The sequence below is a fragment of the Lampetra fluviatilis genome, chromosome 63 (assembly GCF_964198595.1).
Source record: "Lampetra fluviatilis chromosome 63, kcLamFluv1.1, whole genome shotgun sequence".
Lineage (NCBI taxonomy): Eukaryota > Metazoa > Chordata > Hyperoartia > Petromyzontiformes > Petromyzontidae > Lampetra > Lampetra fluviatilis.
Window position 1 is genome coordinate 5,792,362 of NC_136337.1, and position 121,896 is coordinate 5,914,257.

Genomic DNA, 121,896 nt, shown 5'->3' on the forward strand with positions numbered 1-121,896 from the left:
TTTCTGGCAAAAGGTATTCCAACGGTGTTAATGTAATTTTGGGGTGCTGATTCCAAATCTGGCATCAGTTTTTTCTATCACATCAGGTTTTTGAGATATCAAATATTGCATTTTCAATAAAAACTGCAGAAGAAAAATATTAAATAAATGTGGATATCTACATAAAATGATATTATAAACACACTATCCTAAAAATACAGCACCATATTTTAACACTAAAGCAGTCACTGACTAGCAACAACTTGCAATCATAAGTGACAGAGTTAATTCCGGGTAAAATCAATGAAAATGGGGTATGCCGATAGCATAAAAAATGAGATGTGATAGAGCAAATCTGAGATCAGATTTGGAATCAGCACCCTGAAATTAGTCTAAAACAGCTGCAAAAGTCCAGGCCAGAAAAAAATGCTTTTTTTTTGTTGACCAGTGTTAGCAGGTGACCGACCGAGGAAGATATGGTCCTCCTTCAAATCGGATTTGGACACTCCGTGGAAGATGTGGGACACTTTCTCCACGAATGGAAAATTAGCGAAGAGTCCAGTTTGTGATCGTGGTGGTGCGAAATCTCAGACTGTGCAACATATCGTGAACGACTGCCCAATCAGATCATTCAACGGCGATCTGAAAAAAATCCACTCGGCTACTCCTGAAGGAGTCGAATGGATATCAAATCTCGACATAGAGTTGTAATGTCGCAATCCCCAAAAATGCCATATAAAAGAAGATGTAGCCGTTGAATTACAAACCCGGCACATTGCATTATAAAAAAAAGGGTGACCTGGGCTGTGGTTTCCCACCTGATGATTTCTTGTGTTGCAATCGAAATGTCGTTATTTTATTTTATTTTAAAACTACGTGACTTTACCAAAAGAACCAAAGAGTATAGTATGCACAGAATATTTACAAACGAGGACTAAACTTAACAATAGCTTCATACACACATTGAACAATGATGAGCAATGAAGGTGAATTAGATTTCAACACAAAAAAAAGACGACGCAACGCAATTCGTGGAAGACCAAGCGACTCGGTTGGGACAAAATATTGGCAGCAGATGAACTTTCTCAACGTGCGACAACTGGTAAATGAATTGGCTTAAGGCAATGATGAAACATGAAGAATAAGCTTTACCCTTTCTTACCTGTGATGAATCGCACGTGTAATTTTGCACTCTTCGTCTGCGACGTGTTGCTGTGTTTCCCCCACGCGTGCAAAGGGGAAACGCTCTACCGCACACAGACAGAACAGGTGGAGACCACATTTTTGCTAAACTGCTTTGAGCCGAATTCTAACCCTTAGCTCCTGCCCTGAATGCTGCCATGGAACAACTCACAACTTTAAACGTACAAGTGCAGCCTGCTGCTGCTGCTGATCTTTTTTGTTCAAACGCCATGCAGAAGGAGAAATGAGAGGAGATATCAAGGGCACTCGGTGGAGTGTCCTCGCTGGGCGCAATTGCCGAGTCACCAACGGTTCCCCTTTGCATGTCTAACGTCTCGACGCACACCTCCAGATAGAGACATTAAAAGCAATCACATCTCAGTTCAACTCGGGGCTCAAGCCACCTCCACAGACCGGTAAATCCACTCTCCTGTTGTCATAAGGGGCACTGGGGACGTCTGCATTTTTGGCCAAGTAATGGACACTCCACATCATATTGTGCGCAGCAGGCTGTCCAAGAGGATGGGCAATTGTTGACATGCCACAAAGTTGTACTCTGGAGTGTGATCCTAATTGATGAATGTGCAGGTAATTTTACAGTGCTGGGATGTTTGGCCGATACCAGTTACATTGGTGGGGTTCTTTTAGCCAGAGGAGGAAACATTCCCTCTTTAGTTTGGTCGGTTGCCCTGGCTCTGTTTTTGTTTCCTGCTTGCCATGCATTACGCATTGGGAGCATAGGATGGAATGCGCATTATATATACATTTGAATTATTACGTGCGATTCGTCACAGGGAGGCCCACAGGGGCTACATGGGGGCGTGTAGGTAAAAAAAACATTCTTTGGGTCTTTCGGTAAAGTCACGTAGGTAGGTTCAAAGAAAATAACAAAAAAACGACGACGTTTCAATCGCAACGCAAGCGGTCGTCATCAGGCGAAAAAAAGAGAGGAAAGCTGCGACAGGCTGTTTATTTTATTTGTTATTTTCTTTGAACCTATCTACGTGTGATTACCGAAAGACCCAAAGAATATTAATTCCTGCAGTCACGAAAGCTTTAAAAAATAAATAATCACCACTGGGAAGGCATAGACGGCCGGGGGTGGTGTTAGCCCCCACCACTCCATCGTGTGCCCTGATCGTCAACAGCATTTCATCCGTTCAGGCTGTGTGACAGGCGTGGCTGTTCTGCCTCACGGCAAGTGTTTTGCTCCATGCTGGAGTGGGGGTGTGAGTACACAGAAATTTCCTGTTTTGAGGGCGAGTTTGGTCACGTGAACAGGAAGTTACGATTTGACAGCCTTTCAACCACGAGGCTGGGGTTCCGCCATTACACAGAATTCAAGATGGCGGCACACATCGCATCCCAGTGAAGCCAGCTGTAATTGTCCATTGTGGGACTTTAAGAAGCATTGTCTGTAAGTTCGTTTATGTTCTTATAATACTGGGAATGCTGTTATAATGTTATAATGGCCGTTATAATGCTGTAAATGCCTTTATAATGCTGTTAAATTGTTATGATAAATACGAGGCCTCGTTAACAACGAAGCCTGCAAATTGCCTTATTGTGAATGTTATTTGTAATCGAATAAGTCGAGTGAAACTTGTACCCAAGTAACTTTATTGCAATCTGGAGAGCAAGGATGAGGAAATGTCTCATTCATAGTGTAGTGTTGTGTAGTACTGTACATCTGGGGTGCAGTGTGATGATTACACGATGTGCGTTTATTTAACACAATAGCTTATTTTCGTGTATAGCTATTCAGTACTAATGTAGGTGCCTGGTCGATCCAGGATATATTGTTGAGAAACATGCTATCTAGGACAATGTTGTGATGCTGTAGTGTTCATGCATTGTGTTGATGTTTCCAGTTATTAACATATGGTGTATCTGTGCTGTGTTTTTCCATCAGTTTTACCTCGTTCAATTCAATAAATGACGTTTGGAGTCGGATGTTCACCCTGGCTCTGAGGGTTTATTGTATGCGAGGTTAACTACTCAGATAGCGGCGCAAAGCAGCGCACAGCGAGGCCGAGGCAGTGGCATTGCCGATTGTAACGAAAACGAAGTTACTATGGCACGGTATCTCACGCGTGTAACCCAATACTGGGCAATAATAGCACCGCACTTGTTACATTCACATGTAGCATACCTTTCAACCCCTTATCAGTGTCTATCTTATTACAGACCAATTCGGACCTTATTGGTCACCCTGTGTCCTTTTAAAGCTCAATGTTCATCCTACAAAGTCCCATCACTAGGGAGAAACACGAATTGACATTTATTCCCCCATATTGAAACAGCTGTACGCTGTATGGACTTGAAAACGTAAATTCCCTTTGCAAGAATACGGGTAAACCGTATGGGTTGACATTTCTAATGTAGGGCGGGATATATTTTGGCTTTGTTCTGTGGTCAGGGGATAGTCAAAAGTTATCTTTGGTGAAATGCTAAAGTAAAAACTGGATCAATATGACTCCATAGTACAGTATACAACAACACACAATGCCCGAGTTTCTTGTAAGCATATTTCCCAGCGTTCCGGGGGTGTGGAGATAGTGATGTTGAGATTGTGGAGCAGGTGCCTGGCATCGCCTAGCTGTGGGTACTCCACATTCTTATCAATGCCAGACTCCAGCCTCAACTGTCCTCCCTTTATTTTATGTTCATCTTGTTACCGAATTCACAGGCTAATAAGGGGCCGTCCATAAATGACATCACGCACCTGGGGGGGGGGGGGGGGTCAGACATTTGTGACGATGTGTGAAGAGGGGGGGGGGGTGAAAAATGTGACGTCACATCAAAATGCGCAACTTTAAATCAATATAGGATTGTTATAACAACACTCCTACAACATCAGTGCAGCACCACATTGAATAAGCGCTACAATGACAATAGTTTAACGCAATTTGAAGCATGTTTTATTTTCAAAATAGAAATATGGTTTTGGGGGTTTCGGGCAGAGCTTTGTGACGTCATATTTGAGGATGGGTCTGACTTTTTGTGACGAGGGGGCGGGGTCAAAAATCTTCCAAATCGTGTGATGTCATTTATGGACAGCCCCTAAGCCAGCGTTTGGGCTCAGTTGGGGCATACCTCCACGCGAGCCACCAATACACGAACAACACCAGGAAATGAATCACTTTAGCAATGCCCTGGGTTACTCTCCCATCTGAATCACAACTTCAGGGCTGCGCTGTTGATTGCTTGACAACCTCAGTGACATCGTTTGTTAGTTTAACACATAGTAGTAGTAGGGATTTCGCGACCAATATTATCCAAGAGGTTTTTTTTGGGTCAGATCGAGTAAATATATTTACAAGTTCAGTGCTGTATTTGAATTTTAAATGTTGTAGTGGGTTTACTCCCAACACACCGGTTAGTGATGTGTACTAGCAACGAATTGGCATGTTTTGTTTATGTAACAAACCTTATCAATTGGCTGTGTCGGGTGGTGGCGGGTTTAACGAGACATTTATGGGAACCCGATCTAACCCAAAAACCTCCATTATGGATTGTATATGTTTGTTAACATATTTCTCAGATTGTGTGTTAACGCATTCATCAATAACATTGCACGATCAATTTTTTTTAAGGTGGTGTTTTGGACGAATGCGTTCATATTGTTTACCTTTTAACACGAAGCTCAACATGTATCTATTTAAAGTTTCTGTATTATTTATGTAGTGATCAATCTGGAGCTGATCTCACCCAAACCGATTTTCACTCCAGGAAATTTAATTTTGAGCTTCCGTTCAAAATAGATTCATATTTGTGCAATACTGTATTTCGATTCCTCATGTCTCAAGAGTGTGTTTTTATTTTTATTGCTATTTACTGCAGTGCTGTAATTCGCTTTGTCAATAAATAAGACTCAACCTGCTCTCTTAAAATCTCACCTGGTTAAACAAAACCAACTTGAAACTGACACTCATCACCTCACTCAATAATTTCCTCACCCACCATATCACAAACCAACCAACTCATCCAGTCGGTCACCCACTCACTCACCCACTCTTGCAAATGAGTCGCTTGAATTCTCGCCTGGTCAAACAAAATCAACTTGAACTTGATTTGTATTTTATTAACACCACCATATAATCAGACAGAAGCGCATTTCACCATGACGAGAGGCATCCAGTTGGTTATGTAAAGACGCTGTACATGAAAATTAACGATTTAATAAATTGCAGCAGCACAGCATATAGTCCAATCGACGAGGTGTATCTACAGGAACATTCTACCACTTGGCTAGAATCACGATACTATAAAACATAGGTAAAGAACAAACTTTCAATGCACACACTTTTATTTGCACTCTAAAAGTACAAAATACATTATTTTGACCCTAGAATTTATCACATTTGTTGTGCTGATTAAAAGTGGATTGGCATCCGTTCGATGTTTAATTTTCTTTATGCAAGCCACCCACTTTTATTAAGCACGTAAAATGTGATTCATTCTGGGGTCAAAAGAATATATGTTGCACTTTAGTGTGCAAATACAAGTGTGTGCATTGAAAATCTTGTTTTTTACCTATTTTTTATGATCCTGTAGAGATGATAATGATGGCGTGCCTATGTCAACCCTTGTCCATATGATAAATGAAAGCATGCGCATTGCTACACAATGACAGTCTACAGAACGAAAGGTTAATAGCACGCATCACAGCTATGAAAATTAGAAGAACCATCGTGGCGATTGCAAAGTCGTGAAATTACATTTAGAACAACACGATACGTATAAGGCGTTTAATTGTGGTATTTGCGATCATCAAGCACTGTGCTGCATGAAAGACGGTAAGACACGTAGACTGACATGCTATATTCTAGATTTGAAGCTTTCGTGACTGCAAGGATTCACTCTGGTTTTTTCGGTAAAGTCACGTAGGAAAAATGAATAAATAAATAATGAGAATAACAACAATAGAAATACTAATAGAAATAAAATTATAATTGTATTTCTATTATTATTTATATAATTATACATTTTTCCTATTATTATTTATAATATTTATTTTTTATTTATTTTCCCCTACGTGAATTTACCGAAAAAACCTAAGAGTATGAAATGCTATAATGCACGCATATGGACAACAGTGCATATCGCGAGACAGTATTCAATGTGCACAGATTCAGCACTTTAATTTAAAGCATTTATATTGATAATCACAATTGGAATATGGCAATCAAAATAAGGAAAACATTTCGGCATTTAATTCTAAATCCATGATCACGGCTGCTGGCTAAACTTCAGCATAACCACATTGGCCTCCGTGCGTCGGAACGGCCATGGCAAAGCAAACGATAATGCTATTTGTTAAGATTATAACTATATAAACACATTCCTACGGAGGGAGCTGGTAGGAACGTTGGGTTGCTCGGTCAATGGCCAGGGTCAACGGCGGCGTGGTGTATTCCGCAAATATGCCCGACTGTGAGGGCGGGCACAAGCCGGCGTGAGTAGGTTAAACGTTGAGTTTTATAAGGGCACCACGGGGTGACCAGCCCCTCCCCACCCAGCCCCACCCCTCCCACCCGCGGAATGTTTATGGTCAATACCAGTTACAGTTACATTGTGGGGGTTTTTAACCATGGGAGGAAACGAAAGAACCCAGTGGGGAAAACCCATGCAGAAGAGAGAGAGGGAACACACAAAATCCACGCAGAAAGATGCCTGAATTGGGAATCGAACCCAGGCCCTTCTTCCTGTGAGGCACGAGCATCACCACTGCGCTGCCGACACCAAACCTGCCTCCCAATATAAATCATGAAATTGATCTTGTGACTTAAAACATAATTGAGCTATCGTGTATTCATGGCTGAACGTAGTTTATTATTAGCGCTGGGAGGCGACTATCAAACGTAATCAGGATTCCCGCCATGACGTTTAACAGTGGCGGATGGCGCAAGGTTAGTGAACGTGCTTAGCCTTACTGGTAGCTGCCGCTTGATTATGCAGCAAAGCCAGTCGTCACGTCGGAGGGTGACAATAGCTTCGCGATGTGTGACATGTTATCCAAATCACTGAGTATATAGTCATCCACTTCCTTTATGAGTTGGAGCAACTTTGTGTTGTCCGTCTCATCAATCTTGACAAGGTCTTCGAACTCGGGGTTCTTCCTGCAACGGAACACAAACAAGTTTAGCGGCGCTGTTCACCTTCAAGCGGTGATTCTCAAACTTGTCTTGGCCTGAGGGCCACTCGGCCGATGCAAACGTTTCCGTGGACCACCACCCAGCCACCCAACGCTGGTGACAAACCGCATTTCACTTCTCTATCTAAATACCAGTAATACAAAATGATTCATATTACCGGAACATACAAAAACAAAGAAAACGCAGCTATAAGGGTTTTTTTAGGGGGAGGGGCATTCAGATCTTAGGATTAGAATGCTTTAATAGGGGTAGTTTACCGAACTTAATTATTTTATTAAATATTACTAAATATTAATGTCTGAAACAAATGGTGTAAACATTGTCAATATTTCCTGATCGACCTGCGTTTGCATCACAGCCGCGCGGACCACCTAGAGGACCGTCGCGGACCACTGCTGGTTCCACGGACCACACTTTGAGAACCACCGCCTTGAATACATTTCACAAGAGGCAGCAGTTACAGAAAACGCCAGACGCACTCTAATCTGAAACTGCAGTGGCGACGGTTGTTTTTCTGAATGCAAACATGTATTATACCTCCTGATTACACCAGCCCACAGGGGATTATTGTGTCCGTCGTGCAGGGAGGGGCTGGGTGGGGAGGGAGGGCTGGGTTGGGAGGGGAAGGTGGGGAGGGGCTGGGTGGAGAGGGTGGGGCTGGGTGGGGAGGGGCTGGGTGGGGAGGGGCTGGGTGGGGGCTGGGTGGGGAGGGGCTGGTCACCCCGTGGTGCCCTTAAAAACTCAACGTTTAACCTACTCACGCCGGCTTGTGCCCGCCCTCACAGTCGGGCATATTTGCAGAATACACCACGCCGCCGTTGACCCTGGCCATTGACCGAGCAACCCAACGTTCCTACCAGCTCCCTCTGCAGGAATGTGTTCAGTGCGCTTGTTGACTCGGCAATGCCCAAGTCTCACGATTTTTTTCAGGAGGGTCCAGACAAGTTGTCAGTCAAGGGGGCTACATTGCTGCTGTGTATAACCCCAATTGAATTATTTACATGTATTTGTGTTGGGTTTTTTTAGCTGTGGGGAGGAAAGTGGAAAACACCGAGGATACTCGTGCAGAACAAATGGAGAAAAAACACAAAATCTACACAGAAAGGCACCCAAAGTCTGAAATCGAACCCAGGCCCCTTCTCAATGCGAGGCGCGAGCGTTGTCACAACTACTCCGCTGCCATGCGTGTGCGTGGTTTGTATTCCGTGTTATTGTCCCCATTAGATCAACAAGAATCTCACCTGAAGAAAGGCACGTTGATGCTGTGGCACCATCCCTTAGCGGCCTTCAGCTGATGTGCCTCAGTGATGGTCATCTATACCCAAAGACAAAGACGCCCCGTATAGCCTCAACAAACACATCATTGCTTTGCTCTTGAGAGCCACAGTGGGTAATTATTATAAATATTATTATTTCGCATGTGTACCCAGGAAAGCCTCACAAAATACCACTACAATAATTAGCCATGTGCAGTGAACGCTCTTTATCCGCGAGTGCAACGTTCTTGAAAACGCTCGCAAATTCAGAATTCGCGAATGCAGAAACCTTGTTCCAAAAGGAAAAATGGGGTTATGTTCCTGGTACGAGTGAACATCAGGGGGTAAATGGTAAAAGTTCTATAACAATGACTACAATAAATAGTCTTACCTATCAATGTAATTTTTTGTCTGTCTGTGCACGCCTATCCTTGTAACGCTTTTACTGACAAACTGTTGGGTGTGTGTTTCAACAAGTACACAGATACAACACACTAAGCTCCCGGACGAAAAATCGCTATTTGTTTTTTCCCTTGGTCCAATGTAGACTAAGAAACTCACATATTCTTAGGTTTTTTCGGTAAAGTCACGTATGTAAAACATCAAAATTAATGAAAATAAAATAAAATAAAACAAAAATCACGACGTTTGCCTCCGAAACGTCGTGATTTTTGTTTTATTTTATTTTATTTTCATTAATTTTTATGTTTTACCTACGTGACTTTACCGAAAAAACCTAAGAATATGATTCCTTGCAGTCACGAAAGCTTCAAATCTAGAATGAAGAAACTCACACTTTTTCAACGGTTTTACTTAACTTGATTCCTATGTTTGTAAATGCTACTATAGAGTCAGTAAATACTACTGTAGAGTCAGTGGATACTAATATAGAGTCAGTAGGTACTACTGTAGTGCTAGATACTACTTTAGAGTCTGTAGTTACTACTCTAGTCAGTAGATACTATTATAATAGTGACTACTATAGGGTCAGGAGATACTACTATAGGCAGTAGATACTAATATAGACTGTCAAAGACGTTTTTCAAATATGTTTTCAGGCTGGTTATGATCAGGCTATGTCTCGGCATATCTGCATGTGCAGGCCTTTTCTGGATTTCCGTGGCTTCACGCAATGTGACGCATTGGCTGCTCGTTGCAGAGGGTAGTGGTTTGAATCAGACAGGCAGCCCTGGTTTCTACTGCGGTGTGTGTACTAGCACGTAATATACTTTCCGCCTGCCTTCACAGTGAATCTTGTAAATCCGTGCTGTCATTCTCAATGCAGAACGAGTATGCCATTGTGTGCTGGCATAATTATTCAATTTTCCCAACTCAAGAATTGCACCGCAATTAATCAACTACGATCACAACAAACAGCAGCACCACCCCTAACATGAAACTACTGCAGACTGTGTCTGCTCAACACAGCGGTGCCTTCCTTGGCGATGATCGCCCTGCCCTTGAGGAGTGATGGCGGCCAGTACCAATACCGTTGTTAATATTATTTTTGTTGTCTCTCCTCCGCACCTCCGATTAGCGCAATTGGCTACGTATGGTGCGAAAGAAGTTCAACATACGTATATCCCGTTCCATTGACGTTAGATGATGTTAGTCATCGAAACGGGGAAAAAAAACTTCTTTCTTACGATTCAATTACAATTATGTACATTTACGTCATCGGAAAGGAATCATTTCTGAACAGAATCAAATCGATTCTGAACGGAATCAGAAGTAAAATTCCAGCTATCATGGAGTGCAGTCGTGTCGAAACAGTTCTCTGCGGTGAGTACAATGTATTGGGAAAACAGCGGCGCTACGCCTCTCTAAATCAAATAAACGCTGAACCGCTTGCACTTTCCGAGATTCAGCGGTGAACGGGACACCCGCCCTGCAAATTGCAGACGTCTCAGAACGGGAAAGGATTAAAGTGCACCTTGCCACACATTGCAATGCGCCCGTCGGCAGCGGAGTATATTGTGTGAGCTGCTCGGGGGTTATACTTACGACAGACATGACACAGTTGAACACTTTGACAAGCATACTTGGAAAGAACAATTCCCCCAAGCAGGTCGGGAATGGGGGCCCGACCTCCACCGTGGGCTTTTTCCCAGTGCCGAGCGACAGCACCACCTTCAGCGAGGGTTTGTCCAGACCTGGTTCCTGGAACGTCACGGGGAAAACCAGCGGTCGTGAACACAGCGTCGTGGGCACCACAATGCCGAAATGTTAACTACCTTGCCTGGTATACAGGAGGTCGTGGGTTCAATCCCGACCCTGACACCTATATATTTGGAGTTTGCATGTTCTCACCGTGGTCGCATAGATTTTTCTCCGGGTCGTCCACATTTTGGCTGCTATAAATTTCCACGTGATAAGCCACTTCGTTCAGCTATAATTTGTGATAGCTAAGTCGCTTCTGAAAAAGCGCTATGAAGCTCAGTGGGCCTTACCTGGTAAAATAAAAAATAGTTTAGTTTAGTTTGCAAGACCCTCAAACATGTCGGTGTCGAGGAACATCGCCCCCTACTGGAAAAACGTGGCAGGACCTTCCTTAAAAAGGCCTTGAGACGGTGAGGCTTTTCTGGGTGAACAAGTGTGATAAAAATGTACTATCATAAGTGGGTGGGATTGCCAGTAGGGGGCGATGTTGCTACTGCTGTGTGTAATTCCCATTTCAGTAATGTACAGATAACTTTTCAGCATTTGAATATAGTTTTAGCCAATACCAGTTACAATTTGTCCGTTATTGTATCGCTATGGGAGGGAAACGGTGAACAGGGGGGGGAGAAAATACAAACTCCATACACAGGAAGGCTCCGGAGTCAGAAATCAAGCAACCCATGCCCCTTCTGGCTGCTTGACGCGAGTGTCACCACTAGGCTCCGATCCTGTATCCCCCCCCCCTTGGGCAGCCTAATGCTTTGGTACGTTAACGAGGAGTCTGGCACGTCAATAGCTCTGGCAGAAGTGGCACCACGGTGGCGAGGACGTGCGTTCGGTCCCGACTCTGATACCTGTATATTTGGAGTTTATGCGTTCTCCCCGTGATCACGTGGATATTTATCTGGGTGCTCCGGTTTTTCACTCCACATTTTAAATCAACGTGCTTTTAGAGTATTTGGCTGCGATACACTTGCTCGCGATAAGCCACTTCTTTGAGCTATAATATGTGGCCAAGTTGCTTCTGAAAAAGAGCTTACAGCTGAGTGGGCTTTAACCTAGTAAAATAAAACAGTTTAGTTTTAGGCCTTGCCTTGGACTTCAAGCCTCTGCTGTGGTGGTAGACCTCTGCCAGCATGGTCATGGTGGGGTTGTTGGCCAGGAGGCCCCCGTCCACCAGGTCGTAGATTGGCGAGAATAAGAATGGTGCCGAGCAGGTCCACGTGGCCGCCTGCCACGCGAGAAGGTCCGACATGCGACGGTAGATGGGATCTGCATGTACAACGAGAAAGACCATCACAACAGCGCGAGTTCTAGGGTGCCCCTCCGGCGAGGGTTCCAGCAACTCCTCACACTGCTCGCTCTACTGGCCCAATTGTGCTGATGAGACACTAAAATGTTGAAACCAGTTCGGAGTGTGGTCGTGTTAAACCACTGCTTCTAATACAGAGTAGCCCATAAGTCTGGAATCATAGGTAAAAGCCAGAACACCCCGTAGCCCCCTCCTGCTTTTGGGCTGGGGAACGTAGCGACCCCCATGCCGGTATGCGGCACTGCCCCTGGTGGGCCCTGTCTGCTACTGCAGGTAAGTGCAGCCCATTTACAGCGCTACACTTCCAAAGACGAGCCAGCAAGTGAGTGGGCGGCTTCACCTGTGGCTCGGCTCAGGCTCTGCTCATGGAAATCCTGAGCACGGCTTGAGTCGACCTGAATTGAGAGCGGTGGGTTTGAGCTGGCTTACTTGAGCCAGAGCCAGGCATAAGCCGACCCAATATTAATAATACAGGATTCTTAGCGATGATTACATGTTATGTAACTGATTAATATACAGATGTTAAGAATTGTGAATCTGAATGCAGAGCTGCGTGGTGTTCCGTCACCTGGAAGACCGGGGGAGTCTCCGCACATCTCTGCATCAGGATGTTTGTAGTTCGTGAACAACATCAGGTCCACCGGCAAAATATCCACCTTGGTGGACGTCACCATCACCCTGTCACGCGGAGAGCCATGTGCGACTGTGAGACACTCATGGGACTTGAGCTATCATCTATAGAAATGCTAAGTATGGCCATCTCTCGCTTAGACACCTCATAGCTTTTGGCTGTGCAGGTTTCTAAACTACACGAAACTCTATTTAACTATTTTATGTGACCAGGCAAGGCCCACTGAGCTGTGTAGCTCTTTTTCAGAAGCGACCTCACTACAAATGACAGCTCAACGAAGTGGCTTATTAAGTGGAAATGTATTGCAGCCAAATACTCGAAACGTATGTTTTTTTATCTGAAGGAAAACCCGGAGGACTCGGAGAAAAATCCACATGACCACAGGGAGAACATGCAAACTCCAAATATACAGGCATCGGTCTCGGGATCGAACCACGACATTTTGTATACCAGACGAGGTAGTTAACATCTCACCACTGCAGCGCCCGCCCAGGTTCACTCAGCAGTGTCTGGGATGGATTGAATGCAGCAACTCGACACGGAGTAAGTTAGGTCACACGATCTGACCAAATGTGTGTCGTTAAGAGCCCTCCACCACCCTACGCAGCCCAAAACAAATGTAATTGTAACGCGGTGTATGAGTGTTTGAAGTACTGTGTGTGTGTATTTGGCATTCGTGCAAGTGTCTCAGAAGAACACTACACGCTGGGGTAACCAATGCTTTAGTGCCGTGTAGCGGCCTTTGCGAGGCACTCCCCCCCCCCCATCCCTTTCAACAGGTGTGCCTTGGTAAAGTGATTCCTGAGGATGTTCATTTTAAACGTACAGGTTGGGTACATGGTCGTGATCATATATTAGTTTTTCAGTTTTCAGGCAGGGAGATAGCCCGGGATAAATATTATTCACAGGTGTTTTCAGAATCATTCAAGCAGAGAGAGAGTCCTGGAGCTGAGATTTGAAGTAGATTGTTTGATATAGGAATTATATTAACAGGTTCAGTGTTTCAGGCTGGGTGATACAGGCATTGTATCGACAGATTCAGTGTTTCAAGCAGTGCGTTTGAAATAGTAAATGTTCATAAATAGGTTCTGGTGTTTCAGGAAGTAGAGTATTTCGGCCAATCTCAGCCATCATGGTGTCTGGGTTGGTGATCGTGTCCTGCATTTGCCATCCGCTTTCAAGGAGGGAGCGTTTGCTGTTGATGAACCTCCCATGCCTACACATTTCTGCAACTTGTGAGCTATGGGCGTTCGTCGTCTGCAGTACCGCAGAGTACGGAGGCTGGGAGTCTGAGGCTGCATGCTGCTCCTGAGTCTGGCTCAGGGGGCTGCAAGCTGCTCACTGCATCAGAGCCCAGGAGTCTTGAGGCTGTAAGCTGCTCTGGCATGAGGCTGCAAGACTACCAGAGTCAATACTTTATTGCGTGGTTGGATAACTTTCGGGGTGATGCGAGCTGGTTGATTGTTTTGTGATTGACGAGAAACCTGCAGGAAAGAGAGAGAATTCATATAGTTTTGCTATTCTTGCGTTGAGGGAGCACAGACTACAGTGGCTCTATTACCATGGTCGATAGTTTGGGCTGAATGGCCACAATCGCACTACTGTGGTTTGTGTCATTAAATTTTCCATTTATGATGCGGTTGATGGTTACACCACCAGTGTCTTCGAGGAGCAATGTAAAAGCCAGGAGGTGGTGCGATATTTGAGTCTCGAATTAGGTCTAGATTTGAAGCTTTCGTGACTGCAAGGATTCATACTCTTAGGTTTTTTCGGTAAAGTCACGTAGGGATCTCGAATTAGGTGTTTATGATGACGCGTAATGCGTGAGGTTAGTTGAGATGCTGATACCTTGGGTGTGTGATGGATCCAAGATTAACGTTCTTAAATATAAATTTCATGGCCTCTTTCAGCTTTATGGTGGAATGTGGCTTGGCTCCTCGGAACACTTTGTCCTTCAATTGGAAGTACGTCTCTATTATTTTCGGTGGTTGAAATCCTGAAACAAACCAAGCAACGTTATAAAAAAACAAAAAGCACTTTCCAAGGGCAAGTTTTCCTTGTAAACCAGAGAATCCTTTTAAGAAGGGGATCTCAGAGGTAGCTCTGATATTAGGTTCCGTGGGCCGTTCTCTAATAACACGGTGTAACACACTGCTCTGCTAGAGTTTGATGATGGTGGTGATGATGATGATGATAAGGGAAGACGAGGACTTACCAAGGCCTATGCCGATTGCCAGGATGCCGCCCGTGCTGGTGCCAGCCACCCAGTCAAAGAGCTCAGCCAAGCTCCGCTGATTGTTCTTTCGCCAGAGGAAATCAAGGATGCGAGCGAGCACCAGGCCCCGAATGCCACCGCCGTCCATGCAGAGCACGCGGCCTCCCCCACCGAGCACAGGTGCCGCGCCACCACCTTCACCACTGCCACCCGTGACGCTGCAACGAGTGCACAGAGATAATCACCGAGTCACCACGAGGGTCGGGGTAACTTTTATTTTACCAGGTAAAACCCACTGAGCTATATAGCTGTTTTTCAGAAGCGACCTGGCCACAAATGATAGCCCAACAAAGTTGCTTATCACGTGGGAATTTACAGCAGCCAAATAATCTCAATGCATGTTTCTAAATTTGGAACATGGTGAACATGCAACCTCCAAATATGCAGGCATCAGGGTCGGCATCGAACCCACGACCTCCTTCATACCAGGCGAGGTAGTTAACATCTCGCCACTGGCACTCCATAATTTGGCTTGCATGGCCACAATCGAACTACTGTGGCTTGTATTTAATTTTCAATTGTCTGCAGCGCATCCCCTGCATTGATGTACAATTAATTATAGTTTATTGTTTATATATCCATAATACAAGTATTTTGTGGGGTTAGATCGCATAAACATATAAATGTCGTTAAACCCGCCAACACCCAACACATCCAATTCGCAAGGTTTGTCACGTAAACAAAACATGCCAATTTGTTACTAGTGTAGCGAGTCATTCAGAGACACTATTTAGGAGGCAACAACGTTTATTCTACACTTTACGCAACGCCGTTAGACGCTGCACTAAATACACCTGTCGTGACGTCATGGGTGTCACTATGGCACCTGCTACTGTCGCAGGAGTGGAAACGCACTTCGGGAGTCCTCTCTGCCACCAGACCATAGGTTGACATGGAAGCTGGCCATAGGGAGCATGGTTCTGGTGGTGGTTGGAGGAGAGCAAGTGAGGGGCGTGCTACTCCGTGTGAACTCCAGAAGGCACGTGACCGAGACAGGGTAGCAAGGGGGGCGAAGGGGGCTCAAGGGACACGTGACGGAGAGCCAAGAGCCTTCTGGCATCACTTGGCAGTAGAACCAGTGTACGTTTAGTGAGTTACCTTGTTGGGGAGTTGTTAAATACACGTGTTGCCTCCAACTCCAGTGTATGCCTCCGTCCATCACACTACATACCTATTCTCACTCTTGTTATGCATAGGACCACAATACACCTATTTCTCTTGCATACAGGATAACTATAATCGGGCCAGAGAAGCCAACGTGCTGCCTGACCCACGATGTCGAAGACATAGCACTTAGGTTCCACTTCACTTGCAGACAGCCCGGATCTGTGATCGGGGCTTCCCTTTTATCTCTCTCGGCTCGGCCTGGCTCCACCTTCGGCCGCGCCGTTCGTCCAGAATATTCCCGACGGTTCCAGGCTACACCACACCTGTTCCCTCTCTGGCTCCGCCCTTAACCACGCCTCTTTCGGGAACTCTCTAGACGTTCTCAGCTACTCCCCGTGTGCCCCCTCGTTCACCTTTGGCCCACATTACTCACCCAGGCCCATCACGTGTCGGAGTGACTCGTCCACACATGGCCACTACCACCAGCCGCCCCCCACCACACTCTCCCGGTGGCCCACTCTGTGGTGATTCCATGCGGCGCTGGTGGAGGCTGCAATCCCCTACTCTGTCGGTAGGACTCATCAGGCTTTCTCTGGCTAGCACCCAGTACCATGCCCCTAGTGGCCCACTGAGTGGTACTGCATGGTGTGTTAGCCTCTGCGCCTGTTTCAACGGCACTTGGCGCTACACGCTGTAGTGATCCATTTAACATCAATAAACTAATACAGCACACCGGTGTGTTGGAGATCCAAGCCACAACATTTACAATCTGAGTGACGTTTCACCAGTAATTACAACTAGCTTCATCAGGCGACAGCCAGATCACAAATATGGCTGTATCGTGTGGTGGCGGGTTTAATGACACATTTATATATTTACGCGATCTAACCCATAACCTGTTATGGATGATTCTAGATTTGAAGCTTTCGTGACTGCAAGGATTCATATTCTTAGGTTTTGTCGGTAAAGTCACGTAGGTAAAACATTAAAATTTATCAAAGTAAAATAAAAATCCCGACGTTTCGGAGGCAACACAAGCTTCCGTCTTCAGGTGGAATGGATGATATTGGTCGCAAAAGCATAAGTGTTAAACTATATATACATCATCATGACTAGTGGTTGTCCCGTCTTTGCCCAATTCTGGCCTGGCTCAAAAACTCAATGCACAAACGAGGTGACGTGCAGTTGGCTGAATGGTTCCCAGTTTTCCGGTTATCCTCGCAGGAGCGGCTTTTGGCTAGCCATTGAACAAAGATGGATCACCGCATCATGCACTTTCGCATGCGCTTCTGCGGCCATCTGGAACGCTCTTCATTACGATATTAGGAAGCAACTCGAGCTTTGCACTTTTAAATCTCGATAGAACACAAATTTATTTTAGAACTGCTTTTTGTATTTAGTTTGTCTTTCCCCCACACCTCTGATTAACGTGGTTGGCTTCGTACAGTGCAAGAGGTTCAACACATACATAACCGTTTGTCATTTAACAATCCGAGTCGATACAACCACAGTGGTCGCCACAGCTCCGTGTGAGGCTACTGCTTCACAATGATACGACATCACGATTGAGCGCGGCCCTTTATCTAAATCCACTGCTGGATGATGAGGGCTGTCATCCCAAGCCGTGTCCAAAGCCGGTAGGAATTTTGTAACGAGGACAGGAGGGGGAGACTTGCGATTGCGTGAGGATGTGCCAATCTATTCTTGGCCCTTGATCGGCTGGGCTCAGAGGAGGCGATTGCAATCAATAAAAGCAGTGTCACAAACTATTTCAGTAAACAGAGCAGATTTTAAAAGGACAAGATCCCAACAAAATACCTTTTTTTGCCATCTTCATCTGCAGCAGCACTGGGGTCATTGAGTCCTGGTCCAGAGTAACAGAAATAAACAGTAATGTGGTCTGTGCTGTGGGTTCTCTCTGTCTGCTGTGTGCAGTAGTAGCATCATCATCAATGCGAGCTGTCTGATGCCACCGTCCGTAGTTCGAGCGTCAAACACGGTCTGGATTCACTCAGCATCGATGGTGGAAATGTGCATGGAACTCACTTCTCATGTTTTGCAGAGGGGTCAAATACTTATTTCCCTCATTAAAATGCAAATCAATTTATAACATTTTTGACATGCGTTTTTGTGGATTTTGTTGTTGTTATTCTGTCTCTCACTGAACAAATAAACCTACCATTAAAATTATAGACTGTTAATTTCTTTGTCAGTGGGCAAACGTACAAAATCAGCAGGGGATCAAATACTTTTTTCCTTCACTGTACATGTCAAACCAATACTGTTTACCCCGTGTTCTTGTACAGTGAAATTGAGTTTTCAGGTCCATACGGCATACAGCCGTTACAATATGGGCAACAAATATATATTTGTGTTTCTCCCTTGTGATGGGACTTTATAGGATGAACGTTGACATTTATAAGGGCACGGGGTGACCAATAAGGTCTGAATTGGTCTGCAATAAGATAGGCACTGATAAGGGGTTGATAGGTATGTAATAATGTATAACTTACTTGAATGTCAATCGCCTGACAGAAACTCTGTAATGTTAATTGACTGTTGATTCGTTTTTGGTGGCAATGAAGATATGCACGAATTGATTGGTCCACACCCGAGACAGCTTTCCTTAGAGCCTAGTCTCACATGGCGTCATCTGGTCCAACACCATGTGAGACTAGGCTCTAAGGAAAGCTGTCTCGGGTGTGGACCAATCAAATTCAAGGACAGTGCATACATTATCAGAGTTATGTTTTTTGTTTGCATTACGACTGCAGTTATTGTGGTCTGTGCAAACATGACTCCTTGTAAAGAAGTGGCTTAAGTTCTGTCGCTGTCTGGAACGCTCTTCCGACATTAGGAAGCTACTAGAGCTATGCACTTTTAAATCTTCTAGCTTGAAAACGAATTTCTTTAGAACTGCTTTTGGTGTTTAGTTTGTCGTTCCCCCCCCCCCCCCCAGTACCTCCAATTAACACGGTCGGCTTTGTACGGCGCGAAAGAAGTTCAACATATATACATTACGCATACTCTTTGGTTCTTTCGGTAAAGTCACGCAGTTAGAAATAATGCGATCGAAACGTCGTGATTTATGTCTAACTACGTGACTTTACCGGAAGAACCTAAGAGAATGGATTCCTGCAGTCACGAGCGCTTCAAATCAGGATACATTATGCAGTTGTTAGTTCCGAAGATCATGGCTCTGGCCGTGCCGGGTGGAGCGGAGGGTGCATGACACAACATCTTACACATGTTGAAATTCATATCACCTTCATGAATAAATCAGGCGGCGACTCACACCTGAGACTGGAGTTGGAGCTGATGCTCGTGCGTAGGCCTCCCCGTGTCGCAGCAGAGACAACACCTGGTCCTTCACGCCTGCACAACGACAACAAACATCGTCACAAGGCGGCCGTCCAGTGGTGACAACACTCCTGCCTCATAATAAAGGTTTTTGGGTTAGATCGCGTTATTCATAAATGTGTCGTAACCCTCCACCACCCGACACGGCCAAACAGTAAAAAATGTGTCACGTTTACAAAGGACAAATAGTTCACAACTTTAGCCCACCGGTGTGTTGATGAGTGAATCAACATCATTTAAAATTTGAGTAGTACGACGTTTCTCTGGTAATTACATCCAGCTTCATCGGGCAATTTGCCAGAATGGTGATGCTCCCCTCTAGCTCCCGGTCTTAAATAGAGCAGCAGCAGGGCGACGTCATCATGTAATTCATTCAGGTGCAGTGATTTGAGGTGGAGAGGGGGAGGGTATTGTAATTATGGATGTTGAACTTATTTCGCACTGTACGTAGGCAACCGCGATAATCAGAGGTGCCGACAAAGGGCAACAAACTAAACACAAAAATCACTTCTAAAGAAATCATTTTCCATCTAGATTTAAAAGTGCATAGATCCAGTGGCTTCCTAATATATCTTAAAGCGCGTGATGCAGTGGCCATCTTTCTTTTGATGACTAGACAAAACCGCTGCTGCGAGGGATTACCAGAATTCGCGTGATGGTTTATGCTCCTTGACAAGGTCTGCAAGATTGTGGTTCATTTGTGGCAAGCACTTTGTGTGTCATAAGTGCGACCTAATAAAGTATTTGTTCGCCTCACAGCATTAATGTGCATGGGTTCGATTCCCAAATCGGGCGCCTTTTCTCTGGGTGGAGTTTATACTTTCTCTCCATTAGTTCATACAAAACATACAATTTAACTCGTGTTGAGGCTATTTCGTCTCCAACAACAGCGAACGGCAGAGGAGCGACGCTCACAAAAACGAGCAGAGCGCCGGGCGGATAAAATTCAGCAAGTTGGCACAGCAAGTGGCACAGCTGGTGAATCTGCCAGTCATCTGTCAGTCAACCGATGGCACCGGGGTCTATCCCGTGACCACCTGTGCTAGCGAACCTTCGACACTTTACACGGCCTCAAAGTGCACCTAGCTTGGCACAAGCACCATGGTGACATCACTGCGAATTAGTGGTGTATGGCGGCTGTTGTAGTTGTTTATGCGGTGCGCGTGCGGTGAAGCGAGCCGTGTCCCGGCCTCTCACCCCCGGCGTGCACGTCTGCGGCAAGGTCCCACACCGAATGTCCATCTTTATTCTCCACCGTCAGGTCAGCCCGAAACAACACCAGGGCCTTCACCACGGTGCACAGATTCTGAAAGCGCAGAGCAACACACCCCGCACAGCAACAACTGTCAGGGCAAGCGCTGTTAGCGAGTGCCTATGAAGGCCGGCACGGCACACGAAGGGGTGGGTGGCCAACACTACGCCCGGCTGCATTTGTCTCCCGGGTGGCAATGTTCACACACCGCCCAGGTACTCACCTGCACGCACCTGGCTTTTCACGCGCGAGAGGCATCCACTAGTGCCGTCTCACAGACGAGAGCACGCGGACTTCGCCTGCACTCACCTGGCGGCTCTTGCATGAGAGGCGTCCGCTGGAGCCGTATGCCAGAGACACGCAGACGTGGATCTCACCTGTACATGCTCACCCTCACCGACGCCGCTTGAGCTGCAGCTGTCACGCATGCTTTGCACGATCCTCTGCAAAGACATGGAGCATCATCGCACAAAATATCTCTATAGCTTTAAACAGACTGTTACACGCAAATTATTACACACAACAACAATAACTATTCTCAGGTTTTTTCGGTAAAGTCACGTAGGTAAAACATTAAAAGTAATGAAAGTAAAATAAAACAAAACAAAAATAAAAATAAAATTCACGACGTTTCGGAGGCAACACAAGTCTCCGTCATCAGGTGGGACCGTCACAGCCAGATTAGCTGCATCAAGTGAAGCAATGATTCAAAATGTAATCCCTTATAAGCAAGTTGAAGGGGGGGAGGAGAGGGGGGGGGGAGTTCATCAGAATGTGGTAGCCAATGAATGGAACGCATCGGGAGGGAGGGGGTGGGAGGGGGGAGGGAGCCAACAAAACATTTGGCGACGGCTTGGACGCGGCTGCTGCGCACGCCAACACAATGGGCAGAAAGGGGGGAGGGGAGGTCTGATACACATGATAGAACAAAGGAACGAAAATGCCCATGTTTATACCAATGCAGGTTATTTTACTTTCATTACTTTTAATGTTTTACCTACGTGACTTTACCGAAAAAACCTGAGAATATGAATCATTGCAGTCACGAAAGCTTCAAATCTAGAACAACAATAACTGCCATTCACCAATAAGTGGCGATGACGTCACTACGGCGCTTGTGTCGGGCGATGTGCACTTTAAGGCCACATGAAGTGATGAATGCCATGGGTTGACTGTCGTTTTCTCTCAACCAACCGGAACACCTCATCCTTCAGCCAGGGTCTTTAGGGAAGTCTGCAATGCATACCCAATGCAGCCGTTGCAACTGCATGAGCCACAGTCCTGAACCTCACCCATTTCCCCTCGGCATCAGGAGGCGGGGGGACGATGCCAACCCCAGCTGCAATTTTAAGTGGTGTCAGCTCGCCTGTTATTAATCACACGTATTATTGTGCACTGTTAACAGCTACGAGTAGCCAGGTTCGTTTTATTTTTTTACACAAGGGAATGCAATTGTGACCAGGGAAACGACCCCGAGCCCCACGTACACTGTAGAGTACGGGGTACTCCTCCAATTGAGATTTTGGTGGATCCCGTACTGAGGAATTGAGCCGTGGTGTTGTGATGTGGAGGGTGTGTTTGGTCGCTATTGCAGATACACAAATGCCCTTCGGAAGAACAATTTGAAATAAAATTTAGCCATTCCACAAACCTCTGGTGCACAGCTGTTGTGGAGTCGCCCACTTATCCAGAGGACAAAACACAACGAGTAGCACCTACTCATCGTCTCTGAACTTTATTATTTTCATTGTTGACTAGCTTTACTACCCGGCTTTGCCAGAGACTTGGATTCTTGTCTTGGATTAATACACGGCCTACGTGGAGGGTTGTAGGGATGGGATGCGTGACGTCAGCAGGCACACTGCATGACGCTGCCGCATGCGGGTGACATCACAGATGTGACGTCACCCTCACTTGCCGTGCAAAATATATCCATTATTGCGCCCCCCCCCCCCCCCCCAAAAAAAAATATATTTTTATACCCTTTGCATTGTGTACAGTCTGGAAACTACCCACATGCAAAATTTCAAGTTTGTTGCATGTTGGGAAGTATGCTAAACATTTCGAACAGACACACATTCACAAATTTCCCTTTTTTATATATATAGACTATTTAGCCGACCTGTCCTCTTCGTTAGAATTCATGACGGGAGGAGAGAGACAGAGCGGCCTTTGGGTTTGAACGGGGTCCTAGATGGACACCCACTGCACACACACAGACCACCGCGCTCACACACAAACACACAGATACAAGGACTGTTTTCTTGGAATCTCTCTCACTTGATACAGCTATCGTGCTGTGACGGTTCCACCTGAAGACGGAAGCTTGTGTTGCCTCCGAAACGTCGTGATTTTTATTTCATTTTTCTTTTTCTTTTATTAATTTACAAATTTTACCTACGTGACTTTACCGAAAAAACCTAAGAATATGAATCCTTGCAGTCACGAAAGCTTCAAATCTAGAATTAAACACACAGAAGCCACAGTTTTGGTAGTACTCGCCGGGGGGCGGGGCAAGGTGCGCCCCACCCCCCGCTCGTGACGCAACTGGCGGGGGGGAGGGGCCTAGGAGGAGGTGGGTGTCTCACCTTGATGGCCACGTGCAGGGGCGTGTCTCCGTGGGCTCCGTCTCTCGCGTCGAAGTCGGCGCCATTGGCCAGCAGCGCGATCATGGCGGAGAGCGCCCCGGCACGCGCGGCCACGTGCAGCGGCGTGCTGCCGGCGCCATTGCGTGCACCCAGCCTTTCAACGCCGCCCTCCGCCAGGTCGTAGATCAGCTGACGCCGCCGAAGGGGCGAGGCACAAAAGGGCCGTCCATAAATGACGTCACGCGATTTTGGACGATTTTTGACCCCCCCCCCCCCGTCGTCACACGGCGTCACAAAAAGTCAGACCCCCCCCCCCCTCAAATATGACGTCACAAAGCTCTGCCTCCCTCCCCCCAAAAAATATAGAACATGCATCAAATCGCTTTAAACTATTGTCATCGTAGTGCGTATTTAATGTGGCTCTGCACTCTGATGTTGTAAGAGAAAAATTTATTAAAAAGTCGATTTAATTAAGTAGAACGTGTTATCTAGATTTATTTAAAGTTGTGAATTTTGATGTGACGTTACATTTCTCAAACCCCCCCCCCTCGTCACACATCGTCACAAATGTCTGACCCCCCCCCCCCCCTAGGTGCGTGACGTCATTTATGGACGGGCCCAAAGTGTGAGTGTGTGTGCGCGACAAACCTGGCAGAGACCCGAGTTTGATTCCTGCTCACGTCTACCAACACCAGTGACGATTATCTTAACCGGTCCTGGGCCTCCCCGAGGTCGACTCAGCCTCAAATGAGTACCTGGTGCAGTGTATATGTGAACATCACTACTGGGGAAACAGGCGGCCGGGCGTGGTGCTGGACACCCACCCCTTCTTGTCCCGTGCCGGCCTTCATAGGTACTCGCTAACAGCACTTGCCCCAACAGTCTTTGGTGTGTGGGGTGTGTTGCTTTGCGCTTTCAGAATCTGTGCACGGTGGTGAAGGCCCTGGTGTTGTTTTGGGCTGACCTTGCTTTCATAGGTCCTACATGCTAACAGCAATTGCCCCAAAAGTCTTTGAAGGCTTTACAGGGGAAGTTTGTCTTTGCAATCCCAATCGAGTAATTTGTCGGTGATTTTTCATCATTGGGGATGATCTCTAAGCAGCGTCAGAATAGTTAAAAAGTGGTAGAACGATAGGTTCAAAAATTGCACAGCAACATCACCCCCCCCCCCCCCACCGCAAAAACACGTGGCAGCACCCTCCTGAAAAGAGTTTTGAGACTCGCTTTCCAGCCCAAGCAAACAAGCGCAGTAACAACACCCTGGTTGTCAGGCGTCGTTAAGGAGATGCTGCGTTACCATGGCGACGTCGTCGTCGACCTGCGAGGCCATGTAGTGCGCCGCCACGTTCCCCTGCTTGTCCGCCACTTCCGGGCGCGCGCCCAGACCCAGCAGCCCACGCGCGCACGCCACCTGCTTCGCCTCCACAGCCATCATCAGCGGGGTGCGGCCGTTGTCGTTCTCCGGCTCGTCGATGGCTCTTTCGGTAAAGTCACGTAGAAGGGAAGTAATAATAAAAATAAAACATAATAAAATAATTATCACGACGTTTCGGCCACAACGCAAGCAGCCGTCCTCAGGTGTGGCCGACACGTCGTGAGAATTATTTTATTATGTTTTATTTTTATTATTTTATTACTTCCCTTCTACGTGACTTTACCGAAAGAACCAAGAAGATGAATCCCTGCAGTCACGAAAGCTTTACATCGAAAAATCCCCTGTATAGCCTTAACAGACTTCTTGAGGCAAATGCTGTTCAGGAGTAGCACTTTTGAAGGCCCGCGAGGCACACGAGGGGGTGCGTGGCCAGGACTCGCCAGTGGTGATGTTTACACACCGCACCAGGTACTCATTTGAGGCTTGAGTCGGCCTAGGAGAGTCCCAGGACCGGTTCTGATATTAGCCACTGGTGTTGACGGCCGTGAGCAGGAACGGAACTCGAGTCGCTGGGTTCGTAGTGTAGCGTGCTGACCGCTACACAGGCATAAACATGTCACACACTTCGTGGGTGAGGTCACGGGACAGACCCGGGTGTTATGGTTGAGATGACTGTGCCAACTCACGCTAGACTCAAAACAAAGTTCCCTCATAAAGCTTTTAACAGACTTGCAGCAAGTGCTGTTAGCGAGCAACTGGTGAAGTGGCTATGACAATGCCTGGTCACTTTTGCCTCCCCAGGACCTGGTACTTTTTTTGGCTAGGAGTGGCAATTGAACGCGTGCAACTGCCTCCAACTCCCCAGCAGTGTCCTTGACCAGCCTCCTCCACAGAGGCCGATCTTGACATCGCTGGTAATCGTCATCGGCAAGTCCACTCCGCTCCACATCCTCCTGTACCGTATCATTCTATTATTTCTCCAGCCTGTGCCATGCCCATTGAGCCCCCTTTATGGGTCAAACAGGAGCTGCTTGGGCATGTGGTGGCTGGGCATGTGGGCTACGTGACCCAGCCAAATGCAACATTCATCTTTTGGTCATGGATTAAACTCGTATGTGATGGGATGTGGCCTCGCTTCAGCCTCCCCGCCGCACCCACCTGCAGACCTCAGCGTGAGACAGGGCCTGGTGAAGGCCGCAGTAGGCGGCCACGTGAGCCAGCGTCCACTTCGGCCGCTCCTGGAGGCACCGGGCGACGGCCAGGAGCTTGCGTCGTCTCTGCTGGTCGTCGTCGCCGTCGTCCCGCGGGCAACTCGTGAACGGGCGGAGGGACGCGTCCAGCCGTTCCGCCAGTCCGCGCGCCGCGCCCTCGTCACGCTCCGTGAACACTCTGCGACGCCGGGTAGTGGCCGAGGGGAGGTGGGAGGGGGCCCACATGGAAAACAACTTCAAAGATATCCATCGACAATCCACGTTCTGGCATTAAAACACAAACTTGCCGGTGATATTTTATCCGGTGTGTTCTGCACAAACCCTGCCACTCTTCTGTGATCCTGATCTATTTCCTTACTCGCATCTCCCCCCCTATCACTCCCTTATCCGTCTTCTCGTACCGTTATAATTCCCCACTGGCCATTCCTCCTACTGAAGGGCCCGTACCCTCTAGATGTCTTGCTTGTGAAGCTGATGACTCGATCACCTGTTTCATCTGCTCTTGAACCCTCATCTCACCCAATACAGAACCCTCATCTCACTTATTATTGTTACTACCCAGGAAAGCCTCACCAAGTCTCAAGACTTTCTCAGGAGAGTTCTGCCAGGTTTTCTCAGGAGGGGCACAATGTTGCTGCTGTGTGTGAGGTCTAAAATTGGTAAATTGCGGGTAATCTTATAGCATTGGGATGTGGTTTTGGCCAGTACCGTTTACACTGTGGGCTTTTCTTTAGCTATGGGAGGCAACCAGATAGACCCATGCAGAATATGGGGGATAACATACAAACTCAAACATGTAGAAAGGTGGTCCGAGTTGGGAACCGAACCCAGGCCCCTACTTGCTGTGATGCACCAGCGTCACCACTGCACAGCCACCACCATTGCCCTGCCGCCCCACGTGGAAGCGTGGGCCTGAGAGCATCTCCTTTGCGTGAAGCGAGCGACGTGGAACGTGCACGGACCGAGCCGTCCTCACCTCGCCCACCGCTCGGGTTCTTCCGACGCCTTCATCACCCCATGGAAAGTGGGCGACTCTGCCCCAACTTTGTGCAGGGTCACGGCCTCCAGCTTCAGCACGGAGGCTCCCAGATCTTGAGCAGAGAAGAGCTCATACTCCAACGAGATTGTCGTTTTGGGGATGTTGTCCATGGCGTGTCACCTACGGAATGTCACCAATTTATAAGATTTTGTATAGCGTGAGGCCACGTACACAGTGATCTGACCGTTAAGACCCCTTCACCACCCGATGCGGAAAAACAAATGAAATCGTCACGCGGTGTACGGGCGTTAAACACTGTGTCGATTATCATGCTTTATTTTGGTAAACGTTTTAACATAATCACTACAATAAATAATACATTATAAAGAACAATGTGTTTTTATCTTCTTGGTTCTTTCGGTAAAGTCACGTAGAATGGAAATAATAGAATAAAACGAAACGTCGTGAGAATTGTATTTTATTATGTTTTATCTTTATTATTTTTATTATTTCCCTTCTACGTGACTACCGAAAGAACCAAGAAGATGAATCCCTGCAGTCACGAAAGCTTTAAATCGAAATTCAGTACGTTGCAGTGAGTACTCACCACAACCTTCATCACCCTCACTACCACCACCCCGAGTACTCACCACTGACCCTGAGCAAACACATCTACTCACCTCCACCGGTCAAGGGCGTCTAGAGTGCTTCCTCTGTGTGGACGAAGACAGGGCCGATGGTGGCGATCCGCAAAGTAAGTCCGAAAACTTTGTGATCACACGTTTATATTCGTCCAATCCACCAGGAATCCACACGGATGTGGTGGGGAGGAGGGTTTGACTTTTCTCGCCATGGTTAGCAATACACTTCCTCATATCCTCCCACGTTTTCACAATTCACGTGATGTCAGCCTTGCCCTTGAGCTATTATGTGTGGGCAAGCGTTTGGACTGTGGAGTGTAGCCAGTGTGAGCTTACCTTTGATGAATCGCGCGTATCATTGTACGCATTGTTTCGTTTTAGAAGTACTATCAGGAACTAGGAAATTTAGGAGGCATTACATGTTTTATGTAAAATATAAGCATGTTTCTTGTTAAATAATATGTATGTTCAATGTTATTCGATATAAGCTGCTGTTATCATTTACATTTGGGGTGGATTCCGTGATAAGGGACTGAGCTGAGATGTTGTGTGATGTGGAGGGTGATAAGGGTGTGTCATTGTTGCAGATACTAAAATGCCCCTCGGAAAAACACTTTGAAATAACGCTTTGCCGTTTCAAAAACCTCTGGTGCTCCAAAGTTGTGGTGTCACCCACTTCCCCGGTGGACAGAACACAACGCTGAGTATCCACTCATCGTCTCCGACCTTTATTATGTTTTATTGTTGTCTATGTAGCCGACCTGTCCCTTGGTTATAATTCACGGGAGAAGCGGGACAGGGTGGGCTGGCTAAAGGAGTGTGTGAGTCATTATAATCTAGGGTAACAGACTGCACCACAAGCTCTTGTGCAATAAAAAAAAACCCTGTTGACATCTCAGATGTGGCCGCTTAACATTTTGTTTAAAAAAAACTTGTACAAATCACAGTCACCCATTTGCCCATTCACGCACCGTATATGCAGAGTCGGCAGAGCCTAGTGTTTTTGGTGTCTTTATTTATTTCTTCAGCACTTGAAACAAAAGGTAGGTCTAATTTTTGCTTCTAAATCATGATCAAATATCTACATTTCTCCGTGATTTTCCAGATATTGTATCGAATTCAAATTGATTACAACCCCAGCGAGCGAAAGCAGAAGAAAATAAAGTATCAGAGCAGTGATTTTGAACTAATTGAAGGTGAGTTAAATACAGTGCTACAGTGACATGAAGTGAGGTTTTTATGACGTAGTTTTGTGCAAGAATCACTGCCATTAAATTGACACAGGATACAATAATACTCTGGTAAATTTTTACGTAACTTTAATGGTTATATACTCTTTGGTTCTTTCGGTAAAGTCACGTGGGTAGAAAAATAATAGATCACGACGTTTCGATCGCAACATAAGCAACCGTCATCAGGTGGAACAGATACAGCACGAGACTGATGACGGTCGCTTGCGTTGCGATCGAAATGTCGTGATCTAGTATTTTTCTGGACGAATAAGTATGGACTTTCACTCGAGTGGAAATGCACCTTCGGTGAGGTTGAAAATGTGCGCGAGAGGTTTATGAATGAGATCTGGCACAGCGACATGCAACTCGTCTTCTCCCGTTGGATGATTATTGTCTCAATTGATGGTAGCTTAAGGAATGCATCCAGTTCTAGATTTGAAGCTTTCGTGACTGCAAGGATTCATACTCTTAGGTTTTTTCGGTAAAGTCACGTAGGTAACAAATAAAATAAATAATAGAAATAATAATAGAAATAAAATAATAAATCACGACGATGGCCTTGGTGGTCCTCGGGAGCGGGGCTAAAAGAAAACAATGGTGCACATCGGCTCATGGAGCCGATTGTGGCCGGTGTTAGCTGATAATAAGCATAAAAGTAAGCAATATTGGTAAACGCTGGGGATGTCAACACTCGGTAAAGTAGAATAGTACCTGTCAAATAAGATGGTACAAATGTGTAGTTAAATATTTTTTACATGGCTAATAACATCTTTCCAATGATTACTCAGTTTGTACCCATCATCACGGTTGAAGTTATGTCTGTGTTTGTATATCTGGATGGCTTCGTGCACAAACCTCTGATGGTAGCCAGAAGGTTTGCAGAGAACCTACCTTGGTCTCGGAAAAGACAATATCATGAGAGCCCACAGCGTTGTAGCAATGATCGGCAACGGCGGAAGACTCAATTTTGCCGTGTTTCAGATCTGACTTGTGCTCGCTGACACGATCGGAGACATGACATGAAATGCATCTAGTTCGGATAAGGGACTAAACGAGAAGTATGGACGGTGACTTTCACAAACATTTTTAGGGTTGGCGTGTGAAGAGGAAGAAGTGGGTGATGTGAACAGTGGCGGTGTATTCTGAGACATTTCACTCTGATGTGTTTGTCAAAGATGTGCACTGTTGATCCAAAATGAGATTAAATCCATGCCCTGTTTTGTGAAGTTCGTTTCCATATTCACTCATCTGTATACTCGCTTTTACACTAACCTGTACACACTTGTACACTCACTAACCAGTATAATCACCTGTACACTCACCTGTACTTTTACTCACATGTACACTCGCTTTTACACTGGCTTGTACACTCACCTGTACACTCTCTTATACACTCACCTGTACACTCAGTTGTACACTGAACTGTACACTCACTAGCATACTCACCTATTCATTCACCTGTACTTTCACTTACCTGTACACTCACTTGTACCCTCACCCACCTGCACACTCACTAATCTATAGACTCACAACTAGTCCATACGATCATTATCTGATGATGATTGCTTTTGTTGCAGTCGAAACGTTGTGAGAATTTGTATTGTTTAATATTTTTATTATTTTATTATTTCCCTTCTACGTGACTTTACCGAAAGAACCAAGAATATGAATCCTTGCAGTCACGAAAGCTTTAAATAAAAATCTAGTCCATACGAGTTTTTATACGGAACGTTGGCACAGTGGGGAGCACGTCTTCCGAAAAATTAAAACTGGCTTCTCAAGTGTAAGACCCTCCTGGAATCTTGGGTAGCCTTGGGTAGTCGCTTCTCTGTTCAACAAGGGGCTCAAGCCACCAACCGCAGGCCAGTAGATCCACTCTCCTCTTTTCATAAGGGGCACTGGGGACGTCTGCATTTCCACACCAAGTAATGGACACTCCACATTCCTATGGCACGCAGCAGGCTATCCAAAAGAATGGCCAATTGCTGATGTCCCACAAAGTTGTACTCTGGAGTGTGATCCTAATTGAGTAATTTGCAGGTAGTTTAACAGTACTGGGATGTTTGGCCAATAACAATTACACAGGGCGGGTTTATTTAGCCAGAGGTCACCAGAGAACCCAGAGGAAACCCATACAGAATGGAGGGAGAACATATGCACTTAATACACTAACGGTGCCCGGAGTCAGGATTCGAACCCAGGCCCTTGCTGATCTTGAGGATGAAGCATCACCACTGTGCTCCCGCTCTGCTGGCCATGTTCCAATCCTGCCCCGGGGCAACTCGGTCGGTCATCAGTTTGTCTTGGCAGGAAGGAATCTGCTTGTCGACAAAAAAACAGGCTTGGCGTACGTGATACGTGAAACCTGAAAAAATGGAGTTGTTTACCAATCCCATTGCTAGTCTGTGGTTTCGATCTCATCTTCATTCGCGGACGGCGGAATGCCAGTCTTATCTGAGACGAGCACGTGACACAGAGGCACACAATCAGTTGCGTTTCAAAAGAAACATGCCTCTGAAATTGTGTCAAAAGATGTCATATCCAGAGCTCTGGGAGCAACAATGATAACATATCCTTTTAGGTCTTTCGGTAAAGTCACGTAGATAAGTTCAAAGAAAATAACCAAAAATAACAAAACAAATATTTAATTATTTGCTATTTTTAAGTTATTTTCTTTGAACCTATCTACGTGACTTTACCGAAAGACCCAAAGAGTATGAATTTCTGCAGTCACGAAAGCTCTAAGTCAATAATGAAAACAGTTGGGGCCAATTTTCCCTTAACTTTGTCTTGTTATCGCGACTTCACAGGGCTTGGGTGAAAGCGTGGCGGAGCAGTGGTAATACTCGTTCCCTCACATCAAGAAGTGTGTGTTCGTTTCACGGCCCTGGGCGCATTTCTGTGTAGACTTTGTGTGTTATTACCCTGTTCTGCAGCGTGTAAGTGTGTTGGAATTTTGTATGTTCTCCCGCTGTTGACCGTTGGTTTCCTCCGGGTTCTTCGGTTTCCTCCCGTAGATAAATAAAAAAAAACGCGTGCAATGTAACTGGTATGGGCCATAAACATCCCCAATGCTGAAAAAGAATCTGCAAATGACTCTATTGGCATGACACACGCAGCAGCAGCAACATCGCCCCCTACTGCAAACTTGGCAGGATCCTCCTGAAGAAGTTCTTGTACAATGTACATGCTGAGACGACGACTTTGGCGCGTTGACAACACGTATGCTTTGCAAGGCTTGGAGACACGGGGCAATTCGGTTCTGTACTGCTATCCTCCAATTTCATCTGTATCTTGACCGATTGCTCACTGATCTCTCCCCCCCTCCCCCAAATTCACTGACGCTTCCTCGGACTGTCTGAGGATGCCCGCCAGGCATGGTTCAGACTAACCTAAACGCCTTTTGGTCATGCCCAGATATCTCTAAAAATAATACCTGGACATCGCAAATTATTTTAACAGCAACTGTGACACTAACCTTAGCCCCTCAATCGAATCAACTCTGTGGGGTTTGAAACCCCCCTTCACCTCCTCACCTCTCACGCTCTGTACCGGGCTCTTGTTCAATAAAGAAAAATCCACATGCATTGAAACTGGTATTAGCCAAAGGGGCCGTCCATAAATGACGTCACGCGATTTTGGACGATTTTTTACCCCCCCCTCCCTTCGTCACACGGCGTCACAAAAAGTCAGACCCCCCCCTTCAAATATGACGTCACAAAGCTCTGCCCCCCCAAAAATAAAACATGCTTCAAATCGCTTTAAACTATTGTCATTGTAGTGTGTATTTAATGTGGCTCTGCACTCTGATGTTGTAGGAGAAAACATTTATTAAAATTATATTTAATTAAGTAGAACGTGTTGTCTATATTTATTTAAAGTTGTGAATTTTGATGTGACGTCACATTTCTCAAACACCCCCCCCCTTCTCACACATCGTCACAAATGTCTGACCCCCCCCCCTAGGTGCGTGACGTCATTTATGGACGGCCCCAAAGATCCCCAATGCTGAAAATGTATTCAGCTGGAATTATACATAGCAGAAATATTGCCTCCACCCTCCTGAGAAAACTTGGCAAGACCCACCTCAAGAAGAGTGGTTGGGAGTTGTACGAGTGGATGAGTGAATTGATGAATGAGTGGTGGAGTGGGTTGAGTTATCAAAATAATAAAAAAATAAAAAAAATGTCAAGCAACCACACCTCAGGTGTTGGATCGTGGGGAATTTTACTTATCGGCAAGTTGTGATTCAGCCCAACGTCCCTGGATTATATCAACCCACATGCTCCACGTTGCAAATATACACTCTCTTGTGCAATTACCCATGTGCAGGGCTGCCCTCACTTGTGCTGTGCAGAACCAATGCAGAACAGCTGCAGAACCCATGCAGAACAGGTGCAGAACAGGTGCAGAACAGGTGCAGAACAGGTGCAGAACATGTGCAGAACAGGTGAAAAACAAACTCGGGAACCGAGCCCAGGTAAACTTCTTTCTTTGAACCACGTGTGTCACCCACTGCGCCAGCAGTGCCGAGATCCCGAGTCCAGATCCAGGTAGCCACCCATGATGAATACAGACTCTCAAATCATGCGAGCTGTCACCAGCGACTGCACAAAAGAACTATCGCGAGCGGTATTTCCGTCACCCTGCTGCGTCCGCGCGCCGCTGCGCATTCACGAGTCATCCTCCGAGTCACCGTGGTGCCGGCGCGCGCCATCCGGCAGCCGCCCGGTGACCCTCACCACCGCGTCAACGCGGAGCAGCCTCTGCAGACACTGGAGCACGGCGCCCACGAGCTGCAACTTGGCCGCCACCGGCTCCACGCCGCCCCCGATGCTGAGCAGACGCCCGTCCAGCTCTCCCCGTGTCCTCAGGCCCGCGCTCACCACGCTCAGCAGCGTCAGGAACCGGCGGTCGGGGCGGAGATTGCGGTGAAGCCGCCGCGGGATCTCGAGCAGCGCCTCGGCCAGCACGGCGCACGCCTGCCGCAGGGGCGGCGCCGGAACCAGTTCACGTTTCCCGTCGGCCACCTCGCACAGGAAATGGTGGAGGAGGAACTCGAAAGCCCCTCCGGCCGGGAGGACGGCCCCGGCCGGCACCACGACCGAACCGTCGGAGCAGTCGGCGGAACGGCCCACATGCGTAGCCCACATCCGTAGCGTCTTCAGAGCACCGCTCATGGCCGCCGCGTACTGGGTCGCGACGCCCTGGACCGGTGCACAAACCACGAGGGAGCTCAGCGCTCGCCGCACTCCCGCGTGCACGCAGGCACGGCCGCCCCCCAACTCCAGCCTGCGGCAAAACGTCAGAGAGCCCGCGAGCCGGGCGACAGTGTCGCCGCACGCAGTCGACGGGGCCTCGCAAACCGCGACGTCGCACAGGAAAGCCAGCTCCTCCGCGGGAACGCACTCCACCACCGCCAGGCCGCCGCGCCGCGCGTAGTGCAGGAGGCAGTCGCTCTGCTTGACGGCGGAGAACAAAACTCCGACGCCATCCCTCGCCAGCGTCTCCACGAACCTCTCCACGTACCTGTCGGCCCACAGCTGTGCTTGCTGAAATTCAGAGCCCGTCCCGTATTGCCAGGTGACGCCCAGGCTCTCCGAAGACAGCGGCCGCACCCGCCCCGTCACGGCGACGAAGCGGACGTCGCCGTCGACGTCCTCGCCGGAGGGGCGCACCGTGAAATCCCGGCGCAGCAGCACGCCGTCCAGGCAGCGGCTGCGGCTAACGGGCGCGCCGCTCACCTCTGTGCACATCTCCGGAAAGTTGCCGAGGATGAAGCTCACGCGCTCCCCGAAGCGCGGGACGTCGGTGCCGCGCGGGACGTCGATGCCGTGCGGGAAGACGAGGCCGAGCACCGCCGGCACGAGGGCCTCCGCCGCAGCAGCGCCCAGGTTGCAGGACAAGGAGGTCCTCACGATGCCCTCCGTGGAATCCCTGAGGTCTCGCTCCGACTCCAGGTTCGCTAGGGTCATGTGCCGCCTCATTCTTTCTCCCACGATCCCATCCAGCACGTCGGTTTGCAGCGCGGGCACCTGGCCGGCGAAGGCCCGGCAAGAGGAGGTTTCCCTGCGCTCGTGAGCGGCGGGACCAGTGGGGAGGTGGCTGCCGCAGCGCGCCCTCACCGCCGCTCCCTGGCCGAGGCCGGCGCTGCGCAGCAGCGACGCCAGCAGCAGAACGAAGGACTTGGCACCGTCGCCCGTGACGGCGCAGTGTGCCAACACGCAATCCACCACCATGCTGCGTCGAACCACCGGGGCACAAAAAACGCACGGTGTCTGGGTTGTGAATGCACCACAGGATAATAATAATAATAATGAGTAAATTTGGTATTCGTGTCATTCTTATAGCACAAGGCAATCATCACAGTCTGCAGTAGCTTCACAGTCGGGGGCGATGTTGCTGCTGTGTGTGATCCCGATCGAGTAAATTACAGGACATTTTTTAGCATTTGGATGTTTAGCAAATACCATATACATTGTCCGTGGGTTATTTAACCACGGGAGGATATTGGGGGAATCCGGAGGAAACCCAGAAGAGAGGGAGATGCCCAACTGCTCTCAGAAAGCCGCTCATGTCAGGATTCAAACCCAGGTCCCATCTTGCTACGGGACCCGAATGTTACCACCGCGCCGCTGTTCTGCCGCCCAATTGGTTGGCCGAGCAGCGAGGGTCACGTTACCGGGCCACGGGGTGCTCCAGCCGGAGCGCTGCGAGCGCGCGACTCCCGTCTGCCATCAGGAGCACGTCGCCGGTGTCGCGGGCGAACAGGAGGCTCCCGCACGCAGGGCCCAGGCAGCGTCCCACGGTGTCCGCCAGGGCGCCCGCGACAGCCAGCACGGCGCCGGCACCGAGCGGCTCGCTCACGGACCCGTTGGCCTCCCCGGCCGCGCGGCAGAGGCGGCGCCGAGAGCGGCGGCGGCAGTCCGGCAACGTCAGCGGCACTGCCGGCGATGCCATGGATCGACGGTGGCGCGGACGCGCGAGCGCGGCGGAAGGGAGCGGCGGTGACGGCGAGGGTGAAGGAGAGGGAATGCACCGAGGTCGTTCCGCTGCGGAGACGGAGCGCGGCGATCATCGGGGTCCTGGGCACAGAAGTGATTCTGAGGATTGCTATTACATTCTCAGCACACACACACTCGGCATTCATCATATTTTCAAATTCACGTCTTAAAACGTATCTATACACCTAGGTGTATTCAACTTCTAGTTAATTCAGCAATTGGTGTTTGGTGTTTATTTTATTGTGTTGCCGTGTTTAGTTTCAGGAGTTGCCATCAAAGTGTCTGTTGCTGCTGCTGTGTCTTGCACAGCGCTTTGAGATCCCTGATGAAAGGGTCTTGTTGGGACACATTAGGGCGACGTGAGGACATCGTGGGGGGGGGGGAGAGAAGTGGGGGGCAGAGAGTATGTAAAGGGGTGTGTGATGTATACCTTAGCACAGGGGTCAACAACCTGCGGCTCCAGAGATGAATGTGGCTCTTTACGGACTGCTTCGTGGCGTAATGTATGCGTGTACATGTGTATTCACATGCATTGCGGCTCTTTAAATATTGAGTTTTTGTACCGAATTCGAAAAAATGGCTCTTCTTACACCATTGGAACCTCATTTGCCAGTAAAAAAACTGACACCTTTTGGCGTCATCTGGTCCAACACCATGTGAGACTAGGCTCTAAGGAAAGCTGTCTCGGGTGTGGACCAATCAACTTCAAGGACAGTGCATACATTATCAGAGTTATGTTTTTTTGTTTGCATTATCACTGCAGGTATTGTGGTCTATGCAAAAATGACTCCTCGTAAAAAAGGTGTCAGTTTTGTTACCAGATAAAAGGGTAAAAAAACAATTATCAATGGCTCTTCTTGTTATATTGGTTGCCGACCCCTGCCCTAGCACGTGATGAGAAGGCTTCCTACGAGTGTGCATAATGTGTCGTGCAAAGAACTTCAATGAAGTCCGTACGCAAAGGTCACCTCGTGTGGACTAAATACCAGAGGTGGGACAAAGTCATTGTTATGCAAGTCCAAGTCGAGTCGCAAGTCATCAAATTCATGACTCGAGTCTGACTCGAGTCCAAGTCACATGACTCGAGTCCACATCTCATAGGTGGGACAAAGTCATTGTTATGCAAGTCCAAGTCGAGTCGCAAGTCATTAAATTAATGACTCGAGTCTGACTCGAGTCCAAGTCACATGACTCGAGTCCACACCTCTGCTAAATACTAAACGAAACTTTTTATCTGACTTAAACAGTCTGCCTCAGCAGCTTTCTCGCTCTTTTTTTACTCCTGATGACGGATCGCTTGTGTTGTGATTGGAACGTCGTAGTTTTTTGTTATTGGCTTTGAACCTATCTACGTGACTTTACCAAAAGACCCAAAGAATACGAATAGAAACTTTATATGTTACCCGGTAAGGCCCACTGAGCTATATGGATCTTTTTCAGAAGCGACCTGGCCACAAATGATAGCTCAACGAAGTAACAACTACCACTGTATACACAACAATAACAACAGTAACAACAACCACAGGTACTACAAACTGAATAACTACGGTAACTACAGTTTACAACAACTGCAACAAACAAAACAACAACTACCACGTAAAAATTTTCGATTTAAAGCTTTCGTGACTGCAGGGATTCATCTTTTTGGTTCTTTCGGTAAAGTCACGTAGAAGGGAAATCATAAAATAATAAAAATAAAACATAATAAAATAATTATCACGCAAGCAGCCGTCCTCAGGTGAGGACGGCTGCTTGCGTTGTAGCCGAAACGTTGTCAGAATTATTTTATTATGTTTTATTTTTATTATTTTATTATTTCCCTTCTACGTGACTTTACCGAAAGAACCAAGAAGAACTACCACGTCCACTAAAAAAAGGAGATGCGGGGGGAGGACAACAAACTAAACGCAAAAATATTTACCAGGTAAGGCCCACTGAACTATGTAGTTATTTTTTTATAAGCGAACCTGTCCACGAATTATAGCTCAATCAAGTGGCTTATCATCATATGTAAATGTATAGCAGCCAAATACTGTAAACGCGTGTCGATTATAAATGTGGAGGGAAAAACGGGAGGAACTTGAGAAAAATCCACGCGCCCACACAAGGGAGAAACACAAATAGACAAAAAATATTTTGTTGCCGGTTCTTAAACGGCTGTACGCCATGTGGACCTGGAAACTCAATTTCCCTGCACGGGGTTGACAGGTATGCTACTATACACGACACTATACACCAGAGGTGTGGACTCGAGTCATGTGACTTGGACTCGAGTCAGACTCGAGTCATGAATTTGATGACTTGCGACTCGACTTGGACTTGCATAACAATGACTTTGTCCCACCTATGAGATGTGGACTCGAGTCATGTGACTTGGACTCGAGTCAGACTCGAGTCATGAATTTGATGACTTGCGACTCGACTTGGACTTGCATAACAATGACTTTGTCCCACCTCTGCTATACACTACTATACACTACACGGTACACTACTATACACTACACTATAAACTACAATACACTACACTATACACTACTATACACTAAACTATATACTACGCTAGACTAACTTGACTCACACATAGACACACTGACTCATAGACTAACTGACTCACACATAGACACACATAGACACACTGACGCATTGACTGACTCACACATAGACACACTGACTCATAGACTGACTCACACATAGACACACATAGACACACTGATACATAGACTGACTCACACATAGACACACCGACTCATAGACTAACTGACTCACACATAGACACACTGACTCATAGACTGACTCACACATAGACACACATAGACACACATAGACACACTGATACATAGACTGACTCACACATAGACACACTGACTCATAGACTAATTGACTCACACATAGACACGCATAGACACACTGACTCATAGACTAACTGACTCACACATAGACACACTGACTCACACATAGACTAACTGACTCACACATAGACACACTGACTCACAGACTGACTCACACATAGACACACTGACTCATAGACTGACTCACACATAGACACACATAGACACACTGACTCACACATAGAGACACTGACTCATAGACTCGCATACAAAGTCCCATCACGCCGTATGGACCCTGTACGGAGTGGGGTTGACACGGGCATGACAACGCGACCAGGGCACACGCGTTCAAGGCTGAGTCGACCTAAGGGGAGGTCGGTCCCAGCAGCACGGGGATTTGGGGCTCTCACCGCCGCCGATGATCGCCACGAGTCATCCAGGACGCAACCACCACCACCACTCCACCACCTTCCCACTACTCCACCTTCCCACCACTCCACCACCACCACTCCACCACCCCCTGTAGCCCCGCGTCGTCGCTATGGGAACGGGGAGGGGCATGCGGGGGGAGGCTCCCTGGGGGGGAGTGGAGCTGTAGCCAATAGCGAGGTCGCGCTGCGCTTCACCGCGGTCCCTAGGACCGCCCCCCCCCCCACGCGTCACCGGCGGCGACGTCGAGGGACCGCGGCTATCATCATCTGCCCATGCGGTGTGTTGTTGCAGGATGTGTTGTCGCAGGGTGTGTGTGTTGTCAGGGTGTGTGTGTGTGTTGTCAGGGTGTGCGTGATGGGTGTGAGTGTGGGGCGCGAGTTGGCAGAGTGGGCGATGCATCTGTCAGTCATCTCAGCCAGTCGACCCCTAACACCGGGTCTGCCCCGTGACCTCACGTGGTGTGTGTGTATGCGATAGGGTGTGTGTGTGTATGCGATAGGTAGTGTGTGTGTGTGGTAGGGTGTGTGTGTGTGGCAGGGTGCGTGTGGTAGTGTGTGTGTGGCAGGGTGTGTGTGTAGTAGGTTGTGTGTAGTAGGGTGTGTGTGTGTGGCAGGGTGCGTGTGCTAGTGTGTGTGGTAGAGTGTGTGTGTGTGGCAGGGTGTGTGGGTAGTAGGGTGTGTGTAGCAGGGTGTGTGTTTGGCAGGGTGTGTGTGTGTGGCAGGGTGGGTGTGTGTGTAGGCACGCTGAGGAGAGGCTTGCGGAGCCCCAATGAGGTTTCAGGAAAGGGCGGTCCTGCACGGATGCCATATTTTCTGTCCGTCTGCTACAGCAGAGGTGTAGGGAATTCCAACAAGACCTACATCTCTGCTTTATTAACCTGGTCAAGGCCTATGATACCATCAGTAGGCCTGGGCTCTGGGTTTTTCTTCGTGCTTTCGGAGTCCCTGACCCTCTGCTCACGATCATTATGGACCTTCATGATGGTGATGGGGCCCGGGTAAAACTACGTGGCCTTGGGGTGCGACAGGGATGTCCTCTGGCTCCCACATTATTTAACATCTATTTTGACCACGTAGTTCGTGAAGCCTTCAATAGCTGTACCGGGGGAATTTCCATTTGGTACAGATATAATGGGAGGCTGATCGATGCCCGGGTGCGATCAAGGGATGGCTCCCTATTGGTCAACCACGTTATGTATGCCGATGATTTGGTAATAGCTGCTTATTCAGAGGAGGAGTTGGAGACGCTGCTGCTGAGACTGGAGCGTGCCACTAAGAGGTGGGGCCTTACCATCAGCCCCACCAAAACTAAGCACCTGCCTGGGTATTTTGTACCATCGGACACTCCACCCCCACAACTCCCAATCGGTGATGGGGCAGTAGTGGAGAGAGTGGAGAGTTTCCCATACCTGGGCAGTGTGCTTATGACCGGCTCCAGTTTAACAGCAGAGGTCTCACTCCGAATCAGTCGAGCGGCAATATCTCTTCATCGGTTGCGTAACGCTGTGTGGAAGCTACCTGGTCTGTCGCTCCGCACGAAACTTCAGGTCTTCTCAGCCACAGTCATTCCCTCCCTTCTCTACGCTTGCGAAACGTGGACCCCCCTAATGGAGCATATTCGCCGGTTGGAAACATTTAGGCTGGCCTGCCTACGATCCATCCTGGGTTTAACCAGGCTTGATTGTGTGAGGAGCTCACAAATCCTTGAAAGATCTGGGCAAAGTCCCATCGGTGAGCTCCTCCGGTAGGCAAGGCTGCGGTGGCTGGGTCATGTAGCCCGCATGCCCAGCCACCGCATGCCTAAACAGCTTTTGTTCGGCCGGATCGAGGGGGCTAAATGGGCGCGGCACGGGCTAGAGAAGAGATGGAGTGATGTGGTACATGAGGACGTGGAGCTGAGTGGACTTGCCGATGACTGGTACCAGCGGTGTCAAGATCGGCCTCTGTGGAGGAGGCTCGTGAAGGACACTACTGGGCAGTTGGAGGCAGTCGCCCTCCAACAACAACGGAGGGCGGAGGAGCGACGCTCACAACAACGAGCGGAGTGCCGGGTGGCTAAAGCACAGCAAGTTGGTACAGTAGGGGCACAGGTGGTGCATCAGCCAGTCATCTCGGTCATCTCAGTCAGTCGACCCGTGGCACCTGGGTCTGCCCCGTGACCTGCCAGCGGGCATTCGACACTTCACGTGGCCTCAAGGTGCACATGGCCTGGCACAAGCGTCGTGGTGACGTAACCGCCACTTGGTGGCGAATGGCGGTTGTTGTTGTGTGTGGCAGGGTGTGTGTGGTAGGGTGTGTGTGTGGCAGGGTGTGTGTGTAGTAGGTTGTGTGTGTAGTAGGTTGTGTGTGTAGTAGGTTGTGTGTGTAGTAGGGTGTGTGTGTATCTGGGTTGTTCGAGTGTAGTGGTCAGCGCTCTGCGCCGCGAACCCGGCCACCCGAGTTCGACTCCCGCTCGCGGCCACCAAAACCTCGCCCTCACAGTTGGGCATATTTGCGGAATACACCACGCCGCCGTTGACCCTGGCCATTGACTGAGCAACCCAACGTTCCTACCAGCTCCCTCCGCAGGAATGTGTTTATTTTATCGTTAAAAAAAAGACTTTTCTATCAATAGTTTTGTTGTGTTTAAAAAAAAAAAGCAAGTATAATGAGGATTCTTTCGACGTGAATTGCCTAACGAAGATAACATTTTAAGTCGTTCGTATTAGAAACGGTGGTCGTGAAGAAGGCGTCCTCCCAGTGAGAGATGTCCCCTCCGTCCGTCGCGATGAGCTCCTTGGCATTGTAGCGGCCACGCCGCTATGAGACCCATTCAGGGCGGTGAAAAAAGGGGCCCGTGGCCGTCGTGAGACGAAGTCGCAGCGCTGGGTCGCACCGTCGAAACGCAGCAGCTCACGGTCTACAGGAGGACACAGCAGCAAGGACGATGGCTGCACGTACAGCACGTGCAGCAAACGAAGAATTAGCATGGAACACTGTGGAGCCACTCCTAAATATTCGGATGAATATGGGGGGATTATTGTGTCCGTCCGTCTGTCGTGCAGGGAGGGGCTGGGTGGGGAGGGGAGGGTGGGGCTGGGTGGGGTGGGGAGGGGAGGGGCTGGGTGGGGAGGGTGGAGCTGGGTAGGGCTGGGTGGGGAGGGGCTGGTCACCCCGTGGTGCCCTTATAAAACTCAACGTTTAACCTACTCACGCCGGCTTGTGGGGAGGGTGGGGAGGGGCTGGGTGGGGAGGGTGGAGCTGGGTGGGGCTGGGTGGGGAGGGGCTGGTCACCCCGTGGTGCCTTTATAAAACTCAACGTTTAACCTACTCACGCCGGCTTGTACCCGCCCTCACAGTCGGGCATATTTGCGGAATACACCACGCCGCCGTTGACCCTGACCATTGACCGAGCAACCCAACGTTCCCGCAGGAATGTGTTTATTTGTTTCTTTTTGAATATTTAGAAGGGGGGAATTAGTGACGTGGACTTTTGAGGGTCATGGGGACAGCATTTGAGCGCTTTGTTATTTTGTTGTATTGTTTGAAAATGCCTACCCATTGTGCCACTTTCACGGGAAGGCCAATAATAACATGACGAGGTTTTTCTTCATTAGAACACCAACTTTTCAGAGGGTCACTCGCAACAGCAACCCCACCTCGTGGCGATGTCACGAGACGCCACTGTTTGTCATCTCAAGCCAGTCGCCCGTAAACACCCGGCTCCTTCCCGTGACCTGCCAGCACGCTTCACATCGTGGCCTCGACGTGCACCTAGCCTGGCGCAAGTTCTGTAGGAAAAGTCACCGCCACTTGGGGGTGTGCATGTTTTGTTATTTTTATTTTTACCTATCGACGTCACTTTACCGAAAGTCCTGAAGAACGTGTGCGTGTTGGGCTGCGTGATAAATCACCTGCTGCGTGGTGCAGTCTGCTTTGGTGTGTTGTGCTGCGTGGTGTGTTGTGTAGCGTGTTGCATGGTGTGCTGGACGGCGCGGTGTGCTGCGTGGTGTGGTTTGTAGCGTGTTGCATTGTTTGCTGATAAGTGTTTGTGAGTGATATTGGTGAGTGGAGTTTGTAAGTGATGTTGGTGAGTGGTGTTTGTGAGCGATGCTAGGGTAGCAGGGTGGTGGTTGACCCAGTGGTACCCACGTGACGCTTCACAGCAAGGAGCGCTTGGGGTTCGATTCCCGACAAAACACCCTGGCAAGACCCTCCTGAAAAACATTCCTTGGGTGAGCGAGCGCAGTGCTAACAACAGTTGTCTTATCTCTCCCCTCTTTCTCCCCTCTTTCTCCCTTCGGCGTGTCGGGGCAGCTGTGATGATGGCACTCAACGCGTCCCGAGCGGCCGTGTCAGCACTCCGTGGGGGGCACCGGCCCCCCCTTCGTCTGCTTCCGCGCACGCAGCTCCGGTTGGTGTTTGGCGGGGGGCTGTGGAGGAGGAGGGCCTACGCGGTGGTGGAGCCGGCCCTGGTGGGGCCAGCCCACGACGTGCCCAAGGTAGAGCGCCCGTAGCTCAGAGGTCGCAAACGGGCTTGGATTCCTTACCCGTACCCGTACCCGGCCACACCAGGGTCGCAAACGGGTACCCGTACCCTACCCGATACCCGGCTACCCGTACCCGGCCGGGTATCGGGTAGGGTAAGAGTACGGGTACCCGATTGCGACCTCTGGGATGAAGCCATGTTGCAGGCACGGGTGGGTTGATTCTAGGAACTTGAGTTGTGAGAAGAGACAAGACGTTGGGAAATGAGTGACAAACGGTTACTCACCAGTGACTCACGGCCTACCCGTACACGGCCACACCAGGGTCGCAAACGGGTACCCGTACCCGGCCGGGTACGGGTAGCCGGGTATCGGGTAGGGTATGGGTATCGGGTACCCGGTTGCGACCACTGCCCCTCCCACATCGTATGAACATTCACCTGACCGATAACAGCTTAAAAAACTCTTTGGTTCTTTCGGTAAAGCCACGTAGAAAGAAAAAATACATTAAATAATAGCATGCGACGTTTCGATTGCAACACAAGCAGTCATCATCAGGTACAAATATTTAATTTAGTTTTTCTTTCTACGTGACTTTACCGAAAGAACCAAAGAGTAATTCCTGCAGGCACGAAAGCTCCAAATCAAGTTTGAACACCTTAATATGTATAGGACCGTAGAGCTTGGGGTGAGGGTGGCAATTGTTGGCTCTGTGGTTGCTGCTGCTGCCTTCCTGCTCGTCTGTGGGTCCACCTGACGTAACAATCGGAATAATGATGGCGATGTATGCACGTTAAACTTCTTCCACATCCTACATAGCCAACTCTGCTAATCGGAGGCATGGATAAGGGGCCGTCCATAAATGACGTCACGCACCTGGGGGGGGGGGGTCAGACATTTTTGACGAAGGGGGGGGGGGTTTGAGAAATGTGACGTCACATCAAAATGCGCAACTTTAAATAAATATAGACAACACGTTCTACTTAATTAAATATAATTTTTAATAAATGTTTTCTCCTACAACATCAGAGTGCAGCGCCACATTAAATACGCACTACAATGACAATAGTTTTGATTTAAAGCTTTCGTGACTGCAGGGATTCATATTCTTGGTTCTTTCGGTAAAGTCAGGTAGAAGGGAAATAATAAAATAATATTAATATAAAACAATACAAATTCTCACGACGTTTCGACTGCAACACAAGCAATCATCACACCTGATGATGATTGCTTGTGTTGCAGGTGTGATGATGATTGCTTGTGTTGCAGTCGAAACGTCCTGAGAATTTTTTTTGTTTTATATTTATATTATTTTATTATTTCCCTTCTACGTGACTTTACCGAAAGAACCAAGAATACTATGACAATAGTTTAAAGCGATTTGACAGCGAACTGCAGACCCTCGGCCTCGGCCGCGTGATGCGTGTGCGCCAGAGGTTGCAACCGAGTACCCGATACCCGTACCCTACCCGATACCCGGCTACCCGTACCCGGCCGGGTACGGGTACGGGTAGCCGTTTGCGACCCTGGTGCGGCCGGGTATGGGTACGGGTACGGGTAGGCCGCGAGTCACTGGTGAGTAGCCGTTTGTCACTCATTTCGGGTAGGGTACGGGTACAGGTAAGGGAACGGCTACCAGTACCCGGCCGGGTACGGGTACCCATTTGCGACCCTGGTGCGGCCGGGTACGGGTACAGGGGGTAAGGAATCAAAACCCGTTTGCGACCTCTGGTGTGCGCGCAGCACATAGAGCGGCCGGACTACGTGCTGTCGGGGGCCGTGCCGGAGTGGGGCGACTACATCGAGCTCAAGGGCCCGGAGGAGCTGGCGGGAGTGCGGGCCGCGTGCCAGCTGGCGCGCCACATCCTCCTGCACACGGCCTCGCGCATTCAGGTGACGGCCTCCATCCACAGCAGCAGCAGCAGCTATGACTGCAGCGAACGCCCACGATTAGCACGGTTGCAATATTTTGCTGTCTTTTCTTGAATTTTCTGTTTGCACTTAGTCACATAGTCACTTTAAGATGTTTTTTTGTTCATGTTTTTGTTTCTTGCGGTTGCACCCGATTCAAGAGCCGAATGGCTCACAGGGCTATACCTAATAAATGAACTTGAACGTGCGGTGCGATAGAAGTTCAACATACATATAATAGGCACAACTAGTCCTACAAATACAGCAATAACCACAACTACTCCCAGAAACAGAACAACCGCAATAATAACGACCTCAGCTATTACTACAAACAACAACCACGACTACAAACAACAGTAACGACTATCACTGCATACACAACAATAGTAACAACAACCACAGATACTACAAACTCAATAACTACAGTAACATCTTCAGTTGTGAAACAAACAAAACAACAACTACCACCACCACCACCACGTCCACTAAAAAAAAGGAGGTGCGGGGGAAGGACAACAAACTGAACACAAAAAGCAGTTCGAAAGAAATTAGTTTTACTAGTTAAGGCCTACTGAGCTATGTAGCTATTTTTTATAAGCGAACCTGTCCGCAAATTATAGCTCAACCAAGTGGATTATCATCACTTGGAAATGTATAGCAGCCAAATACTCTAAACGCGTGGTGATGTCCATTCTAAATGTGGAGGGAAAAACCGGAGGACCCGGAGAAAAATCCACGCGACCACGGGGAGAGAGAGAGACACCTCAAACTCCAAATATACCACAGGCATCAGGGTCGGGGTCAAAACCCACGACCTCCTGTACACCAGTCGAAGTAGTTAACATTTATTCTAGATTTGAAGCTTTCGTGACTGCAAGGATTCATATTCTTAGGTTTTTTCGGTAAAGTCACGTAGGTGAAAAATTAAAATTAATGAAAGTAAAATAACCGTGATGATGATGAGAGAGAGAGACACGCAAACTCCAAATATACCACAGGCGTCAGGGTCGGGATCGACCCCACGACCTCTTGTATACCAGGCGAGGTAATTTACATCCTCGCCACTGTGATGATGATGAGAAACGCAAACTCCAACTATACAGCAGGCGTCAGTGTCGGGATCAAAACCCTCGACCTCCTGTATACCAGGCGAGGTAGTTAACATCCTCGCCACCGTGGTGCCGGCGGGCGGTGCAGGTGGGCACGACGACGGAGGAGATCGACGGCGTGGCGCACCGCGAGACGGTGGCGCACGGCGCCTACCCGTCGCCGCTCGGCTACCGCGGCTTCCCCAAGTCGGTGTGCACCTCCGTCAACAACGTGGCTTGCCACGGCATCCCCGACAGGTGAGGGCCGACGCAGGTGTCACCGCGGGGGGGCGGAGGAGGAGGAGAAGGATGGAGGGTGGGGTGCGCACAGAAACTCCGCGGACAAAAGCCCAAGTTCATTGTTCCTCTGGCGTTTAAGGAAGCGGTGGGAGAGAATCTTGATTTGAAGCTTTCGTGGCTGCAGGAATCCATACTCTTTGGTTCTTTCGGTAAAGTCACGTGGGTATAAAATGAAATAAAATCACGACGTTTCGGGCGCAACGCAAGCGTCCGTCATCAGGTGATGACACAATATTCAAATGTCCGTCATCAGGAGAGTATAGTGGGAGAGAAGTTGGTGCTCACTGCCCCCGGTCAGGTGGGGGGACGGTGAGCGTGGGCACGAACATTTATTTGTGGCGGGAAGGATAGGGGAAGGATGACAAAAATAAGGGTATAAAAATGGGGGTGGGGAAGGGAGGGAAAGGTGAGAGAGGGGGGGCGGCACGGGGAGAGAAGGGAAATATTATAGTCTAACTGGCTCATCACTTTTTGGGCACTCCACCACCCCTTCGTGTGAAGGGTCTCCTAAATCCGGGGAAGTGTTGGGATTGTGGTCTGGGGCGCCGGAGACTGACCGGGTTTATTAATTTCATTTTATTTTCTCTGTGATGATCATTTTCTCGTTACGTGCATTTTTTTTCTCTCGTTATTTTTGCATTCATTTTTGTTTTTGATGCGCTAAGTGGAGGGGTTTTATTTTTAGTACAATCTGCGTAAGTGACTGGCTGATTGATGTGCAGCGTTGTGGGATGCAATTGCATGAATGATGCTAGGTGAAATGAAATTATCATTATTAATGGGGAAAAGACGGGGAAACGGTGGGGGGGGAGGAGGGAAAGCAGTTAGCAAAATCCGCAAAGCAAAAATAATTTTCAACGCGTCAAGTGAACTTATCGCCAGCTATCGAACCCGTGACTCCGTCTGTGGAGTTTGCGTGTTCCCCACACGTGCAGCCTGCAGTGCCGCAAATCGGCGTTTAAACCGGCGCGCGTTTCTCCCCTTTGCAGCCGACCTCTGCAGAACGGAGACATCGTCAACGTTGACGTCACGGTAGGACGCCTTTTCTGTTACTATTAATGCGCTCGTTTATTTTTGGCACCCGTAAAGCACGCTTTGGCGAAGGAATTCACATCGTCGATGAGGACTTGGTCACGCAACAGGAACATGGTTACAGCAAAATAACGTAATAAAACAACTTTAAAATTAATAGCGCGAGGTAAGGAATTCAGAATGGCAAGGTCGTACGTTAATCTAGTACCACAAGCATGAAAAACATATACAGTGGAACCCCTCTTAACGACCAGCTCCTTTTAATGACTAATCGCTTAACGACAGGCCTCCATAAAGCCCAATGTGTAGTGTATAGTGTAGTGTATAGTGTAGTGTATAGTGTATTGTAGTATAGTGTGTAGTAGTGTAGTGTTGTAGTGGATAGTAGTGTAGTGTATAGTGTAGTGTATAGTAGTGCAGTGGATAGTGTAGTGTATAGTAGTGTAGTTTATATTGTAGTGGATAGTAGTGTAGTGTATAGTGTAGTGTATAGTAGTGTAGTGTATATTAGTGTCGTGTATAGTAGTGTACAGTGTAGTGTATAGTAGTGTAGTGTATAGTGTAGTGTATAGCAGTGTAGTGTATAGTGTCGTGTATAGTGTAGTATATAGTAGTGTAGTGTATAGTGCAGTGTATAGTGTAGTGTAAAGTAGTGTAGTGTATAGTAGTGTAGTGTATAGTGCAGTGTAGTGCCTCCGTAGAGCCCAATGTGTCCGCTTACCGACCATTCCCCTGTTAACGACGGGCTGTTGTAGGTAAAGTAAATATTAATTAATGCATTGATTAACCATGTTTATTTTAATATTATGTGTTTCTAATGGTGTTAGTATCTTTAAGTATTAATACCCATTATTAAAATATTATAAAGTACGTTTTTTGGGTGAAAGAGGGTAACTTTCAATGCCATCAGAACGAATTAAGCCTCTAACGTCTATTTCCTATACTCGCTTTACGACCAAACCACCTAACGACCGGTTATGTGCCACCAATCAGCGTCGTTGGTGAGTAGAATGTATAACGTACAAAAAAAGTTGAGGGTAAAACGGCGCCGAGGCTTGGTGCGATAGTCAAATAAAAACACGTGTGTGTTTGCGTGCCAACTTAAAGCCTGCAAAAAAGCAGAGCAATCAATGGCACATATACATGAAAAGGAAATCTCCGATAACGTGTCTCTTCAGCGTCTATCTGAAATTTGCTGGACAATAAAAAAAACAACCCCACGTACAATGTAACCGGTACCGGCCACAGATCCCATCTGCTGCAAGATCACCTGCAAACTACTCAATCGGGATCACAGCAGCAGCAGCAGCAACATTGCTCCCCCACTACTGCTCCAATTGTTTTTATTACACGCTTTCTTTTAACTCACTCAGTCTGTTGTTGTCCTTGTTGTTGTCGTCGTTGTATCCTCAAATCTTGTAACTCAATTTTAACCCACTTCCCAATGTGGTATCGACTGCAAAACTTGGTATACATATGTCATACTGATGACAATACTATATTCTATCATAAAAAAAATCTTAATTTTTAAACATTCTTTTTTATATGTTATGTTTCGGCTTGGGTCTAATTGTCCACGGCCAACTGATGTTGGCTGTAAATCACCACGGTCCCTTACGTTATGGCAAGCTTCGGGGCCACTTCCTGGAGTCGTGGAGTTTTTGCCATTACTAGTACATTTCATAAAAGCGTGTTTTTAAAAAAAGTTTGTTTAAATATTACTTATTTTACCAGGTAAGGCCCATCCACTGAGCTACGTAGCTCGTTTTCAGAAGCGACCTACCCATCGCAAATCATAGCTTAACGAAGTGGCTTATCGTCATCACGTGGAAAATCATAGCAGCCAAATACTCTAAACCAGTGGTTCTTAACCTGGGGGGAACGCACCCCCTGGGAGTGCGAGACATGGCCAGATATTTCTGAGAAGGTAAATAATCGGAAACACAAATTAAGCACGGGCAAATAAGTGCAACTACTTTATTTCATCAAACCTATGTATCTTCTTGGTTCTTTCGGTAAAGTCACGTAGAAGGGAAATAATAAAATAATAAAAATAAAACATAAAATACAATTCTCACGTTTCGGCCACAACGCAAGCAGCCGTCAGGTGAAGAACAACTCTGTCGGAAAGACAGCGTCTGAATGGGCAGACCTGTTCTTCACCTGAGGACGGCTGCTTGCGTTGTGGCCGAAACGTCGTGAGAATTATTTAATTATGCTTTATTTTTATTATTTTATTATTTCCCTTCTACGTGACTTTACCGAAAGAACCAAGAAGATGACTCCCTGCAGTCACGAAAGCTTTAAATCGAAATCAAACCTATGTATTTATTAACATTATACAATTGTTCACGATTGAGGACCCAAGGGGTGCAAGGCTGCAGTAAAAGGTTGAGAACCACTGCTATAAACGCATGATTGTAAATGTGGAGCGATAAACCGGAGGACCCTGAGAAAAATCTACACGACCACGGGGAGAGAGACACGCAAACTCCAAATATACAGCAGGCATAAGGGTCGGGATCGAACCCACGACCTCCTGTAGACCAGGCGAGGTAGTTAACATCTCACCACCGCCGTGCCCCTCGGCAGGAGGACCCTCCTGTAAAACGAAACCCTGAGACTCGGTGAGACTTTCCTGGGTAAACGAGCGAAATCGGAATGACGGTGACATGATCGTGTCCCCATGGTCCCAACAAACAGTGGGATTAGCGCCCATCTGTTCCGTCAGGACTCACCCCCAGCCGTGGAACAAAAAACAGCTGCAGTTTTTTAAATTCTGCACTTGGCTATGCGATGCCCTCTGGTGGGCACACGCAATTACTACTGCATGGCGCCCTCTGGTGGACAAAGTGATATAACCAAATAACTTCAAATCTAGATCAAATAACTTCCTTCAAATATCAGTCCCTCCACAAATTTTTTTTAACACTTCCCATCAGCCGCATGGACTTCTGCGAGCTCATAATCTCAGCAGCATTGGGTTCAACGCAAGCAAACTGGCCCGGTTACTATTTTTATTTTTGACCCGGTAAGGCCCGCTGAGCTTCACCTGGTGAAGTCCACTGGAGGGGGAATCCGATGAGCTATGAAGCTCTTTTTCACAGATGTCCAGTATGGGCGAGTCAGCAAGTTCTCCGTGTTCGTTTGCTATTAAAACTAAACTATGCACAACTGAGCCGTGTAGCTCTTTTGTACCAGAAACGACCTGACCGCAAATGATAACAGCTCGACGAAGCGGCTTATCGCCGCGTGGAAAATCCCAGCAGCCGAATTAACGGCGTTCGGCGTCTCACCGAGCCAGGGTCGTGCGTGCGAGCGAGCAGGTGTACCACGAGGGTTTCCACGGCGACACGTCGGAGACCGTGCTGGTGGGCGACGTGGACGCGGCCGGCCGGCGTCTCGTGGAGGCGGCGCGGCGTTGCCGTGATGCCGCCATCGCCGCCTGCGGCCCGGGCCAGCCTCTGTGCATCATCGGCAACACCATCAGGTGTGAGAGCGGCAGTGAGACGAAGCCACGATTCGTCATTGATGTTCAGCTCGGGTGACTGCGTAATGTGTGTGTGTGTTGAACTTCTTTCGCACCGTATGTAGCCAACCGTGCTAATCGGAGGTGCGGGGAAAGGACAGTAAACTGAACAGAAAAAGCATTTCTAAAGAAATTAGTTTTCAATCTAGATTTAAAAGTGCACAACTCCAGTTGCTTTCTAACATCGGAAGAGCGTTCCAGACGGCCACAGAATGCGGGCGATAAAGTGACAATCTTTGCTCGATGGCTTAGCTAAAATCCGCTGATGCGAGGATGACCGGAATTTACGTGAAGGTTTATGCTCCTTGACGAGATCGGCGAGGTATTGCGGTTACTTGGCGATCCGACCCAAAAAAGAAATAAATTACCAGTCATAACATCGGTCGCTAAAGCCTGCACGCTCAATTTAGCCTGTCCCGTGACCTCCTGCCAGAAAGGGCCTTCCGCACTTCAAATTGACGGCCCCAAAGGCCACCGAACCTGGCACAAGCACCGTGGTCATAAATCCCTCGCCCCTCTGCTACAGCTGACAGTAAACTAAACGCAAACAGCAGCTCAGTTGCGGGTGATCTTTAGGCACGCCCTCAGCTCGGCGCACGAGGCAGCGGTCGTCTAGAGCCAAGCCAGAGGCAAGCCATGACTTCAGAATGTTATCAACCATGCAAAAAAGATTTAATTACACATTTTTGGACCATCTTATCTGACAGGCACTATTTTACTTTACCGAGTGTTAACATCCCTAGCGTTTAACAGTACTCTCTTTATTGTCAGCCAACACTGGTATAAACATGGCATTTTCGTTCCTTTTCTATTATGTACATCCACAGTGACTTGCGCACAAACACGTCCACGACCACGACCACCCCGTCCCTCTTTTAGCCCCGCCCCCCCCTCCCGATACGTTCCATTCATTGGCTACCACATTCTGATAAGCCCCTGCCCCCCTCTCCTCCCTCCTTAACTGGTACTTAAGAGCTTGCATCTTGAATCCCTCCCTCACTTGATGCAGCAAATCTGGCTGTGACGGTCCCACCTGATGACGGAGACTTGTGTTGCCTCCGAAACGTCGTGATTTTATTGTTTTATTTTTATTAATTTAAATTTAATTTTTTACCTACGTGATTTTACCGAAAGAACTAAGAGTACGGCTGTGAGCCTTGTCCTACAGCCTGTGTTCATCCTTTGTTCACCTGCGCTGCAGCCGGCTTGCCCGTGACGGTGGCTTCTCCGTGTGTCCCTACTTCGTGGGACACGGCATCGGCTCTTACTTCCACGGCCACCCCGAGGTCTGGCACCACGGTGAGTGCCGCGGCGGCACCTCCATCAACTTGGTCGTCGTCGTCATCATTAACATCATCATCTTAACACGGAGGCTTTCGCGACCAATATCATCTGTAATACAGGTTTTTTGCGCGGGTTAGATCGCGGAAATACCTAAATGTGTCATTAAACCCGACACCACACCCGACAGCCAATTAGTAAGGTTTGTCACGTTAACAGAACATGCCAATTCCTTACTAAAATCTGGCTGTCGCCTGATGAAACTGGTTGTAATTACTGGCGAAACGTCGTAGTCAGATTGTAAATGTTGTGGCTTGGCTCTCCAACACACCGGTGTGCTGTACTAGTGACGAATTGGCACGTTCTGTTTACGTGACAAACCTCACTAGTTGGCTGTGTCGGGTGGTGTCGGGTTTAACGACACATTTATATATTTACGCGATCTAACCCCCAAAAAAACACCTGTATCATGGATCATCATCATTAACATCAGTATTAACATCACCATCAAAAACATCATCATCATTAACATCATCATTAACATCACAATCATCATAAACATCATCATTAACATCATCATTAACATCATTATCAACGTGACCCCACCGTCTCTCTCCTCGTCATCTTTGTACGTATTGTATTGTTCATTCGCACACACACACAAAAAACCAAGCAAAAGACAAACAGTGCAGCGTTGCCGGCGACTGCGTTGCGCTTCGATCACGTGTGTGTGTGGCGCTCGTGCACCGGCCGCACAGCGCGTTGTGACGCCTCGCTGTTGCCTCTGGCCTCTCTGCAGAGAACGACGTCGACCTGCTGATGGAGGAGGGGATGGTCTTCACCATCGGTGGGTGGACCGCGGAGACGCGGTGTGGGTGGGGGGGGTGGGCGACTTGTAGTGCTCTCAATCTCATCTTCCTGTGCTTCCTATCTTAACGTGATTTATAAATCGCCTCGACCGATGCACTTCACCAGAGTTAGTCGAATTTCTTTCGCGCCGTACGTAGCCAACCCTGCTAATCGGAGGTGCGGGGGAAGGACAAAAATAAATCGGGGGTACGTAAGTTGTGTCACGGTGAAGATGGGGGTGAATAGCAATAGACGAGAGGAAGTAATCGGGGCGAATCTGTGATGCGTAAATATTTCGATTTAAAGCTTTCGTGACTGCAGGGATTCATCTTCTTGGTTCTTTCGGTAAATTCATGTAGAAGGGAAATAATAAAATAATAAATATTAAACATAATAAAATACAATTCTCACGACGTTTCGGCCACAACGCAAGCAGCCGTCCTCAGGTGAAGAACAGGTCTATCGGAAAAGACAGCGTCTGAACAGACCTGTTCTTGTCTGTCGGAAAGACAGCGTCTGAATTCGGACGCTAGCCAAAATCCGCTGATGCGAGGATGACCGGAATTTACGTGAAGGTTTATGCTCCTTGACGAGATTGGCGAGGTATTGCAAAACCTGGCAGGACCCTCTTAAAAAAAAGCCTTAAGATTTGGCTTCCCGTGGTTAACAAGTGGCATACAAACAACCAAGGCCGTAGCCATGGAGTCAACATTGGGGGGGACCAAATCTATTTTATAGCAATATATTGGGGGGGGGGACATTTTGAGCATATTTGAATACGGCCTTGCAAACAACAACAAAAACACGAGCTGACTTTCTCCCTCCAGAACCAATCCTGATGGAGGGCTCGCCGGAGGTCAGAACGCTCGCAGACGGATGGACCGTGGTCACGCTGGATCACAGCAGGTACAATGCACCGTGTGCATCTTTGTCCTTGTCTAAGTGCATGCAGCTGTTTGCCTTTGTGTCCGTGCGGAGGGGTAGGGTAACGGCTCGCGCTACCGTACTGCACCTCCGATTATTGCGGTTGGTTACCCACAATGTGAACGAATGTCGACGCTACCGCTACCCCTACTCACCCTCGCACAAAGACAAAGATCCCCCGTATAACCTTAACAGACTGTTGGGGAACGTGCTGTCGGCGAGCACCTATTAAGGCCAGCATGGCACACGAGGCAGTGGATGGCCAGCACTATGACTCACCGCCTTTGTCTCCCCAGTGGCCAAATTTACACATCGCATTCAGGTACCAGCGGGAATCGAACTCGGGTCGCCGGGTTCGTAGCGCAGCGCGGAAAGCCGCTACACTACCGCTCCCCATCATTTGAGATCACACGCAGCAGCAGCAGCCCCTACTGCGAGAAAATTTCGAGGACTCCTTAAAAAAAACGTCTTGAGACTGGGGAGGGAGCCTTGCCTTGTTGACCACGCAGAACCATAATAATAAAATAATAAATCTTGACTTAAAAATAAAAGAATAACACTGATCAACACACTTTTTCTGGCATAAGGTATTCCAACGGTTGTAAGGTAATTTTGGGGTGCCGATTCCAAATCTGGCATCAGTTTTTGTCTATCACATCAGGTTTTTGAGATATCAAATATTGCATTTTCAATAAAAACTGCAGAAGAAAAATATTAAATAAATGTGGATATCTACATAAAATGATATTATAAACACACTATCCTAAAAATACAGCACCATATTTTAACACTAAAGCAGTCACTGACTCGCAACAACTTGCAATCATAAGTGACAGAGTTAATTTCGGGTAAAATCAATAAAAATGGGGTATGCCGATAGCATAAAAATGAGATGTGATAGAGCAAATCTGAGATCAGATTAGGAATCCGCACCCTGAAATTAGTCTAGAACAGCTGCAAAAGTCCAGGCCAGAAAAAATGTTATTTTTTTGTTGACCAGTGTAATAACTGGATTCCAATAATAACCGTCGCTCTTCACTGACTACGGAAGAAGGGCAGCTGATGCGGCAGTGCCACGCCACAGACCGAGCCGGCCGGCGGCGATGGGCCCTACGCGAGTGGCCTCTTATCCAGCGCTGTGGAGGCAGCAGCGAGGGTTGGTGGATCACCGCAACAGATGTTGTGAAACTCCCTTCCACCGTGGGTTGGTTTGCGTCGAGAAGGAGCCGTACCCCCCCCCCCCCCCCGGTTTGCCTGGGCGAAGTGATCCGGAAAAAAAAAGACGCGGACCCCGCACCCGTTGCGTCCACACGAGGATAGCGTTTATCCCTCGCACTCGCGAGCGGGATTTCTCCGTGCGCTCCGGTTGTTTCCCCGCACGTGCCTGAACACTCCATCGGTTGCCGAAAACCATCTTCGTGCACGGAGGTCCACAGAGCTCGGGCGGCCCGTTGCGTGGCTGCTGCTGTCGCCTTCTCGCTCGTCTGCGGCTCCTCTTCCCCCCCCCCCCATCTCGCTAAATCTCTGCGAGAGCAAGGAGCCAACACCGTGCGGTGGGGGCGAGGGCGCGGCGTTACGAGTTGACATTATTATTACTTTGGCAGCTGACTAGGCAACCCCCCCCCTCCCCGTGACTCACGCTGCCCCCCCTCCTACCGTGAACCCCGCAGGTCGGCGCAGGCGGAGCACACGGTCGCCATCACCAGCAGCGGCGTGGAGACGCTCACCAGGGCCCCCCACGAGCTGGAGTGACCCCCCCCTCCACGGCGTGGAGATGCTCATCAAGGCCCCCCACGATCTGCAGTGACCATCACCCACCCCACCCCAATCCAAGGTCACCACCCTTTCCAGAATCGGCGTCTTTGGTTGGTGGCTGAGATCCGGGACCGCTCTCATGGAATTCATCGCCGTCAACTGCACAGCGTCAATCACGGGCTTGATCTACGGAGAAGCTGCCGACCATGATACAATGACGACGTTGCCTGCATGCAGCAACAACAGCAACGACAGCAACAACGCGCGATTATCACAACCCCGGCTTGTGGCGATAATGGAATAGCGTTGATAACAGAAGATGCAGTGTACCCTTGATACGATGGTGTTGCGTCCGTCTGCGTACAGTGCTGTGTTGAACCCCGGCTTGTGACGATAATGGAATAAAGATGTGTCTCGCTATTTTGTTTAACGCCCCAGCAATCGTTACAAATTCTCGTTGTCACACCACACAGACACACGCCATGGTTGACCGAGGTGCGGCCAAGCGGACCGGTGAGCGGTGATGGCTTCAACTCGTCGGGACGGCTGGGAGACACCAAACCCAACCAGCAGCCATCCAATAACTCTTCCCTCGTGAACTCACCCAGTCATCCACTCGCCCATTTTCTCATTCGCTAACTCACCCACTCACCAACTCACCCAGTCATCCACTCACCCAGTTCCTCATTCACTAACTCACCCAGTCATCCACTCACCCATTTCCTCATTCACTAAGTTATGTAACCCCCACTCAGCATGTCACTATTACAGAATTATTATTATTGGTGTATCTTGTTTTCCCAGGAAAGCAATTGGGCCACGGTTTTTTTTGCAGAAGGTAGGCAATGTTCCTGCTGCGTGTGATTCCCAACTGAGTCATTTGCAGGGAATTGGACAATCAACACCAGGTTACGTTGTGTGAGTTTTAACCTATACCTGAAAGCTGCATAACCTGGAGGGGGGAACGTCCGGCCCACGGGCCGTAAAAGGCCCGCAAAATCATTTGGTCTGGCCCTGCCAAGGCAACCGTACGACTCGAAATTCAATAAATCTAGGAGCTCTTTTCATAGCAAGGTAAATTTATTTTGCATGGCCCGCGAATGATGTTATAAATATCCAATGGCCCTTGGCAGAAAAAAGGTTCCCCACCCCTGAATTAAAAAGGGAGGGGTGAGAACACGCAGACTCCACGCAGAGAGGTACCCAGAGTCAGTAACTGAACCCTGGTATTTTATTTTAATAATATAAACGCCAACTTTATCTGTGATGAATATGATGAACGCTGCACTTCCTGTCGTTTTCATGCAGGGGGCGCTGCAAACCTACGCGCTCCCCCTGCATGAACGACGGAGGCGCAGGGACAGACGTTCGATTATGTTAGAATCGATCTGCAGACGGCGGTCTTCTCTCAATCCTGCAATCCCAACCAGGTGAAAGTCCGCATCGAACCGAACCCCTTGCAAGGCCATCTACTTAACAACGAGATCAAATCCACACAAAATGTCCTTTTCAATTAACTCTTCCAGATGTAAAATGATATAAGCTTTTACTGAATAAATAAATAAGTATCTAATTCAAAATATAATTAAATTCAAAGATGTTTCATTTTAAAACTTCAAAACGGAGCATCGGGTACTTGCGTGAATGCGTCGTTCATGTGAAAAAAAAATCGTGACTTTCCTTGCCGAAGGCCACCACGGGAGTGTACGGGCACAGCATCATGGAGAGGAGTATTGAGGTGAAAGAAGTGGATTTGCAACACAGAGACAAAGATCCCCTGTGTCTCGGCCTCGCTGTGCGCTGCGTTGCACCGCTAGCTCAGTAGTTAACCACGCATCCAATAAACCCTCAGATCCAGGGTGAACATCCCACTCCAAACGTCATTTATTGAATTGAACGAGGTAAAACTGGTAAGAAAACAGCACAGATACATCATCTGTTAATACCAGGAAACACCAACACAATGAATGAACACCACATCATCATACCATTGTCTTAGATAACATGTTTCTCAACAATAGATCCTGGATAGACCAGGCACCTACATTACCACTGAATAGCTATACAAGAGCATAAACTGCTGTGTTGCATAAAGGCATGTCGTTTATTCATCACACTGCACCCCAAATGTACCGCACTACATATAACACTTAACTGTGGATGAGACATTTTGTCATCCTTGCTCTCAAGATCGCAATATAGTTACTTGGGTACAAATTTGACTCGACTTATTCGATTACAAGTAACATTCACAATAAGGAAAGTTGCAGGCTTCGTTGTTAACTAGGCCTCGTATTTATCATAACAATTTAAACGCATTTTAAAGGCATTTACAGCATTATAACGGTCATTCTAATATTATAACAGCTTTCCCAGTATTATAAGAACATAAACAAACTTACAGACAATGCTTCTTAAAGTCTCACAATGGACGATTACAGCTGTCTTCACTGGGACGTGATTTGTGCCGCCATCTTGAATTCTGTGTAATGGCTGCCTCCAGCCTCGTGGCTGAAAGTCTGTCAAATCGGAACTTCCTGGTCACGTGAACAAACTCAACCTCAAAACAGGAAATTCCTGTGTTCACACACCTACACTCCTCCCACGGAGCACAACGCCTGCCGTGAGGCAGAACACCCCGTGTAGACTGTAACAGACTGTAACAGACTGTCGGGGCAAGTGCTGTTAGCGAGCAGCTATGAAGGCCGGAACGGATGGGTGGCTAGCACTACGCCCGACCGCCTTTGTCTCCCCAGTGGCGATTATTACACACCGCACCAGGTTACTCATTTGAGGCTGAGTCGACCTAGGGGAAGCCCCAGGACCGGTTCAAATAATCGTCACTGGTGTTGGTGGCCGTGAGCGGGAATCGAACTCGGGTTGCCGGGTTCAGTAGCGCAGTGTAGCGCTAACCGCTACACACAAACATAGAAACACACGGAGTTGTAACACACAGAAACACAAGGATTTGCAACACAGAGACACACGGAGTTGCAACAACACACAGACACAGAGACACACGGAGTGACCTGCATAAGACCGTGCCTTGCAACGGGGTTAATCGTCACCCCCATCGCTGTGCACACAACTCGTGGCTTTCTCCCATTGGTCGCGTCGCGTTCTTCACGTCAGAGACCAATTCACGAGCAAAAGTTACTGACGGCCGTTGCCTGGAAGTGACCCCATCAGGTGACGCAGGACGATTTGGTCGGGGTATAAAGCAACGATGTCCTGGGGGGTCACAGCTTCATCGTGATTTGAGGTTCGGCGACCCAAGGTGAGTTGCTTCCCCGTCACCGACAGAATATCCAGCAGTGGATGTCTCTTGCTATGTGTTGCACACTCGAAATGAAAGACGTGGGCAGGTGCTCCAAATCGAGGTCAGACACATTTATTTATGGTAATCTGTAAAATGCAACAGCACTTATGTCACACACAGCATTTTTCAACCGAGTCGCCATTTAACTACGTGACTGGTGTACAGGTAAGGTTAGGCAAGGTTAAATCTAGATTTGAAGTTTTAGTGACTGCAGGGATCCATACTCTTTTGTTCTTTTGGTAAAGTCACGTAGGTAAAAAAAATATAATAAATTAAATCACGAGCTTTTGGGCGCAACACAAGCGTCCGTCATCAGTTGGGACAACCACAGCAGTTGTTTCTTGCTGTGGTTGTCCCTCCTGATGACGGACGCTTGTGTTGCGCCCGAGACGTCGTGATTTAATTTATCTTATATTGTATACCTACGTGACTTTACCGAAAGAACCAAAGAGTAGGTAAGGTTACTCAATAAGTTTCATTTAAACCCAATTCCACTACTGATCAACCATCTTTGTCTTTAATCATAACCTTTACACTTTACTATTCGAATATTACTTTAATCCTAAGCTGTATGTCTATTTATACCATCCACTGTCTTGGTATCTAGCACACATTATCTGTACTATATGTGTACTGCACTTGTCACCATTGTACAACTTACTACTGTATATATTCTATTTGTAATAGCATTGCAAGTAGTCATACACTGAGTGCATGGGCATAGTTATAGAATAATCAGTATTAGGGTTAGAGAATTGCCAGTATTAATTACAGTACGTCACTCTTTACAATGTACAGTGCTAAACTCCCTCCGATTGAACATATCACACACTACCAGATCAAAGCCAAGTTTAAAGAGTATAACATTTATATAACTATCATTAACATCATTCGGGTCCTTTACCTGTATAATGCAACGGCACGTATGTCACACACAGCAATTTTCAACCGAGTCGCCGTTAACCATGTGACTGGTGTACAGGTCAGGTTACTTGATAACCCTGCCAGCCACCTGCAGGCCCGACTCAGTGTCGCATGCTGGTGTGCACACGTGCATTGATGTACTGCACAGCACATAAGGACCTTCACAAAACCACACTTTACTCCATTGCTGCACCGTTGTTGTGGTCACAACAACGGTGGTCGCTTGTGATGTGAATCGGTAAGGACAAGTTCATCCATTGACCAGAGGTAGACCTGCCATGCTCTACAATGGGTGCATGTGGTTTAGGGCGGTGTTCGTTGTTGAACAAGCGCCAATGGACATTCCACATTTCTGGGATGGGGTCCATTCCATCTTTCCAATAACAGATTCTGCCTATAATGAGCAACTACAACGTGCGAGGATGAGATGCAATGCCTCAGATATGACGCTCATTGGTTATACAGTCGTGGGGTTTGTGTAACCGCTTATCACTGCTCAACCCCAGCTATTCGTGCTTTGATATTTGCATTGGCCGTGGAGTTTACGCCCGTTGGCGTTGTTCTCTGGTCTAATGCTGGTGGTGAGACAGGGCCATAAAGAAGGCGTAGGCCATTCAGTTTCAAAGACAATGCATCGGTTGTTATCAGAGCATGTTTGTTTGCATGTTTTTGCCACGAGCACGTGGGGTTAATGCGGACTTGATGATGCCTTGCAATCGGTGTGTCTAGCTGGTGGGTTTGCTCCAAGTTTTGCGGTTTCCTCCCACGGCGAAAACAAAAAAGGCCTCGTGCAATTTACCTGGTATTGTTTAAGCATCCCAATGCCAAACAATTACCTGCAGATTACTCAATTAAGATGACACACCGCAGCAACTTCACACTCTACTGGAAAAAAATGTCATGACCCTTCTGAAATAATGTTGTGAGGCTTTTCCCTGGGTAGACAAGCACGATGCTATGAAATGCTTCGTGGCAGTAAAAATCACGACAGGTAAAAGTCCGCTGTGATTTTACCGTGTGTTTTTGTTGCACACTCAATATTAAGGACGTGCACAGGCGCTCCAAATCGAGGGCAAACACATTTATTGTGGTAATCTATAAAATGCAACAGCACGTGTATCACACACAGCAGTTTCCAACCGAGTTGCCATTAACCACGTGACTGGTATATTTGCTCATCCATATATTCAGATAGTTTTGATGGTGCCAGTGTTTGACCTGTTTCCTTGCTGTCTGTCTTTCTGCTGTATTGTCTCAATGAAAGACAGTAGGTTTCGAACATATGCACAGGCCTCATCATCTTCCTCTTGGTCTTCAACTTGATCGATTACTCTTTCTGTCATACGAATTACAGCCTGTCTGCTTTTATCTTCACCAGTCTCATCATCATGGATACACTTAAAATATATGCATATTTACATGAGATGGGCTCTCTACAGCTGATTCCAAACAGCACTGGCCTTGTCCTGCAGCTGTTGCAGTGACAGGATGTGAAGACTGTTCAGATCCTTACACGACGGTCTTTAAATATGGTGCCAATATAATTGCTTGGTCTGTCTCGTTGTAAGAGTTGATCCCCATCAGTGAACTCTGGAAAACTCTCCTGCCTGGCTCGCCAAAATATGTTGCACACTCGAAATTAAGGACGTGGGCAGGTGCTCCAAATCGAGGGCAAACATTTATTGTGGTAATCTGTAAAATGCAACAGCACGTGTATCACACACAGCAGTTTCCAACCGAGTCACTATTAACCACGTGACTTGTGTAAGATCAGGTTACTCAATAACCCTGCCAGTCACCTACAGGCCCGACGCAGTAGTGCATGCTGGTGGACACACGTGCTTTGATGTACTGCACAGCACACTTTACTCCATTGCTGCACGAGGAAGTAATTAAAAGCGTGGTCCATTCCTATTGTGCCACATTTGCAGTGAACTCCAACGATGGCGTCCAGCACTGAACTCGATCGGTTCTACAACGAAGAGGTTGAGTTTCCACCTTGGCTGCTCGCTTCCCACATCGACACTGCCGAACGCGAGGTTCGAACACTTCTGGCGGGGATGAGAAGCATTCTTCGGCCAAACATAGATCCCTTGATTGAACATGACATCGTTCGAACCGGCAGCTCGTACGAAGGACTTAAAGTGAAGGGGGATATGGAGCTAGATTTTATGATCGTTCTCTCTCACTCGGAATTCAAGTTTTCCCCCATCACCTCAGATTACAATGGCTATTGTAAAATAGAAGCTGAGCAGCAACAACCAGAATTTCAATTCCATGCTGCAAGAAGGTGGGGATCATCAAGTCCCTCTCACTCATTTGAAAAGGACTTTACCAGCAATGGATACCTGATACCATCAAAAATATATCAGTGGTTTCAGTCATTAGCAGACAGAGCAGTGAACAAAAACAAGTCTAAATTTGTTACAAAGTTTGTAGGCAATTTGCCAGCCCGTACGCTGATTTTAAATATTTCGCCCGATGTTGAAATCTGCGTGGACCTGGTCCCAGCGATCTACATTGGCAAACGTCTCTTCGTGGTGGCCAAACCCTTGAAGACATCCTCAGACCCAGATCTCTGGAGGCTGTCGTTTTCCGTCTTCGAGAAAAACATCCTCAGCCGTCTTCCAAGCTCCTCCTGCAACCTGAAGGCCCTGAAGATCCTCAAGTACCTGCGGGAGCACGACACTCGGCTGGAGGAGACGTCTCAGTTCGCGAGTGGAATCTGCTCGTACCACCTGAAGACGGCCTCCCTCCACCTGCTCACGTGTCCAGTGCAGCCGCCGGATACGCCGGAGGGCCTGCACGAGTGCCTGCACCAGCTGATGGACTTCCTCCTTGAGTGCATGCAGAGAGGGGTACTCAACCACTTTTTTTGGGGAAATCCATCGAGCCTGGCGAGGTATGCGCAAGTGCCCAGCAGCATTACCCACAGAGAGCGCCATCTCAATCTCTTCGGTGGTGAATTCATGAATGAGAGTACCCTGAGCCAGGCGAGGGAGAGACTCGTCAGGATTAAACGCTCTCTGCCTGCCGTAATCCAACAGCATTCTGGCCCTGGTGCTTATAGCTGTAATATTTTTTAAGAGCTCCTACACCGCTTACAATGAAACACGTTTGAGGCTTTTTCACGGCCAATGTTTAAATTCACAATTGTAGGGTGAAGACCGCGTGATCATTTCGCCCGAATGTTGCGTCGTCGAAAAGTTTTAACCACCCGATGAAGCCAAATTCAATTGTCACGTTTGTGTACGAGCGTTTAAACTACGCACCGATTAGTATTATAATCCTCGCTGCGGCCGATCATCACAAACGGAATGTGTGAGCGATTAGATACGAGGAGACCTTTAGATTGGTACAATGCCAAGGGGTCTCCAGAACGAGATCCATCCATTCTCAAATTAAGCGTCACGTCTGCCCGGTTGTACTGACATGAATCCAGTGTATGTTAATTCGCTTGTAACGCGACTTTGGTACGGTGTGTTAAATTTACTCGGCGATCACAGTAATTTCTCTTGAGTCTTTTTTTTTCGCAACTTATTTTAAGAATATTAATTTCATCATAAAAAAAACTTTCAATTTTACGTGATATATATGCATATGCTTAAAAAAAACGGTTTGCAGCATGCTTAAGTGTACATTTATTTTATTACATCTTGGGGCCTGACATTTTCTCCGTTGGGTCGCATCTCCAATTCGATCATAGAAGTCAATGGGAAAACAGGGCTCTGTACAGAGAATGTCGCTTTGCGGACAGCTTCTTCAGGAACGTATGTGTTCCGTATATCGAGGGCAAGGGAAGACAAGGCGGCGTTGTTGTCCCATGGTTGATCGGAGACAGTTTTTTTTTATCAGCTTTAGCGAGTGACAGTGGTGGCGGTAGTGACACAGGGCAGCAGCAGCAGCACCAACTGTTAGAAAGTCGTCATCGTGCCAATTCGTTGCTCGTACAGCACACCGGAGTGTAGGAGAGCAAAGCCACAACAGTTACAATGATTGTAGATTGATTGAAAATGTCGGTGTGCTGTACTAGTAACGAATTGGAACGTTCTGTTCACGTGACGAACCTTACCATTTGGCTGCGTCGGGTGGTGGCGGGTTTAACGACACGTATATTTACGCGAAATAACCCCAAAACAACTATTATGGAGTGTGTTGCCTGTTTACCCAGCAAGCGAACTACCACGGTTTTTGTTGCAGAAGGTAGGCGATGTTCCTGCTGCGTGCGATTCCCAACTGAGTTATTTTCAGGGAATTGGACAAACAACACCAGGTTACGTTGTGTGAGTTTTTAACCTATACCTGAAAGCTGCATAACCTGGAGGGGGGAACGTCCGGCCCACGGGCCGTAAAAGGCCCGCAAAATCATTTGGTCTGGCCCTGCCAAGGCAACCGTACGACTCGAAATTCAATAAATCTAGGAGCTCTTTTCATAGCAAGGTAAATTTATTTTGCATGGCCCGCGAATGATGTTATAAATATCCAAATGGCCATTGGCAGAAAAAAGGATCCCCACCCCTGAATTTTAAAGGGAGGGGTGAGAACACGAAGACTCCACGCAGATAGGCACCCCGAGTCGGGAACTGAAGCCGGGTATTTTATTTGAATAATATAAACGCCAACTTTATCTGCGATGAATATGATGAACGCTGCACTTCCTGTCGTTTTCATGCAGGGGGCGCTGCAAACCTACGCGCTCCCCCTGCATGAACGACGGAGGCGCAGGGACAGACGTTCGATTACGTTGGAATTGATCTGCAGACGGCGGTCTTCTCGCACGGCCAGAAGCTCTATGTCGCCTTATCTCGATCTCGCAATCCCAAACAGGTGAAAGTCCGCATCGAACCGATCCACCAGCAAGGCCATCTACTTAAGGACGAGAGAAAATTCACACGAAATGTCCTTTTTAATGAAGTCTTCCAGATGTAAAATGATATAAGCTTTTAATGAATAAATAAAAAAATATCTAATTCAAAACATAATACAATTCAAAGATGTTTCATTTTTTTGTGTGAATGCGTCGTTCGTGTGAGAAAAAAAATCGTGACTTTACTTGCCGAAGGCCACCACGGGAGTGTATGGGCACATTATCATGGGGAGGAGTATTGAGGTGAAAGATGTGGATTTGCAACACAAAGACAAAGATCCCCCGTGTCTCGGCCTCGCTGTGCGCTGCGTTGCACCGCTAGCTGAGTAGTTAACCTCGCATCCAATAAACCCTCAGATCCAGGGTGAACATCCGACTCCAAACGTCATTTATTGAATTGAACGAGGTAAAACTGGTAAGAAAACAGCACAGGTACAGCATCTGTTAATACCCGGAAACACTAACACAATGAATGAACACCACAGCATCATAACATTATCTTAGATAACATGTTTCTCAACAATAGATCCTGGATATACTAGGCACCTACATTACCACTGAATAGCTATACAAGAGCATACGCTGCTGTGTTACATAAAAGCATGTCGTTTATTCATCACACTGCACCCCAAATGTACCGCACTACATATAACACTTAACTGTGGATGAGACATTTTGTCATCCTTGCTCTCAAGATCGCAATATAGTTACTTGGGTACAAGTTTGACTCGACGAATTCGATTACAAGTAACATTCACAATAAGGCAAGTTGCAGGCTTCGTTGTTAACTAGGCCTCATATTTATGATAACAATTTAACAGCATTATAAAGGTATTTACAGCATTATAACGGCCATTCTAACATAACAGTTTTCCAAGTATTATAAGAACATAAACAAACTTCTTAAAGTCCCACAATGGACGATTACAGCTGTCTTCACTGGGACGCGATTTGTGTCGCCATCTTGAATTCTGTGTCATGGCTGCCTCTAGCCTCGTGGCTGAAAGACTGTCAAATCGGAACTTCCTGGTCACGTGGCCAAACTCAACCTCAAAACAGGAAATTCCTGTGTTCACACACCTACACTCCTCCCACGGAGCACAACGCCTGCCGTGAGGCAGAACACCCCGTGTAGACTGTAACAGACTGTAACAGACTGTCGGGGCAAGTGCTGTTAGCGAGCAGCTATGAAGGCCCGAACGGATCGGTGGCTAGCACTACGCCCGACCGCCTTTGTCTCCCCAGTGGCGATTATTACACACCGCACCAGGTTACTCATTTGAGGCTGAGTCGACCTAGGGGAAGCCCCAGGACCGGTTCAAATAATCGTCACTGGTGTTGGTGGCCGTGAGCGGGAATCGAACTCGGGTTGCCGGGTTCAGTAGCGCAGTGTAGCGCTAACCGCTACACACAAACATAGAAACACACGGAGTTGTAACACACAGAAACACAAGGATTTGCAACACAGAGACAAAAGGATTTGCAACACACAGACACACGGAGTTGCAACACACAGACACAGAGACACACGAAGTTGCAACAACACACAGACATAGAGACACACGGAGTGACCTGCATTTGACCGTGCGTGCAACGGGGTTTGTCGGCACAGCTGCGCCTATGACTTCACCACGCAAACACTGAACGTGAATGTCACCCCCATCGCTGTGCACACAACTCGTGGCTTTCTCCCATTGGGCGCGTCGCGTTCTTCACGTCAGTAACCAATTTACGAGCAAAAGTTACTGACGGCCGTTGCCTGGAAGTGACCCCGTAAGGTGACGCAGGACTGGGTTAGGTATAAAGCAGCGATGTCCTGGGGGGGTCACAGCTTCATCGTGGTTTGAGGCTCGGCGACACAAGGTGAGTTTCTTCCCAGTCACCGACAGAATATCCAGCAGTGGATGTCTCTTGCTATGTGTTGCACACTCGAAATGAAGGACGTGGGCAGGTGCTCCAAATCGAGGTCAAACACATTATTTATGGTAATCTGTAAAATGCAACAGCACTTATGTCACACACAGCAATTTTCAACCGAGTCGCCATTGACCACGTGACTGGTGTACAGGTAAGGTTAGGTAAGGTTAAATCTCGATTTGAAGTTTTCGTTACTGCAGGGATCCATACTCTTTGGTAGGTAAAAAATAGAAAATAAATTAAATCACGAGGTTTCGGGCGCAACACAAGCGTCCGTCATCAGTTGGGACAACCACAGCAATTGTTTCTTGCTGTGGTGGCTGCTTGTAAAGTGAATCGGTAAGGACAATTCTAGATTTTAAGCTTTCGTGACTGCAAGGAATCATATTCTTGGGTTTTTTCGGTAAAGTCACGTAGGTAAAACATAAAAAAAATCACGACGTTTCGGAGGCGTCACTTGATGCAGCTAATCTGGCTGTGACGGTCCCACCTGATGACGGAGACTTGTGTTGCCTCCGAAACGTCGTGAATTTTGTTTTTATTTTATTTTAATTTCATTAATTTTGATGTTTTACCTACGTGACTTTACCGAAAAAACCTAAGAATACGGTAAGGACAAGTTCATCCATTGACCAGGGGCAGACCTGCCATGCTCTGCAGTGGGTGCGTGTGGTTTAGGGCGGTGTCCGTTGTTGAACAAGCGCCAGTGGACATTCCACATTACTACAATGGGGTCCATTCCGTCTTTCCAACAACAGATGCTGCCTAAAATGTGCAACTAAAACGTGCGAGGATGAGATGCAATGCCTCATATATGACGCTCATTGGTTTTACAGTCGTGGGGTTTGTGTAACTGCCTATCACTGCTCAACCCCAGCTATTAGTGCTTTGATATTTGCATTGGCCTTGGAGTTTCCGCCCTTTGACGTTGTTCTCTGGTCTCACGCTGGTGGTGAGACAAAGGCCATGAAGAAGGCTGCTTCTGGTGTAGGCCATTCAGTTTCAAAGACAATGCGTTGGTTATTATTAGAGCATGTTTGATTGCATGTTTTTGCCACGAGCAAGCGTGGTCAATGCGGACTTGATGATGCCTTGCAATCGGTGTGTCGAGCTGATGGGTTTGCTCCGAGTTTTCCGGTTTCCTCCCACGGCGAAAACAAACAAAAAAGGCCACATGCAATGTACCTGGTATTGACTTCAAGCTTTCGTGGCTGCAGGAATTCATATTCAATGGGTCTTTCGGTAAAGTCACGTAGAACAAAAAAATATATTTTTTTTTTTAAACATTTTTTTGGTTCTACGTATTGTTTCAGCATCCTAATGCCAAAACAAAATTGCCTGCAGATTACTCAATTAAGATTACACACCTTATTGTAAAAGAAAATAGCAGGATCCTCCTGAAATCATGTCGTGAGTCTTTTTCCCCTAGGTAAACAAGCACGATGATATGAAATGCTTCGTGGCAGTAAACGTCACGAAAGGTAAAAGTCCGCTGTGATTATGACGTTCCTTGTGTTTGCAGTAAACTCCAACGATGGCGTCCAGCATTGAACTCGAACGGTTCTACAGCAAAGAGGTTGAATTTCCACCTCCGCTGCTCGCTTCGCACATCAAAACTGCCGAACGCGAGGTTCATACACTCCTGGCGGGGATGAGAAGCAATCAGCGGGAAAACATAGATCCCTTGATTCAATATGACATTGTTCGGACCGGCAGCTCGTACGAAGGACTCAAAGTGAATGGGGATATGGAGCTGGATTTTATGATCGTTCTCTCTCACCCGGAATTCAAGTTTATCCCCATGACCTCACATTACAGTGGCTATCGTAAAATCAAAGCTGAGCGACATTCACGATTTACACTGCAAGCTGTAATTACAAGTTGGAAATCATCAAGTCCCTTTCACTCATTTGTAAATGACTTTACCAGCAATGGATACCTGATACCATCAAAAATATATCAGTGGTTCCAGTCATTAGCAGACAGAGCAGTCAAAGAAAACAAGTCTAAATTTTTTACAAAGTTTGTAGGCAACTATCCAGCCCGTACGCTCATTTTAAATATTAGCCCCGGTGTTGATATCTGCGTGGACCTGGTCCCAGCGATCACCATTGACAGAGACCTCTTCGTGGTGGCCAAACCCTTGAAGACATCCCCAGACCCAGATCTCTGGAGGCTGTCGTTCTCGGTCTTCGAGAAAACCATCCTCAGCCGGTTTCCAAGCTCCTCCTGCCACCTGAAGGCCCTTAAGATCCTCAAGTACCTGCGGGAGCACGACACTCGGCTGGAGAAGACGTCTCAGTTCGCGAGTGGAATCTACTCGTACCACCTGAAGACGGCCTCCCTCCACCTGCTCGCGCAGATGCCGAACACGCCGGAGGGCCTGGACGTGTGCCTGTACCAGCTGATGGACTTCGTCCTTGAGTGCATGCAGAGAAGGGAACTCAACCACTTCTTTATGGGGAATCCATCGAGCCTGGCGATGGACGCGCAAGTGCCCAACAGCATTACCCATGGAGAGTGCCACCTCAATCTCTTCGATGGCACATTTATGAATCAAACCACCCTGAGCCAGGCGAGGGAGAGACTCGTCAGGATTAAATGCTCTCTGCCTGCCGTAATCCAACAGCATTCTGGCCCTGGTGCCATAATTGTGGCACCAGTATATCACTCTAACGAGATATCGCATCACGGCGATATCGTATTGCGGCGACCACCGTCGTTTCAAAACCGGGCAAATGCCCGCGGGCAATTTTCTACCGCGTCAGAAGGAGATGGCGGCAGCGGCCGTCGGCTGTACTCGCGCTGCTGTTGTTGTTTGGTTGTTGTTTGTTGTTGTTTGTTTGGTTGTTGTTGTTTTGGTTTACTCTGGATGCTGTCAACCGCTCCTTCTGTCCGCACTGCGGGGGACACTTTTTGGTGAGCATGGCTCGGCACGAACTTATGCAATACTCGCTTAGCTCGCATAGAAGACACTGACTTGTACTCTACACGAATCGACTCACTGACTCACATAGACACACTGACTCACACAGACACACTCACATAGATACACTGACTCACATAGACACACTGACTCACATAGTCACACTGACTCACATAGACACACTCACTCACATAGACACACTGACTCACACAGACACACTGACTCATAGACACACACACTCACATAGACACACTGACTCACATAGACACACTGACTCACACAGACACACTGACTTATAGACTCATATAGACAGATTGACTTATAGACTGACTAACACGTAGACACACTCACTGATAGACTCGCATATATTTCACTTTTTACATCAAGGATTCCAAAGGGCTGTACAGGATACAGCAGCAGCAGACACTCAGCATAAAAATAATATTATACATACATTTTGAAATATAATTTATTAAATAAACTAAACGTTTAGTAAGCTTAAGCGGATAACTAGGTTTTAAGATGCATTTTTTAAATGTCCACAGACTCTAGAGAGATATCCCTGATGTCTCGTGGAAGAGGGTTCCACAATAGCCTGGGGGGGGCTACACGGGGACAAATCTGGGTCACCCATAGACAGAAGCCTCGACTTGGGAATAGAGAGAAGATCTGCATCCCCCATCAGGGGTGGGGAACGTCCGGCCTGCGGGCCGTATAAGGCCCACGAAATAATTTGGTCTGGCCCTGCCAAGGCAACCGCACGACTCGAAATTCAATAAATCTAGGAGCTTTTTGCTTAGCAACGTAAATTTTATTTTGTATGGCCCGCGAATGATGTTATAAATATCCAATTGGCCCTTAGTAGAAAAAAGGTTCCCCACCCCTGAATTTTAAAGGGAGGGGTGAGAACACGCAGACTCCACACAGATAGGTACCCAGAGTCAGTAACTGAACCCGGGTATTTTATTTTAATAATATATGCCCAACTTTATCTGTGATGAATATGATGAACGCTGCACTTCCCGTCGTTTTCATGCAGGGGGCGCTGCAAACCTACGCGCCCCCTGCATGAAAGACGGAGGCGCAGGGACAGACGTTCGATTACGTTGGAATCGATCTGCAGACGGCGGGCGGTCTTCTCGCACGGCCAGCAACTCTATGTCGCCTTATCTCGATCCCGCAATCCCAAACAGGTGAAAGTCCGCATCGAACCGAACCCCCAGCAAGGCCATCTACTTAACGACGAGATAAAATTCACACAAAATGTCCTTTTCAATGAAGTCTTCCAGATATAAAATGATATAAGCTTTTAATGAACAAATAAAAAAGTATCTAATTCAAAGCGTAATACAATTCAAAGATGTTTCATTTTAAAACTTCAAAACGGAGCATCGGGTGCTTGCGTGAATGCGTCGTTCATGTGAAAACATTTTTGTGACTTTCCTGGCCGAAGGCTGTAAATGGATGTGAGGAGTCCCGCAGGCGCCCCCGGACAAACCCGAGTTTTATAAACTTGGTAGTGAGTCAACATTCTTATATACTTGGGGGCCGTCCATAAATGACGTCACGCACCTGAGGGGGAGGGGGGTGGTTGAGAAATGTGACATCACGTCAAAATGCGCAACTTTAAATAAATATAGACAACACCTTCTACTTAATTAAATATACTTTTTGATAAATGTTTTCTCCTAGTTTAAAGCGATTTGAAGCATGTTTTGTGACATCATATTTGAGGGGGGGGTCTGACTTTTTGTGACGCCGTGTGACGAATGGAGGGGGGGGGTTCTAAAATCGTCCAAAATCGCGTGACGTCATTTATGGACGGCCCCTTGGTTGTGAGTCAACATTGTTATAAACTTGGTAGTGAGTCGACATTGTTATATACTTGTATAATAAAAACGGGTCAAAGACAAAGGAATGTGTCTCCGTCTCTTTATTTCTTCGATCACTCCATGGCACGTCGCAGATCTGACGTACCGCTCCCGCGCACCGCTGGCAGATGGCGCGCTGGGAGCCGTCTCCGCATTGCCACGTGGCCGATGGCTTCCGGAGACTCCCGACGTGGCCCAGCTTCCAGCTCTCACCAACTGACCCCGAGCCCCTTCCGGCTCCCCCTTATATCCCCCTTCCACGTCACACTGACTCCGCCCATCGCCACACCCCTTAAGAACCTTCCAGATAATACCCCTCCCTTAACTCCCCCCGGCTCCGCCCTTAGACCCTGCCCCCGATGCTTTGTGTCACCTGATTGGCTTAGGGGCTGGGGCAGCGAAACCCCACATACGCTCTCATCACACCCCCCCCCCCCCCCCGGTGTAAAAGACTAGCCGTCCCGGCTAAATCAAGACGAGACAACAATGCGAGCAACAGTAACACCGTAACGGACAATCGGAATAAAGAACAATACACAACAATAAAAAGGGTAGCAATCAACGGAAGGGAAGGGACTTGGATCTGGTACGGGACGCCGACCCATCCTTCGCGAGAATAGGGGCCCTCGCCGACTGCAATCCCGGCAGGGTTGGAAGAGCCGTGGGATCGACATCCCTCGCCGCTGGTGGAGGCCCGTCCGGTGCAGGATCCCTTGCATCAGGTTGGCTCAAGGTCGCCGAGCCTGTGGGAGGCACAACAGGTGCCTTTGGAGGTTGAACAGGCAAGGGGAACGGCACGCCGGACACATCAGACACCGATAAGGCAACTTTAGGGGATGACGAACCGACGCGAGGGGCAAAGAAGGGCTTCAACCGGGAAGTGTGGACATACCAACGGCGCGACCCCACCCAGTGTTGGTGGCCGTGAGTGGGAATCGAACTCGGGTTGCCGGGTTCAGTAGCGCTACCCGCTACACACAGACAGAGACACATGGATTTGCAACACACAGACACACATGGAGTTGCAACAGACACACAGACACAGAGCCACGTGGAGTTGCAACACACAGACACAGAGACACACGGAGTTCCAACACAAAGACAAAGACACACACGGAGTTGGAACACACAGACACAGAGACACACGGAGTGATCTGCATTAGACCGTGCCTTGCAACGGGGTTATTCGACACAGCTGCGCCTATGGGGCCTTCCATAAACGACGTAACGCGATTTTGGACGATTTTTGACCCCCTCAAATATTACGTCACAAAGCTCTGCCCCCCCCCCTAAAAAAATATGAAACAAGCTTCAAATCGCTTTATACTATTGTTATGGTAGCGCGTATTTAATGTGGCGCTGCACTCTGATGTAGGAGAATTTTTTTTATTAAAAAGTCTATTTAAGTAGTACGTGTTGTCTATATTTATTTAGTTAAAGTCGCCCATTTTGATGTGACGTCTCATTTCTCAAACCCCTCCCCCACTCGTCACACATCGTCACAAATGTCTGACCCCCCCCCCCCCGGAGGTGCGTGACGTCATTCACGGACGGCCCCTATGACTTCACCACGCGTTCACTGAACGTGAACGTCACCCCCCATCGCCGTTCACACACAAACCCGTGGCTTTCTCCAAATGGGCGCGTCGCGTTCTGCACGTCAAGTGACCGATTTCCGAGCAACAGTTGCTGACGTTGCCTGGAAGTGACCCCGTCAGGTGACGCAGCACGACGCGGCCGGGTTATAAAGCAGCGACGTCCTGGAGGTCGCGTCACAGCCTCCACGTGGTTTCAGGTGCGGTGACACGAGGTGAGTTGCTTCCCAGTCACCGACAGAATATCCAGCAGTGGATGTCTCTCACTGTGCGTGTACGTGTCGACTCAGCCTCAAATGTGTACCTGGTGCGGTGCGTAAACATCGTCACTAGGGAGACAAAGGCGGAAGGGGGGGTGTTGCCCACCCACTTTGTCGTGTTGCCGTGCCGGCCTTCATAGGTGCTCGCTAACAGCACTTGCCCCTACAGTCCGTTAATGCTACACGGGGGACCTTTGTCTTTGTGTGTGTGTACGTGTCACTCGGCCTCAAATGAGTACCTGGTGCGGTGCATAAACATCGTCGCTGGGGAGACAAATGCGGCCGGGCGTGGTGTTGGCCACCCACCCCCTCCGTGTTGCTGTGCCGGCCTTCATAGGTGCTCGCTAACAGCACTTGCCCCTACAGTCTGTTAAGGCTACACGGGGGATTTTTGTCTTTGTGTGTGTTTCAGACTCCTGCCCTGCCACCACCGACATCAATCACCGAGTAAAACATCCTCCCGTGTGCCCCGACTGGACGGACTGGACGACCGAGGTTTGTACTTATTTAATTATTATTTTTATTACACGCTTTTATTTAACTCACTCTGTCTGTTGTCGTTGTTGTTGTCGTACCCACAAATCAATTTTTTACCCACTTCCCAATGTGGAATCGACTGCAAACTTGGTATACTTATGTTATACTGATGACAATACTATATTATATCATAAAAAATAAAAAAATAATCTTTTTAAACGATATTTCTTCACGCTTTCTATTAACTCACTCTGTTGTTGTCGTATCCTCAAATCTTGTAACTCAAGTTTAACCCACTTCTCAATGTGGTAATCGTGCAAACTTGGTATACTTAAGTCATACTGATGACAATACCATATTCTATCATGAAACAAAAAATTCTAAACATTATTTTTTGTTTGTTATGTTTCGGCTTGGGTCTAATTGTCCATGCTCAACTGTCGTTGGCTGTAAATCACCACGGAAACCTTACGTTATGCCAAGCCTCGGGGCCACTTCCTTGAGTCGTGGAGTTCTGCCATTACTCGTACGGTGCATTTCATTAAAGCGTGTTTTTAAAACAAGTATTTTTAAATATTACTTTAATAAATGTTTTCTCCTACAACAGAATGCAGCGGCACATTAAATAGCACTACAATTAAAATAGTTTAAAAGATTTTAAGCATATTCTTGGTTCTCTCGGTAAAGGCACATAGAAGGGAAATTAAACAAAGATATTTTTTTTTTATTTTTTTATTTTCCTTATACATGACTTTACCGAAAGAACCAAGAATATGCTTAAAATCGAAGGGAAATAAAAAAAAATATTTTTAAAAATAGTATTTTATTATTTCGCTTCTACGTGACTTTACCGAAAGAACCAAGAATATGAATCCCAGCAGTCACGAAAGCTTTAAATCAAGATTTTAAGCAGGTTTTATTGGGGGGGGGGGCAGAGCTTTGTGACGTCATATTTGAGGGGGGGGTCTGACTTTTTGTGACGCCGTGTGACGAGGGGGGGGGGGTCAAAAATCGCGTAACGTCATTTATGGACGGACCCTAAGAACACGTTCATCCATTGACCAGGGGGCAGACCTGCCATGCTCTGCAGTGGGTGCGTGGGGTTTAGGGCGGTATTCGTTGTTGAACAAGTGCCAGTGGACATTCCACATTCCTGCGATGGGGTCCATCCCGTATTTCCAACAACAGATGCTGCCTAAAATGTGCAACTAAAACGTGCGAGGATGAGATTCAATGCCTCATATATGACGCTCATCGGTTATATAGTCTGGGGTTTGTGTAACTGCTTATCAGTGCTCAACCCCAGCTATTCGTGCTTTAATATTTGCATTGGCCTTGGAGTTTTCGCCCTTTGACGTTGTTCTCTGGTCTCACGCTGGGGGTGAGACAAAGGCCATGAAGAAGGCTGCCTCTGGTGTAGGCCATTCAGTTTCAAAGACAATGCGTGGGTTATTATCAGAGCATGTTAGTTTGCATGTTTTTGCCACGAGCACGCGCGGTCAATGCGGACTTGATGATGCCTTGCAATCGGTGTGTCGAGCTGGTGGGTTTGCTCCAAGTTTTCCGGTTTCCTCCTACGGCGAAAACAAACAAAAGGCCGCATGCAATGTACCTGGTATTGACTTAAAGCTTTCGTGACTGCAGGAATTCATATTCATTGGGTCTTTCGGTAAAGTCAAAGATATATTTTTTGTAACAATTTTTTTTTATTTGTTGTTCTACGTATTGTTTCAGCATCTCAATGCCAAGACAAAATTACCTGCAGATTATTCAATTAAGATTACACACAGCGGCAACTACACACCCTACTGTAAAAAAAGATGGCAGGACCCTCCTGAAATAATGTCGCGAGGCTTTTTCCCTGGGTAGACAAGCACGATGATATGAAATGCTTCTTGGCAGTAAACGTCACCAAAGGTAAAAGTCCGCTGTGATCATAACGTTCCTTGTGTTTGCAGTGAACTCCAATGATGGCGTCCAGCATTGAACTCGATCGGTTCTACAGCAAAGAGGTTGAGTTTCCACCTCGGCTGCTCGCTTCCCACATCGACACTGCAGAACGCGAGGTTCGAACACTCCTGGCGGGGATGAGAAGCATTCAGCGGGAAAACATAGATCCCTCGATTCAATATGACATTGTTCGGACCGGCAGCTCGTATGAAGGACTCAAAGTGAAGGGGGATATGGAGCTGGATTTTATGATCGTTCTCTCTCACCCGGAATTCAAGTTTATCCCCATGACCTCACATTACAGTGGCTATCGTAAAATAAAAGCTGAGCGACAACCACTATCTCAACTGCAAGCAACAAGTTTTTGGAGATCAGAAAGTCCTTTTCACTCATTTGAAAATGACTTCACCAGCAATGGATACCTGATACCATCAAAAATATATCAGTGGTTCCAGTCATTAGCAGACAGAGCAGTCAATGAAAACAGGTCTAAATTTGTTAAAAAGTTTGTAGGTAACTATCCAGCCCGTACGCTCATTTTAAATATTAGCCCCGGTGTTGAAATCTGCGTGGACCTGGTCCCAGCGATCAAAATTGACGGAGACCTCTACGTGGTGGCCAAACCCTTGAAGATATCCTCAGACCCACATCTCTGGAGGCTGTCGTTCTCCATCTTCGAGAGAAACATCCTCAGCCGGCATCAAAGCTCCTTCCACCTGAATGCCCTGAAGATCCTCAAGTACCTGCGGGAGCACGACTCTCGGCTGGAGGAGACGTCTCAGTTCGCGAGTGGAATCTGCTCGTACCACCTGAAGACGGCCTCCCTCCACCTGCTCGAGCAGAGGCCAAACACGCTGGAGGGCCTGCACGAGTGCCTCCACCAGCTGATGGACTTCCTCCTTGAGTGCATGCAGAGAAGGGAACTCAACCACTTCTTTATAGGGAATCCATCGAGCCTGGCAAGGAACGCGCAAGTGCCCAGCAGCATTACCCATGGAGAGCGCTGCCTCAATCTCTTCGATGGCACTTTTATGAATCAGAGCACCCTGAGCCAGGCGAGGGAGAGACTCGTCAGGATTAAACGCTCTCTGCCTGCCGTAATCCAACAGCATGCTGGCCCTGGTGCCATAATTGTGGCACCAGTATATCACTGTAACGAGATATCGCATCACGGCGATATCGTATTGCGGCGACCGCCGTCGTTTCTAAACCCGGCAAATGTCCGCGGGCAATTTTCTACCGCGTCAGAAGAAGATGGCGGCGGCTGTTGTTGTTTGGTTGTTTGTTGTTGTTTGTTTGGTTGTTTTTGTTTTGGTTTACTCTGGATGCTGTCAACCGCTCCTTCTGTCCACACTGCGGGGGACACTTTTTGGTGAGCATGGCTCGGCACAAACTTCTACAGTACTCGCTTAGCTCGCATAGAAGACACTGACTTGTACTGTACACTGACTCACATAGACACACTGACTCACATAGACACACTGACAGACACACTGACTCACGTAGACACACTCACTCACATAGACACACTGACTCATAGACACACACACTCACATAGACACATTGACTCATAGACAAACTGACTCACACAGACACACTGACTTATAGACTGACTAACACGTAGACACACTCACTGATAGAATCGCATATATTTCACTTTTTTCATCAAGGATTTCAAAGGGCTGTACAGGATACAGCAGCAGCAGACACTCAGCATAAAAAGGAATATTATACATACATTTTGAAATCTAATTTACTAAATAAGCTATACGTTTAGTAAGCTTAAGCGTATAAATAGGTTTTAAGATGCATTTTTTAAAACGTCCACAGACTCTAGAGAGTTCCCTGATGTCTCGTGGAAGAGAGTTCCACAATAGCCTGGGGGGGGGGGGGGGGGGGTGGGCTACACGGGGACAAATCTGGGTCACCCATAGATGGAAGCCTCGTCTTGGGAATAAAGAGAACATCTGCATCTCCCATCAGGGGTGGGGAACGTCCGGCCCGAGGGCTGTATAGGTCCCACAAAATAATTTGGTCTGGCCCTGCAAAGGCAACCACACGACTCGAAATTCAATAAATCTAGGAGCTTTTTGCATAGCAACGTAAATTTGATTTTGTATGGCCCGAGAAGGATGTTATAAATATCTAATGGCCCTTGGCAGAAAAAAAGGTTCCCCACCCCTGAATTTTAATAGGTACCCAGAGTCAGTAACTGAACCCAGGTATTTTATTTTAATAATATAAATGCCCAACTTTATCTGTGATGAATATGATGAACGCTGCACTTCCCGTCGTTTTCATGCAGGGGGCGCTGCAAACCTACGCGCCCCCTGCATGAACGACGGAGGCGCAGGGACAGACATTCGATTACGTTGGAATCGATCTGCAGACGGCGGGCGGTCTTCTCGCATGGCCAGCAGCGCTATGTCGCCTTATCTCGATCCCGCAATCCCAAACAGGTGAAAGTCCGCATCGAACCGAACCCCCAGCAAGGCCATCTATTAACGACGAGATAAAATTCACACAAAATGTCCTTTTCAATGAAATCTTCCAGATATAAAATGATATAAGTGTTTAATGAACAAATAAAAAAGTATCTAATTCAAAGCGTAATACAATTCAAAGATGTTTCATTTTAAAACTTAAAAACGGAGCATCGGGTGCTTGCGTGAATGCGTCGTTCATGTGAAAACATTTTGGTGAGTTTCCTGGCCGAAGGCTGTAAATGGTTGTGACGAGTCCCGCAGGCGCCCCCGGACAAACCCGAGTTTTATAAACTTGGTAGTGAGTCAACATTCTTATATACTTGGGGGCCGTCCATAAATGACGTCACGCAACTGAGGGGGGGGGGGGGTTGAGAAATGTGACGTCACATCAAAATGCGCAACTTTAAATAAATATAGACAACACCTTCTACTTAATTAAATATACTTTTTGATAAATTTTTTCTCCTACAACAGAGTGCCGTGCCACATTAAATACGCACTACAATGACAATAGTTTAAAGCGATTTGAAGCTTGTTTTGTGACATCATATTTGAGGGGGGGGGTCTGACTTTTTGTGACGCCATGTGACGAAGGGAGGTGGCGGGGTTCTAAAATCGTCCAAAATCGCGTGACGTCATTTATGGACGGCCCCTTGGTTGTGAGTCAACATTGTTATAAACTTGGTAGTGAGTCGACATTGTTATATACTTGTGTAATAAAAACGGGTCGAAGGGAAAGGAATGTGTCTCCGTCTCTTTATTTCTTCGATCACTCCGTGGCACGTCGCAGATCTGACGTACCGCTCCCGCGCACCGCTGGCAGATGGCGCGCTGGGAGCCGTCTCCGCGTCGCCACGTGGCCGATGGCTCGCGGAGACTCCCGACGTGGCCCAGCTTCCAGCTCTCACCAACTGACCCCGAGCCCCTTCCGGCTCCCCCTTATATCCCCCTCCACGTCACCCTGACTCCGCCCTTCGCCACACCCCTTAAGAACCTTCCAGATAATACTCCTCCCTTAATGCCCCCCGGCTCCGCCCTTAGAACCTGCCCCCCATGTTTCGTGTCACCTGATTGGCTTAGGGGCTGGGGCAGCGAAACCCCACATACGCTCTCATCACACCCCCCCCCCCCCACCCCGGTGTAAAAGACTAGCCGTCCCGGCTAAATCAAGACGAGACAACAATGCGAGCAACAGTAACACCGTAACGGACCATCGGAATAAAGAACAATACACAACAATAAAAACGGTAGCAATCAACGGAAGCGAAGGGACTTGGATCTGGTACGGGACGCCGACCCATCCTTCTCGAGAATAGGGGCCCTCGCCAACTGCAATCCCGGCGGGGTTGGAAGAGCCGTGGGATCGACATCCCTCGCCGCTGGTGGAGGCCCGTCCGGTGCAGGATCCCTTGCGTCAGGTTGGCTCAAGGTCGCCGAGCCTGTGGGAGGCACAACAGGCGCCTTCGGAGGTTGAACAGGCAAGGGGAACGGCACGCCGGACACATCAGACACCGATAAGGCAACTTTAGGGGATGACGAACCGACGCGAGGGGCAAAGAAGGGCTTCAACCGGGAAGTGTGGACATACCAACGGCGCGACCCCACCCGGTGTTGGTGGCCGTGAGTGGGAATCGAACTCGGGTTGCCGGGTTCAGTAGCGCTACCCTCTACACACAGACAGAGACACATGGATTTGCAACACACAGACACACATGGAGTTGCAACAGACACGGAGCCACGCGGAGTTGCAACACACAGACACAGAGACACACAGAGTTCCAACACAAAGACAAAGACACACACGGAGTTGGAACACACAGACACAGAGACACACGGAGTTATCTGCATTAGACCGTGCCTTGCAACGGGGTTATTCGGCACAGCTGCGCCTATGGGGCCTTCCATAAACGACGTCACGCGATTTTGGACGATTTTTTACCCCCTCAAATATTACATCACAAAGCTCTGCCCCCCCCCCCCCCCAAAAAGATATAAAAACAAGCTGCAAATCGCTTTATACTATTGTCATTGTAGCGCGTATTTAATGTGCCGCTGCACTCTGATGTAGGAGAAATGTTTTATTAAAAAGTCTATTTAAGTAGTACGTGTTGTCTATATTTATTTATTTAAAGTTGCGCATTTTGATGTGACGTCACATTTCTCAAACCCCTCCCCCACTCGTCACACATCGTCACAAATGTCTGACCACTCCGCCCCCGGAGGTGCGTGACGTCATTCAGGGACGGCCCCGATGACTTCACCACGCGTTCACTGAACGCGAATGTCACCCCCCATCGCCGTTCACACGCAAACCCGTGGCTTTCACCCAATGGGCGCGTCGCGTTCTGCACGTCAAGTGACCGATTTCCGAGCAACAGTTGCTGACGTTGCCTGGAAGTGACCCCGTCACGTGACGCAGCACGACGCGGCCGGGTTATAAAGCAGCGACGTCCTGGGGGTCGCGTCACAGCCTCCACGTGGTTTCAGGTGCGGCGACACGAGGTGAGTTGCTTCCCAGTCACCGGCAGAATATCCAGCAGTGGATGTCTCTCGCTGTGCGTGTACGTGTCGACTCAGCCTCAAATGTGTACCTGGTGCGGTGCGTAAACATCGTCACTAGGGAGACAAAGGCGGAAGGGGGGGGTGTTGCCCACCCACTTTGTCGTGTTGCCGTGCCGGCCTTCATAGGTGCTCGCTAACAGCACTTGCCCCTACAGTCCGTTAATGCTACACGGGGGACCTTTGTGTGTGTGTGTGTGTACGTGTCACTCGGCCTCAAATGAGTACCTGGTGCGGTGCATAAACATCGTCGCTGGGGAGACAAAGGCGGCCGGGCGTGGTGTTGGCCACCCACCCCCTCCGTGTTGCTGTGCCGGCCATCATAGGTGCTCGCGAACAGCACTTGCCCCTACAGTCTGTTAAGGCTACACGGGGGATCTTTGTCTTTGTGTGTGTTTCAGACTCCTGCCCTGCCACCACCGACATCAATCACCGAGTAAAACATCCTCCCGTGTGCCCCGACTGGACAGACTGGACGACCGAGGTTTGTACTTCTTTTATTTTATTTTTATTACACGCTTTTATTTAACTCACTCTGTTGTTGTTGTCGTCCCTGTTGTCGTATCCTACCCACTTCCCAATGTGGTATCCACTGCAAACTTGGTATACTTATGTAATACTGATGAAAATACTATATTATATCATAAAAAATAAATACAAATATTTTTAAACGATATTTTTACACGCTTTTTATTAACTCACTCTGTTGTTGTCGTAGTTGTATCCTCAAATCTCAATTTTTACCCACTTGCCAATGTGGTTTCGACTGCATACTTGGTATACTTATGTGTTACTGATGACAATACTATATTCTATCATAAAAAATAATGAAAAATATTTTAAACGATATTTTTACACGCTTTCTATTAACTCACTCTGTTTTTGTGGTCGTATCCTCAAATCTTGTAACTCAATGTTTTACGCACTTCCCAATGTGGTATCGACTGCAAACTTGGTATACTTAAGTCATACTGATGACAATACCATATTCTATCATGAAAAATAAAAAAACATATTTTTAAACATTCTGTTTAGTGTGTTATGTTTCGGCTTGGGTCTAATTGTCCATGCTCAACTGACGTTGGCTGTAAATCACCACGGCAACCTTACTTTATGCCAAGCCGTGGAGTTCTGCCATTACTCGTACGGTACATTTCATTAAAGCGTGTTTTTAAAACAAGTATTTTAAAATATTACTTTAATAAATGTTTTCTCCTACAACAGAAATACGCACTACAATAAAACAAAATTCAAACGATTTTAAGCATATTCTTGGTTCTCTCGGTAAAGGCACATTAGAAGGGAAATTAAACAAAGATATTTTTATTTTTTTACTTCCCTTATACGTGACTTTACCGAAAGAACCAAGAATACGAATCCCTGCAGTCACGAAAGCTTTAAGTCAAGATTTGAAGCGTGTTTTTTTTTTGGGGGGGGGGGCATAGCTTTGTGATGTCATATTTGAGGGGGGGGTCTGACTTTTTGTGACGCCGTGTGACGAGGGGGGGGGGGGTCAAAAATCGTCAAAAATCGCGTAACGTCATTTATGGACGGCCCATAAGGACACGTTCATCCATTGACCAGGGGGCAGACTTGCCATGCTCTGCAGTGGGTGCATGCGGTTTAGGGCGGTATTCGTTGTTGAACAAGTGCCAGTGGACATTCCACATTCCTGCGATGGGGTCCATCCCGTCTTTCCAACAACAGATGCTGCCTAAAATGTGCAACTAAAACGTGCGAGGATGAGATGCAATGCCTCATATATGACGCTCATCGGTTATACAGTCGCGGGGTTTGTGTAACTTCTTATCACTGCTTAACCCCAGCTATTCGTGCTTTGATATTTGCATTGGCCTTGGAAGTTTTCGCCCTTTGACGTTGTTCTCTGGTCTCACGTTGGTGGTGAGACAAAGGCCATGAAGAAGGCTGCCTCTGGTGTAGGCCATTCAGTTTCAAAGACAATGCGTTGGTTATTATCAGAGCATGTTTGATTGCATGTTTTTGCCACGAGCACGCGTGGTCAATGCGGACTTGATGATGCCTTGCAATCGGTGTGTCGAGCTGGTGGGTTTGCTCCAATTGTTCCGGCTTCCTCCCACGGTGAAAACAAACAAAAAAGGCCGCATGCAATGTACCTCGTATTGACTTAAAGCTTTCGTGACTGCAGGAATTCATATTCAAGGGGTCTTTCGGTAAAGTCACGCAGAACTAAACATTTTTTTAAATAAATATATATCAATTACTCAATTAAGATTACACACAGCAGCAACTACACACCCTACTGTAAAAAAAGATGGCAGGACCCTCCTGAAATAATGTCGCGAGGCTTTTTCCCTGAGTAGACAAGCACGATGATATGAAATGCTTCTTGGCAGTAAACGTCACCAAAGGTAAAAGTCCGCTGTGATCATAACGTTCCTTGTGTTTGCAGTGAACTCCAATGATGGCGTCCAGCATTGAACTCGATCGGTTCTACAGCAAAGAGGTTGAGTTTCCACCTCGGCTGCTCGCTTCCCACATCGACACTGCAGAACGCGAGGTTCGAACACTCCTGGTGGAGATGAGAAGCATTCTGCGGCCAGACATAGATCCCTCGATTCAACATGACATTGTTCGGACCGGCAGCTCGTACGAAGGACTCAAAGTGAAGGGGGATATGGAGCTGGATTTTTTGATCGTTCTCTCTCACCCGGAATTCAAGTTTATCCCCATGACCTCACATTACAGTGGCTATCGTAAAATAAAAGCTGAGCAGCGACAACCACTAACTCAACTGCAAGCAACAAATTGGAGAGTATCAAGTCCCTCTCACTCATTTGAAAATGACTTTACCAGCGATGGATACCTGATACCATCAAAAATATATCAGTGGTTCCAGTCATTAGCAGACAGAGCAGTCAAAGAAAACAAGTTAATTTTTTTTATAAAGTTTGTAGGCAACTTGCCAGCCCGTACGCTCATTTTAAATATTAGCCCCGGTGTTGATATCTGCGTGGACCTGGTCCCAGCGATCAAAATCGAGGGAGATCTCTACGCGGTGGCCAAACCCTTGAAGAAATTCCCAGTCCTGCACCTCTGGAGGCTGTCGTTTTCGGTCTTCGAGAAAAACATCCTCAGACAGCTTCCAAGCTCCTCCTGCCACCTGAAGGCCCTGAAGATCCTCAAGTACCTGCGGGAGCACGACACTCGGCTGGAGGAGACGTCTCAGTTCGCGAGTGGAATCTGCTCGTACCACCTGAAGACAGCCTCCCTACACCTGCTCGCGCGTCCAGCGCAGCCGCCGGACACGCCGGAGGGCCTGCACAAGTGCCTGCACCAGCTGATGGACTTCCTCCTTGAGTGCATGCAGGGAAGGGAACTCAACCACTTCTTTATCGGGAATCCATCGAGCCTGGCGGAGAAAGCCAACGTGCCCAGCAGCATTACCCACGGAGAGCGCTGTCTCAATCTTTTCGATGACAAATTTGTGATAGAGAGCACCCTGAACCAGGCGAGGGAGAGACTCGTCAAGATTAAAGGATCTCTGCCTGCCATAATCCAAAAGCATTCTGGCCCTGTTGCTTATAGCTGTAATATTTATTAAGAGCTCCACCTGTAACGGGTCTAAGACGTGTCAGGTTTTCGCAGCCATAATTACAATTCATGATTCATTTTCGGGTTAGGCTACGTGATGATGTGACCGAGTTTTTGTTGTTGTTGAGACCCTCCACCACCCGACACGGCCAAGCATTACATTGTCACGTGGTGCACAAGTGTTCAATATATATTATTGGTTCTTTCGGTAAAGTAAGGTAGAAGGGAAATAATAAAATAATAAAAATCAAACGATAAAATTCTCACGCCGTTTCGATTGCAACACAAGAAATCATCATCAGGTGTGAAAACCACAGCAAAAAAAAACGCCACTTTTTTCAAAAAATTTCTTGCTGTGGTTTTCACATCTTGTATTGCAATCGAAACGTCGTGAAAATTGTTTAATTTTAATTATTTTATTGTTTCCCTTCGTGAATTTGCCGAAAGAAAAAAGAATATGAATCCCTGCAGTCACGAAAGCTTTAAATTGTTCAATGTATGTTTGTTGAACTTCTTTTGCAGCTTCCGTCGCCAAAAAAGCAGTTCTAAAGAAGTGAGTTTTCAATTCCGATTTTAAAGTGCACAGCTGCAGTAGCCTCCTAACATCGGAAGGAAGAGCGGTCCAGACGGCCACAGATGCACGCCTGAAAGCGCCGCGCGATGCGCTGACCACCGTCTCTGTTCGACGTTTGGCCAAAAGCCGCCGCCAACGAGGAATGACTGGAGTTCGCGTGATGACGGTTTACGCTTCTTGTGCGAGATGAGCCCCCAAGGTGTTGCGTTTGATTCGTGGCAAGCGCCGTGCGTGTGTGTGACGAGTGCGACCTGAACGACGCGCCGATTGTTGCGATCGTTTCCGCACCCGCCACCGTGGACAATCGTCATGGCCCCATCTGGCAGCGGCGAGGTTAGATTCGGGGTCAACGTTTCGCTTGAAACTGCGTCAAGCATCTTAAGGCCCAAAATTCGGGGCGGTCATAATACTACTAATAAATATCCAGACATTTTCAGACGAAACGTCATCTCCCAAGCAGTTTTTTGTGCATTTTCTAAACATCCATTCAAGTTAAAGGAGTCCTGAACCATCATTAGACCTCCTTTGCCAGTTCCAAAATATAATAATAGGGTTTTTCCCCTTTTTTTCTGGCAACAAAACTGAAACCTTTTTTTACGAGGATTCATGTCTGCATTAACCAAAATACTTGCAGTCGAAATGCAAACAAAAACACCCTATGATAATACATGCATTGTCCTTGAAACTGATTGGTCCACACCAAGGGACGGCTTTCTATCGACCCAATTGGTGCTCGGCCAGTCATCAACATAGCACATTTCTGTGGTGGAGGCTACAAATCGACAATGAGTGGTTCCTTGGGCCGGCATTTGAATCGGCTAGCTTTGTAATTTCGAGCCAAGCAACGATTTTTTACGTCGCTCGTCTCTGACGAAACCTTAACTATAAGTCGCAGCGTAGTTTTGTGGTGTGGAATTTTCATAAACCCGGGGGGTGTGTCGCAAGCGTAAGGGTGAATGAAACCTTGAGAATCAACTTGAAATTTCGTTGAGTTGGCAAATGATTGTGGGTTTGTGGGCGTTTTGGATAAATCGAATTAAAAAAAAACTTATTCTGAAGATAACGTCTCCTTCGAGTGTGTGATGTTAACGTGATTTTGACGTTTAGCCAATTCATTTAAACCGGCTCGACAGATGACCATATTTTTTTAATCGTGAATATTTTAAATGTACACCATTCTTCGCATCGCCAAAACGAACATCGTGTGGAGTGGCACACAATCCCCCAATTAAGCTTCGGGGCCGTCCATAAATGACGTCACGCACCTGTGGGGGCGGGGGGGGGGGTTCAGACATTTGTGACGATGTGTGATGACAGGGAGGGGGGGGGGTGAGAAATGTGACGTCACATCAAAATGCGCAACTTTAAATAAATATAGACAACACGTTCTACTTAACTAAATATACTTTTTAATAAATGTCTTCTACAACATCAGAGTGCAGCGCCACATTAAATACGCACTACAATGACAATAGTTTAAAGCGATTTGAAGCATGTTTTTTGGGGGGGGGTGGCAGAGCTTTGTGACGTCATATTTGAGGGGGGGGGTCTGAGTTTTTGTGACGTCGTATGACGAAGGGGGGGGGGTCAAGCATCTTCCAAAATCGCGTGACGTCATTTATGGACGGCCCCTTATTGGCAGCTTGCAAATGCGTTGAAACGCAACAACCACAAAAAAAACATCGTAAAAGTGAACAGCGCTCATCAAATAGAACAACCCGGGATATTTTAGTGAAACGCTTATCGTAGTCTTGTATCGTGACAGGGCGCGGTATCGCCGTATCGCTGTATCGCGATATCGCTATTACGCGATATCGCGATATCGTATCGCGGCGACCGCCGTTTCAACAACGGGCAAATGTCCGCGGTCCCCTGAGTCTCCACGTCCTCCCCTCCTCTCCAGCTGGGCAATCTGGAAGGGTTCAGCCAATCAGAGGCTAGGATTTTGATGACGTCGCAGAAAGTCGCCCTGGTAACCGGGGACCACCCGCGCGGGCAATTTGCTACCGCGGCAGAAGGAGACGGCGGCGGCGGCCTTCGGCTGTACTCACGCTGCTGTTGTTGTTTGTTGTTGTTTATTGTTGTTGTTTGTTGTTTTGGTTTACGCCGGATTCTGTCAGCCGCTGCTTCTGTCCGCATTGCGGGGGCCACTTTTGGGTGAGCAGGGCTCGGCACGAACTTATACAGTACTCGCTTAGCTCGCATAGAAGACACTGACTTGTACTGTACACGAATCGATTCACTGACTCACACAGTCACACTGACTCGCATAGACACACTGACTCACACAGACACACTGACTCACCCAGACACACTGACTCACCCAGACACACTGACTCACCCAGACACACTCACATAGACACACTGACAAACACACTGACTCACACAGACACACTGACTCACACAGACACACTGACTCACATAGACACACTGACTCACATAGACACACTGACTCACACAGACACACTGACTCACATAGACACACTGACTCACACAGACACACTGACATAGACACACTGACTCACATAGACACACTGACTCACATCGACACACTGACTCACATCGACACACTGATGTAGACTCACTGACTCACTGACTCACACAGACACACTAACTCACACAGACACACTGACATAGACACACTGACATAGACACACTGACTCACATAGACACACTGACATAGACACACTGACTCACACAGACACACTAACTCACACAGACACACTGACTCACACAGACACACTAACTCACACAGACACACTGACTCACACAGACACACTAACTCACACAGACACACTGACATAGACACACTGACTCACGTAGATGATGGTCATCATCAGGCAATGATGACGGCCGCTTGTGTTGCGATCGAAACGTAATTTATTTTATTTCTAACTACGCGACTTTACCGAAAGAACCAAAGAATGGGATTTCAAACTGATATTCTCGCGTGAAACCGGAAGCCGGGGGGGGGGGGTGGGGGCTCAAGACGAAGGGGAGGGGCCTACGGAAGAAGAGGGCGGGGCTTAAAAAGGAAAGGCGCGAGAGATGAAAGGCGGAAGGGGTGGGGGGTGCGTCAAGTTCAAGTTTCATGTATTAGGTATAGCCCTGTGAGCCATTCGGCTCTTGAATCGGGTGCAACCGCAACAAACAAAAAACAAAAACATGAACAAAAAAACATCTTAAAGTGAATATGTGATTAAGTGCAAACAGAAAATCCAAGAAAAGACAGCAAAATATTGCAGAAAAAAAACCGTACACCAACGCTGTGTGCAAAAATCCCAGTGGGATTCAAGTCAAACAACAACAACAACCACAAGACAACTTAGATCAGTAGCAAGGGGCCCGGGGCATAAAGAGGTCGAACTTCCCCGTAGAGTTTAAAGGCGATCGTGATTTGAAGCTTTCGTGACTGCAGGAACCCATACTCTTTGGTTCTGTCGGTAAAGTCACGTAGAGTAGAAAAACTAACAGATCACGACGTTTCGATCGCAACACAAGCAATCGTCATCAGGTGAGACCACGACAGCAAGAAACAACGCCGATTGGACACGGGGCGAGTAATTGTGTGTTCACTGTGTGTCAAGGCTGAGACGATGATCGAGGTGGTGGCGAAGATTATACGCGGGCCCGTGTTCCTGGCCGGGGAGACCCTGGAGTGCCTTGTCACCTTCACCAACCCCATGGGGCCTCACGCCACCTCTGCCAGCTGGTGAGTGGATCAGCTGCTGGGTTCGAGATTCACCTGGTGAGTGTGAGATTCAGCTTGTGAGTGAGAGACCACCCAGCTGGTGAATGAAAGATTTAGCTGGTGAGAGATTCAGATGGTGAGTAAGAGCCCCAGCTGGTTTGTTCGGGATTCACCTGGTGAGTGTGAGATTCAGCTTGTGAGTGAGAGACCACCCAGCTGGTGAATGAAAGATTTAGCTGGTGAGATATTCAGATGGTAAGAGCCCCAGCTGTTGGGTTCGAGATTCACCTGGTGAGTGTGAGATTCAGCTTGTGAGTGAGAGACCACCCAGCTGGTAAATGAAAGATTTAGCTGGTGAGAGATTCAGATGGTGAGTAAGAGCCCCAGCTGGTGGGTTTGAGATTCACCTGGTGAGTGTGAGATTCAGCTGGAGTGAGAGACCACCCAGCTGGTGAATGAAAGATTTAGCTGGTGAGAGATTCAGATGGTAAGAGCCCCAGCTGTTGGGTTCGAGATTCACCTGGTGAGTGTGAGATTCAGCTTGTGAGTGAGAGACCACCCAGCTGGTGAATGAAAGATTTAGCTGGGGAGAGGTTCAGATGGTGAGTAATAGCCCAGCTGGTGGGTTCGAGATTCACCTGGTGAGTGTGAGATTCAGCTTGTGAGTGAGAGACCACCCAGCTGGTGAATGAAAGATTTAGCTGGTGAGAGATTCAGATGGTGAGTAAGAGCCCCAGCTGGAGAATTCGAGATTCACTTGGTGAGTGTGAGACTCAGCTTGTGAGTGAGAGACCACCCAGCTGGTGAATGAAAGATTTAGCTGGTGAGAGGTTCGGATGGTGAGTAAGAGCCCCAGCTGGTGAGTGGATCAGCTGGTGAGTTCGAGATTCACCTGGTGAGTGTGAGATTCAGCTGGAGTGAGAGACCACCCAGCTGGTGAATAAAAGATTTAGCTGGTGAGAGGTTCAGATGGTGAGTAAGAGCCCCAGCTGTTGGGTTCGAGATTCACCTGGTGAATGAAAGATTTAGCTGGCGATAGGTTCAGATGGTGAGTAAGAGCCCCAGCTGGTGGGTGAGAGTCCCAGCCGGCGTATAATCTGAACACAGGTGGCCGAACACAGGTTCGACGAACCTGGATCCTCAAGGAGGTCACAGCGCGTTGTTTCCCTCCCGTGGCCGAGGCTTCCCCCTGGTGATGGTTGCGTTTGCCTGTGCTGCTGCTGCCGCCTTTGCCCAGTGAGACGCTGGCGTGGGCCAGCGCTCAGATCCACTGCCAGTTCCACGCCAGCGAGAGCCGCGTGGCGCTGCCACCGACGCCGACAGCGGGGCCAGACGTGCAGGCCGAGAGCGACACGGTCTTCGTGCCCAACCGAGGTCAGCCACGTGTGCGCACACACACTCGCAAAGTGGTGACGTTTACACACCACACAAGGGGCTAAGTTAAGGTTGAGTCGACCTAATAGAGACCCAGCACCAGTTCAGTAAGTCATGAGCGAGAATCGAACTCGGGTCGCCGGGTTCGTATCACAGCGCCGCTAACCGCTACACTCCTGCTCGCCAATATATATGAACGCACGTGTACAAAGACAAAGATCCCCCGTATAGTTATTAACAGACTGTTGGGGCAAGTGCTATTAGCGAGCACCTATGAAGGCCAACACGGCACACCAGGGGGTGGAACTGCCAGCACCACACCCGACCGCCTTTGTCTCCCCAGTGCTGATATATATACATACCGCACCAAGTACTCACATGAGACTGAGTCGACCTAGGGGAGGCCCAGGACCGGTTTAGATAATCGTCACTTGTGTTGGTACCTTTAGCAGGACTAGAACTCGGGTTGCCAAGTTCGTAGCGCAGCGCACCAACCGCGACACTACTTCTGCCCACACACACGCGCACGCAATAAACCCCATATGCAGGCACGAACAGCAATTCCCATTTAACACGATGAGACTTTCCTGGGGAGCATAGTCACATTGAAATCATTAAACACGCGGTGGAGAGTCGAGTGAGCTTTGCGAGTCGACGCTGCTGCTGCTGCTGCCGGTGCTGTTTGTTGCAGGCGAGAGGGGCCAATGCGTCCTCTCCACAACTCCCAAGATCCTCTTCTGCGACCTGCAGCTCGCCCCCGGTGACAGCAAGGCCTGTGAGTACTCGACGCCGACGCGATAGACCGATTGGGGTGGCTGCACCGCCAGCGCTCCTCCGCCGGCGGGGCGCAGGCTGCTCGCGCGGAGTAACGCGCAGGAGACATTTCAAACGTCGGGCGCTGCCTCATTGTGGATTATTTTTTTCCTGCCCACTGCACGTCCCAGGAGGAGCCGGGTTGGTTTTTCCACTGCAGGAGCCGAGCCGTCGTTGACGTCGCTCGGGGTCCCCTTACTGAACCCCGCGTTGAAATATAGTTAGTTTTTTATTTCACCAAGTAAGGCCCCACTGCGCTATACAGTTGCTAATCGATTATTGATTATCGGGCGCGCGATTATTCGGATTCCAACATTATCCGGCGGTCACGGGCCGATCCGGCGAAACCGCTCCAAAGGCTGCAACCAGTCTGGGTATTGGCACCACGTGCTTGATTTTAGTGTTAAATATTATATACAGTGCATTATACACTACATACAACAACTTAAAGAAACTACCGCACGTATATACATCACCCCACGCAGAGTCTTCGAGATTGGAGTGGTAAGTATGGCACAGTAAATACAGTAACTTTTTAAAGTATAGTATTTATTTTTGTGTATTTGTATGGTTATGTATGCCAATTTCACATAGTAAACACTTAAAATACACAAAAAAACATAACAACACCTAAAAACATAGTGTCGTGCAAGAATGCGCAAAAATAAGCTATTTTAGTAATAATGATTCGTGATTATATCGGCATTTATGAAAATCCGGCACCCCCTTCTCCCCGAAGCCGCCGGATAATCGATGATCGACTGTACAGCTCTTTTTTAAAAGCGACCTGGCCACAAATGATAGCCCAATGAAGTGGCTTATCGTGTTGACATTTATAGTGGCCAAACATTCGAAACGCACGTTTCTAAACGTGGAGGTAAAAAAACGCAAACAACAATCCACTCGACCACGTGGAGAACACGCAAACTCTGAACAGACACGGGCAAGGGTCGGAATCGACCCCGTGACCTCATGTACAGCTTAAATATACGCTGCCAAGCCTGGTGGTGCGCATTCAGACGCTGTCTTTCCGACAGACCTGCTCTTCACCCGAGGACGGCTGCTTGCGTTGTGGCCGAAACGTCGTGAGAATTATTTTATCATGTTTTATTTTTATTATTTTATTATTTCCCTTCTACGTGACTTTACCGAAAGAACGAAGAAGCAGGCGAAGCGGTTAACATCTCGCCGCCGTGGCCCACCCCTCCTCCCCGTCCCGTCCGCAGACACGTACAGCGAGACGATCCCGCTGGACGCTCCGCCGTCGTTTCGCGGGCAGGCCGTGAAGTACGCCTACAAGCTGACGGTCGGCTGCCAGCGCGTCAACTCGCCCATCAAGCTGCTGCGTGTGCCCTTCCGCGTGCTCGTGCTGCAAGGTACGAGACCTGCCCCGCCCGCCCGGCCGACTCGACGCTCGCCAGCTTGATAATTGGTTTTTTTACCCTTTTATCTGGCAACAAAACTGACACCTTTTTTTACAAGGAGTCATGTCTGCATAGACCACAATACCTGCAGTCGTAATGCAAACAAAAAACATAACTCTGATAATGTACGCACTGTCCTTGAAGTTGATTGGTCCACACCCGAGACAGCTTTCCTTAGAGCCTAGTCTCACATGGTGTTGGAGCAGATGACGCCATGTGATGGATACTAAAATAAACTGTTGAAACTAAACTTATTTTACTAGGTAAGGCCCACTGAGCTATACAGCTCTTTTTCAGAAGCGACTTGGCTATCGCAAATGATAGCTCAACAAAGTTGCTCATCATCACGTGCTTAATGTACAGCAGGCAAATACTCAAAACGCGTGATGTCCATTCTAAACGTGGCGGGAAAACCCGGACGAGCCCGGAGAAAAATCCACGCGACCACGGGGAGAGAGAGACACACACACACACACCAAACACACAGCAGGCGTCAGGGTCAGGATTGAACCCCTAAGCATGGGAGCTGCCGTGTCGGGGGTCACGAAGGGAGACTGCTGACTGAGCGATCGCCAGTATCCCAGGAAAGTCTCACCGAGTCGCAAGACCCTTTTTTCTGGAGAGTCCTGGAAATTTTTTCGTGGTAGTGGGTGGGTTAGAGGTGTTCATATTGATGTTTCTGCTGCTGCTGTGTATAATCGCAGTCGCGTCATTTGTGGGTGATTTTTTGTCCAGCTTTGGGGATATTTTAACCAATACTGAACGGGTGGGAAGTGCCGCCCCACTTGAGCGGATCTCAGAGGTAGCTCTGCCATAGCCACTTCCGTGGCGGTTCTCCAACACGAAGGGTCGCACCGCTCCGCGAGACTTTCGAATGGATTCTCGCGTTGTCTTGACGGTGCGATGGCCGATATCATGCTCGGAATAAACCGGGAAATAATAATATTAACAAGACGCGTTTTGAGCGACGCGCGTAACCCTCCAGACATCCTGCCCGTAGGTCTCTCCGAGTACCACCTGTCGCCGGATGACGACACCGTGGCCCCAGCAAACCCCTTCCTGGACGACGACAACGACGACACGGACAGCGACGACGGCAACGAGGCGGACGGGGAAGGTGGGGGCCAGGAGTCGGGCGAGAGGGGCGAGGGGCGGCTGCTGGACCTCGCCGCAGACATGATCACGGTCGCCACGGCGCAACGCAACCAGAGTGAGACACGCGCATGTGGACGTGCGCACACGCACACGCACGCGGACGTTCACGAGGACACACGCGCAGGCACCGATGCAGACACACACGCTGACACAGACGTACATGTTTACACGCAGGGACACACACCTACATACGCAGGCACACACCGATCCACACCGACACACAGGCGCTGGCACACCAACACCCGCCATTCGCCACTAAGTGACGGTGACGTCACCACGGCGCCTGTGCAAGGCCAGGTGCACTTTCAGTGTGCGTGCATGTGTGTTGACACAAGCACGTGATGCTGATGATGGAACCTCATGAAGAAGAGTCGTAGAGACTTCGTGGGGCTTTCCTGGGTTAACAAGCGTAAATAAAAAACAAGCACAGGTGTGAGCTGCACATGCTGTCACCGATGTAGCACGTGTGGGTGTGTGCATCGTCAGAGTAGGGGAGCGGCGGCAGTGGAGTTGTTAGCGCGCTGCGCGACGCACCCGGCGACCCGACTCACGGCCGATAACAATGTTGAGTATTTGAACCGGTACCGGGGCCGCCCCTAGGTCGACTCGTGCGTCAAATGAGTACCCGTGTAAACGTCGCCAATAAGGAGGCAAAGGCGGCGTGGGCACGGTGCCGCCCGCCCGCCCTCCCGCGCCGCTCGCCAACGGCACTCGCCCCAGGCTCCACAGCGGGGTGAACCATCGTCGCGTTGCCGTCGCAGGCGTGTTCAACATCACGAGCCCGTGGGGCAAGGTGGGGCGCCTGAGCGTGGCGCGCTCCGCCTTCCGCCTGGGCGAGGACGCCGTCTGCAGCTTCGACTTCTCGGCGGGCGACGTGCGCTGCCTGCGCGTCACCGTACTCCTGCAGGCCGAGGAGAGCGTGGCACCGGCGCTGCGGCGGCGCCCCTCCCAGGCGCCCGCCGTGGCGACGCACGCGCGCCACCACGAGCTGTGCCTCCACACGGCACGCACGCACGCCGCGCTGCCTGTGCCGCTGCATGCCACGCCCAGCTTCAGCACCCACGTGGGTGAGGACGTCCGCCCCCCCTGCTGCTCACCCCCCCCACGCCCGCCCGCCCTCCCCCGCCCTCCCCCACTCACCCCCCCACGCCCACCCACTCCCATCCACCCACCCCCAGCCCTCCCCCACTCGGCCGTCAGCTATTCGGTTGCATTGTGGGAGTTTTTAGCCATGTGAGGAAACAGGGGAAAACCCGATTTAAAGCTTTCGTGACTGCAGGGATTCATCTTCTTGGTTCTTTCGGTAAAGTCACGTAGAATGGAAATAATAAAATAATTAAAAACCCTTTTTTTTTTTTCATTATACGTGACTTTACCAAAAGAACCAAGAAGAGGAGAAAACCCTTTCAGAACAGGTGGAGAGCGAGAGAACACACAAACTCAGCCTCAGCACTGCCGTCACCGCGTCAGCACTGCCGTCACCGCCACCACCGCCGCCCCGCTAACAGCTGCCCCGTTTTCCTCGCCCCTCCTCACCACCCCACCCACCGCACCCCCCCCCCCCCGTTGCAGTGACCCTCAAGTGGCGACTGCATTTCCAGTTCCTGGTGGCGTGCGAGCCGGAGGCCACCCCCACGCTCGCCATGGAGGCGTCCGAGGGCAGCCTGTGGCGGGGGGCCGAGCGCGTGCAGGCCGACACGCTCAGCTGGGACCTGCCCATCACCGTGCTGCCCACCAACCCTCTTCAGGCGGCCAGTGGCTCGCCCACACAGGCCTGCAATTCCGTCGTCATCTGAGAGCGTGGGGGGGGATGTCGGGGGTCGAGGGAGGGGATAGAGGGAGGGGGTGTGGGGAAAGCCGGGAGGTGGAAGGCTCCCGGTACAGCCTATGAGGGCCGTGTTCAGAGTCGCGGCTTGGCCCTGACTGGGCCTGTAATGATTAGGCTTAGCTCAGGCTCGGCTCAGGCTCAGCTCAGGCGCAGGCTAAGCTTAGGCTCAGCGTAGGCTTGAGCCGCTCAGTTGCTTCCAAAGATGGGTGAGCGAGCGGGCGAGCGTGCTCAGCTGTGGCTAGGCTCGTGCTCAGCTCACGGATATACCGAGCACGGCTGGGACCCACGCTCAGAGCCGGCTCAAGTTGAGCACGTGGGTTTGAGCTGGCTCACTGGAATCGGGCCTGATCCATACCTGAGCCATACCTGAGCCCTACCTGTGGCCCAGCCTGAAGAGCCGGGCCGTGACCAAGAGAGTCACTGTCCCAGGGCACTTTGGAGGTGAGCGCGATACGGTGTATTGATGAGCTTGGACCTCCCATTTGTCTCTCCTAGTCAACAAGTCGCAAGCGATTTTCCTCCTCAATCGTGAGCGTCGATGCTCATCAGCCCCGCAGTGGTGGAAACTCCACGTGCCTATGGCGGGAGACCAGGTTTCTCCTTTGTTATCTTCCCCCACATATAGTGGTACTAATTGTATCGACCCCGGAAGGATGATGATGATGGTGGTGGTGGTGGTGGTGATAGGCCGAGTCCCCTTTTTGGCCGCTAAAAATTGTATTTGCGAGACTGGATGCTGTCGAGGGTCTTGGGGGTGATTGGATTGAGACAGCAGGCCAATGGGCTACACTCTCCAACGTCATCCGGGTTATATCAAAGAGAAAATTAAAACACAATCAAAACTTGCGTTGAGATACAAACAATGGCAGCGGCGTCATTACTTCTTAAAGAGGTTTGAACAGCATTAGACAACACTACCCACGCATGCAGACTCATACAAATTTAAAAGGACAAAGATTGGGTTGGGCAGTGTAAAGGGTTAGCGCACTTCGCTGCAAACACGACGGCCCGAGTTCGATTCCTGCTCACGGCCGCCAGCACTAGTGATGATTATCTGAACTGGTCCTGGGCTTCCCCGAGGTCAACTCAGCCTTAAATGAGTAGTACCTGGTGCGATGCTTGATCACCATCAGCACTGGGAAGAGAAAAGGCGGCCGGGCGTGGTGCTGGCCACCCACCCCCCCCTCGTGTGCCGTTTTGGCCTTAATAGGTGCTCGCTAAAAACACTTGCCCCTGGCAGTCTGTTAAAGGATATGGGGGGAGATTATATTCTTAGGTTTTTTCGGTAAAGTCACGTAGGTAAAAATTTTAAATTAATAAAAGTACGCTTGCTGGATACAGCAAGCGTGCTGTGACTGTTCCACCTGAAGACGGAAGCTTGTGTTGCCTCCGAAACGTCGTGATTTTTATTTTATTTTACTTTTATTAATTAAAATTTTTTACCTACGTGACTTTACCGAAAAAACCTAAGAATATGAATCCTTGCAGTCACGAAAGCTTCAAATCTGGGGGGAGATTGTTGTGTATGTGCGAGAGCGCGTGAATGTGTGATGTGAGCGAGAGTGCTCCGGCGATGTAATAACTTCACACTGTCCTGGATTTTGCCTGTGACCCAGGCACATGCGGTTGTTTAAAAAAAACAAAATGAAACTCCCATGAGGCTTGTGCGCTCGGGAGTTGGTTTTCCAAAGATAGAGCGGTACAGCGTGCGGGTTCGTGAACGCACGCGTGCGCGCGTACGAAGAGTTCGGTTTTTCGCCGGCGATTCGCGCTCCTCATCTTAAAATCAGACTTTGGACGAGCATCCCAGTTGCAGCGGTGTAGCAGGGACCTCCCGGGAAAGCATTCTTTTGACATTCTGCGGGGGGGCTCTTTTTACCTGGGCGAAGGGCACCGTCGTCACGATTATCAAAGCACGTTTTGTAAACTTTATTTAAACAATAAAACGGTAAATCTAATGAGCGAAACGAGTCCTGCGTCTTTGAGAAATCAACGGGAATATGTTTGGGGGGAGGGGGGGTGGGGGACAAGGCTTGGATGTTCCATGCACAAGCAATCGGCTGCACCGTGCGACCGGATAGTGATCGCACAGAGCATTACGCGTGGGGGTGGAGTCACGCGGTGATGTGCAATGCACCCCCCCCTCCCCTCGTTGGGTACTTTGATGGTCCTTGGGTCTCCAAACAAACGGTGAAAAGGTGGAATCGGTCGTGGAAACAAAGTTGAGGGAAGCAATTGGAAGGCGTTCAGATTTCTCATTCAGACGCTGTCTTCCCGACAGACCTGTTCTTCACCTGTGGACGGCTGCTTGCGTTGTGGCCGAAACGTCGTGAGAATTATTTTATTATGTTTTATTTTTATTATTTTATTATTTCCCTTCTACGTGACTACCGAAATAACCAAGAAGATGAATCCCTGCAGTCACGAAAGCTTTAAATCAAAACTATAAACTCTTTTTATTTTACTAGGAAAGGCCCACTGAGCTAAATGGCTCTTTTTTCAGAAGCGAGCTGGCCACATAAGATAGCTCAACGAAGTGGCTTATCGCGTGGAAATGCCTAAGCAGCCAACCAGAGGTAAAAACATCTTCCCCCCTCCAGCAAAACACTGGGCACGACCCCTCCTCTACGAAGCGTTGAGACTCACTTGCCACCGAGGCTTTCCCCAAGCAAGCGTCATCGTCATCGCCATAATAAAAACAACACGGGGGGTGGGGGGGGACCGTTATTGAAGGTGGTCCGTGATCTAATTGACTAAAACAAAACATTAGAGCAGGATGGAAGGGCGCTTTCAGGAAATCCACCTTCGCAGTGAAAAGCAACGCTACGTTCAGTGTAATTGCGTATCTCGGTCGACCCGAAACAGCTCCTTCACCTTGTGCCAGCATGCGATCCTTCCACACTTCACGTGGCCTCAAGGTACACCTAGGCTGGCACAAGTGCCGTGGTGACATCACCGCCGCTGAGTGGCACCTCCGATTGGCACGGTTGGCTACGTACGGTGCAACACGCACACATATGAATGGCGGCTCTTGTTGAATATCTGCGTGCACGTGTAGTGTAGCGGTTAGCGCGCTGCGCTATGAACCTGGCGACCCGGGTTCGATTCTCACTCACGGCCAGCACCAGTGACGATTATCTGAACCGGTCCTGGGCCTCCCCTAGGTTGACACGGCCTCAAATGAGTACCTGGTGCGGTGTGTAAACATTGCCACTGGGGAGACAAAGGCGTCCGGGCGTGGTGTTGGCCACCCAACCCCCTCGTGTGTTGTGCCGGCCTTCATAGGCACTAATAGCAGCACTTGCCCCAACAGCTCGTTGAGGCTGTACGGGGTGGGGGGGGAGTCTTTGTCCTTTTGCGTGCGTGTCTGCGTGCGTGTCTGCGTGCGTGTCTGCGTGCGTGTTTGCGTGCGTGGTCTTGCACCTCGCCCTACTATCGCATGAGGGGCGCCGAGGCGTTTGTGATGGACCAGCTCGGGCTGGACAGCGTGGGGCTGTTGACGATAGGATCCGAGGACAGCAGTTCCATCGTGATGCTCATCGGGGACGGTGGCATTGGAATCTGGGGGGGCGGCAGCAAAGTCGATGTTAACGATGACAATTGACCCTTTCATGTGAATGTTGATATCTCCTTGGCATCTCTCGAGAGTTTGGATCGCTCTCAACCGCGTTCCCAACCCCACAAGACCAAGGTGTGGTGGATATTTTTTTACGCTTACTCCCCAGCGCTCCCTGTGCAGCAAAAGGCCGCAAAAAGCCCAAGCCACGCCAGGACGGCACTGGTCTTCCACTCTGCAAACGGAACAATCGGGAAACCTGCGAGTAACGCATCGAGGCGCAAAAACATCGGGGCGCACTTCGCCAACGACTGCCCCTGATACGGGCGTGGCGCCTGCAAGCAGCTCGGTGGGCACGGTCACCGAAGGAGTGGGCGACGATCGCTGCCGCGATTCCGGGCCGAGTGATTTGCGTCGTGAAACTTTGCGGGACGTGGAGCTCTCGACGCCGATGGCGCGCAGCGGCCTCGAGCGTTCGCTCGGAACGACGTCGCGGGACCGCCTTGACGTCCGCCGGTGAGTGAAGCGGAAGGCGCGTTAGGTTTTTTTAAATTATATTTTTCAAAATGTTTTTATTATTACTTTGATATAAAACAAAAAATTTATTAGAATTTTTTTGGGCTTTTTACGGCGAGCTGGTCACCACGGCGTTAACCGGTGGGGGGGAGGGGGGGCGGCCTGCCGGATTCGGAACCGCTAGCCTCCGCGACGGGCGGCACATTCACCGCACGCCCCGACAGCAGCGTCGCCTACGAACCTTGTCCTCCTCCTTGCCGCCCTCGTCGTTGTACCGGACGAGAGATCCGCGCGGGACGCCGTCGTGAAAAACCCGCAGCGGCCTCTTGGGGCGAGGGAGCAGGAAGGCGACGAGGCCTGGGGGAGGGAGCGATGGGGGCGGATGGGGTCAGGGCCGCGGGCGGAGAGGAAGGTTCAAGTCAAAGCCAGAGGTGGATCCCGCGACTTTGAGGTCAGAGTCACCGAGCCGGCGCTGCCGGGATCCTGGGATTCCGATCCGGGTTTTTAGCCACCGCCAGTGATTAAACCGGGGTCTTACTGATGGTTGCATTGTAAGGTCGCACTCGTCACACACAAAGTGCTCGCCACAAATGAACCGCAATGCCTCGCTGATCTCGTCAAGGAGCATAAACCATCATCAGGCAAACTCCGGTCATCCTCGCAGCAGAGGCTTTGGCTAACCGTCGAACGAAAACGGTCACCGCATCGCGCGGCGCTTTCAGATGCACTTCTTGCGGCCGTCTGGAACACTCTTCCGATATTAGGAAGCCACTGCAGCTATGGACTTTTAAATCACCATCTCGATTGAAAACGCATTTCTTTAGAACTGCTTTTTGTGTTCAGTTTGTTGGCCTTCCCCCGCACCTCCGATTGGCTACGTACGGTGCGAAAGAAGTTCCACTTACGCAACATACACAACAAACTCCACACGTAGCAAGGCGCCCAGGAACCCTGTTGCTGTGAGGCCAAGGTGAGCGTCGTCAACCGCTGCACCGGCACAGCCGTCCTGACCCCACCACCCTGACCCCACCACCCTGACCCTGCCACCCTGACCCCTCCACCCTGACCCCACCACCCTGACCCCTCCACCCTGACCCCACCACCTTGACACCACCACCCTGACGTGACCGCACCTACGAGCGCCACGACGAGCAGGGAGATGATGATGGCTGCGGTGGCGCCGGCCCCCAGCCCCGGCCGCCGGACCTTAGCAGGGAAGCACGTCTCCTCCTCCTCCTCGTCGCCGTGGTATCCAGGGGGCGTCCCCCCCCAACAGCGGCACACGCGCACAGCCACGCTCCTCGCCTCCCCGTGGCCGCCCCGGTCCGCGAGCATCACGGAGAGGCGGTGAACCCCGAGCGGAGGGCCCCCGCCGCCGTAGGCGTTCACGTGGGCCTGCAGTCGCGCGCTCGTTTCTGAGAGGTGGGGGGGGGGGAGTTTCGGTCATTTGGAGGGCCGCAGTGGTGGTAGCGGTCGCGAGGGTTGAAGTGGCAACCGCCCCCCCCCCCCGCCTCCCCCCCACTTGCTCACCGTTGAGGGTCACGACCTCCCAGAGCGCGGCGGTGCCGGGGGGCTCGTCGACCAGAGAGAAGGTGAAGGGGGGCCCGTGGGCGGGCGAGTCTGCGTCGGAGGCCGTGAGGGGGAGGCCCTCGGAGGGGCGGCCCAGGCAGAGGCGCGGCGGGGAGGGCCCCGCGCGCCGCAGGGCCCCCGTGAGCACCGGGGCGTGGTCGTTCACGTCCAGGATGTGCAGCTCGACGGTGCCCGTGGCCGTGCGGGGAGGGGGTCCTGGTGGGGATGGGGGGGGGGTGGAGTGGGGGTCAAGTGGGGGTGGAGTGGGGGGGGCGGGATGTGTTGGACAATACCCGACTACCTTTGTCTCCCCAATGCTGATGTTTACACACCGCACCATCACCACCACTCCCTCTTACCACCATCGTCACCACCGTCACCACCTCCACTGTCACCACCGCTCCCTCTCACCACCTCCACCACCATCACCACCTCCACTGTAACCACCGCTCCCTCTCACCACCACCTCTACCATCTCCACCACCACCTCCATTTTCCACAACCACCTTCACCACCACCTCCACTCCCCGCCACCACCGTCACCACCACCGCCACCACCGCGGGGTCCGCGGGGTGGGACCCACCGTCCTGCAGGGCGAGCACGGTGAAGGTGTAGAGGCCGTTGTGGACGAACGGCGACTCCCGGTCGATGGCGCCGACCGTGGAGATGACGGCCGTGCGGGGGTCCACCCGGATCCAGGCCGCGGGATCGTCCCCCAGAGCGTAGCTACACCACGGCGGTAGGCGCGGAGAGAGGGACGGGACAGAGGCGGGGGAGAGACAGAGACACGGAGGTCTCAGAGGCACCCACCGCAGTCTCACAGTGAGCAGTGGCGGGGATGGGTCTTACTTTCCGGGCGCTTCCAATAAAAATAATATAATCCCACGGCAGTCTAGCGAAGGAAAGTCGGTTGGAGACACTTGATACTCGTTTGACGTTCCCAACCAACGAAAGCAGGAAACCTCACGCCATTCCGACTGGAATATGGTGGCAAGCGCTTTTAAAATGTGTGATCCCACTGGTCTTTGCTGTGAATCCCATTTTTTTTAAATCCTATAGCACACTATAACGCGTTTAAGCCCATAAAAACCCTATAACACGTTATAACACTTTTAATCCAATAAAGAATATCCTCTACGTTTGCAATGACAGTAGAGCCTAAATGAGCTGTGAGTGGATTACTGGCCACGGGAGGTAATGACAGGCAAGTTAGCCTGCAGTGCGAATGCACTAGTGGCCACGAGAGGTAATGACATGGGAGTCAGCTGTCAGTGGGAAGGGACTGGTGGCCACGGGAGGTAATGACAGGGGAGTCAGCTGTGAGTGCGAAGGGACGAGTGGCCACAGAATGTAACACATAACGCTTTTCGTCCTATTGAAAAATCCTATAACACCCTGTAATTATTTTAATTCCACACGCAAAGAATGCTATAAGGTCAACAACGACAGAAGCACTTGGCCACGCACCATTCCAACTGGATCAGAGGAGACATCCCATTAGCTACAGAAGTTCTTCGTCTTCTTTCATAGACGTCCAGTTTAGAAAGTTATGGAAAACCTCTTCCTCCCCCCACCTCCTTTCCCCCCACGTCCTCCCCCCAACCTCTCTCCCACCTCCTCCTCTCCTCTCCCCACCTCCACGTCCTTCCCCTCCTGCTCCCCCTCCTCCTACTCCTCCTCCCTCACCTCCTCCACCTCCTTCTCCCCCCTCCTCCCCATTCTCCACCTCCTACTCCTCCCTCTCCTCCTCCCTCACCTCCTCCCCCTCCTCTTCCCCCCTCCTTATCCTCCCCCTCCTCCACCTCCTTCCCCTCCTGCTCCTCCTGCTCCTCCTCCCTCACCTCCTCCCCCCCTCTCCCCCCTCACCTCCCCCCACCCCCCCTCCTTCCTCACCGGATCTCTCCGCCGTGATGCTGCGAGTCGGGGTCCCGCGCTCGGAACTCCCCCAGGGCGCTGCCAGGGGCCGCCTCCTCCGGCGCGCTCAGCACCAGGAGGGGCGGCTCGAACGCGGCCCCCTCGGGCGCGTCAAGCACGCCCACCAGCACCGTGGCCGTGGAGGTCGTGGGGGGCTGCCCCGCCGACGTCACCAGAGGGGCCCGGTTTGCCACGGCGACGAGCAGCTCCAGCGAGCTCTGTCGCTCGTAGTCCAGCGGCTAACGGAGGAACGGGGGGGTGGTAGTGGGGGGCCGTCCATAAATTACGATTTTTGACCCCACCCCCCCCCCCCTTGTCACACGGCGTCACAAAAAGTCAGACCCCCCCCCCTCAAATATGACATCACAAAGCTCTGCCCCCCCCCTCCGAAAAAAAATTAAACATGCTTCAAATATGCTTTAAACTATTGTCATTGTAGTGCGTATTTAATGTGGCGCTGCACTCTGATGTTGTAGGAGAAAACATTTATTAAAAGTTTATTTAACTAAGTAGAACGTGTTGTCTATATTTATTTAAAGTTGCGCATTTTGATGTGACATCACATTTCTCAACCCCCCCCCCCCCTTGTCACACATCGTAACAAATGTCTGACCCACTCCCGCCCCCAGGTGCGTGACGTCATTTATGGACGACCCCTTAACCAATCAGAGCGCGGAGCCATCGCCCCAGGCCTTCTCGATGACTCCGTCCCAGCGACCGCGCGCGACGATCGCCCCACCTTGACGACGGAGACCACGGCGGCGTTGCTGTTGTGGTCCGTGCGGACGCCGAAACTCGCCCCGTCGTCTCCGCCCACGATGGAGTAGACGGCGCGCCAGCCGTCGGTGCCCACCTCGTCACGGTCCGAGACGAAGAGGAAGACGAGCGGGTCCGCCAGCTCGTTCTCGGCGATGCTCGCCGACACCTGCGCGGCCGGCGGTCGCGCGCGTGAGAGAGACGGCGGTGGCGTGGAAGCGGACACCACGGAGCTACCTCCGAGAAACCATTCGAGCGACCTCCAAGAAGCCCTTAGAGTGACCTCTGAGAAGCCCTTCGAGTGACCTCTGAGAAGCCCTTCGAGCGACCTCCAAGAAGCCCTTCGAGCGACCTCCAAGAAGCCCTTCGAGTGACCTCTGAGAAGCCCTTCGAGCGACCTCCGAGAAGCCCTTCGAGTGACCTCTGAGAAGCCCTTCGAGCGACCTCCAAGAAGCCCTTCGAGTGACCTCTGAGAAGCCCTTCAAGCGACATCGGCTCCGCGCGCCATGGCTCTATATGCCTGGGCTCTTGAGTTGCCCACCTGGTTAAACAAAACCAACTTGACTGCCCTCTGCCATTGCTCCAACGGCTCGGTTTTGGCTCTGGCTCAGCCTCGAACGCGCAGGCTCGGCTCAGGCTTGAGCCGCTCAGAGACTTCCAAAGACGCTCGGGCGAGCGAATGAGCGAGCGGCTCGGCTGTGGCTCGGCTCAGGCTGGGCCTAAGGTTCAGGCTCGGCTCAGGCTTGTGCCGCTCAATGGCTTCCAAATACACGCGGGTGAGCGAGTGGCTCAGCAGTGGCTCGGTTCAGGCTGTGTGTCTCTAAGCTTCAGGCTCGGCTCAGGCTTGAGCCACTCACCAGATTAAAAAAATGAAATGCACGAGTGAGTCCAGCGGCTCGGCCGTGGCTCGGCTCAGGTTGGGGGCCTCGCAGATATCCCGAGCGCGGCCGGCGGAACCCCGCGCTCATAGCCGGCCCGACGTGAGCGCGTCGCCTTGAGCCAGAGCCCAACCTGGGCCCAAGGGCGGGCGGGCGCGCTGGGTTTGCAGGTCCTCACCGTGGTGGTGATGAACGTCGGCGCGTTGTCGTTCACGTCCGCGACTCGCACCGCCAGGGTCCCGGTGCCGCTCAGGCCGCTGGGGGCCCCGTTGCAGTCCGTGGCCACCACCGTCAGCCGGAACTCGCTCACGGCCTGCGCGGCACCACGCACACGCAAACACAACGGTGGCCAGCCACCACCACCACCACCCCCGTACAGCCTCGATGGGATGCTGGGGCGAGCGCGAATTGTGTGGCAGCGCCTGTGGTGAAGGCCGGCACGGCCACACGCCAGAGGGCTTGGGTGGCCAGCGCCACGCTCTCGGCCGCCTTTGTCTCCCTAGTGGTCATGCGGCGGTTCTCAACCCATGGGGTCGGTCCCCCCAAAACCGCTTTAAAGGTGGGGGTGCGGGGGTAGTGGGGACGCTATGGCATGGCGATGATGATGACGATGATGACATTGGTGATGGGAAGTTGTGGTTGTTGTTGGATGTCAGGGTTGTTGTTGCTGCTGTGGTTCTAGGTGTTGTGGTTGTTGTTGTTGTCCCCACCCCCTTCTACCCCGACCCCCACCCACCCTCTGCTACCCCGACGCCCACCCTTTCTACCCCCACCCACCCCAATGTACCCCGACCCCCAACCACCCCCTTCTACCCAGACCCTGACCCCCACCCACCGACCCTCTGCTACCCTGACCTACACCCCTTTCTACTCCCACCCCCACCCAGCCCCTTCTACCCAGACCACCACCCACCCCCTTCTACCCAGACGCTGACCCCCACCCACCCACCCACCCCCTTCTACCCTGACCCCCACCCCTTTCTAACCCCACCCCACCCACCCCTATGTACCCCGAACCCCACCCACCCCCTTCTACCTCCACGTTCTGCAAGCTCCGATCCGACTCACTGGAGCCGGGGCCTCTCTAGAGGCTCGGAACGAATCGGAAATCGACGTTGGTGTCTGCGATGGTGGGCGGGGGGGGGGGGGTTCGGGGGTGGTGGTGGTGGTTGCCGGCACCTCTCGGTCGAGCCGCACGTTGGCTGTGACCTCCCCGGTGAGCCGGTCCACGGAGAATGCGTCGGGTGGCTGGGGCGGCTCCTGCGCTTGGAGGCGGTAGATGAGGGCCGTGTGCTCCGTGCTGGGGTCGTCCCGGTCCGAGGCCGAGAGCCTCGCCACCAGTGAGCCTACGCGGCCAACGCGGGCCACGCGGCCACATGAGGAAACAAAAATGAGGATATTTTGCTATGGGGGCGTCTGTAAATGACGTCACGTGATTTTGGACGATTTTTGACCCCCCCCTCCCTCGTCACACGGCGTCACAAAAAGTCAGAACTGCCCTAAAATATGACGTCACAAAGCTCTGCCCCCCCCACCAAAAAAAAAACATGCTTCAAATCGCTTTAAACGATTGTCACTGTAGTGCGTATTTAATGTGGCGCTGCACTCTGATGTTGTAGGAGAAAACATTTATTAAAAAGTCTATTTAATTAAGTAGAACGTGTTGTTAATATTTATTTAAAGTTTCGCATTTTGATGTGACGTCACATTTCTCAAACAAATGTCTGACCCCCCCCTCCCCTCGGTGCGTGACGTCATTTATGGACGGCCCCTATTGACATTTTGTTAAAAAAAATAAATGGCGCGTTTCATCCGCGGATCCCCGATGTGACGTCCGCACGTTCAGCTTCTCCGGCACCGGTTACGTAGCCGACCGCGCTAATCGGAGGCGCGTGGGAAGGACACCAGACGACTAAACACGACAACAAGAAGCCAGTCCTAAAGAAATGAGCTTCCAATTTAGATGTGTACCTACGTTGAACTTCTTTCGCACCGGTACGTCGCCGTCCGCGCTAATCGGAGGTGCGACGACGATGATGGCTATAACAGCAGCGGCAGTTAGGGAGCCACTATTAACGGGTTAGGGAGCCCCTATTAACCGGTTATGGAGCCCCTATTAACCGGTTAGGGAGCCCCTATTAACCGGTTATGGAGCCCCTATTAACCGGTTAGGGAGTCACTATTAACGGGTTAGGAAGCCCCTATTAACAGGTTATGGAGCCCCTATTAACTGGTTATGGAGCACCTATTAACGGGTTAGGGAGCCCATATTAACCTGCACTGACCAGGGGCACTGCCCTCCGTGACCGATGCCCGCATGGTCCCGGGGCCGAAGTCGGGGGCGTTGTCGTTGTCGTCATGAACCCTCACGGCCATCTCCGCCGCGTTCTCCACCTCGACCCCGTTGATGAGCGCGTGCACGGACATCTGACCCGTGGGAGGGGGGTGGGGGGAGGCGTGGGGGGAAGGGGCGAGGTTTGGAGGAAGTGGGGGGAGGGGGGCAGTGTCAGATTCGTAGCGTAACGCGCTAACCACTGCGCTACCGCTCCCCACACATTGACACACACACGTGGATATTCTAACTGAACTTTTTATTTGTAGATTTAAAGCTTTCGTGACTGCAGGGATTCATCTTCTTGGTTCTTTCGGTAAAGTCACGTAGAAGGGAAATAATAAAATAATAAAAATAAAACAAATAAAATAATTATTAGGACGGCTGCTTGCGTTGTGGCCGAAACGTCGTGAGAATTATTTTATTATGTTTTATTTTTATTATTTCCATTCTATGTGACTTTACCGAAAGAACCAAGAAGATCACAAGTGATAGTTCGACGAAAGTGGCTCATCACGTGGACATTTAAAGCAGCCGAATGTTGATTATTAAGTGTGGAGCGGAAAACCGGAGGACCCGGAGAAAAAAACCACGCGACCACGGGGGAGAGAGAGAGACACGCAAACTCCAAATGTACAGCAGCAGGCGTCAGGGTCGGGATCGAGCCCACGACTTCCTATATACCAGGCGAGGTAGTTAACATCTCCTAGCCACGGTGATGATGATGAGAGAGCGACACGCAAACTCCAAATATACAGCAGCAGGCGTCAGAGTCGGGATCGAGCCCACGACTTCCTGTACACCAGGCGAGGTAGTTAACATCTCCTAGCCACGGTGATGATGATGAGAGAGAGAGAGACACGCAAACTCCAAATGTACAGCAGCAGGCGTCAGGGTCGGGATCGAGCCCACGACTTCCTGTATATCAGGCGAGGTAGTTGAATTTTTCCTCACTTGATACAGTAAAATGTGCTGTGACGGTTCCACCTGAAGACGGAAGCTTGTGTTGCCTCCGAAACGTCGTGATTTTTATTTTATTTCTATTATTTTTTTATATTATTTTTTTTACCTACGTGACTTTACCGAAAAAACCTAAGAGTATGAATTCTTGCAGCCACGAAAGCTTCAAATCTAGAGTTAACAATCTCACCACGGCAGAGAGAGAGAGAGACACGCAAACTCCAAATATACAGCAGCAGGCGTCAGGGTCGGGGTCGAGCCCACGACTTCCTGTACACCAGGCGAGGTAGTTGACACACACACTCACACCTTGTATATGGCGATCTCCTCTCTGTCCAGAGCCTGACACACTTGAATGACGCCCTTGTCATTGATGGAGAAACGTCCCACGGGAGGTTCGTCTGCCCCTGGGCCTGTCAACTTGTAGCTCACCGTCCGACCTTTAACCCGGTCTGACTCAAACTTGATCGGTTGGGTTCGGCACGAACAGACAAACACACGCGCGCACACGCGTACACAGGTCAACACATACACATTGGAATGTGCATGCACACAGGTAAACGCACGCATAACAGACAGACAAAGATCCCCCGTTTAGCTCCGACAGACTTTTGGGGCAAGTGCTGTTTGGGAGTAGCACCACCTACGAAGGCCGGCACGGCACACGAGGGAGTGTTTACTACACACCGCAACAGGTACTCATTTGAGGCTGAGTCGACCTAGGGGAGGCCCAAGACCGGTTTCAGATGATCGCCACTGACGTTGGCCGTGAGCGGGAATGGAACTCGCGTCGCCAGGTTCGTAGCGCTAACCGCTGCACCACCGCTCCCCACAACACCGCCAACAACAACCACAACCGCCATTCGCCACTAAGTAGCGGCGACGTCACCACGGCGCCTGTGCCAGGCTAGGTGTACATTAAGGCCACGTGAAGTGTCGAACGCCCGCTACCAGGAGGTCACGGGACAGACCCAGCAGGTGCCATGGGTTGACTGACTGAGATGACTGGCAGATGTATCAGCTGTGCCCCCGAGTGTGCCAACTTGCTGTGTTTTAACCGCCCCGTGCTCCGCTCGTTGTTGTGAGCGTCGCTCCTCCGCCCTCCGTTGTTGCTGGAGGGCGACTGCCTCCAACTGCCCAGTAGCGTCCTTCACGAGCCTCCTCCACAGAGGCCGATCTTGACACCGCTGGTACCAGTCATCGGCAAGTCCACTCAGCTCCACATCCTCCTGTACCACATCACTCCATCTCTTCTCTAGCCCGTGCCGCGCCCGTTTAGCCCCCTCGATCCGGCCGAACAAAAGTTGTTTAGGCATGCGGTGGCTGGGCATGCGGGCTACATGACCCAGCCATCGCAGCCTTGCCTGCCGGAGGAACTCGCCGATGGGGCTTTGTCCAGAACCTTCAAGGATTTGTGAGCTCCTCACACAATCCAGCCTGCAGGTTAAACCCAGGATAGATCGCAGGCAGGCCAGCCTCAATGTTTCTAACCGGCGTAGATGTTCCATTACGGGGGGGGGGGTGACACACCAACGCCACCTACAAAGATCCCCCATATAGCCTTAACAGACTGTAGGGGCAAGTGCTGTTAGCGAGCTCCTATAAAGGCCGGAACGGTTACACGAGGGGGTGGGTGGCCAGCACCACGCCCGACCGCCTTTATCTCCCTAGTGGCAATGTTTACACACCGCACCAGGTGCTCATTTGAGGCTGAGTCGACCCACCTACACCCACACGCACACTGACTGCCAGTCATCTCACACACACGCACACACCCACACACGCACACACACACAACGACACCTACCGTTGTGACGTACGCGGGGAAGGGGCCAGGTTCGTTTTCAACAACGAACGGAGACGGCGCCTTCCAGCCTCTGCGATGCCTCTCACCTGACGCCACCAGCTGCACTCACACAGACAAAGGTCCCCCCCGCACGTAGTAGCCTCTGAAGATGCGCCAATAATACAAAGGTTCACCGGGTAGCCTTCAATGTGCTGTTGGGGCAAGTGCTGTTGGCGAGTAGCACCTATGAAGGCTGGCACGGCGCACGAGGGACTGGGTGACCATCACCACGCCCGGCCGCCTTTGTCTCCCCCGTGCTGATGTTTACACGCACGCCGCATCGGATACGCAGCTAAGGCTCAGTCAACCAGGAAGAGGTTCAAATATCCGTCACCAATGTTGGCCGCGAGCGGGAATCGAACCAAGGTCGTGCAGAGTTTGTCGCGCAGTGCGCCAACCGCTGCACCACCGCTCCCCGCACAGGCACGCAGTGATGACCCTAAGCTCAGAGTCATCTTGCCACTCTGTTAGCGCTGCTGCTTGCAGTCATTGCGCCCACAAAACTCGAGACGTGACGCCGTTGCCCAAGACGTGCACACGCGCACACGTGGGTTTATAGAAATTCAAGTTTAGTTCCGAGTTGGCTTTTGTCGAACCAGCTGAGAACTCTTAGAGTTCCCGATGAGTCCGAGGGCCGGTTGAGAGCCCCTAAGAATTTTGCATCCCCACCGTGACCTAAAGGGCCTCTCAACCCTAATCCCTATGACAAATGTCACGCGTGGATGCACGACCACAATTGGGTATGGCAGCTTCGTTGCGCTCAGTCCACCTCGTGGCGATGATACCACCACCACCACCACCTGGCCATACCACCACTTCACGCCCACGCCGTACATCACCAACAGCAGCAACAACAACAACAGCCGCGATTCGCTTTGTGCGAGGCCAGGTGAAGTGTGTGTGTAGTTGAACTTCTTTCGCACTAGCCGTGCTAACAGGAGGCCACGGGACAGACCCAGGTGCCGTGAGTTGACTGACTGAGATGACTGGCAGATGCATCACACACACACCCAACAAACACCCAACACACACACACCATAAAACACCACACACACACACCCAACACACACACACACCCAACACACACACCATAAAAACCACACACACACCCAACACACACAACACACACACACACACCCAACACACCACCACCACGTCACTGCATTAAACGCGAGCGTAGCTCATTAAATCCGTGTGGCTGTAGGGGGTGGGCGGCTACCAGCCCACGCCCCCCAATAAACCCGGTATGAGACCCCCCCACAATTACACAACGAGGGGGTGGGCAAGCCTCAGCCCGCCTGGACACAGAGTGGGGGGGGGGGGGGCGAGTCCCTGAGACCCAAATCGCCGAGCACGTGGGCGCCCAATGACAGGGGGCTGTTCGCCACCGATTTCGTGAGGGTCGCGGTTCGCATCCACCGTGGGGGCGGGGCCGCCCCGGTTAATACCGGGGGCCGCCCTGGTTAATACCACCGTTCAGACCGTTGCGGGTTTGGCCATTGTTTTGGCCGGGTGGAGTCGCGGTGAACAGTTTAAAGGAATTCATAATAGAGGTGTTTTTTTGGGTTAGATCGCGTAAATATATAATCGTGTCGTTAAACCCGCCACCACCCGACACAGCCAACTAGTGAGGGTTGTCACGTAAACAGAACGTGTCCAATTCGTCACTAGTCCAGCACTATCTTCTTGGTTCTTTCGGTAAAGTCACGTAGAAGGGAAATAATAAAATAATAATAATAATAAAACATAATAAAATATAATTCTCACGACGTTTCGGCCACAACGCAAGCAGCCGTCCTCAGGTGAAGAACAGGGCTGTCGGAAAGACTTCAGACGCTGTCTTTCCAACAGCCCTGTTTTTCACCTGAGGACGGCTGCTTGCGTTGTGGCCGAAACGTCGTGAGAATTGTATTTTATGATGTTGTATATTTATTTTTTTATTATTTCCCTTCTACGTGACTTTTACCGAAAGAACCAAGAAGATGAATCCCTGCAGTCACGAAAGCTTTAAATCGAAATTTAGTCCAACACTACACCGGTTGTGTGTTGGAGAGCCAAGCCACAACATTTACAATCCGAGTTCGACGTTTCGCCTGTAATTACAACCAGCTTCATCAGGCGGCAGCCAGATTTGTGTAGAAGTCCACCTGTTACGTTCGTTAAATAGAGGCGTCGTAGATGTGATGACAACATTTGTGCGCTCGTTCTGTGCGAAGTGGGTGGAGGGTTAATGAATCAACGCACATTATTCGAGCCCATTGATCTTGAGAATGGGTTTTTCCCCTTTCATCTGGCAACAAAACAGGTGTTTGGTTGTTAAAACACCAAAACTGAAAGCTTTTACAAGGAATCATGTCTGCATTAACCACAATGCTTTTGGTCAAAATGAAAACAAAAAAACATACTCTGATAAGATATGCATTGTCTTTGAAGCTGATTGGTCCACACGAGAGACAGCTTTCTTTTGAGCCTCGTCTCAAACGGTGTTAAAGACCAGAGGACGCCAAAAGGTGATCTTGTTTTAAGAAAATCTGTCCGCGCGTCGTCGTTGTCACAGTAGTAGCAGTAGTAGCAGGGGAGGATGAGGCTTTCGCGACCGATTTCATCCGTAATAAAGCGCAATGACGAATGTGTCGTTGGACCCGCCACCACCCGACACAGCCGGCTAGTAATGTCTGTCACGAAAACGAAAATGTGCCGATTGGTGACGGCTTCGACGCAGGTGCTGCTGCTGATACTGTGAAAATTCCGTCACAGTTCCTATGATCACTGTTTCATTGCTTTCATGGCTTTATTTTGGTGATTTCGAAAAGTGTATTGGTTTAGCCATGTTTGTTTGTTGTAGTACATAGTAGACTGATGGTCTTAATCTAAGTTGTCTTGTGGTTGTTGTTGGTTGTTTGACTTGCATCCCACTGGGATATTTGCACACAGCGTTGGTGTACGGTTTTTTCTGGAATATTTTTGCTGTCTTTTCTTGTATTTTCTGTTTGCACTCAGTCACATATTCACTTTAGGATGTTTTTTTGTTCATGTTTTTGTTTGTTGTTTGTTGCGGTTGCACCCGATTCAAGAGCCGAATGGCTCACAGGGCTATACCTAATAAATTAACTTGAACTTGAACTAATTGGGGCTACATCTGCCGGTGTTCTGACCGCACAGTGAATCGCCAAGACCTTTTCCCGAGAGGAGGACGAGGTGGGGGTGGGTGGACGAGGTAGGATGGGTGGCGGTGGTGGTGGCGGCGGTCTCTACAATAACGGACGCACATTCCCTGGCGCTCGACAGCAGCGCCGCGGGCAAAAACGCTCTGTCACAAGACGAAGGCTCGCTCCACACCCCACCGTTTGTTCAGCCCCAAGGCCTCCCGTCATAATCTCCTGTCCACCAACCTCCCCCCACTTGGCACACCCCTCCCCCCGCTCCCCGACATTTCTCCCACCTGGTAACCCCCCCTCCAACCCCCCAAGGTCATTCTTCACGAGTGACCAACAAAGCTGTCGCGGTGGCTAAGAGATGTTAACTACCTCGCCTGGTGTGCAGGAGGTCGTGGGTTCGATCCCGACCCTGACACCTGCTGCTGTATATTTGGAGTTTGCGTGTCTCTCTCATCATCTCGGTGGCTAGGAGATGTTAACTACCTCGCCTGGTATGCAGGAGGTCGTGGGTTCGATCCCGACCCTGACGCCTGCTGCTGTATATTTGGAGTTTGCGTGTCTCTCTCATCATCTCGGTGGCTAGGAGATGTTAACTACCTCGCCTGGTGTACATGAGGTCGTGGGTTCGATCCCGATCCCGACCCTGACGCCTGCTGCTGTATATTTGGAGTTTGCGTGTCTCTCTCTCATCATCATCATCATCACGGTGGCTAGGAGATGTTAACTACCTCGCCTGGTGTGCAGGAGGTCGTGGGTTCGATCCCGACCCTGACGCCTGCTGCTGTATATTTGGAGTTTGCGTGTCTCTCTCTCATCATCACGGTGGCTAGGAGATGTTAACTACCTCGCCCGGTGTGCAGGAGGTCGTGGGTTCGATCCCGACCCTGACGCCTGCTGCTGTATATTTGGAGTTTGCGTGTCTCTCTCTCTCATCATCATCATCACGGTGGCTAGGAGATGTTAACTACCTCGCCTGGTGTACAGGATGTCGTGGGTTCGGTCCCGACCCTGACGCCTGCTGCTGTATATTTGGAGTTTGCGTGTCTCTCTCTCTCATCATCATCATCATCACGGTGGCTAGGAGATGTTAACTACCTCGCCTGGTGTACAGGATGTCGTGGGTTCGGTCCCGACCCTGACGCCTGCTGCTGTATATTTGGAGTTTGCGTGTCTCTCTCTCTCATCATCATCATCACGGTGGCTAGGAGATGTTAACTACCTCGCCTGGAATACAGGAGGTCGTGGGTTTTATCCCGACTGACTGATGCCTGCTGCTGTATATTTAGAGTTTCTCTCTCTCTCTCTCTTCTCCCCTCCCCTCCCCCGTGGTCTCGTGGATTTTTTTCTAGGGTTCCTCCAAATTTTCCCTCCAACGTGCGTTTAGACCAGTCTAAAGCAGTGGCTTTTATATAAACCGGTGGTTCTTATATAAACCGGTGGTTCTCATATAAACCGGTGGTTATCATATAAACCGGTGGTTCTTATATAAACCGGTGGTTCTTATATAAACCGGTGGTTCTTATATAAACCGGTGGTTCTCATATAAACCGATGGTTCTTATACAAACCGGTGGTTCTTATATAAACCGGTGGTTCTTATATAAACCGGTGGTTCTTATATAAACCGGTGGTTCTCATATAAACCAGTGGTTCTTATATAAACCAGTGGTTCTTATATAAACCAGTGGTTCCTATATAAACCGGTGGTTCTCATATAAACCAGTGGTTCTTATATAAACCGGTGGTTCTTATATAAACTGGTGGTTCTTATATAAACCGGTGGTTCTTATATAAACCGGTGGTTCTTATATAAACCAGTGGTTCTTATATAAACCAGTGGTTCCTATATAAACTGGTGGTTCTTATACAAACCGGTGGTTCTTATATAAACCGGTGGTTCTTATATAAACCGGTGGTTCTTATATAGACCGGTGGTTCTTATATAAACTGGTGGTTCTTATATAAACCGGTGGTTCTTATACAAACTGGTGGTTGTTATATAAACCGATGGTTCTTATATAAACCGGTGGTTCTTATATAAACCGGTGGTTCTTATACAAACCGGTGGTTCTTATACAAACCGGTGGTTCCTATATAAACCGGTAGTTCTTAGAAAACCGGTGGTTCTTATATAAACTGGTGGTTCTTATATAAACCGGTGGTTCTTATATAAACCAGTGGTTCCTATATAAACCGGTGGTTCTTATACAAACCGGTGGTTCTTATATAAACCGGTGGTTCTCATATAAACCAGTGGTTCTTCTTAACCTGGGGTGAACGCATTCCCCTGTGGGTGCGAGATGCCCATTCTGGGGGTTGTGCGAGACAGGGCCAGATGATTTATGTTGTTTTTAGAAGGTAAATCATCAACATGACAAATTAAGCACGGGCACCTTCATCAAACCCTGTGTGTTTATTAGCAGTGTAAAAGTAGATATATAATTACAATTGAGAACCATAGGGGTGCACGGCTGCTGTAAAGGTTAAACACCACTGGTATAGCGTAGTAGTGTATAGCGTAGTAGTGTATAGCGTAGTAGTGTATAGCGTAGTAGTGTATAGCGTAGAAGTGTATAACGTAGTAGTGTATAGTGTAGTAGTGTATAGCGTAGTAGTGTATAGTATAGTAGTGTATAACGTAGTGTAATGTACAGTGTAATAGTGTATAGCATAGTGTAGTGTCTAGTAGTGTAGTTTAAAATGTAGTGTATAGTGTAGTGGTTACACTCACTCATCTTACACTGACTCACTCACACATCATACACTGACTCACTCACACATCATACACTGACTCACTCACACATCAAAAAATTAACTCACACAACCACTGACCCATTCACTCATCATATACTAATTCACTCATCATACACTCACTCATCATACGCTGACTCACTCACACATCATACACTCACTCACACACACTACCACTGACTCACTCACACATCATACACTGACTCACTCATCATACGCTCACTCACACATCATACACTCACTCACACTACCACTGACTCACTCACACATCATACACTGACTCACTCATCATACGCTGACTCACACAGCATACACTCACTCACACTACCACTGACTCACTCACACATGATACACTGGGAGTGTCATGCTGCCAGCTATGGCTGCAAGTTTGGTCGTACATTTCGATTTAAAGCTTTCGTGACTGCAGGGATTCATCTTCTTGGTTCTTTCGGTAAAGTCACGTAGAAGGGAAATAATAAAAATAAAACATAATAAAATAAATTTAATGACGTTTCGGCCACAACGCAAGGACGGCTGTTTGCGTTGTGGCCGAAACGTCGTGAGAATTATTTTATTACGTTTTTATTTTATTTTATTATTTCCCTTCTACGTCACTTTACCGAAAGAACCAAGAAGTTTGGTCGTACATGTTATGTATATCATTTATTGATAAATTTGAATCACAGTTCCCATGATTACTGTTGTTACATTGTTTTTATAGCTTTATTTTAGTGATTTCGAAAACATATGGTTAATCTAAATTGTCTTATGGTTGTTATTGTTTGACTTGCACCACACTGGGATTTTTGCACACAGCGTTGAAATACGGTGGGTTTTTTTGGAAGATTTGCACGTCGTCGCTTTAAGATGTTCTTTATTCATATTTTGTTTGTTGCGGTTGCACCCGACTTAAGAGCCGCATGGCTCACAGGGCTATACCTAATAAATTAAAATTGAAACTTAGTAGTGTAGTGTATAGTGTAGTGTCGTGGTGTAGTGTATAGTGTAGTGTATAGTGTAGCCGCAGTGGTTCTTAACCTGGTGTGCACGATGCGAGACATAGCCAGATTTTTTTTAGCAGGTAAATAATCGGAAACACAAATTTTGAACGGGCACGTTAAGTACAACTACTTTGTTTAATCAAACTCTATTTCAGTTTTCAGTTTCATTTATTTGGTATCGCCCTGTGAGCCATTCGGCTCTTGAATCGGGTGCAACCGCAACAAACGAAAACATGGACAAGAAACATCTTAAAGTGACTGCGTGCAAACAGAAAAGTCCAGGAAAAAACAGCAAAATCTTCCAGAAAAAAGCACCGTATATTAACGCTGTGTGCAAAAATCCCAGTGGGATGCAAGTCAAACAATAACAACCATAAGACAATTTAGATTAAAGTTATCAGTCTAACTATGTACTACAACAAACAAATATGGCTAAACCAAAACGTTTTCGAAATCACCAAAATAAAGCTATAAAAGCAATGTAACAGTGATCATAGGAACTGTGATGGAATTTTACAATAAACGATATACGTAACATGTACTACCAAACTTTGCAGCCATAGCTGGCTACATGAGTCACTCCATAACAGCAGGAGTATCAGTAGGAGTATCAATTTTTTTCAAAGCACCTTTAAGATCAGCACACTATAATCAAAACTCAAGATCCTACTTTGCAGCGGTCATCCGGAGCGAAACATTTGATTTCAGGCCACTGAATAGCAGTGGCAGCTAGGGGTGTACAACTCCTCTAGAGCAGTTTTTATTAACATTCTTACATTTTTTTACGTTTGAGAAAAAGTTAAAAACCATTGGTCTAAATTGTTTTGGCTGCTACACATTTCCACACGACGATAAGCCATTTCGCTGTGCTTTCATTTGTGGCCATGTCGCTTGTGAAATAGACCGAATGGCTCAGTGAGCTTTACCTGGTAAACTAAAAGTAATTTGTTAATAGTTAGTTAGTTAGTAACGAGGATGATGATTATGGGGGGTTTATAGCATGGTTTGGTGCGTACGGTGCGAAAGAAGTTCAACAAATGCACGTTACACTTTTTATTTATTTTTTACCAGCCTGGCCACAAATGATAAGCTGAACGAAGAAGTGGCTTATCATGTGGATATTTATAGCAGCCAAAGACATACGCCGTGCATCACCACCTGTTCAGTCTCCGATGTATAGCGGTGTTACACAAATTGAAGTTATACGCATTCATTATTGTTTGTCTGGAATTTTCATCTTTTTTGTTTACATGTATTATAATTAACGTTAAACAGACTCTGGTCAAATGTTAAACGGACGGTTTTGACGACGACATGAGAAGAGATTGGCGCGAGAAAGACGGAGAGGAAAGTGGAAACAACAAAATGTCGAAATGTCCAGTGGACACCTAACATGGATCGTGATGATGATGATCATATTATTGGGTCTTTCGGTAAAGTCACGTAGAAGGGAAACAATATGATTGCTTGTATTGCAGTCGAAACGTCGTGATAATTTTATCGTTTCATATTTTTTTTAATTTTATTGTTTCCCTTCTACGTGACTTTACCGAACGAACCAAGAATATGAATCCCTGCAGTCACGAAAGCTTTAAATCAAAAGATGATGATGATGATGTTTTTTTTTTCTCTATATCATGCATTCTCAGAAGCACAATTACGCAAGAAACCCTGGGTTCGATAATTCACCATTGCACACAATTTTTGTTCCTGGGTACTAAGTGTTATTTTTTTAAATGGCTTATCACTCAAAAGTACAGAAATAGGCTATTATTCCCGACAAACTTTGCTTTTGTGACCAGGACTTAATGTGAAGGAATGACAAAAATTCGCCCGTTTTTTCATTGAATATAGGTACATTTCGAAATTTCACTGTCCTGGTCACAAAAGCAAAGTTTGTGTGTAATAATAGCTATTTTCTGTACTTTTGAGGCATGCACAATTACTAAATAACACTTACTACCCAGAAAGAAAAAAAAACTAATTGTTACACAGTATTGACGAGGGCTCCTCCCATCACTTAAACAAAGCACTCAATGTGCCCAGAATTGGTGAAAGCCACGTCCCCCTCTCTCCACCCAGCACCCACCTCCCTCCTCCCCGAGGGGGCTGGGTCGGTGTGGCTAAATGAACGTCCTCACCTGCCAAGTGGAAAGAGATGAAAATGTCATTTCGGCGACACATATTTTTTTTTACTGCCTTAACCAAATTTAATTAAAGTCACGGTCTTCATTGCGGCTGTCAAATCAATTACTAGCCATGGAGTCAACTTTGGGGGGGACCAAATCTTCCAGGGGGTCTAGGGGTCCCCCCCCCAGAAAAAAAAATCTAAATTTGAAAACGAATTTCCTGCCTAAAATATAAAAGAATTCACTAACACGTAGGATTGACTTTTTATTAATTTGTTTCAATAATGTCTACCAGTGTATTGTATTACATTGCCTTGTTTTTTTCTTTTTTACCTTTTCTTGTTTCATTGTATGTAATGGCAGAGATTAGGGATTAATAAAGTACAACCATAACCACAATCATATAAACAGACATCTATTTTATAGCAATATATTAGGGGGGACATTCTAAGCATATTTGAAAACTTGGGGGGATGTGTCCCCTCCCCCAAATGTATATTAGAATTACGGCCTTGTATTTTGATAGTGACAAGGGATATCCCATGATACACGAGGGATCTTTGGCTTCGTTGCATACACACAGAGCGTATGGAGAGCGGAGGAGCGGCGATTCAACTCCCTGCACCATTAACCGACGATTTCCCCGAGTTCGATTCCCGAGCACGGCTTAATATGAATGGTGAGTTCAAAGATCTGAAACAGATTCCGTGCCTCCATCTAGATCAACTCGGCCTTTAAAAAAAAAAAACACAAATGCAATGCGCCGGTTGCAGCGTTGTTGAACATCGGCACGCGGGAGTTAAAATCTTTTTTATTTAATTTGAGAAAAAAAAATCTGATTTAAATTTTCAGGAGGATGTTTCGCCAACGCCGAAATTACTTTGCACGCCGTGAGTGTTGCTTTAGCTGCTGGAGGAGCGAACAGAACGAACGTAATGTTCGCTCCTCTAAACTACACTGGTCAACAACAACAAAAAAACGTTTTTTTCTGGCCTGGACTTTTGCAGCTGTTCTAGACTAATTTCGGGGGGCCGATTCCAAATCTCAGATTTGCTCTATCACATCTCATTTTTATGCTATCGACATACCCCATTTTTATTGATTTTACCCGAAATTAACTCTGTCACTTATGATTGCAAGTTGTTGCGAGTCAGTGACTGCTTTAGTGTTAAAATATGGTGCTGTATTTTTAGGATAGTCTGTTTATAATATAATTTTATGTAGATATCCACATTTATTTAATATTTTTCTGCTGCAGTTTTTATTGAAAATGCAATATTTGATATCTCAAAAACCTGATGTGATAGACAAAAACTGATGCCGGATTTGGAATCAGCACCCCAAAATCACCTTAAAACCGTTTGAATACCTTATGCCAGAAAAAGTGTGTTGACCAGAACTCTTTGGTTCTTTCGGTAAAGTCACGTAGGAAGAAAAAATATTTGATCACGACGTTTCGATCGCAACGCAAGCAGGTGGATGACGATCGCTTGCGTTGCGATCGAAACGTTCGTGATCTATTATTGTTTTCTACCCACGTGACTTTACCGAAAGAACCAAAGAGTATGGATTCCTGCAGTCACGAAAGCTTCAAATCAAGATATAAATGTGTCTTTAAACACGCCACCACCCACCACCGGCGAAAACGTCACGGTACTAGAATTGTGAATGTTGTAGTGGGTTTACTCTCCATCACAGCGGTGTGCTGAACGAGTCAATCATCGGCACGGTGTTTTTTTGTTACGTGACAAACCTTGCTGATTCACTGTGTCGGGTGGTGGCTGGTTTAACGGCACAACATTTCTATTTACGCGATCCAACCATTTATATGGGATAGAGTGAACATACAAACTCCACTCCACGCACACAGAACGTTAGACGCCCGAGTCTGGGATCGAACCCAGGTCTTGCACGGCTGTCAACCACTGACACGTGCTACGGCTACACACCAACCAGCCTCCTCCTCCTCGCGCGCCATGCCGACCTCAAATCAATAGGTGCTCGCAAACAGCACTTGCCCCGAGCACCCGTTCCGAGGCTATACGGGGCAGCTTTGACTTCGTCGCATTCGGATTGTAAATATTGCGGCTTGGCTCTTCAACACACAACCGGTGGCGCTGTACCAGTGACGAATTGGCCACGTTCTGTTTACGTGACAACCCTCACTAGTTGGCTGTGTCGGGTGGTGGTGAGTTTAACGACGCAACATTGACATATTTACGCGTTCTAACCGCCCCCCTCCCCAAAAAAATCCCCCCATGTATTATGGTGAGCCTTTGACTTGTTTGAGTCTTACCTGAGTGATGAGAGATATCGTCAGCACTCGAATCACCCGCATCCTCCGTGAAGTTCTCTGCGTCTTCTACCCAGTTGCCTCTCTCCCTCCCAGCAATAAATACCTGCACGCAGGACGCACACACACACACGCCTACCCAGACACACACACACGCCTATACACACACATGCACACACACACGCCTACACACACACGCGCACGCCTACCCAGCCACACGCGCACACACGCCTATACACACACGCACACACGCCTACACACACACACGCACGCACACACGCCTACACACACAAACACACGCACGCCCAGACACACACGCACGCTGCTACTACTTCTTATGGGGAGCGGTGGCGCAGCGGTTAGCGTTGCGCTGCGCTTGCACCAACGAACCCGCTTCTCCCCTCGTGCGCCACAGTGCCGGCCTTCATAGGTGCTGCTACTCGCTCACAGCACTTGCCCCAACAGTCCGTTCGGGCTCTACGGGGGATCTTTGTCTTTGTGTTGTGGGGAGCGGTGGCGCATCGCTTCAGCGCACTGCGCTACGAACCCGGCCACCCG

At 49.0% G+C, this 121,896-nt stretch overlaps 9 protein-coding genes and 1 long non-coding RNA gene across 11 annotated transcripts; 6 read left to right on the forward strand and 4 right to left on the reverse strand.

Annotated features, from left to right (window-relative positions):
- Positions 1–6,713: 6,713 nt before the first annotated feature.
- On the reverse strand, positions 6,714–27,684 carry LOC144951616 (intracellular phospholipase A2-like). The gene is made up of 16 exons (XM_078881899.1): positions 27,506–27,684; positions 26,823–27,005; positions 25,794–26,024; positions 24,558–24,738; positions 23,261–23,449; positions 21,050–21,115; positions 20,618–20,726; positions 19,358–19,435; positions 17,879–17,924; positions 14,894–15,111; positions 14,527–14,674; positions 12,616–12,725; positions 11,829–12,007; positions 10,580–10,735; positions 8,561–8,634; positions 6,714–7,283 (listed from the first exon to the last, which is right to left on the reverse strand). Exons 2-16 carry the CDS (start codon positions 26,993–26,995, stop codon positions 7,115–7,117), a joined length of 2,127 nt encoding a protein of 708 aa, XP_078738025.1. The 5' UTR covers positions 26,996–27,005; positions 27,506–27,684; the 3' UTR covers positions 6,714–7,114.
- A 5,101-nt stretch (positions 27,685–32,785) lies between these two features.
- On the reverse strand, positions 32,786–39,105 carry BBS10 (Bardet-Biedl syndrome 10). 2 transcript variants are annotated; one of them, XM_078882131.1, is made up of 3 exons: positions 38,941–39,105; positions 35,381–35,750; positions 32,786–34,938 (listed from the first exon to the last, which is right to left on the reverse strand). In XM_078882131.1, exons 2-3 carry the CDS (start codon positions 35,656–35,658, stop codon positions 33,372–33,374), a joined length of 1,845 nt encoding a protein of 614 aa, XP_078738257.1. In that variant the 5' UTR covers positions 35,659–35,750; positions 38,941–39,105; the 3' UTR covers positions 32,786–33,371. The 2 variants fall into 2 exon arrangements, with proteins under 2 accessions (XP_078738257.1, XP_078738256.1); XM_078882130.1 differs by having other exon boundaries at positions 35,381–35,783.
- Positions 39,106–39,186: 81 nt separating this feature from the next.
- On the forward strand, positions 39,187–56,508 carry METAP1D (methionyl aminopeptidase type 1D, mitochondrial). Its single transcript, XM_078882068.1, has 10 exons — positions 39,187–39,239; positions 43,258–43,442; positions 45,171–45,320; positions 46,536–46,684; positions 47,716–47,758; positions 51,085–51,248; positions 52,489–52,586; positions 53,368–53,415; positions 54,245–54,323; positions 56,012–56,508. Exons 2-10 carry the CDS (start codon positions 43,263–43,265, stop codon positions 56,091–56,093), a joined length of 993 nt encoding a protein of 330 aa, XP_078738194.1. The 5' UTR covers positions 39,187–39,239; positions 43,258–43,262; the 3' UTR covers positions 56,094–56,508.
- A 5,774-nt stretch (positions 56,509–62,282) lies between these two features.
- LOC144951699 (inositol 1,4,5-trisphosphate receptor-interacting protein-like) lies at positions 62,283–63,425 on the forward strand. The gene has a single exon (XM_078882004.1). The coding sequence runs from the start codon at positions 62,283–62,285 to the stop codon at positions 63,423–63,425; it is 1,143 nt and encodes a 380-aa protein (XP_078738130.1).
- Positions 63,426–68,657: 5,232 nt separating this feature from the next.
- Positions 68,658–72,140, forward strand: LOC144951659 (inositol 1,4,5-trisphosphate receptor-interacting protein-like). Its single transcript, XM_078881952.1, has 2 exons — positions 68,658–69,765; positions 72,049–72,140. Exons 1-2 carry the CDS (start codon positions 68,658–68,660, stop codon positions 72,138–72,140), a joined length of 1,200 nt encoding a protein of 399 aa, XP_078738078.1.
- A 4,079-nt stretch (positions 72,141–76,219) lies between these two features.
- Positions 76,220–79,603, forward strand: LOC144951660 (inositol 1,4,5-trisphosphate receptor-interacting protein-like). The gene is made up of 2 exons (XM_078881953.1): positions 76,220–77,324; positions 79,479–79,603. Exons 1-2 carry the CDS (start codon positions 76,220–76,222, stop codon positions 79,601–79,603), a joined length of 1,230 nt encoding a protein of 409 aa, XP_078738079.1.
- A 1,387-nt stretch (positions 79,604–80,990) lies between these two features.
- On the forward strand, positions 80,991–85,042 carry LOC144951621 (inositol 1,4,5-trisphosphate receptor-interacting protein-like). The gene is made up of 3 exons (XM_078881903.1): positions 80,991–81,190; positions 81,649–81,731; positions 83,679–85,042. Exon 3 carries the CDS (start codon positions 83,688–83,690, stop codon positions 84,828–84,830), a length of 1,143 nt encoding a protein of 380 aa, XP_078738029.1. The 5' UTR covers positions 80,991–81,190; positions 81,649–81,731; positions 83,679–83,687; the 3' UTR covers positions 84,831–85,042.
- Positions 85,043–87,412: 2,370 nt separating this feature from the next.
- On the forward strand, positions 87,413–95,651 carry LOC144951725 (RAB6A-GEF complex partner protein 2-like). The gene is made up of 8 exons (XM_078882059.1): positions 87,413–87,551; positions 88,982–89,106; positions 90,323–90,459; positions 91,151–91,234; positions 92,499–92,648; positions 93,697–93,906; positions 94,613–94,918; positions 95,424–95,651. The coding sequence occupies exons 2-8, from the start codon at positions 88,991–88,993 to the stop codon at positions 95,645–95,647; spliced, it is 1,227 nt and encodes a 408-aa protein (XP_078738185.1). The 5' UTR covers positions 87,413–87,551; positions 88,982–88,990; the 3' UTR covers positions 95,648–95,651.
- Positions 95,652–103,302: 7,651 nt separating this feature from the next.
- On the reverse strand, positions 103,303–107,296 carry LOC144951662 (cadherin-2-like). Its single transcript, XM_078881954.1, has 6 exons — positions 107,155–107,296; positions 105,938–106,215; positions 105,048–105,182; positions 103,975–104,160; positions 103,404–103,474; positions 103,303–103,321 (listed from the first exon to the last, which is right to left on the reverse strand). The coding sequence occupies exons 1-6, from the start codon at positions 107,294–107,296 to the stop codon at positions 103,303–103,305; spliced, it is 831 nt and encodes a 276-aa protein (XP_078738080.1).
- Positions 107,297–108,493: 1,197 nt separating this feature from the next.
- LOC144951628 (uncharacterized) lies at positions 108,494–121,399 on the reverse strand. Its single transcript, XR_013640519.1, has 3 exons — positions 121,342–121,399; positions 109,969–110,067; positions 108,494–108,623 (listed from the first exon to the last, which is right to left on the reverse strand). It is a non-coding gene; the product is annotated as an uncharacterized LOC144951628 (long non-coding RNA).
- Between the last annotated feature and the right edge of the window lie 497 nt (positions 121,400–121,896).

What these genes read in the sequence shown, in the direction of transcription:
- LOC144951616 (XM_078881899.1), bottom strand. Translation starts at nt 26,995, where the DNA reads ATGGACAACATCCCCAAAACGACAATCTCGTTGGAGTATGAGCTCTTC. An exon ending in TCTCACGCTGAGGTCTGCAG is followed by an intron (nt 24,739 to 25,793) that starts GTGGGTGCGGCG and finishes CTTTACCGAAAG; the next exon opens with AGCCATCGACGAGCCGGAGA. An exon ending in GGCAATCGGCATAGGCCTTG is followed by an intron (nt 14,675 to 14,893) that starts GTAAGTCCTCGT and finishes GGTTTGTTTCAG; the next exon opens with GATTTCAACCACCGAAAATA.
- BBS10 (XM_078882131.1), bottom strand. Translation starts at nt 35,658, where the DNA reads ATGGCATCGCCGGCAGTGCCGCTGACGTTGCCGGACTGCCGCCGCCGC. An exon ending in CTGGAGCACCCCGTGGCCCG is followed by an intron (nt 34,939 to 35,380) that starts GTAACGTGACCC and finishes GGTTCGACGCAG; the next exon opens with CATGGTGGTGGATTGCGTGT.
- METAP1D (XM_078882068.1), top strand. Translation starts at nt 43,263, where the DNA reads ATGATGGCACTCAACGCGTCCCGAGCGGCCGTGTCAGCACTCCGTGGG. An exon ending in ATCATCGGCAACACCATCAG is followed by an intron (nt 51,249 to 52,488) that starts GTGTGAGAGCGG and finishes CCTGCGCTGCAG; the next exon opens with CCGGCTTGCCCGTGACGGTG. An exon ending in CCCCGAGGTCTGGCACCACG is followed by an intron (nt 52,587 to 53,367) that starts GTGAGTGCCGCG and finishes GCCTCTCTGCAG; the next exon opens with AGAACGACGTCGACCTGCTG.
- LOC144951699 (XM_078882004.1), top strand. Translation starts at nt 62,283, where the DNA reads ATGGCGTCCAGCACTGAACTCGATCGGTTCTACAACGAAGAGGTTGAG.
- LOC144951659 (XM_078881952.1), top strand. Translation starts at nt 68,658, where the DNA reads ATGGCGTCCAGCATTGAACTCGAACGGTTCTACAGCAAAGAGGTTGAA. An exon ending in CCAACAGCATTCTGGCCCTG is followed by an intron (nt 69,766 to 72,048) that starts GTGCCATAATTG and finishes CACCGCTGGCAG; the next exon opens with ATGGCGCGCTGGGAGCCGTC.
- LOC144951660 (XM_078881953.1), top strand. Translation starts at nt 76,220, where the DNA reads ATGATGGCGTCCAGCATTGAACTCGATCGGTTCTACAGCAAAGAGGTT. An exon ending in CCAACAGCATGCTGGCCCTG is followed by an intron (nt 77,325 to 79,478) that starts GTGCCATAATTG and finishes GGCACGTCGCAG; the next exon opens with ATCTGACGTACCGCTCCCGC.
- LOC144951621 (XM_078881903.1), top strand. Translation starts at nt 83,688, where the DNA reads ATGATGGCGTCCAGCATTGAACTCGATCGGTTCTACAGCAAAGAGGTT.
- LOC144951725 (XM_078882059.1), top strand. Translation starts at nt 88,991, where the DNA reads ATGATCGAGGTGGTGGCGAAGATTATACGCGGGCCCGTGTTCCTGGCC. An exon ending in CACGCCACCTCTGCCAGCTG is followed by an intron (nt 89,107 to 90,322) that starts GTGAGTGGATCA and finishes GCCTTTGCCCAG; the next exon opens with TGAGACGCTGGCGTGGGCCA. An exon ending in CACGGCGCAACGCAACCAGA is followed by an intron (nt 93,907 to 94,612) that starts GTGAGACACGCG and finishes TTGCCGTCGCAG; the next exon opens with GCGTGTTCAACATCACGAGC.
- LOC144951662 (XM_078881954.1), bottom strand. Translation starts at nt 107,296, where the DNA reads ATGTCCGTGCACGCGCTCATCAACGGGGTCGAGGTGGAGAACGCGGCG. An exon ending in CACGGAGGGCAGTGCCCCTG is followed by an intron (nt 106,216 to 107,154) that starts GTCAGTGCAGGT and finishes TTGGCCGCGTAG; the next exon opens with GCTCACTGGTGGCGAGGCTC. An exon ending in CGACGTTCATCACCACCACG is followed by an intron (nt 104,161 to 105,047) that starts GTGAGGACCTGC and finishes CCGGCCGCGCAG; the next exon opens with GTGTCGGCGAGCATCGCCGA.